This window comes from Sminthopsis crassicaudata, chromosome 1 (assembly GCF_048593235.1).
Source record: "Sminthopsis crassicaudata isolate SCR6 chromosome 1, ASM4859323v1, whole genome shotgun sequence".
NCBI classification, from domain to species: Eukaryota; Metazoa; Chordata; class Mammalia; order Dasyuromorphia; family Dasyuridae; genus Sminthopsis; species Sminthopsis crassicaudata.
In genome coordinates, this window is record NC_133617.1 from 273,859,256 (window position 1) to 274,003,434 (window position 144,179).

The 144,179-nt window shown below is 35.6% G+C and overlaps 2 protein-coding genes across 3 annotated transcripts; one reads left to right on the plus strand and one right to left on the minus strand.

Annotated features, from left to right (window-relative positions):
* Positions 1-6,523: 6,523 nt before the first annotated feature.
* TRIM55 (tripartite motif containing 55) lies at positions 6,524-73,629 on the plus strand. 2 transcript variants are annotated; one of them, XM_074278797.1, is made up of 10 exons: positions 6,526-6,853; positions 7,700-7,872; positions 16,846-17,011; positions 21,860-21,955; positions 42,225-42,458; positions 42,840-42,862; positions 42,965-43,089; positions 46,855-47,057; positions 49,687-49,980; positions 72,593-73,629. In XM_074278797.1, the coding sequence occupies exons 1-10, from the start codon at positions 6,686-6,688 to the stop codon at positions 72,716-72,718; spliced, it is 1,608 nt and encodes a 535-aa protein (XP_074134898.1). In that variant the 5' UTR covers positions 6,526-6,685; the 3' UTR covers positions 72,719-73,629. The 2 variants fall into 2 exon arrangements, with proteins under 2 accessions (XP_074134899.1, XP_074134898.1); XM_074278798.1 differs by lacking the exon at positions 49,687-49,980 and having other exon boundaries at positions 6,524-6,853.
* Positions 73,630-75,268: 1,639 nt separating this feature from the next.
* On the minus strand, positions 75,269-77,152 carry CRH (corticotropin releasing hormone). The gene is made up of 2 exons (XM_074285434.1): positions 76,849-77,152; positions 75,269-75,940 (listed from the first exon to the last, which is right to left on the minus strand). The coding sequence occupies exon 2, from the start codon at positions 75,923-75,925 to the stop codon at positions 75,323-75,325; it is 603 nt and encodes a 200-aa protein (XP_074141535.1). The 5' UTR covers positions 75,926-75,940; positions 76,849-77,152; the 3' UTR covers positions 75,269-75,322.
* Between the last annotated feature and the right edge of the window lie 67,027 nt (positions 77,153-144,179).

The following is a 144,179-nucleotide window of genomic DNA, read 5'->3' on the forward strand; positions in this document are numbered from 1 at the left end:
AGCAGAGTGAGATTAGTAATGGAGCCTTACCTGGGAGGGCATCTTGTGTGGAGTTGTAACCATGGCTTTGAATACACTTCAGACACCTTAGTTTCTTCGTGGAAAATGAAGAGGTTGGACTCAGTGATCTCCCAAGTCCCCTTCAGCTTCTAGTCTATGATCCTACAAGCCTTTCAAAGGCCCAACTCAAGTAGCTGGACAGTTACCTTCTTGCACTTGCTTATTGATAAATAAAAGACAAACCCTCTGGTAGCTAGATGGTACAGTGAATTCCTCTTGATGAGTTCAAATCTGGCTTCAGCCACTTACTATCTGTGTGGTCCTGAGCATGACATGTAACATTTTTGCCTCAGTTTCTCATTTGGACTAAAGAAGGAAATGGGAAAACATTCCATCTTTGCCTAAAAAGATGAGAATGGGGCACAAATGAAACTCAACAACATCTCAAATGGTGACTGGAGCAAATGAACTGAAAGCAGTAAGAAGTAAGGTTGGATAGAAGTTGGGGGTAAAAAGAGGACATGGCAGAGTCCTTCTGGTCCTTAAAACTAAGCAAACGAGTCAATGTGATGGGGGTTGAGGTCCATTTAAGATTCCTTTCTGATTTCCCAACCCCTATGGCTGACCTTGATTCACAAATCCTGGTCAAAAAGCACCCTTTTGAATATCCAGGCCCAGCCCCCACCAGATCTGAGCTGGCTTGGGTTTTCTCAGCCCCCACAAACAGTTTCTTCCTTATCTGAAAAGCCCGCCAGAACTTGGCATCACCTACAATCTCCTTTTAGGTATAAAAGAGCCAAGCTGGAGCTCTCTCTTTGCAGGAGCCCTTCCCCCCAAAACATGACATCCTTCAGGCCATGTAAGGGTTCCTGCCTGCCTAGCAACCACCTCTGGCCCTGGCGTCTTTCTAACTGAACTTTACTTCCAAATTTCTACAATAAACCTTTTTTTATCAATCTAGGTTTTTGAGCCTGTAAATTCATTTACAGGGGACACTGCGCCTCATGGGATTATCTCACTAACTTTGTGCCGACCAACAGGGTTCCCCTTTCCTTTCTCTCATCAAATGTAAGAATCTTTTGGGTTTAAACCCTTAAAACTATTCTTTTGTTGCTTTATTGACTGATTTTGGTGAGGTCTTGAACGATGTTTTAAACAAAGAAAAACTTAAGGATTGATCCCTGAAGCAAGCAGGGAGAAGGCACTGATTTAGAAATCAGTTTCGTTCCATGGTTCCACCCTTTGGGGAGGTGGTCCCAATCTGAAATCCAAGTTATGTCAAACTCCTGAGACCTACCCTCTATAGAGGTCTCAAACAGTCTCCCCTTGCCATGCCCTGACAGAAATCCCAGTCATGTCCATGAGGTTAAAATTTCCCCATAAAATGCAGCCATCCCATGGCAGCTGCCTTCCTTGGATCAGTTGGCCAAGACACTTTCCCTTTCCCCTTCCCCTGTGCCACTAGGTCTCTCTCCTAACTCTACGCTTCCCGACCCACTTCTCCTCCTTACAGTTAATTCTTTTAGGGTGATAAGTCCCTTTCAGGATTTAGTCTCCCAGCAAAGGGCATATCTCTCCCTCTCTACTGGGCAACTGGAATTCCGCTGAGGAACTTGTCTTTCATATGCTCTCCCACTTTATTTCATATTTACCATTCCCGGTGTCTATTTGTGTCCCTTCATGTTGTCTGTAACCTCTTCTCTAAATAAATCTGTCTTTTGCCAAAGAGAATGGCCACTGTGAATTCTTCACATGACTGAACCCCAATTCTGGGTACCTCCCATCATCTGGTGTCTCCATCACACTCATCCTTTGCTGCCAAACCCCACATCACAGATAACATCAACGTGACTGAAGGTTGGCCTGAAGCCAGTGAAGAAAATTTATGGCCTATTACTCTCCCAGGGATGAGTGGGGGAAGGGGGGAATGCCTGCTATTTCAAGAGTTGGCTGCCCAAGGCCAGGATTAGAACTGCCAGTCAACCAGAGAGAGGGCATGTTGGGGGAGGGGAGACTCCTATTTACTGAGTTAATTGGCTGGCCATTTTGGAGGGAATCACAGTTTTTGGCAGGTACTCCTGCTGCTATAGATAGCTTTTACTGGGATGATAAATGTTCAGACTCACATTAAGGACAACTTACTGTAGCCTTCAGGTGCCTTCTTTAACCCAAACCCATACCACTTTTCCTCTCCCCTTTTCCATTCCCAAATGATACTATTCTTCTCCACCAACAAAGGTTGCAACCAATTCCTCTACTCATTAGCAGAAAGTCTTGGAGAATGGTTGTAGACAAAAATGTCATCACCCTTTGGTCAACCTGATGATAATAGCTAATATTTATGCCATAGGGTAACTTTAAATTTGGCAATGTGTTTTAGGTTCAAGGTGTTCCAAAATTCTTAATTCATTTCTAAGTTACTATAGCTCATGGGAGCCCAAAATAACTCTACTGTTATTATCCCCAAATTACAAATAAGGAAACTGGGGCTGTATGAGCAACCTATAGAATTGTATTTTGTATAAGGACAGAGACTTAGAGAAAACTGACCTAGTTAGATGTACAAAACAGGATATTGAGCCACTGAAATGATAAAAAACAAAAAACAAACAAACAAAAAAAAACCTACAAGAATAAGTGGGTGAAAGATAATTGCAAGCACGGAGTGCTTATGCTTCATAAGTTAATTAATATTAACTTCTCCTCTCCAAAGGAGTTTTCCACCATTTTTAAACATGGGATATATGAAGAGGGAGAGGGAACATAACAAGAAGGAACATACAATAGGCAAACAGGAAGGTCTGCATACTTTGTCAATCTCAGCCGATGAGGCAATGAGGGAGGGATCCCTTTGGGATAGGAAATAAAAGGCTCTTTCTTGTGTCTATAAGGGCACATCTGCTCAAGGGACTATCTTTGCCTACTTTTTGCAAGACCCTTAAATAAATTGACTTGCTTCATGCACTCCTGAGTATTTTCATTCCTATAGCATGTTTCTAACAGGCCCAGTATCACATAGATTGAAAGTGTCTGAAACAGGATTTGAATTCAGGTTTATATTGACTCCTACTTCTACACTCCATCTATAGTGCCCCTAGCTGCCTAAATAAACAAACATTCAAATGTCTTCAAATGCATCAAAATCTATGATTCTATCGGAAGCATGTTGACAACCTTTTTCCTTTAGGAGATAACTTCATGGGTAGCTGTAGCTGAAAAAGCATTATGGTGGTCACCCTCAGATATGTAGTTATCAGTCCTATGTTTGGAAGTCTTTCCAGCTTCAATAAGGCTTGCAGGCTCTTGTGTTCTATTCCTATAGCCTTCAAGAACCCAAGCTCATTCATCTGCACAGCAGCACCCCAAGGCAGGGAGTTAAATTCAAGTTCTCTCCAGTGAACAACAATAAGTGGGGGGACCCCAACAACATGAAGAATTGTCTCTGAGTTTTGTGATTTCTCTTCCTTTTTTCCCCCCAGCTCTGAAATAGATTTTGATTTAGTCTAATTTCAACTCAGATTTTAGTTTAAAGTTGAGAAGGCTCCAATCATTTCATATTATGGCTCTTTCTTGGGTCAGTTCTTGTCATTTTTAGCATATGGATTGGCTCAAGTAATATGGAATGCTTATATTTTAAATTTCCCAGGACTTCTTTAGAACTCTTTCTCCTGAACTGAGCATTATTAACAATAAATTTGCAGATGGAGCAATTATCAAGTGAAAGAAAGCTTTCAGCCAGAGTTTTGGCAAACTATCTAATGAAATACCATGATGTGGCTCCTGGATTTATTAAAGATGGGAAAATTTCCCCCTTTTTTCTTTTACTTGTTTATTTTTGGAGCCTAGGACTTGGAATCAAGAAGGACCTGGACCTCCAAAGTGGTATCTAGAAATTTCTATCATTCTTTTCAACATTTATGCTGAAGCAAAATAATTGTCTTTTAATTTTTAATTATATATTTATAATTTAATTCTTCTTTTAATCACCCAACTAAAGCAATCATTCATATTCTGTTTGATACATAATGTCAAAGATAATATATTGGATATCTGTTTAAAAGATGTAGGCTTTATCTTAATTTATTAGTTATGTGATCCTGGGTAAGTCATTTTAACTGCTCTGTGCTTCAGGTTTCTTATCTATAAAATGTATGTGGGTGGGTAAAGTAGTAGAATCAAATTTTTTGGCCTCTAAGGTCTCTTGCAGCTCTAAATCTATGCTCCTACAGTTCTTTTTCATTAAAGGTAAATATCAGGATGGTGAAAATGATAGCTTTTATAAGGAAAAATTTTTTCCTATAATACCTACCATTGGACCTGCTACATAGTAGGTGCTTAATAAAAGTGAATAATTAAATGTCTTTAATCAGACTTCATGAACATTATATATGTATTTTATTTGTTAAATTATCTTCATGGTCCCTCAGAAGAATATAAGCTCCTTGAGGGTAGATTATCTTGTTCATCTTCTGTCAGCTCCAACACCAAGTATGGTATCTGGCACAAAATAGGCTTTTGATAAATGCTTATTGGATGGATAGAGGGATGGATAGCTGGATGGCTGTGCTACATGTAGTGTACTGTTAATTTGAATTATTTTGCACTGGTTGACAGCTCTTGCAAGATAAAGACTACATCTTCTCTGGAGGGTATCTAACATGCCATCTTTGGCATTGCATACCAAATATAATGAATGTGGCTCATTAACTGCCTTAGTTGGGTAATTAGAAGAATTGTCCAAAAAACTAGACCTTTACTGTGTTGCAACTTAGGTGTTCAAAACAACAATAGAAATTTCCAGAAGCCACTTCTTATAGTTAATATGTATTAGTAGATTTTAACTTCAATACTGATAGTCTTAAATCAACAAATAAGGATAAAGGGAAGGCCATTGGCCATCCTGGGTTATCAGTTATTAAGTGAATGCAGGCTTATTTTAGTAAATGCACCTCCTGATAAATTCCTATGGCTCATTTTATTTTTAGAGCCGAGGAGAAAGGCAGTGATAAACTGGTCACTGTTATCCACAGACACAAACTTTTTTTCTCCCTTTTCTTTCATGGGTAGTTCTGAGTCTGAAGTTTTAGCTGAAATGTTTACTGGTTATACAATTGTTTTGCAAAATGCTAGCAAATACCAGCACAGATGGCTTTGACCTGAGAGTAGACATAGCATGTCAGAAGTAATCTGGGAAACAGTCATTTTAAAAATAACCCTAAAAGAAGTGTCTGGTTCAAAGGATTGTATGTGTCTCAAAAACAGCTATCAACACAGGGAGGGCTGGAAGCTGAGATATTTTTGGGTTACATTCAATTTAGGAGAACTGTACTCCCATTATTACTGACCAATAACATCGAAACCTCTTGCCAGCAGTACAGCAAGGAGAAAATAACCTTCTTCTTAGCTTACATGCATGCCAGTTGGAAACTTACTGCCAACCTCAAACCCTGTGACAGTGAGTTCCAAGGGACTGTCCAATACCTTTTTTTTTTTTTTCTTTTGATTGTCGTTTTGTCATCTTGAATATTTTAAAAATAAATGGTCCATCTTGGCCCTTTTTAACAATGAGGTGATTCAGGCCAATTCTAATAGGTTTGTGATGGAGAGAGCCATCTGCATCCAGAAAGAGGATTATAGGGACTGAATGTGGATCACAACATAGTGTTTTTATCTTTTTTGTTGTTGTTTCTTTACCTTCTTTCTCATTTTTTCCCTTTTTTGATCTAATTTTTTTGGGGGCATAAGATAAATGTGGAAATATGTTTAGAAGAATTGCACATGTTTAACCTATATTGGATTACTTGTTGTCTAGAAGAAGGGTGGAAGAGAGAAAAATTTGGAACACAAGGTTTTGCAAGGGTGAAAGTTGAAAACTATCTTGCCATGTATTTTGAAAATAAAAAGCTATGATCAAAATAAAAAAGGTTCATTAACTAGAGTTTAGTGATTTTTTACTGTATAGAGATTTTTCTTGGGTTGTTATCTGATATGATAATTTTGTAATCTCTTGAAAGCTAAAGATTATGAGTATGTAAGCATCTATAATAAAGCAGGCCGTCTTAGATGACCACAATTATGAAACTAGAATGATTCTTTTTTTTTCTTTTTAAATTCTCCTCCCTCAGAAAAAAAAAAAAAAAGTATTATTATTATGTGCCATTTGGTGACTCTCTTACTTCACTTTAGAAAGAGAAACACACCAAACAGTGTTTATTGTACCCTGGCCACTCTAGGAAGGTCAACTATTCAGTCATTCAACAAGTAGTCACAGACCACTCATTTCATTACTAGGCAGTGCCTCATACTTGCTTTTGTTGGGGACAACTGTCAGCTTCTCTTTCCCTTCTCTTCCAGTCTGTCACTCTCCTTCCTGCCTCCTCCCTTCTTCAGCAGGCCAGGAATGTTGGTCTCTGTGATCCATCACCTGTCTAAATCCATCCCCTGTCACTGGCATATATGGACAAACCGGCCTGACAACATGTGATGAAGGGCTGCTAAAAACAGCCTCAGCCCCCACTCTGAACCAGCCTGGCTTGAAACAATGTCCTCTCGCCAAAGAAACCTAAAGGACACTTGAGCACATAACCCTTGGAATTCTGTCAAGGAAATCGGCTCTTAGATTTACCCCTCCATCCATTTGGATCACCCTTTCGCTGACACCGCATGCCCCAGGGCCGGCAAGGAAATGAGTACATCTCTAAATTACAAGTCTTTTTCCAAGGAACAGCAGACGATGGACACCCTGGAGAAGCAGCTTATCTGTCCCATCTGTTTGGAGATGTTCACAAAACCTGTGGTGATTCTTCCATGTCAGCACAACCTGTGTAGAAAGTGCGCCAGTGACATTTTCCAGGTAGGTTTGTTTGCTTCTTCAGGGAGGAGGGTATGTGAGGTAGAAGAAACAGCCCAGAAGTAAGCCCTTCCAGTGGAGGTGAGATCCTGCTGGGAATTTCACACAGCTGAATTTGTTCTGGGGCAGGAGAGCAAGTTTGTCCATTTTTGTTATTGTGTTTTCTGTTTTGTAACCCCCTTTGCCACTTCCTATGATGGAGTGCTGTTTCAAAGACCAAGAGCCAGCACCCCTTAGAAAGAAGGAAAATAAACCCATCTTTTAGAGGTTTAAGTGAATTATCTATCACGTAGAGCACCTCTTATTGGGGGAATTACCTAAGTGCTTTGAGCTGTTTTCGTATTTAGGCTTTTTGTTCTTTATGATAAAGTTGAGCTCCCCTTTGGGATTTTTGGATATGAATATCTTAGGTTGGGGAGCCCAAGCCCTCTGGCCAGTTTATAGTCCCACCCCCTCCCAAATCATATAACAGCTCTGCCTCTGTTCTGTGGTCCCTGGGACATAATAAGCACCAAATCAGCACTGTTTGACTTAATATTTGTAACCAAATTGACAAAGATTTAGGTAGAAATACGCATAGGTTTGTGATGTAAACTTAACTATCATTTGAACATAAGATTACTTCCTTGGAATGAAGTAGGGAAAGAAACTTTGATGCCAGGAATAATTCCATAGTTTGGATCAATATTGGCTCTTTTATATGTTAGAGGGTCCCTGAGGGACTATTATGTACTAGAACTTTAAGTTGAGGTTGTTTGAGCAATTTATAAAGTGGAAATTTAGGCTTGGGAGGACTGAAAAATTATCTGCGTCATTATTGAATTTTTTTTTTTTGTTGGGCAAGAACAGGCCTCAAACCCATACTTGCCAACGAGAGGAGGCACTACAGTGGCATCAGGTGGTCGATTCAGGTGCCCTTCCTGCAGGCATGAAGTGGTTCTGGACAGACATGGGGTATATGGACTTCAGAGGAATTTGCTGGTAGAGAACATCATTGACATATACAAGCAGGAGTCTACCAGGTAACAGTCCAATGCATCATTTCTTTTTATCCAAAGACTATTCTGTGGGTAGGCAGGAATATGATACAATGGACAGAACACTGGTCCTGGAATTAGGGAAATCTGAGTTCAAATACCGACCCCAGATATTTAGTAGATATGTAACTCTGGGTCAGATAATCTTCTATTTATCTCAGTTCCTCATTTGTAAAATGAAATCAAACTGGAGAATTAGATGGGAAACCCCTCTAGTATCTTTGTCAAGAAAACCTTGAGTCACAAAATCGTGCACAACTGAACAGCAATATCAACACTCCACATGTGAGTGCTTGCTGATAGGATACAGCCCTCTGCTTTACCAATTCAAAAATATATGTAATCGATGGCACAGACTGAAACTCTGGATTTACAAGCACCAAGATCAATTTCCAGAGTCTCAGAGAAATCTCTGTGGTCTTGTTTTGCCTTCAACAATGATAAGCCCTTGAATAATCAGGATTCGCCTCATGTTCAAGAACTAGTTTGTATGCAAATGCAAAATACATTGACTATAGGACAGGCATTGTTTAACCTGACCAAAAATCATAAAGCAGCAGACTCAAACCCAAGCCCATGACCTATCCTCTCCAATGGGCTAGTCCAGAAGGCCAGACTTCTTCCATTCTCATAGGATCGTTCTCATAGAACCTGTAGGTTGAGTCTCTTCCACAAGAATGAAGCACTTGGAATGGGATAAGTCATGCTTTTGCTCCTAGGCCCTGAGTGTCCACATGATTTTCAGTACCCATAAAGAGAAGAGTCCCAGTTTGATCCTCCACATTGTAACTGATTCTAGCTGTTCCTTAGATTTGTGTCTTGCTTGATATAAAAACCTCTCTGCTTAGTCTAGCAACGTGGTGTTGTCTAGAAACTTTTATTTCTATGAAGTCTGGCCCAAGAATGATGTCTTGTCTAGCAGATTCTCTTCTTTGTTCAGGAGACTTGGTCCCAGAATTCCTGTTAGTCCAGGAAGTCCTCAATTGCTCCATTCCTGAAACCCTTCCCCACTCTATCACTGCCTCTGTCTGCTGCCATGATTAGGACTGTGTGGTTCCCTACTTTCTTTTGGCTGGCTACACAATTCCCTAAAAGGACTTCCCTTTAAAGGAAATGGAACCTGTACATCCTTGATCAACTTTTTTCTAGCCATCCATACTTCTTTCCCTAGCCCTCTAGACTAATTTTTAAAGGCTTAAATGTGTGATTGCCTATGTCTTAATAAGTTGATCCTTAAAGTGCTCTTAATATAGCCAGGTAAATTGGAACATTTTCCAAGGGACATTATCAATGTGAGAACAAAATCCCCCTTAACCTTGATGAGGAGTTAACCTTGAAAAAGGATTATCACCTTACAAAGGAGTCACAAAAATAAATTTCTCAAAAATATTTTTCCATGTTAGTCTTATCTGGTGAGAGTGGGTACTTTTCTGAAAAGAATAAAGGAAGTTGGGGGCAGCTAGGTGGCGCAGTGGATAGAGCACCAGTCTTGAATTCAGGAGGACTCGAGTTCAAATCTGATCTCAGACACTTAACATTTCCTAGCTGTGTGACCCTAGGCAAGTCACTTAACCCCAGCCTCAAAAAAAAAAAAAAAAAAAAAAAAAGAATATGGGAAGTTAGTGAACATATAGAATCTTCATTATTTTTCTGAAAGTATTTCAGAGACTGTCTAACCTGAATAAAGATTCATACTATAACCTATTCAACAAGTGGCCATCCAGTCTTCTAATTATTTATTTTTAAATTTTCATTTAGTATTTCATTTTTCCCCAATGGCATGTAAATTTTTTTTTATCTTATTTTTAAAATTTTAAATTCCAAATCCCCTGTTTCCTGCCTTCCCCCCTCATTGAGAAGACAAGTAATTTGATTTAGGTTAATATATGTGTAGTTATGAAAAACATTTCCATATTAATCATGTTGCAAAAGAAAACAGACCAAAAAACCCCCAAGAAGAATATAAAGGTTTAAAAGTATGCTTTTACTGTATTCAGACTCCATCAATTTTATTCCTCTGAGTATAGATAGTATTTTTTCATAGATCTTAGCTAAGTCATTCACTGTTAATCAACTTACAATATTGTTACTGTTACAATGTTTCCCTGAGTCTACTCATTTCACTTTGCATCAGTTCATATAAGTCTTTCTGGGTTTTTCTGAAAACATCCTGCTCATCATTTCCTATAGCCCAGTAGTATTCTTCACAATCATATAGTATGGCTTATTCAGCCATTTCCCATTTGATGGGCATCCTCACAATTTTTAATTTTTTTGTCACCAGAAAAGAGCTGCTATAAATGTTTTTGTACATATGGTTCCATTTAGTCTTTTAGATGAAAGTAAAGAAGGAATAAAAGTCATTTTAATGGAACTTGCTTGTAAAAGACTTACCCCATGCATTAAGAAATTAAGTGACTTATCCAGGGTCACACAGCCTAAGACAGGACCTGAACAGATAATATGGCCAGGGGAGGCAAGGTTATTAATAATTAACTAGGCATTAATTACAACTTTGACATGTACTCGTGGGCCAATAAACATTTATTAAGCACTTGCTTTGTGTCAGGCCCTGTGTCAAGCATTGAGGGTACAACAAAAGACAAGATAGTCCCTCTCCCAAGGAGCTTATAATTTAATAGGACAAGACAGCACAGAAATGGGAGCTGAAAAGCAGGGGCTGACAGGAAGGTCCCTAGAGAAGGAGGCAAAGATGGTGAGGTCCAGAGCAGTATAGCTGGGTGGGAAATTAATCTGGTTCTGAAATTGTTTTGTTTTTGAAATTCTGGCCCCCTTTTGACCTGGCATTTAAGAGATCCATCCTTGGGGTTAGAAGAAGTCCTCATCTTTAATGCTTGCTAGTCCTTGGAATTTGACACTTAAAATGATAATATCAATTATCTGATTATTTACATGTTTAGGAAAAAGGTAAGAAATTCATGAGACTAAAACGCTAATGTGTAAGGGTGAGTTTCATCTTAGCTAAGCAGTTCCACTAGAAAATGCCAAGAAGAGCAATTTGGAGGAAAATTAATTGTGAAAGGGGAATGAAGGAACCTTTTACATTGAGGTGGGTGAATTATATATTTGTTTACTGAGTTCTTTTTATCATTTTGTTTTCAAAGAGTTGCCTTTGAGGTATCTTTATAGAGTAGCAAGAGCAAATACTACTCTTTATGCTGATGATTGATAATGAATGACTGTCATGAATTGCACAGAAGCAGGCTAACTCAACCAGCACACTCTGAGCCTTAGAATGGCACTGGTAGGGTCCTAGAATATACATAAATAATAAAGTTAGAGTTGGATGTCTAGTCCATCTCCTTCATTTTGAAGAAATAACAGAGCCTGGGAGACAAAGTTATGGCCCAAGGTCTTAACAGGTAAGTCACAGAAAAAGGATTATGCTAGGTTAGCACCATATAGGGCCTTCAAGGCTGGGTCAGTTCTGAATCCTCCAAATGTTCAGGTGCAAGCAGCACTTCCCAGGACATAATAATAGTTCCAAACTATGCCTAGAACTCTTCACAGGTTAGGAGCCAGTCCCAAATAAATCTATGGGTGGGCCTAGAGAATTATGGAACAGGCCAAGTGATCTTTTGGACTAGCATCATAGCACTTCAATAGCTAAGGACTTCCATCTCTCTGCCAACATGTAAGTGTAGCTAAGACTATTAGAATCTCCATCTTGGGGTCAAACTATCCTAGGCCATCACATTTGTACATTCCTACTTTATTTGTTTTATTTAAATATACCATCAAAAAATATTTACTAAGCATTTAATTCGAAGGAGGTGGTACTATTTGAATAGACAATGTCTGCTATTTTGACCTTTGGTGCCATATCACCAAGGTCAACTAAAAACATCCATAAGGGGAAAAGCTTTCATTGTACCTTCCTAAATTAAATTAAATAGGGCAAATTGCACATAAAAAAATATAGCCACTTGTATTTATTATGGTTTTTAGTAATACCTATCAAAATGCTGGAAATTTTGCAAAAAATGCATTGATGTAACATAGTAGAGACAGTGTCAGACTTTGGAGTGAGTCAGAAGAGAACTAGATTTGAATCTTCTTTTGGATAATTTGTTATTTGAGCAGAGAATAGTTAATGTTTCTGAAATTCAAGCTTCTTCATCTGTAAAATGAGGATAATGATAATAGTTGCTCCCTTCATGAGTATGTGGTGAAGTTCTACTGAAGTGATGTATGTAAAAGTACTTTATGAATGTTAGGATAGGAAAAGGAAAGAAAAGAAAATCCCAGAGGGTAGTTATTAATTACTGATTGAGCTTAACAGACAACTGTGGTTCAGAGGGAAAAGCACTGAATTTATTGCTGTGGGATCTCAATTGAATCTGATGCTGATATCTGGGTAAGTTTGATCAAATCACTTAAACTCTCTGAACCTCTATTTATTCATCTGAAACATGAGTGATCGATAGAGTACTAGCCCTGAAGTCAGGAAGACCTGAGTTTGAATCCAGACTCAAACTCACCCGTCTTAGCTGTGTGACCCTGGGCAAGTCACTTAACCCTAATTGCCTCAGCAAAAAAAAAAAAAAAAAAAAAAAAAAAAAAAAGGGTCATGATAAGGATCAAAAGACTTAGAGTAGGTAAATCTGTTTATAGACCTTCAAGCGATCTATTGTAAGCTATTGTCTAAATGTTAGCAGTTAGTATTAACACTGCATCTAGATCTTAAGACAGTAAAGCAAGGTATGAGAATTTATTAAGTACCTACTACATGTCAGGCATTGTGCTAAACACTTTACCAGCATTATTTCAACAACTTTGTGAGAGTATTTTCCCCATTTTACACATGGGGAAACTGAGGCATACAAAGGATAAATGACTTTCCCAGAGTCACACAGATAGCAAGTGTTGATTTGAATTCAGGTCTTCCTGAGTTCAGTCCCATTACTCTATCCACTGAACCTCTAGTTTCCCAAGTTCTTCCAAGTAAATGTTCTTTGGAGATCAATGGCTCACAGGAGCATTGCCTCATTTATTTGACCTTTCTCCAGTTTCAGTCATTTCCCTACCTTTAATAGTTACTTTGTTAGGAAGGGAAAAGAAAGGATCAGGAAGTAGATAAAGATAATAAGAATATGCTACTTTATGCTGTCGCCTAAAGGTGAATATGCCCTTCTCCCTTGGGTTTAATTTCAAAGTTATTTATGGGTAGTTCCATTCTTATATATACAAACTTTGGGTTGTGCTTTAATGTCCTTCTTGCTGCTTTTGCCTTTGCTTTTGCACAGCCAGTACTTCAAAAGACAAATGAAGACAATTCACAGAAAGTGTCATGCTTATCTCTAATTTGGGGAATCCCTTTTTGGGCCTTTGGTTTGTAAGTGCTTGACAAGCTTTTAATCAGGAAATTCTAAGCTTTTTTAGGTGTGTGTATTTATATTCCTGTAGTTTCATAAGGGAATCAGTAACAACAACAACAACAATAATAATAATGAGACTCAATAGGTCAGTGAATAAAGTGCCTGGCCTAGAGTCAGGAAGACCTGACACATTATGTGACCCTAGACAAGTCACTTATCCCTCATTTGCCTTAATCCTGTAGAGAAAGAAAAGGCAACCACTCCAGTAACTTTGTCTAAAAAATCCCATATAGGGTCACAAAAAGTTGGATATGATTGAATAATAACAAGCCATAGTAACAGTAATTAGTCTTCATTGGAATTCTGTGGTTACAAATATCACCTATTTGAGTTTCACAACATCTTCTGGAGAAGTAAGTAGTACTTCCATTTTATAGATGAGATAACTGAGACTCAAAGACTTAGCACTCCAAGGCTAAATCTGTATGTCAAAGAAAAGTTGCTCTTCTGTAGGAGCAGAAAGACTTCTTCACAGGAACCCCTTATACTAATGGAAATATGGATCCAGTTCAAACAAAAAGGAGAAGAGAAAATAATAGAAGAGAGAAGAGGAGAAAAAAAGAGAAGAGACAGGAGAGGAGAGAGATAAGAATAGAGAAGAGGATAAAAGAGAGAATAGAAGAAAGGCAAGAGATGAGAATAGAGGAGAGGAGAAATCCAGGAGAGTAATTATAGAAGTAATGCTCATTGATCCTTTTCCACTTGGGCTCCTAGTCTTTAGGTTATTACATTGTTTGTTGTCTTAATCAGGGAGTAGAGTCATAAAATGGAAATTCATTACCTACCATCTTACTCAGATACTTCCAAAGAGCCAAGAGGCAGCTAAGAGGCACATTGGATAGAATGCTAACACTAGAAGCAGCAAGACCTGAGTTCAAATACAGCTTAAGATTCTTAGTTATGTGATTCTGGGAAAGTCACTTCATCTCTGTTTACCTTAGTTTCCTCAATTGTACAATGGGACTAATATTAGCACCTAAATTCCAGGGTTATTGGGATGTTCAAATGAGATAATATTTGTAAAGCATTTAGCATAGTGCCTTACACATAGTAGTTGCTTAATAAATGCTTATTCCCTTCCACCCAAAGATCCACAATTTTGTTTGCAGCCATATTCCCCTCCATAACAGCATGTTGTAAGTCCTCCATTCTTTAATATATTCATCATTATCTGGTAGCCGATCTTCTGGTGATGAACCTCTCCGCACTTAGACGGACTAGTCATTTGATGACAAACACACAGTCATTAATAAGCCCTTCCTTTAAGCCTTTCCAGATTTGGAATTTGTGTTCTGTTGTTATGAGCTTGGAAGACCAAGGTCACTGCACCTTAATGAAATAACACAGTAAGACTAAAGTGTCTGTCTGCCAGCAATCTTGGGAAAACCTTTGTCTCTAAAATTGTTGGCTAAACTGAAGTCTGGGGGTGATAAGGATGATGGTGCTAATTGTCATTAATATGGCACTTAGCAATTTCCAAGACTTTTTACATAGGACCATAGATTATCTCATTGAATCCCTCACAACCTCCCGGTGAAGTACATGTTATTGTTATCCTCTCTTTACTGATAAAGAAATCAATCAAGATAGATTATTCCAGGGTGCTCAACTAAGAAAGTGCCTGAAAAGAGAAAAGGGTGAGGGTATTTCAAGTCAAGAGACTGGGGATCAGGAAAGGTTCCATTTTTATTAATGCAATAACTGTGATTCCAGAGAACTGAAGAGAAAAAGTAGGCTCCCCACCTCTTGCCACAGAGGTGATAGATTAAAAGACACACACTTTTGGACATGGGCAATAAAAGAACTGGCTTCATTTAACTATATGGGTTATGATAATTTTCTTTTGCCTTTTTTTTGGTTCATTGGGAGGAGGAAGTGAGAGGAAAAAAAGAATAAATAAAACTTTTAAAAATCCTTCTACTTAAGAAACAAGGAATCAAAACTCACAATGCTGACTTTGCAAAGCACTCTTAATTTTTAGTGCCTTCTCTCTGTAATTATTTTCCACTTATCCTGTGTATGACTTTTAAAATATATGTTTCTTTATTGTCTTTTGCCTCTTTTTGTATCCTCAGCACTTAGAACAGGGTTTACATATATTAGGAACTTAATAAATCTTTATTAATTTATTGACTTCTTTTTCTTAGCACTGACCACACTAAGGTAAGTAATTCTGGAAGGAAATCAGTGAATCTTGGGGAATGATTTGTGGGAAAGTGCTCTGTAACTATAAAAAGACTCTAGAATATTCCTAAATTTGGTAGTACAGGTAGATAGAGCACTGACTTTGGAAGTAGGAAGGCCTGAGTTCAAATTCTACTCCAGACACTTACACGTTATGATTTAGGGAAAGTTACTTATTCTCTAGTTTCCTCATGTTTATATTGGAGATAACCATAGCATCTATTATAATGCTCAAATGAGATAATATTTGTGTTTTTAAATATTTTAATAGTTTTTATTCACCAGAAATATGCATGAGTAATTTTACAACAATGACAATTGCCAAAACTTTTGTTCTAATTTTTCCTCTCCTTCCCCCCACCCCAGATGGCAGGTTGACCAATACATGTTAAATATTTTAAGTATAAGTTAAATACAATATATGTATACATGTCCAAACAGTTGTTTTGCTGTACAAAAAGAATCGGGCTTTGAAATAGTGTACATTTAGCCTGTGAAGGAAATAAAAAATGCAGGCAAACAAAATTTGAGGGACTGGAAATTCTATGTAGTGGTTCATAGTCATCTCCCAGAATTCTTTCTCTGGGTGTAGCTGGTTCAGTTCATTACTGCTCTATTGGAACTGATTTGGTTCATCTCATTGTTGAAAATGCCCATATCCATCAGAACTGATTATCATATAAGTATTGTTGTTGAAGTATATAATGATAGCCTCATCCTGTTCATTTCACTCAGCATCAGTTCATGTAAGTCTCTCCAGGTCTTTCTGAAATCGTCCTGTTGTTCATTTCTTAACAGAACAATAATATTCCATAATATTCATATACCATAATTTATTCAGCCATTCTCCAATTGATGGGTATCCATGTAGTTTCCAGTTTCTGGCCACCACAAAGAGGGCTGCCACAAACATTTTGGCACATACAGGTCTCTTTCCCTTCATTAAGATCTCTTTGGGATATAAGCCCAGTAGTAACACTGCTGGGTCAGAGGGTATACACAGTTTGATAACTTTTTGAGCATAGTTCCAAATTGCTCTCCAGAATGGCTGGATGTATTCACAATTCCACCAACAATGTATCAGTGTCCTTGTTTTCCCACATCCCCTCCAACATTCTGCATTATCTTTCCCTGTCATTCTAGTCAATCTGACAGGTGTGTAGTGGTAATATATTATATATATATATTAGTGATAATATATGAAAGAAAGAGATAATATCTGTAAAGCATTTGGCACCTAGTAGATACAATACTAATGACAGCTATTAGACAAGTCTAAGAAATATACAATGGGCTAACCTATCCTCATTGTCCCAATTAATCCCTGGCAGAGTGGAAATCGAGGGCATATTTATTTTCAATGTTTCTTTCACAGGCCAGAAAGAAAGTCGGAGCAGCCCATGTGTGAAGAGCATGAAGATGAACGAATCAACATTTACTGTCTGAACTGTGAAGTACCTACCTGCTCCATGTGCAAAGTCTTTGGGGCTCACAAAGACTGTCAGGTGGCTCCCCTTACGCATGTTTTCCAGAGGCAGAAAGTAAGTGAGAACATCCTTGGCTCCATCTCATCTCTACCCATTGTAACTTCACCTTGCACCTTCTACCGCCCAATAGTGCAGGTTAGGAGGACTGTGAAAGAAAGCAGGGTCAGGAAGCTGGGCAGGTATGGGATTTGCTACAGGCCAAGTTTCCTGGGGGGTGGTTGAAATAGCATGATGCTAGGAAGTTTCTAGGAACTAACTGCTTCACAGCTGGGAAAAGCCAGGCTTTCCTATAGGGCAGATGATGAGTAAAGGAAAAAAAAAAAAGAGGTATTTCTGCTCTCCTCCAAATGTGTCTCCTCCAAGTCATAAGTGAAAGATGCTTTCCCTTCTTCTTCAAGAAGGCTCTTTAATGTAGCAGAACAAAGACTTGGGTTCAGATTCTGTTTCTACTGCTTATTATCTGGGAATCTGGTTGACCTTTCAGGTTTTCGGTAGCCTGATCTCTAAAATGATGAGATGCTAGAAAAATGAATGAATGAAAAAGTACTAACTAAACAGTTGCTGTTTAGTCAATCACTGTGCTAAAATCTGGTGATACAAAGGGAAAAAATACAAGATACTTTCTTCTCTCCAGAACTTTAGATCATTCACATTTGGGAAAGACAATACATAGTATCAGCTATGGTGGTTATCCTTCATCCTTGAAGAAGACCAAAATGTTATCACTATGTTAGAGTCAAGTTACAGTGTGTCTGACTGTGGCTGATCAGACCCATACGAACTTAGAATGCCCTGCCACAGAGCATGGTCTCTATGAACACGTGGGCTGGCTTCTTTAGCTTTGCGTATCCCTCATGTGTCTTCTGAGCTAATTCAATTCTGCTTTGCTCATAAAGCACAGACCTTCTCTGAGGAGGGCACATCATGGAGGGCGGTCCTTTGTCTCCCATGTCATACAATCAACTCTCAAGTTCTTAAGAGATCTCAAGAGTAACCTTGTATAGCTTTTCCTGATCACTTTGTGAGTGCTTGCCTTACATGAGTTCTCCATAAAGTAGTCTTTTTGGTAAACATTCATTTGACATTTGAACAATGTGGCCAGCCCAATGGAGTTGTGCTCTCTGCAGTAGAACTGGAATGCTTGGAAGTGTAGTAAAGGCCCTCAGTGTCTAGTATCTTATCCCTCCAGGTGATCTTTAGAATCTCCCTAAGACAATTCAAATGGAAGCAATTTAGTTTCCTGACATGGCACAGGTAAACTGTCCAGGTTTCATAGGCAGACAATAGTTAGCTGTAGGGCAAATGGAAAGACCCAGAAGCCTGAAGCCTATGAAGTGAGCTCTTAGGTTGGGTGTGAAGCAGGTCAGATAACAGTCCCTAAAGGTCTAGAAGTGGCTCTGGCCCTCAGTCTTTCCTCATTGGGTATGAGGGCACAGTAGGCACCAGGTATGGGTCCAGGTGCTGGTTGCTATAGAACAATATGAGTTTCATATGAGACACTAAGTCCTAAACTTGCCTCTTTAATAAACTCAACAGGTCTTCTGTAATATAGAGCAGAGATGTCAAAGATGAAGCCTGCAGGAAACATTCCCTGAGACACCAGAAACATTAAAATGTAATTGGGAAATATATAATATGATAAAACATAATAGAAAGAACATATATAATCTCAGTATGCAGCACTCTAAACTGATATGCAGGCTTCAGAGATCCTTATGCACAATTTAGTGGCCACTGATTCTTATTTGGGTTTGATACCACTGGTTTAGAGTCTCAGTGAGTTGTCCAGAGCATTGAGAAGTTTAAGGATTTATTGGTTAGATTTGGTCATTTGCTCATGCATTTGCCCACAGATTGTCTATGGTCATTGACTCATATATGTGTCTGAGGCAAGTCTTTTTGACTCCAAGGTTGGCCAATAGGAATGTTGCCCCTTTCATGACTAATCATGGAATCATGGAATTTGGGGCTGGAGGGCTGAGACTCAAGTTTACCCAAGGCTTATCCAAGTTGGTGTGTACAAAAAAACAGTACTGGTTTTGGAGTCTGAAGACCTGGGGGACTCTTGGAAAAGCCATTTTGTCTTGGTGGGCCTCAGTTTCCTTATTTGTAAAATGAAGGTGTTGGATTAAGATGACCTCTGACATTCTCCTTAGCTTTAGATCTATGATTTTATCAATCCATTAATGGTAGAGACAAGACTAGAACCTGTGAATTCTGACCTGCTCTTGGGAATCCAGTCCTGAGAAATGGAGACACAACAAATGCTGTACAAATATAGCTAGTGCTAAAACTAGTGTTTTATTCTATCCCTGAAGCATGGCTTTCTTATATACCAGGTCAAAAAGGAAAACAATTTGAAAGGCAAAGCTATTTCAGAACCAGACTAACAGCACTACACAAACCTATTTCAGGAGTAACACCACAGTTTCAAATTGGTAATTTATGCCTAAATCATTATGAATGTTTTTGTTTTTTAAACAACTTTTTTTCCTGAGTTCTATTGCCCAACAACTGAACTAGGTAAATAATTCTAAGTCAGTATTTTTAGAATTGTAGATAAAGTTTAGTCAACAAGTATTTTTTGCCTACTATACGTCAAGAACTGCTAAGCACTGGGTAAACAAAGGCAAAACTCCTGCCCTCAAGGAATTTACAATCTAATAGAGAAAACAACATCAGGTAACTACCTACAGACAACCTACATGTAGGATAAGTAGGAAGTGATCAAAAAGAGGGAAGGCACTGGAAATAAGAAGTCTATGGAGAAGTTCCCTGCAAAAGGTGGGATTTCTAGCTGAGATTTAAAGGAAACCAAGAGGCAGAGATGAGCAGGGAGAGAATTTCAGGCCTGGGGAACAGCTAGGGAAAATACTTAGAGTTAGAAGATGGAGCATCATTTAGTCCAACCCTCTCATTTTATAGGGTAGGAGACTGAAAATCACTTGCTAAGAGTCACCCCAGCATCATGAAAAATGGAATTTAAGCTCATCCCAAATCTGGCCTTTTCTTCTGACTCCACCCCCAGGATTCTGCTATTGCATATTACCTCTCTAATGCAACTTTTCTGGGATTTATTGTCTCAGAGAGATACTTAGAACTCTGAGAAGTAACACAACTTGTATGGGTCAGAGGCAAGACTCACATTCAGGTCTTTGTGAGTCCATGTATTTGGCATTTATTCACTCTACCACACCTCACAGATATTTTCTATTCCCTTTCCTTTCTAAAAGTGTGACTTTTGTTAGCTTCACAATTGTATGTTGTACAGTGATCCCTTCCATGTCACCAGGGTTAGGAGTACAGTTGGAAAATCTGCATTAAAATTTTTGGCCCTTCCTTTGTACCACAGAAGTCTGAATTTTTTAGTTTTCTTTTATGGGGTTTTTATAATACCTTATTGTAAAATTTGGGTAAGTATTTGATCATAGGCTCTGTGTCATCTATTGGACTTTCTATATCATCTGTGGCTTCTGTAAAACTCCCCCCCCTCCCAGATTCTTATTTAATTTCTTATACTGACCTGTGAAAGTTGCAATTGCAAGATATTACTGTATAAAAATAACCCTCATTAGGATTTGATTTCCTCAGGAGCATGAATGCTCTTTACTCTCTTGTCTAGGGCTCCCTCCTTGTGATCAGGCAATCCCCACTGGTGATGTGACTGTCTAGAGTTGGACCATCAGTCAGAGAATGGTTAACTGGACCATGGGAAGATTTGGCCATATCCTTATTCATACTTTTCTCTTACCAACTGATCTCAATTGCAAAATATTTCTCAGTATGTTCTAACTAGACCACTGACTTCATGAGTAGGAATATAAAATAACCCTCTTTACTACTCACTCTACAAAAATGGTCTCATCCTGGAAGATTAAAAATGACTAGGCTATATGAGTATTATGAAAGACAGATTGCTTATAATTGAACAATAGAGAGATAGACTCCTGATTAAATTTCTTTTCTCCCTCCCTCCCTCTGTCTCTCCTGTCCTTCCTCTCTTCTTCTTTCCCTTCCTTTTCCCTCTCTCTCTCCCTCCTTCCTTCCTTCCTTCCTTCCTTCCTTCCTTCCTTCCTTCCTTCCTTCCTTCCTTCCTTCCTTCCTTCCTTCCTTCCTTCCTTCCTTCCTTCCTTCCTTCCTTCCTTCCTTCCTTCCTCTCTTCTTCCCTCCTCTCTTTGTTCCTTCCCTCCTTCTCTTCCTTCCTTCCCTCTTACTTTACCTCCCTCCTTCCTTCCTTCCTCCTTCCCTCCCTCCCTCCCTCCTTCCTTCCTTCCTTCCTTCCTTCCTTCCTTCCTTCCTTCCTTCCTTCCTTCCTTCCTTCCTTCCTTCCTTCCTTCCTTCCTTCCTTCCTTCCTTCCTTCCTTCCTTCCTTCCTTCCTTCTTCTCTCCCTCTCTTCCCTCCTTGGAGCAATTAGGTGATGAAATGGATAAAGCACTGAGGTTGGAATCAGGAAGACTCACCTTCATGAGTTAAAATCTGGTCTCAGTAACATTATGGTCCAATCACTTAACTGTGTTTGCCTCAGTTTCCTCATCTGTAAAAACGAATTGGAGAAAAAAAATGTCAAAACACTTTGGTATTTGCCAAGAAAACCCGAACTGGGGTTACCAGAGTCAAACACTACTGAACAACCCCTTCCTGATTTCCAGGCCTGTGCTCTATCCACCAGACCATCTAGCTACCTGCAGCAAATAGGAGGAGGAGCTATCCATCTTCAAGGAGCTCCTATGGAATCTTCTTCACTCTCCTTGGGGATAGAAAGCAAGCCATACTGATGCACTTGTGTGTGCATCTAACATCTCCATGCCTGGCTCCTGTTTCATGCCCCACCTGAACATCAAGCATGGGATAGGGGTCAGTGACATTATACTGGAATCAATCACTGTTGTCTCTCTCCTCAGACTGAACTCAGTGATGGTATTGCGGTCCTTGTGGGAAGCAATGACCGAGTCCAAGGAATAATCAGTCAGCTGGAAGAGACTTGCAGAACTGTAGAGGTAAGTCTTGAGACTCCCCACCTTTGTCCACAACCAGCATGGGAAACTCCCAAGGTGAGGGTGGCTGCTCAGCAATCCTGCTGGGAATCTGATGATGGACACTTTTCTCAAACCCCTTACCTCCATCTCCTTTTCCTCCTGCCACATCTCTGAAAGATGTGCTGAATGGGGAGAGAAGAAAGGATTAGTTAGCTCTCTGGGATAACTTGGAGAGGCAAAATTCCCCATGTTTCCTACAGTTATTGTTTGTGCTCAATATTCGGTGTTTCTTGGTCAGCCTAAACGGAGAAATTAGGTGGTAAGGAATAATTTTCAACAGAACACCACAGATCACTGAATTGAGGATACAAATAGTCAGGTGGAAAAAACACTGGATTTGGGATTCTAATTCTCAACTGTGATTTGTTAGGGTATGTCAAATAAGGTCTCATGTGCTTCAATTCCTTTTCTGTAAAATGGGATCATAATCTTTACACTGTCTACACCACAGAGTTATTGTAGGAAAGATTTTTGCAAACAGTAATGCACTAGACAAACATAAGCTATTATTATTATTATTATTATTATTATTATTATAGAAGATGGTACTCTTCTTATTTAGTGGAGCTGAGGTAGAAATAGTCCTGGGACAAGTTATTATGTTGCTATTATTCTTTTATATTTATTTATTCTGCATTTTATTGCCCAGGTTGATAAAATGACTTTTTGTGGTTGAAAAATGTATTAAGATGTAAATGCATCTTCATTGAGAGCATATTCAGTATAATTCTAGTAGCAAATAGGATGATGGGGATGTTATGTGCCTCTTTATGTTCCCACATGATTTTGATTTCTTCTTTGAGGTCTGTTTATGTATTTTAAAGGCTTTTCCATCCATTCTGGTTAAAGGCTACATTTTATATATGTACATATGTTAAAATAAAAAAAAATTATGCATCAATGTTATATTCATGCAATTTTGGACATTTTAAAATGCTCCAGTTCCAGTATAGTTTATTGTGTTGAATTTGCAAGATATTTGATATTTGTAATTATAACATGGGGCTTTGACATCTCAGTCTATGAAAGAGAGTGAATTTCTAATGCATAATTCTAACCATCAGATCATGAGTTCATATTTTAGTAGATACTTGGTTAGGCATGAAATTTTTCCCACCTGTAGTTATGTGCTGTGAAGTTTTGGCTTCTATAAACAAACCTCACTCCTCTTTCTCCTTTTCTTCCTCCTCCTCCTATTCCCCTTCCTTCTCTTCTCCACTACTTCCTTCTCTTCTCCCTCTTCCTTCTCCCATTCTTCTTCTCTCTTCTCCTCTTTCTAGCTCCCACCTTTCTATCTCATTTCCTCTCTTTCTCTCTTCTACTCTCTCTCCCTCTCCCCTCTCCTTTCTTTCTCTCCTTCCCTCTCTCTTCCTCTTTGTCTCCTTCATCTCTGATAATGAGAACTCCAGAAAATTAAAACTGAAAATTTTAATTGCATTTAAAGATTAATAATTAATGCTTTACAAAAATCACTTCATATATACTCTGCGTCTGAATAATTCATATGGAGATGAGAAGAGGAAACATTCTTCTCCTTTCTTTACTTCTCCCTTTCTTTTCCCCTCTCCCTTTCCCTTTCTTCTTCCTCATTATCTTTTGGTAATCAGGATTCCAGAATTTTCATTAATTAAGATTGAATGCATAGTCAATGGGCTCACTGAGAGCATAGTCAATATAATTCTAGGATATAGGAATGTTATGTGCCTCATTATATTCCTACATGATTTTGACTTCTTCTTTGAGGTCTGTTTATGCATTTTGAAGGCTCTTCCATTCCATTAAAAGATTTTAAAAGTTAGAATTAATAGTTTTCAGAATCACTGATATTTGAAAGTGTGTAATATAAGCCTAAGCAATATACTCTTATCCTGGACAATTTGACTATGGAAAAGAAGAGGGGAAATTCTGTTTGACTCTGCCTACAAAAGATATGCTCCTGGGCTGACTGTTTTGCTCACATTTCTAGAAGCTCTTAGTAAAAGAATACTTGGAAAGTTCATTGCTTTTTAGAACCAATTGTAAATTATGTTATCATTTGGATACATGAAGGGAAGATTGTAGGGGACTGGAGCACACTGAAAAGAATGTTGAATTTCAGAGGTTGAATCTGGAATCAGAAACCCTCACTTCAAATTCCAGACCTACCATTTACCTATATGGTCTTGAACAAATCACCTAACCTCTCCAAGTCTCAGTTTTTTCATCTGTACAATGAGTTTGAAGTAGATGCAGTGCTGTGTTTGGAGCCAACTCTTGCAGGCTCCCAAGAGGCAATCATTAAAATTTCAGTATGAGCATTTATACCTTGGAAATCTGTAAACACTATAAATCAGATCTTGATTTATTGTTTTGTTGATTGTCTGGATTTTAAAAGTGATGGAGAAAATGTTAACAATGCACATTAAACTTAAAAATGTGTCCTGAATCCTTTTCTCTTTCTCTTTTTTTCGAGATAGTTGTTAATCATTTCTCAGCACATGCCTGACTAGGTAGCTTTTAAGGTCCTATCCAACTTGAACCTGCATTGTATAAATGTAAAAATATAGAATTTAAAAATAAATTTTATAATAGATATTTTTGCCTTAATCCTGTTTTAGAGAACAGGATCAGGGCCAAAGTATTAAAATCAAAGGCTATTGATCAAAAGCTCTAAGTTGGGAGATCTGAGGCCATCTAGTCCAATTCCCTTACTTTTTAAAATAAGAAAACTCAAACCCAGGCAATTTTAATGAGTTGCCTGAGTTTTGATTCTTAAATTGATTGAATTACTACTTGGGTTACAAACATTTTATTTCATTGTTCATACATCATGGAGAATTAATCCTTTCAGTTGCCTCCATTCCTGTTCTTGTAGTGATCGAAAGCCAACTGGGATTCAAATAATCTCCTTACTTACTTGAATGAAGACCAAATGGAAATTTGTAAATTTTGTACAAAGCTAGAAGAAAAGTCTCAAGATCTATAGCAGACTCCAGAGCACAGGAAATATGAGTTGGCACTATAGTAATGTAATTTAAATATAAATATAATGTTGGGAGAATGTAAATTTCCTAGGGATTAGGGGCTGTCTCTTTTTTTGCATTTATATTTCTAGTGTCAGCACTGTCTGATACATAGTTCAGTCATTTTTCAGTCACATCTAACTTTGTGACCTCATTTGGCATTTTCTTGGCAAAGGTACTGGAGTAGTTTACCATTTCCTTCTCTAGTTTATTTTACAGATGCAGAACTAAGGAAACAGGGTGAAGTGCCTTGCCCAGAGTCACACAGCTTGTGAGTGGCTGAGGTCAAATTTAGTTTTAAAATGTAATTTATTTTGTTAAATATTTCTTAATACTATAAGCAAATTGGGAGAGCAGGGAATAGTTTACCTGTTAGATCTATTGAGAAGGGAAGACTTTGTAATCAGACAGAAGATAAAGAACATTATGAAATGCAAAATGGATAATTTTTATTCCATCAAATGAAAAAGGTAATGTACAAACAAAACCAATGTAACCAAGGTTAGAAAGGAAACAGAAAGCTGAGAAATAATTTTTATAGGCAGTATTTCTGATAAAAGCTTCATTTCTAAAATATATAGAGAATTGAGTCAAACTTATAAAAATACAAGTCATTTCCCAACTGATAAATGGCCAGAGTATATGAACAGGAAGTTTTCAGGTGAAGAAATTAAAGTTATCTATAGTCATATGAAAATATGCTCTAAATCACTATTGATTAGAAAGATGAAAATTGAAACAATTCTGAGGTATATCTGAGGTACATTCTTACATCTATTAGATCTACTAATATGACAGGAAAAGCAAAATGATAAGTGTTGGAGAGGATGTGAGAAAACTGGGACACGAATGCATTATTGGTAGAATTGTGAACTGATGCAACTATTCTGGAGAGTAATTTGGAACTCTGCCCAAAGGCTATAAAACTGTATATACCCTTTGATCCAGCAATACCACTACTGGCTCTGCATCCTAAAGAGATCACAAAAAAGGAAAAAGGACCGACACATACAAAAATATTTATACAGTCTCTTTGGCAAATCAAAGGGATGTCCATCATCCCCTTCTGGGAATGGCTGAATAAATTATAGTATATGAATATTATGGAATAGTATTGTTCTATAAAAAATGAACATGAACTTTTGCTGAGTGAAGTGAGCAGAACCAGAAGAACATTGCACACAGTAAAGCAACATTGTGCCCTTTCATAGACTTTGCTTTTCTCAGCAATACAATGATCTAAGACAATTCCAAAAGACTGATAATGGAAAATGCTATCCATATTCAGAGAAAAAGCTATGGAGTCTGAATGCAGATTGAAGAATACTATTTTCAGGTTTTTTTGCCTTATCTTTCTTATAGTTTTTCCCTTTTGTTCTGATTCTTTTTTCACAATATGACTAATGTGGAAATATATTTAATAGGAGTACATATATATAACTTCTATCAGATTGTTTACCATATTAGGGAGTGAAGGAGAGAAAAATGAAAATTAAAATCTTATAAAATTAATATTGAAAGCTATTTTTACATGTAATTAGAAAAAATAAAATACTAATAAGTGGAATTTTTTAAAAAAGAAAGTATAATTAAAAATTAAATGAATATTTCCCAATTATAATTTAATCTGGTTTGGGCTACACTGAGGAATGTTAGGGGTTGCATATGGCCATTTGTTTGATGCCTTTGGTTTAGCATTTTGACTGCCTTGCCTCTATAAAAGATTTATAGAAGAAAATATAAAAGAATTTTATAAGATGGGAAGGCATGGAGGGATTTTAAAAAGCTATCACTAATGGATAAATCGCAGATCCAAATATGGAAAAACATGAGAAGGTCTAGAGGAGAATAATCAAAATAGTGAAATTTGGGAAAATATAGCCTTTTTAGAAAAGGATAAGAAAATTGACTTGTTAGGTCAAAAATAAGAGGAAGACTGAGGGGAGCTGGGGAAAAAAGATAGTTTTCTAACTAATTAAAAAAACATCATAAGAGGGATAGAGAACAGTTATTTTCTGTTCCAGGGAAGAACAAGTTTGAGTTTTGTTCAGGAATTTAGATTAGCTAGCAATCAGGAACAATGGATGAAGTTGAGAAAGAGGCCAATTTTGTTTAGATATAACGAAAGACTCCTTACTAATTAGGGCTGTCCAAAAATGGGTTGTCTTGTGGGATTTCCTGTCACTTAAGGACCTCAAGTTCAGTAACTACTTGCCAAGGATTTTGTAAGGGATAATTCTTGCTCAGTATAATGTGTACTAGGTGACCTCCAGGACTCTTCCAGTTTGAGATTCTATGTCAATAATAAATTACCTCAGTAGAGCACTCTATCTATACATATAATAGTATTATCAGAATTTACTAAGAATTAAAAAAGATTACAAAGAATATTCTGCCTAGAGTGGCTTAAAATGATTTTCCTAGAGTCAGGAGAGGGATTGAGTGATGGCTAAGGATATTTCATCAGTCTCTGATCTCCCAAGAATAACGACATTGGGGAACTGTGGGAGATGAGGCTCTGTCAACTGTCATCCTTGTTAACTGGACTGAACTGGCCTCTAACCTGTGGATGGCTGGAGCTGAACAGAACAGGAGAGTCAGGATTCAAACAGAAGCTTAATTTCAAAATGAGGGAAATGGCTTGCAAGCAAGGAGGAGATCTAGACACATATACCAGTTCTGTCGGGCAGGAGAACAGGAGGCAACAGGGCTGAATCTTGATTTATATATTTGTGGTTAGACAGTAACAGAAGGGAAGAACAATAGTAACAGAGAAGGTTAGCACAAAGGACTATTGGTATGACAAGCTTAGAGCACAGCTTGCTTACTTGGCCTTAACTCTGGAAAAAAAGGGTGTCTCCTAGTATTTTGATGTTCTCAAGGTGACTTTTTTTGGGGGGTAAGATTTGGAGATTGTGGGTGAATAATATGTGAAACTACACAGGAGTCAATCTCCTTAGTTTCCAGGCCATGAATGTTGGGACTAAATCCCATCTGAGCATATGAATTTAAGAAAGAATCCTATCTTCTATCTTTTCTTTGTTCAGATTTCCATTCTCTGTCTCTATCCACCTGCTTGGGAGCACTTCTTTAAGATGTAACTGGCTCTGCTTCTTTATGGTGTGGGTGTTTATAATGAATAATAATAAACATTTATTGTTAATAATGTTAATAAACATTTATTAAGCACCTACCATATGCCAGACTTTGTGTCATCATACACATACAAAAATGAAGAGAGAAAAATACCTGCCTTCAAGGAACTCAAAATCTAATAGAGGAGACAAACAAAAAACAAATATGTACAAACAAGCTACATAAAGGATAAACAGGAAATAATTAAGAGAGGGAAAGCCTAAAATTAGAGATCTTTGGAAAGGTTTCCTGTAGAAGATGGCATTTTAATTGGTACTTGAAGGAAGCCAAAAGGCAAAGGTGAGAAGAGAAAGCATAAGAGAGGTGGGGATGTTGTTATTGCAAATTTCTCTTCTGTGATTGGCTGAGCATCCCTTAGGGATGGGAAAAAGATAACCCTCTAGTGTAGGTTGGATACATTTCTCAGCTAAAGTCTTCTGGTCTTATTTCTTTGGACCCTGAGCTAATCATTCTCTGGAGATCACTAGTTGCACTTGTCTAATTATGGCACTGATTAATGTTATTCTGGGTTGTCCTTATGAGGTGGGCTTGGCAGGGGAAACTGGCCAGAGAAAATCATACCATAGTTTCTCCTCCCCCATAAGCACAAAATTATTATGAGACTAAAAATAAGATGAAAAGTAATAAAGAAAACATTGGTAGGAAAATTTTTACCTTAAGGAATGGAGACTGAAGCTATGATTTCATCTGTCTAGGAAACCTCCTCTTCTGGTGCTAATCAGTACCTTTGTTGCAATTTCAAATTTTAGAGAGTTGTCTCAAGCAATTGACCCTTGCTAAGAGTCACTTTACCAGTATGTAACAGGTAGCACTTGATTTCCTGGCCCGAAGGCTAGTTCTCTATTGATTATACCACATTGACTTTTCTACTGTGGGAAAGTTGTATGGATTGTATGTATGTGTGAGGTATTCACTGGGGAATTTTGGGTACCAGCTAAAGAAGCCATTTCTTTCCCCTGGAATCCTCCTTTGGTCCTTCCAATCCCAAATTCAGGGCCTCAGACTATCAAACCTCTACACTCCCATAAGTCATATGGAGATGTTTCATTGAAAAAGGAAGTGATCCCAGTCATCTAGTTAGAGAAGGATGGATAAACAATAGGTACCCTGCATGCACAACTGATATCACACTATGTCAAAAGTTCTGGTTGAGACCTCTGAGAAGGTTGGGTACACTTTACCTGTGAAGGAATCATGATACTACATCAACAGTAGTCATGTAAATAGGTTGGCATGGATGGGGTATAGTGTGTTTTATTGAAGGGGGTACATATTTTAAAATATCAAAGTGTAGAATGTCATGTAGAAAACGTTGGTTTAAAAAAATCACTTTTTAAATGTTTTAGCCATGAATAAGGAAATTGATTCTCAAAACAAAAGTTACTGTGCATGAATGAATATATATTTTTACTATAACAGTTAACACAAGGACAGATTTTTTTCATTTAAATCAAAGAATATTTTTTTTCTATTATCTGTACTATGTTTAAAAATGGTTAATGTGCTTCATAAACCACAGCAAGTACATAGAACAGTGGGCCTGAAGTCATAAAGACCTAAGTTCAATTCAAGCCTTAAACACTTACTATGTGACTCTGGATAAGTCATTTAACCTTTGTTTCCCTCACTTTTCTCATCTATAAAATGGGGATAATAGAAGCACCAACCTCCCAGAGTTGTTATTAGGATCAAATGAGATAATATTTATAAAATGCTTCACAAATCTTAAGGTGCTATATAAATGCTAGCTACAATTATTACTATAAAACTAGAACTAAAGGCAGTTCCCCAGAAATGGATTCAGAAATATTTAGAGCTGTGACAGAATTATTAGAATTTCTTAAAAATCTGTCAGTTTTTTTCAGAGATCAGATAAGCTTTTCATCAAATGTTTGCAATTCAACTTGTAAACAGCTTCTTTTCAATATTCAAGAGAAACAAATATATCCGGTTTATTTATATACTTCCCTTTGGGAGGAATAATATTAATAGTCCAACTCCCTTCTGTTGCCTTTTATACCTACTGTCATAGGATGAACTGAAGTCTGTGTTGAAATATTATCCTAAGGAAAAATCAGGTTTTCTAGGGATGAGGATCTCCAAGTGTGGTGAGGCAATCCTACCTGTGATCCATCATATGCATGACTTCAGTCTAGCCCCAAGTCATCTTAACCAATGATACAAAGTCAGGGCCAGTTGCTTCTTGGAGATTTAGATCATGGTTGCCTCACTTTATAATGACCCAGTAAATTCTTGATCAAAGAAACTAGTAATAGAGAACATATAAGACATTCTGGGACTGAGTTGGGACTCCTGGACTTAAGGTTTTCTGGATCAATTCAGAGGACCACTAAATGTCCTAGTGGATAGAATACTGCAGTTGGTGTCAGGAAAACTGAATTAAAATCCTGCTTCAGATCCTTACTAAAGGTATGACCTTAAAGAAGTCATTTTACATGCTGGAGTTTCCCTAACTGCACAATGGGAGTAATTAGAACCTATTTTACAGTATTGTTGTTTGTGTTTTGCCAACTTTCAAGTACTATATAAATGTTAGGTAGTAGTACTTGGAGGCATTGCCACCTGACCTCAGGGAGAGATTTAATGTTGACCCCAAACTCAGAACACCTATAAGAATGTAGAAAATTAGATAGTGATTCTATTCATTAGTTTCAGCTCCAGATGGAACATGATACTTAAGATTCCTGTGGCTATCAGATATAACAATATGAACTACTAGATAATGGGCTTATAAATGTGGAATAAAGTCTTGCTCTCTAGTATGCTGGTATTTATCTTTTTTCCTTAAAGAGAACTTTTATAGGTCTATTTATAGGTTTATAGGTCTGCTCTGTGATCAATATCTTGTATAGATTATTTCCTTTTAGCCTCACAATAAATCTGCTAAGTTGATATTCTAGGTATCATTTTTTAGCATATTGAAAATTTTGTTTGTTACAGCTTTAGAAACTCTGACATTTTAAAATTTTCTGGAGTCTCTCCTGCATTGTACCTGGTTTTACTAGGAACAGACTATGAATAGGACATTCACATTTTTTTGTAATATGATTTATATAGGTAGGCTTTTGAAATATAGAACCAAGGAATACATAGTCTCCCAGAGACAAATGGTAGCACAGTGGATAGAATGCCAGGCTTAGAGTTAGGAAGATCTAGTTCAAACCAATTTTAAACATTTCCTAGATGAATGATCCTGGGAAAATCACTTAAGCTGTGTCTGCCTCAGTTTCCTCATCTATAAAATGGAGATAACAATAGCATCTACCCCCTAGAGTTGTTGTAAGGATCAAATAAAATAATATATTTTTTAAAAGGCTTTTTAACAATGTCTGGCATTTTATAAATGTTTATTTTTTCCCCTTCCTTCTTCTTCCAGATCTCTAGAAAGTGAAAAACTGTGTGTGGAAATCTGGAATTCTTGGTGGGATTTGGAAATCGGCTTATTTCCCTTTAGTGAGTTGGTAGTATATTAACAGCTTTGGCAGGAGCCCAAAGGTTTTTTTTTTTCCCCCAGCAATTTCAGAGTTCAGGAGAATATGCTAGAGATCCCGAATCTAATTAGTAAACTGCCTTCAATTATACATGAAGAAAAGTCACCAAACCTAATCTCAAAAGTCCCTTCTTACTCTAAAATTCTGTGGCCTATGACCTATATTACCTCCCAGCCCACACAGAACCCCAAGTGACATTTGTACTTCTTGGAAGTCAACTGTCAACAGTCTAAAATAGTTTAATTTTTTTTCACACTTACTAAGCAGTCAGTCACTTCTATATTGACAACAAAGCCAAATGAATAATTTCAGTGACCTGGAAGTGGCATTGTTCTAAAATAAATCTTATCTCAGCAGTCTTTTCTTTCTTTACTTCTTTTTTTCCCCCCAGGGATGCTATGGGGTCAGTGGGAAGAATAGAAAGTAGATGTCTATATTTACCTATTCTGTTGAGATATAGAATTAGATAATGTGGATAGACTTCCAATTAAAACCTAAGTTAAACCAATTTTGATATTCTAACAAAACAGTTTTAAGCAAAACCCTTTCTGCAAGGTTAATAAGCCATTGTAGCTGACATTTCTCTTAGGCTCCCTAAGTTTATTGCTTTTGCTGTCTAAAGAAACTAACTTAGTGTGACTCAATGAAAGGAAATGAATTTGTATTATAAATGAAGATACATATTCAAGTAATTTACCTATTGACTAAATCTGTGTTCTTTGTCACCCAGAGCATTCTAGAATCAAAATCAGATTGTTGCATGATGCTCAGAACAACTGTGTGGGGATCCAGGGCAAAGGAAGATGAGATAGATATGGGTGGGTCTTGTTTAATTGCAGCTGCTCAGTTGTGAGTGAATTATTTGAATCCTTTTCAACTCTATTTTGGTTAATGATGCATCTGTCCCTTATGTGGTCATAGCAACAGAGACAATTTTCTTAGGTCTTAACTATGGTTTCTCCCCATTTTCAAGTCTGTCTTCTCAGCTGTGAAAGTGATCTTCCATAATCTCAAATCTGTCTCATCTCTCTCTCCCTTTCTGTCTCTGATGTCTGGTTCTCTCTGGATCTCTCTCTCTCTTTTTTCTTGGACTGTGCTTTCTTTTTTTAAAATTAATTTTATAATTATTTTTGACAGTACATGTGCATGAGTAATTTTTTTTATAACATTATCCATTGTATTCATTTTTCCAACTTTTCCCCTCCCTCCCTCTACTCCCTCCCCTAGATTACAGGCAATCCCATACATATTAAATGTGTTACAGTATAACCTAGATACAATATATGTGTGTAAATCCAATTTTCTTGTTGCACGTTAAGAATTGGATTCTGAAGGTGTAAGTAACCTGGGTAGAAAGACAGTAGTGATAACAGTTTACATTCAATTCCCAGTGTTCCTTTTCTGGGTGTAGTTGTTTCTGTCCATCATTGATCAACTGAAAGTGTATCTCTCTCTTTCTCTCTGTGTCTTCTTTTCAGTTATCAAAGTGATCCTCGAAAAGTGCAAATCTGTCCCCCCCCTCTCTTACACACACACATATACACACATGCACACACAGATACGCCTTACCAACTCAATAAACTTCAGTGACTCCCCATCAGCTACAAGATTAAATAGAAAATCTTCTGTTTGACATTCAAAACCCTTCCTAAATTAATACCTCTTCCACCTTTCATCCTCCTAAATCTTACATCCTCTGTGAGCCAATGACACTGTCCTCTTTGAAGTTTCTCAAAAAAGATACTGTTTCCCAACATTAGCTCTTCTCCATGTATAGAATTCTGTCTTTATCTCTTCCTACTGACTTCCCTCACTTCCTTCAGGTCCCCAGAAGTTTACATCCTTTGGGAAGACTTTACAGATCTCTTTTAATTATTATGTCTTTCCTTTGTTGATTATTTTCAATTTATACTGAAATCTTGTTCATACACAATTGTTTGGAAATTGTCTCCCCATTAGATTGATATCCTTAAGAACATGGGATATCTTAATGGCTTTCTTTATATCGCTTATTCCTGGTACATAATAGGAGCTTAATGTTTATCGGGTGATTGAAAATATCCCTGTAATCCTTGAACTCTTTATAATTGAAAGGAGCTATATAAAAAAAAAAAAAAAAAGAAGAAGAATGGTATAGTAGAGAAAATATGTTTCCTCTAAGAGTCCCTCATCCTCCATAGCAACTATCAGGGGAGAGGTATTCATTGTCTTTCCTCTAGGAGAGAGATCAACCTACACTTAAGAATACAGATAATAGTCACTCAACCATGACAGAAATATAAGTAAACATCTCATACTTTCTGTGAGTCCTTGCACTATTCTTAGTATTGGTTGGTAAAAGATGATCCCTGTTTTCAGGCAATGATCTAACTGGACATCTCAGCTGAATTCCTTTCATTTATCTCAACAACCCCTCATTAATCAAAGCCCCACTCACTGGGTCTCCTTCAGTCTGGTACCAATTTCCTGTCTTTTTCTAAACCAATTTGCCCAATCTACCAGTGTACTTCATCAATTTGCTTAATCTACTAATTATTTCACTTACTGTGCTTTATATCACTATCTGGCTTCTTCTGATCTTTCTTGGGTTCATCTTTTTGGCTTTTGCTTCCTAAACTTATTGATCTTCTTGAAACTGATAAGTCTTTCTTAAATGCCCCCAAACCTCTTTGTTTCTCTTATAAATAGGAAGTAGAATCAGAACCAGTACTTGGGCTTAAAGCTTATTCTTCAAATTTTCCAATATTTCTCCTAATTTTGTCAACTTTTTTCATAGTCCAAACCTATCTAAGTCATCTATAAGATTTTTCTTTCCTCTTTATTTGGCTTAAATCCCTTTTTCTCCCATAGAAACTGAAGCATGAATAGGGAGGTAATATTCCCAGTTTACTCTTCCCTCAGCATATCTCATCTGGAATATTATGTTTATTTCTAGACTGCACAGTGAGAGAAGGACATTGATAAGTATCTAGAGGAGGGCAGCCAGGATAGTTATCATTAAGCATTTATTAAGCACTTCATATATACCAGGCATAATTTTAACTACTGAGTAGTAAAGGGACTTAAGTTCATGACATATTAACTTAAGTTGAAGAAAATGGAGGTGTTTTTTCAGGAGAAAAGAAGACTGGAGGACAGAAAATGGAATAGGATATGAGAGCTGTGCTCAGATATCCAAAAAAAAGAGGAATTAGACTTATTCTATTTGAACAGAACTTGAAGACAATAAGTAGAGAAAAAAATGTTGGCTTGATCTCCAGAAAAAAAAAATCTTGGTGTTTAGAGCTGTTCTGAAATGGAATGAATTGCCTTGAGAGATAGGGCTTCCCCCTCCTTTGTAGTGTTCAAGCAGAGTTAGGACAACCACTCATCAGGTATTTTGTACTTTTATTGCCTTTATTATATAGTTTGGATTAGATGGCTCTTGCTCAGCTCTTTAGCTTTTTATCATAGGATCTTAGTTTCAATCCCAGCTCTGCAATTTACTAATTGCATGATCTTGGATGAATAATTTATCCTCTACAAGGCTTAGTTTCCTCCTTTATAAAATAATATCTAAGATCCGTTAATATCAGAGAGTCTGGTTCCCTATGGTTTTGTTCAAAGAGGACTGGTCTGCTAGTTAGAAGTCTCCATTCATTCATTTATTTAGTATCCACTATATACTGAGTATGGTCCTGGTACCTGGAAATATACAAAACTGGTACACTATTCACTGTACCATCTATCTGCCCTATAAGTATTTTTGTACATATAGGTCCTTTTCCTTTTTCTTTGATCTCTTTGGGTTATAGGCCTAGTAGTATTGGTGGGTCAAAAGATATATACCATTTTACAGCACTTTGGACATACTTTCAAATTGTTCTACAGAATGGCTGGATCTGTTCACTACCAAAAGTTTACTAGTGTACCTTTCCCTCCCCCCCCCCCATTCCCTCCAATATTTGTCGTTTTTAATTGGAGTTAATATTTAGAGTCATATAATTTGCCTTTTTTAAAAAAAAAAAACAATAGTGGTTTAGAGAATTTTTTCTATATATGACTATAGATAGTTTTAATATCTTCTTCTGAAAACTGTCTATTCCCCCAATTTTTTCTTTAAAGATTAGGAAACTGTGGCCCAGAGAGTTTATTTGCAAAAGGTCAGGTTTGAAGTTTCTGGCATAAAATCCAATGTGCCTTCTAATATATCTTCCTGCATATGGTGTTTTGAAGTTTAGAAAAAGCTCTGTCTTCTGCAATAAACCTAAGAAAAGGGTAAAGCTAAAGTATAACACCTGAAAACATTGGTTTCTGAGAAAACATTCTGATCAGATTCAGTTTTTTACTTTGCATGCAGATGTCTTGGCCTTCTAGAGACACAATCAGCTCATAGCTCACTGTTACATAATACATAATTAAAGGCCTCCCTGCCCCTCAGATAATTAATTTTGGGCAATGCTTTATAACTTTTATTTCTTAACAGGCAGCAATATGTGTTCATTTCTGACAGGAACTTTGCAGACAACTTTTGTTTAGCTCTTCCAGGACATTGAAATCCAGCAGGGAAAAATGGCGTGGCTGCACAGTATAAAGGTCAGGTTGAGATCTGAGGCCTTCCAGCTGCATCAGTCTGGAGGCCAACACCAAGGGCAAGAGTGATAGAGTGTTTTCCTCTCTCACTTTTGCAGTGTAGGACAAAATTTAAAAAACATAGTTCCATAGACTGAAGAAGAATAGATAAAATATTAGAGAAAATTAATAGGTAGAAAAATAATCTTGTGGTCTCATTTAACAATTTAAAAATAATAGCTTTTTATTTTCAAAATATATGTAAAGATAGTTTTCAACATTGATCCTTGCAAAAGCTTGTGTTCCAAATTTTTCTCCCTCCTTTCTCTCCACCCTCTTCCCTAAATAAGTAATCCAATATATGTTAAACATGTGCAATTCTTCTATATGTATTTCCACATTTATCATGTACACATGAAAAGTTAGATCAAAAAGAAAAAAAAAGCACAAGAAAACTCATTTAACAACTTTAAAAGACAATGTATATCCTTTCAAAAGAATTGTGTTTGTTTGTGTGTTTGTATTTGTGTGTGTGGACTTGCATTCAAAAAAAATTTTCACTCAAATGAAAAGTCTGTTAAGAACAGAGAATTTTTTTTTGGGGGGGGCAGAAAGTTGTTGCAGAGCAGAGATAAAGCTGGTTTCTATCAAGAGTTTGCAGACAGCAAAGTGCCTTTGATGCATGCTAAATATAGATATTTCCATGATGCAAAAGCTTACATTCCTTTCTGATTATATTTTTCAGGTTACTATAAAATCAACACTGACAGCATTTTAGGTAACATTTATAAAGGTATTTTGTGGTACTAACTGGCAAAGCAATCACTACTGATAACTTTGTCCTTTCCCCTGACTAATTTCCTCTTTGACAGAACATACCTGCTGAACATTGTTCTTTAGAGAAGAAATGAACAAGTCAGGAAAGGAGTCAGTTCTAAATTCACTAACTTTCACAGTACTTGGTTGAACCTCTATCTTCAAGTGAAAAGTTAAAATGATACTTCCAGTTAAAGCTATTCCACATTGCACCCACCTCCACAGGGAATATGCAGTCCTTTTTTTCCCCTGTCATGTCTGGTGTTATCTCCTATTGGAAATTAATATTCAGTCTACCTTGCAACTTAAGCTGGCTTCTAAGAATTCATTGGAAGTGAACTGGCTTGGAAACACAAATGAAGAACCATCATTTCCTTATTTTGGAAACAAATTTTCTTTCTCTTATTCTGTCTAACATATACATCTACTGAAGTTATACAATATTTGTTTAGAAAAGAAAGAAAGAAAGAAAGAAAGAAAGAAAGAAAGAAAGAAAGAAAGAAAGAAAGAAAGAAAGAAAGAAAGAAAGAAAGAAAGAAAGAAAGAAAGAAAGAAAGAAAGAAAGAAAGGAAGGAAGGAAGGAAGGAAGGAAGGAAGGAAGGAAGGAAGGAAGGAAGGAAGGAAGGAAGAAAGAAAGAAAGAAAGAAAGAAAGAAAGAAAGAAAGAAAGAAAGAAAGAAAGAAAGAAAGAAAGAAAGAAAGAAAGAAAGAAAGAAAAAGAAAAAAAAAACAAAGACATGTAAGGAGGATAGTTATAGGTCTTTTGATATGGATAAGTCAGGACCTATAAACATTTATCCATCCCTGTCCTCTAAAAGATAAAGGCATCATTTCAAATCATCCTGAAAATAAATAAGATGACACTTCCAGCTTCATCCCACCACACTTTAAGCATGATAGAGATTTTTTTAAAAATAGAGTATGATACTTTATTAGTAGCTATCCAAAGAGCAACAATAAAATCTCCCAATAATTTCAGTTAATTAACAAATGGTTTTCTTACTAGTAAAATAACAAATATTCTGAAGAGCTTTGAATGTTAATGAGAGAGAGAGACTGTCAAGAGAGACAAATAGGGAGCCATTAGAATTGATTAAATGAAAAGGGTTACATAGTCAGATTGACACTTTAGGAAGACCAATTTGACAGCTGAGTGATAGATGGAGTGGAGTGGAGGAGAGACTTAAGGAAGGGAGCAGATTATTGCAGCAGTCCAAGAGTTAGACGATGAAGACCTACACCAAGGTGGTACCAGTGTCAGAGGAGTATAAGGACATATCTGAAAGATGTTACAAAGATAGAAACTACAGGACTTGGTAAATGATTACATATGACAGAAGAGTGAGGAAAAGTGAGGAATTGAGGATGTAAGCATTTAAAGCTCAGGGGACTTGGGAGGTGTTTTAACCTCAACAATAATTGAGAAATGAGTAAGCAGGGAGGATATGGAAAAGAATGATAATGAGTCCAGTTTGGGTCCCATTGAGTTTAAGATATCTGTAGGACATCTGGTTTGAGATATCTAGGAGGCAGTTGTATATGAAAGACAAAAGATGGACAGAGAGAGGATAGGACTGGAAAACCAGACTTGAGAATTACCTCCACAGGGATGATAGTTGAATTCAAGAGACATGATAAGATGAATGAAATCGTTTAGAGAACAGAAGAGGGTCCAGGGTAGAATTTTGGGAGACATCCACTACTGTGGGTATGACCTAGATAAAATTCCAGCCAAAAGAGATTGAGGGTATATCAAGGAAGAAGAAAAGCAGGAGTTTTAGTGTTACTAAAATCTAGAGAAAAGAGAGTATCAAGAAAAGGGTGATGGACAGTGTGTCAAAGGATGCAGAGAAGTTAAGAAGGAAAAGGATTGAGGAAATATTTAGCAATTATGAAATCATTGACCACTTTGGAAAGAGGAGTTTCAGTTGAATGATGAGGTCTGAAGCCAGACTATAAAGAATTAAGAAAACAGTCAAAGGAAGGGAAGTAGAGGCATCAATATCAGACAGATTTCTCAATAAGTCACAAAAGGAAGAGAAATACAGTATAATAGCTAGCAGAGAGGTGAATAGATCAGTGAGGATTTTTTGAATGGTGGAGACATGAATGTAGTTTTAACAGGCAGGCAATGTAATAGGGAAGCAGCCAGCATACAGGAAGAGAAGATAAATGAGGAAGAGAGGATGATAGAAAGGGAAATTTATTGGAGGAGCTGAAATGGAGTGGGATCACTTGTGCATGGAGAGGGATTTGTTTTAAGCAATAAGAAGGGCTACCTCTTTATATTATACTGGAAAAAAAGGAAAAGATAGTGACAGAAGGATACTCTTTATTTCAGATTAGTTGTTCAGCACATTATTTGATAAAAGATGAAAAACTAAATCTGTACAATACCAAACGTTATCACCAAAACCTATATGTTCCCAAGTAGAAGGGAGTCAATTATTTTTTAAGAAGAATTTCTCCAAAAGTCCTTTTAGGTAATCACAAAAATAGGTGGCACTTTGCCAGCCAAATATGAGCAAGGGGAAGTAAAGAGGCCATTATCACCATTTTTATTCAATGTTGTACCAGAAATGCTAGTCATAACAATAAGAGAAGAAAAAGAAATTGAAGGAATTAGAATAAGCAGTGAGGAAAAAAAACTATCATCATTTACAACTGTTATGATGGCGTACTTAAAGAATCCTAGAGAATCTACTAAAAAATTAGTTGAAATAATAAACAACCTTAGCAAATTTCCAGAATATAAAATAAGCCTACACAAACTATCAGCATTTCTATAAATTATCAACAAAGTCTAGCAGGAAGAGATAGAAAGGGATATACATTTAAAATAACACTAGATAATATAAAATATTTGGGAGTCTACTTGCCAAGACAAACCCAGGAACTTTATGAATACAATTACAAAACAGTTTTCATGCTAATAAAGTCAGGTCTGACCAATTGGAAAACTGTTAATTGCTCATGGGTAGGCAGAGCCAGTATAATAAAATGACAATTCTACCTAAATTAAGTTACTTATTGAATGTCTCAAACTATCAAAAATCATTTTATAAAGCTAGAAAAAATAACAAAAAGTAAAGAATATCAAGAGAATCAATGAAAAAATGAAAGGATTTAAAGGAAGATGATCTAGCAATATAAAATCTCAAACTATTTTAAAGTAGTAATCATTTTTTTAAAATCTCTTAGTGATTAAGAAACAGAGTGGTAGCTCAGTGGAATAGATTAAATATATAGTATCTATTCCACTATAGTGGTATCATAGTAAACACCTGTAGTAATCTAGTGTTTAACAAACCCAAAGATCCAAGCTTTCTGGATAAGAATCAACATTTGACAAAAATTGCTGGGAAGATTGGAAAACAGTTTGGCAAAAATGAGGTAAAGACCAACATCTCATATCATTTACCAAGACAAAGTCAAAATGGATACATAGTTTGACATAAAGGATGTTATCATAAGCAAATTAAGGGACCTGGATTTTTTTTTTTTTTTTTTTTTGCCTATCAGATCTATGGAAAAATTTATGACCAAACAAGAGATAAAGAATATTATGGGATATAAAATGGACAATTTTAATAACATTAAATTAAAGAGAATTTTCACAAATTAATGCAGCCAAAATTAGAAAGAAAGTAGGAAATGAGACACTTATACCAAGTGTCTCTGATAAAAGCCTCATTTCTTAAACATATAGAGAATTGAATCAAATTTATAAGAATATAAATCATTTCCCAATTGACAAATGGTCAGAGCATATAAATAGGCAGTTTTCAGACAGAGAAATCAAAGTTATCAAAAGTATTATTTTTTAAAATGCTCTATATCACTATTAGGCAAATGCTAAATAAAACAACTCTGAGGTACCATCTTATACCTTCAGACTAGCTGACATGATAGAGAAGGAAAATGAGAAATGTTGGAGGGAATGTGGGAAAATTGGGCTATAAATGCATTGTTGATGGATTGTGAATAGCTCTAATCATTCTAGAAAGCATTTTGGAACAAAACCCACAGGGGCAATATTACCACTGAGTCTATATTCCAAAAAGAGAAAAGAAGAAGGAAAACATTTATGTATACATAGTATTTATAAAAACTCATTTTGTGATGGCAAAAAAAATGGAAATTGAGGGAATACCTATCAATTGGAGAAAGGCTGAACAAGTTATGGTGCATGATTTTGATGAAATAATACTGTGCTTAGAAGTGATGAGTAGGATGGTTTCAGAAAAACCTGAGAAGATATATATGTATTTATGCAGATGCAGTAGGCAGAATATCATTCCCAATAACAGCAATATTATATGATGATCAACTGTGAATTACTTAGCTATTCTGAGTATTATAATGATCTAAGATCTTGAAAAATGCTTCCTATTTCCAGAGACTGAATGCAGATTGAAGAATATATTTTTTTGCTTTCTTTCTTTTTCTTTTATTTTTGGTTTTGTGTTTTGTTTCACAAAATGGTCAATATGAAAATGTTTTACATGACTTTTTGCATGTGTTTAATCAATATCAAATTATTTGCCTTTTCAATGTGGAGGGAATTTGGAACTTAATATTTTTTAAAACTAAGGTTAAAATGTTTTACATGTAATTGAAGGGGAAAACAAGACTTGGTGTTATATTCCAAGTTGGAGAGAGGATGGCTCATAGCAGTAAGCAATAAGATTCTCCATACCAGGACCCATTATTAGGAATATGCTAGCTATGGCCAAAGAAACTGAAGGTCTCTGGAAAGATAAAGACTGTCTGCCCAGACAGAGAAAAAATTCCAAGTCCACCTTTCTTGAGCTCATTCTCTTTGATGGCCCTCAGTTCCTCCAGAGCTTCAATAATGAGGCATTCTGGGAATGAATCTGTCATTAAGCTTTGAATGATGTAGTTGTATTTGTACTCAGTTTCTGATTAAAGGAAGACCAAACTGCACTTTTCCTAAATGACTTGTTTTCAATTGAGTCTTAATGTTTATGACTTCACAGATTTAGGAAAGGTTTTAGGATTTAGGTTCATAGCCATTTGGGGGATGTTTTGTCATTATGCATAATTTTTCTGTAATTTTGCTTTATCAGTTAGTTTATCATTTTTTGCTGAATAAAACAACTGTAAACCATATCTAAGAAAAAAAAATAGATGCGCTTTAAAACCTTTCTAATTTGAGTCAATCAACTCATAGGAATGTTGCAGAAGACAGAAACAGGAACTATGTGAAAAATTTGATTATCTCTATGGCATCCTGGAGGAAAGAAAGAATGAGATGACACAAATCATAACAAGGAGCCAAGAGGAAAAATTGGAGCGTGTCCGGGCACTGATTAAAAAGTATGCAGATCATCTGGAGACAGTATCTAAGTTGGTTGAGTCAGGAATTCAGTTCATGGATGAACCAGAAATGGCAGTCTTCTTACAGGTATGGTCCAATGTGGTCAAAGAATCTAAAGCCAGGTTAGATACAAAAAGTTATTTGTGTAGTCAGAGGGTGGGAAAATATCTCTCCCTCACAGCATATTTTTTTATATTTATGTCAATCTTATTATATTGAACAATTTTGAGCAGAACAAAATATTTCATTCTGTGCCTAATTCTTAATCTGATTATGTTACTCAATAAAATGTATTTAAAAGGTCATAGTGTTTAAACGAAAAAAAAAAAAAGAGAGATTGTGATTTGAATTTGATCAAATGTATTATGCTTTGATATTCTAAGAGGTGGAGAGAATTAAAGTTCTGGATACAAAGTATCTTTGACAAAAAGAAAGAATTAAACAGCCTTTTTTTTTTTGCTTTTACAGAATGCCAAAACGCTGTTACAAAAGTAAGTAACTTTTTCATTTGATGAAGAGTTCAGGTTTTCTATTTTTACCCAAGACCATATAACAAAACAGTGATTGCAACTGCCACATTGTCTTGATTTCAGAATTTCTGAAGCATCCAAGGCATTTCAGATGGAGAAAATAGAACAAGGCTATGAAAACATGGACCATTTTACAGTCAACCTCAATCGAGAAGAAAAGATAATAAGAGAAATTGACTTTTACAAAGGTATATCACCCAGGTGACCAAAAATGGCTGTCTTAAACTGCAGGTGTGTGCAAGCTGCTGGAGGTTGGGGTGTAAAGGGTCACACTCCAGTATTGCTGCCAAAATAGAACCTGACAACTTTACAGGGACCATAATTGAAAATGAAGCTTCATTTCACAGCAGAATCGTGCAGCTTGTTGACAAGAGTTATTCTGACTTTGTCTACCATAGGGCCTCTTATAGCATGATATACTTTGTTGACAGTCAAGTGCCTCTGATGACGATAGCATTTTTAAAACGTCATCCATGATCACATAAAATGTCACTCGGTACTAGTTTGAGGACCAATGAGAAAAGAGAAGGCATCTGGATGGGAAATTGTCGAGAGTTTATTTAATTAAATACTGACAATTCACAAATCAGAGTGTCAGGTGGTATTGGGAAGGAGGTGAGAAAGGTTGGGTAAGCTAAGAGTTTAGGTCCTCCCATAATAAAATGAAGCAGTCATGATACATAATTTATTGCAATAGGCTTAGGGAAGAAGAGGTCCTACAATCACAGATCTAGATTTACAAATAAAAAAGCCTAAGGTCATACAGAAAGTAACCATTAGGTCCTTTGACTTGGGGAAAATCAGTTGCCATTATACTAGGATGGGTAACATAATCTACACTACACTTATATTTTTAGAATTAAATCTCTCATTAGAGAATTTCTTTAACTACCATACTGATGGTTCACCAGCCTTGGAAAATATTAGAGGGAGAAAAAGGAAGATGTCTTTCTACTTGGAGTATGCTGGTAAATGTTTAACAATCAGACTTTTAAAAATGCATGACATAATTTTAAGTTTAATTTGCATTATTAACATTTTCTTCATCATTTTCTTAAGTCTAGAAAATCAAAAGAAATCTCTTTTTAGGACTAAATCTCTTTCTTCAGCAGTTAAAAGAAGAGAGGATGTTCTCTTTAGAATTACTTGTTCCAAGCAAATTGGATGCTGAGATGCCTTGGGAAGTTAAGAAATGAATAAGGATTAGTTTAGGGACAGTGGACTAATTTAGAGATTGTGTTGGTAGAGATTACAAATGTTTATATAGGATAGGAATGAAAAGAAAAAGGAAGAGAAAGGTACTCATTGTCAAGTTCAATGGTTATGTTTGTCTTGTCCACACATAATACAAAGTTATAGGCTACACTATCGAGTGTACATAGGAATTTTCCTAGGTACCACATTAGAGGGAGATGGAGGGAGAAGTAAGTCTTTCTTACTCGGAGGTGTGCTGGTAAAGTTTTAACAATCAGCCTTTTAAAAATACTTAACAAAATTTAAAGTTTAATCTTCATTATTAACATTTTCTCCATCATTTTCTTAAATCTAGAAAATTAAGAAAATAATAAATCAAGACCTGATTTATAGTATTTACTGATTGCCAAGATATAAATGCTCACACTCAAAATTTAATAATTGGTTTTCCCAAGGCATTGAACTGGTTCCAGTATCCCTGACTCTACTTTATGGCTAGGAGAATTATGTTGTTTGTATTTTTTTCAATAGTATTATTTGGATAAGTCCTGGAATTGTATTTTTGTACAGAACTTTGAAATAAGAAAAATCCTTTTTTCAGTGCAATCACATCTGCTTTGTCTTAGAGAGGGACCTGGGAGCATTGAGATGTTGAGATTTTAGATGTTAGAGGTGGACCTTAAACTCAGCCTTTTCTGATTTGAAAGGTGACTGTGTACATTAGCATATACCACCTCTTTAGTCTGTTATACTGCCTTTAATTCAGAGGTGGCCTGTTATACTTTTATAAGTGGGTACAGTTTTTTTTGCAGGGCTGCTAAGTGGCACAGTGGATAAAGTACTAGGGTGTAGTCAGGAAGACCTGAGTTCAAATTGTGAAAGCTTGGACATTTACTTGCTGTGTTATCCTAGGCAAGTTAATTCACCCCATTGGTCTCTGTTTCCTCAAATGAGTTAGAGAAGGAAATGGCAAATTACTCCAAATATCTGCTAAGAAAAACCCAAAAGAGGTCACAAAGAATTCATTGCATCCAATTAGACGCAACTGAAATGAATGAACAGCAACAAAACAGTTTGTTTACTCCACAGAAATAAAGTGAAATCAGAGCTAACTTTTCCTGGGTATAAGTTGAAAGGACAAACTCAAGGCCCGGATAGCCTGGGTGACAAATGTCTGCATCTTATAGAGTCTCTATAAGGAGAGCATAGAGCACAAGGGTCAGACGTTGACCTGGATACCAGGTCTCCTGTATCTCTTGTAAATAGAAGGAAATTTGAAATGGCAGAGAGCCTAAAAGCCTGCCTACTCACTGAGAAAAGTAGCCAGATTCTATTCAGGTATTTTCCAGATCAGATTTGTTCCAATTTAGCTCAGTGTTAAAAATCTGAATTTATAAAACAGATAAACTAAGGAGCAATTATCCATGTTACTAAAATATTCTTACTTTATGAAAGAATTCATTTAAACAGTTGCTCCTCTGGTATTTTTCCTGCTTAGACATCATTAGATTCTTTACTGAGGAATTAGAAAGGTGAGTCAGAGAGGAAGTGAGCAGCTGTAGGGGGCTCTAGACCTACACAAATACATGTGAACAAAGAGATACTGGACTGGCTCAAATATAGAGAGAAAAACAACAACCAGAAAATCTTAATTTAGAGCCTTAAAAAACAATAATTATATTTTTAAAAACTTATCAAATTATAAAACTGCCTTCAAAAACAAGTTAACTTCTAGTTAGCTTTGAGAGTTAACCATAAGATAAAGATTTTTTTAAAAACCCAACATATTTTAATAGAATAGAAAAACCTATGGGAAAGGCAACATTGCACATTGGAAATGAGGGGATAGATCTGAAGTCATGGGGTCTGGTTTTGAATTCCATACCTTTCTGTGTGACTCTGGATAAATAACTTTTTGGGTTTTTTTCAGTTTTCTCATTGTTAATAGCTAATATTAACATAGTGCTTTAAAGTCTACAGAGAGCTTTGTATGTGTTATCTATTTCACCCTCACAACAACCCTGGGAGGTTGTTATAGATACTAAATTACCCCCAATTTACAAATGGAGAAACTGAGGCATAGAGAAATTAAGTGACTTTCTTAGGATCATATAACTAGTATCTGAGGTGGGATTTGAACTCAAGTTTTCCTGATTCCAAGTCCTATATTCTATCCACTGTACTACCCAATGAGAAGTTTAGATTATATGACTATAAGATTCTCTCTGCCTATGAAGTAAATATTTAAAACTTGCTGTTTGTAAGCTCAGCATAAGTTATAATTATTATTATTTAGTAATAACAAAAACAAATAACATTCATTGTTTTAAAATTACTGAATCTATTTTTTCTTGGTACTTGGATGGAATAGATCCCAATTGCTAATTTGTTTTACATATTTACTTTTAAAAGAATGATAAAAGAAATACAGTACAAATAATAGGCAGCATATCTATACTGCTCTAAAATTTGCAAAGCACTTTATATATGTTATCTCATTTGATTTTTGCAAGAACCCTGTGAATAGATGCTATTATTATCCCCAATTTACAGATGAGGCAACTGAGGCTCAGAGATGGTTGATTGACTTACCCAGGGTCACATAGTAAGCGTTTAAGACAGAATCCCAATCCTAATGCTCTGTCCACTTTGCCACTCTGCCCACTGTACCACCTATTTTTGCCTGTACTTTACTTAGTAGTTATATTCATGAAGAAGACACTTTTAATGATTAAAAAGTAGCTTTCTTTATGTATCAGAGGAGGAGGAGGAGGAGGAAGTGGCTGAAGAAGTATTGGAAGATGTCTGTACAGAATCATCAGGGGAAGAAGAAACTCCTGAGATAATATCCCCACTCCCTCATCCCAATGCTGAGCACCAGTCCATACCTGAAGCACTTCCTGTTGCATCTGTGGAACTACCACCTACCCCACCATCTGCTGCAGAGGAGCTTGTAACTCAGGTAAGCTTCTGCCAGAGTTCTCCTCACCCGTGGGACAGATAAGGATGGATCATTATTGAGCAATATGAGCAGTTTATTCTGACTCAAAGAAAAATGAGTAGCAGGTATTCCTACACAGTACATGGAAGAAAAGCTTTCAGGATGAGTCATGAAAGAATTTTTAGCTGTCATTTGATTAAAAGAATTTCTTCCTCTTTATAAGCTCAGTATTTCCGCAAGGAATTTCCTCAAATCCATTTAATCCATTTTCTGAGTCAATCGTCATTTTGCCTATAAGCTATAATTTGTAACCGCCTGAAAATGTAAAAATCACTGAAAACTGGTACCAAGAGATTCATGTCTATATTATGTTCATTAGTGAAAATATAGAAATTCACTTTATAGTCAAGACAGGAATTAAGAGAATCATTATTATTTGAAAACTTCAATTTGTAATTCAACCAGCAAAAAAGAAATTACCTAAGTCATACTAATTCACTTCTTTTTGATTGAAGTATAATCTCATCTCTTGTCCTTTTTCAAACATGCAATAAATGAAATCTGGTTTCCTCTGTAACTATTTGTTTTGTTAGCTGGATTATTTAAGTATTTTCTTAGGAAGAGCAGGCTACTGGTGTGGCCTATTGCTGTTTTCTACATGTTTTATGGATATCAATTGTCTAGGTTTCACACTTAGTATGTTCCTAGTAGTACTGACTTCATGACACACTCAGTGGATGAGATCTTTACTTGTTAAATTGATAGACATTATGCAAACATCAATGGAGGAGGCTCCTGTGGGCCCTCTCTTTGCCTATCATAGATAACTGAAATTATTCATGTCTACCAAAATTATCAAAGGAACATGAGCTGTTAAAAATTCTCCTATCTGGGCATGGCGGCATACCTCTGTAATTCCTGCTTCTGGAGACTCTGGGGATAGAGGATTGCTTGAAATCAGGGGTTCTGAGCTGCAGGAGGATCAAAGTTGATTGGATATCTGCACCAAGTCCAAAATCATGAACCCCCAGGGGGGGGGGGACACCAGGCTGTTCTAGAAGGATTAACCCAGTCCAGATCAGAAAAGGAGCAGGTCAAAATCCCTAAAATGCTTAATAGTGGGCCTGAGTGGTTGCAACTCTTCAGCCTAGGTGCCATAGAGAGAAACAGAAAAAGAAATTAAAAAAAAAAGAATTAACCCAATACTAATTTGACAGCTTAAACAAGACATCATTTTAAAAAATTACTTATAGTTTTAAGGAAAGAAGCATTTCGGTCATGGGCAGAGTCTTAGTGCTATGAATAAGCTTTTTGAGTTAGAACAAGTCTGAACTTTTTAATGATTTTTTTGAGAATACAGAAAAACATCCTAGGAAGGGAGATAGGAGCTTGTTGAAGGCTTAAAACATTGGGAGATAAGTGAAGACATACAAAATGGAAGCAGTGTTTTGTTTGAACATTCATAGCAAAAATTTGATATATTAATGTATATAATGTATACTTGATTACAATTAATTTGAGTAGGTGCCTGCCATTGTTCTGCCTAGAAGCATTGAACTTTCCAATGGAAAAGACAAAAGCACTGGGCTAAATGCCAGACATATGAAGAAAAGCAAAAATAGTCCCTGCCCTCAAGAAGCTCCCAGTCTAGTAAAACAAGACAATATGCAAACTATGATCATACAAGACATATATACAAAATAACTTGCTCATCTTCATCTGAGACAACAGGGCCAGGGGAGAACTGAGGTGTGTGTGATAGCAGCAGGTCTCTCAATTTCAGCTCCCCTAGCTCAGCAGGTATCACCCAGGCCTGGACCCCATCTCCAGATGAAAGAAAGCACACTGTCCTGTACATACCCTGTAGACTGGGCTAAGTTTCAGTTTTGAATGCTGTCCTTGTCTCCACCTCCAGGAGGAGAGGCCCCTTAGCTCTAGCAGAAGCATAACTAGGTAAAACAGGTTAGACTTCCACAAGGTGATTGACTAAATCTTTTGTCCATAGGAAAACAGAAAGCTCTGTTCATAATTCTTTGGAAGTTCTTTATTTCCATAGAAAAATAGTGTGTGAAACTGCATTTCTTCTTTTTATTAATACAATCAATTCTCAGTTTTAGAGAGGAAGGATTGAAAGCATTTTTGAAAACCATAGAAAATGTAAAAACAGACAAAAACACACCTTCATTTTGGCTGACAGCTTTAACTTTCTCTCTCTGTGCACGTCACATACTTAATAAATTCCTTTTCTCAATTCATTCATTCATTTGTACTGAATAAAACAAGGAGTGTCACTGATTCAGGGTTTCTTGTCTTCTCCCTGCTCCTCCCTGCCCTCCAGTAGATTTTGTTCAGAGGCAATTGAATAAAACATATACAAGTAGCAAGAGAGAAGAAGAGAAAGGAGGGGTTCAGTCAATTAACTCTGGAATAATGGAAATTTCAGAATCCAAGGTATAGGGGCATAAGGCAAAGAATCACAGATTTTCTGGGTGACTCTTTTGGGAGAAGGGGAAAGAATAAAGAAGATCTGAAACAAATTCATCAAATCAGCTCATAATGAGAAGCTGCCAGCCAGAATAATTAAAGCCCATTGCCTTTTTTTTTTTTTTTTTTTTTTTTTTTTACTTTCACTTTGTTTGTCCCAATTAAGGGGGAGGTGGTGCCAAGTGGTGCTCAGCAGACTCCACAGTCTGAAACTCAAGTACCGTCAACAGCATCGGAAACCCAGGATCCCTTGTTTTATCCTAGTTGGTATAAGGCCCCCAAACGGCAAGACACCAACCCAACTCCCACCCAAGTGAGTGAAGTTTCGGGTCAAGTAGGGCCTTCAGTTTCTGTGGATGCCAGTGGGCAGAAGGCAGAAGAAGCAGAAACCACCCCGGCATCCACTGAGAGGGCAGCAGTGAGTGGTAAGGAAAGTAGTACAGCTGCAGCTACTTCTCAGGTCAGTGTCCATCCCCATTGTGTCTGAATGCCTTTATGCATCCATCCCTCCAGCTCCCAGCAGAGTATTATAGGACAAGCAAAAGGCTTTCAAAATGGAGCAACAGCTACAAATAAAATTAATTGCAAGGTTACATTTTAAAAGTACCTTTCATTCTGATCTGGCCCCCTTACAACTGGCTTCCCAATGGGGGATGTATGAAGACTCAGGCCCACTGGCCGGCAGTTAAACCTGCAGTGAAGAGCTGCCGTGTCTGTAGCAATCAGTTGGTTGTCCAAGTTGCCCATGTGGAATGGCCACTTGTCCTTGCATGGCCTTTTCCGTGTCCTCCCAGAGCTTTCTTAACCACTGGCTTTTGTGTCATTCACAGCAAGGCCTAAGAAAGCATGATTAATTGAAATTTAATTCTGCACTGGAAATAACTCCTCTGATTCATGACTTTTGGTAGTGTTTCAGCTATGCTAGACAAAGATAGTTTCAACTTAATTATACCTGTGCTTTCCTGGGCATAGATTCCTGATAGGGGATGAGAATGATGTTCCAGTATGTATTTTGCCCCCTTTTCTTAAAGAGATACTCTATGTTCCTAAAGAGTTATATGTGAAAATTTTGTTTTTGTGTAATGAGTGTTTGAAACCCATGTCATGGATTGGATGCTTGCATGGCCATGGCGTTTCACAGAAGATACCCACATATCTTCTTCTGAGGTAGGAATGCTGATGGAGAGTCGACACTCATCGGCATTCTTGCCCTGGTGTGTGGGTTTTGGTGTTGCACTGATATAGGAAGGGTTTCACAGCCCATGCTTCTGGGCTATGAAAAACAGATAGAATCTTTTCCAAATAGCAAGAATTGGTATAAGGAAGAGACGTGTTGCAGGCTGGGTGAGGTAAGCTATTAAAAATTTCAAGAGGAAAATAACTAAGTGTTGTGTTAGGAGTCAAAAACAAAAACAAAAAAATTAAGAGATAAATAATTAGTGAATATTTGCTATATGGATTTTTTTGTTGTTTTTTTGAAAAACTTTCTGTAGTGGTTGTATGTAAGTACTGAGAGCAAGCTCTTACTCATTTTGGTGAATGTAAAGAGAGTGATAACTCTATTTACATGGAGGAGAAGGACCTGTTTTCTGAAAGGAATAGAGGAATTCACAATATTAAATACATAGTAATTACTGAATAAATCCTTATTAATTAAAGGCAAAAAATTGGTTCTGAATAAAAATTACAATACAACTTCTAGACTAGTTGTACTTAACCTTGGATCTGTGAACTTGCCTTAAATTAAAAAAAATATTTTGATAATTGTATTTAAATGTCATTCATTTCTTTTGTAATCTCATATAATTAACTTTGTGCATTTAAAAACATTATTCTGGGGGCAGCTAGATGGCGCAGTGGATAGAGCACCAGCCTTGAATTCAGGAGGACCTGAGTTCAAATTTGGTCTCAGACACTTAACACTTCCTAGCTGTGTGACCCTGGGCAAGTCACTTAATTCCAGCCTCAGGGAAAAAAAAAAAAAAAAACCCAAAAACATTATTCTAAGAAGAAATCCCTAAGCTTCACCAAACTGCCAAAGGCGACCATGGTATTAAAAAGGCTAAAATCTCTTGCTGCAGACAATGTTGAAAACTAAAGTTATTTCTGATCATAACAGTGAAGCATTCTTCTTATTTCCTCACAGGAGTTAGCACTCTGCCTATCACTTTTGGCTTTTGTTATCATACTTCACTACATCTGGAGTCAGATTCATACTTGATTTTTATCTTGATGGGTAGGACATATTTTATTTATCATTGACTAACATTATCAGTATTTCTATCCATAATGTTCCCCTTCCAGATACTCATAGGTGTGTTTCATCCCATGCCTGGAACCTGAATTGTCTTAAGAGAATCATGCTGTCAGATCATATTTGCTGCCTAAATCTCCCTACTGCTCAAGCTCCTCCATCCCCTCTCTGAGGAAAAATGCTCCATTTTCTAATCTTGCATGGTGGAAACCTCCCTTCTCCCTGGAAAAGGGCGAGGTCTGACTCAGAACAATGACTCGATGGGTAATTATTCAGCAATCCAGTATAGTTAACCTAACCAAATATATAAAAGTTTTAGGAAGCCCGATTCCACACAAAACAATCTCTTGAGGTATGACAAGGTACTCACTGACCTCAAGTGCTAGTAATGATTATAGTTTTTTCCTACATTACAATCTAGATTTTCCTGGATTAAATTTTGAGGGTTTCTCTCCCCATCCCTCCATCTCTCTAATGAAAAGATGCTGCACAACAATGATACTATAAATTTGAACTTGAGTGGAGGCACCTATCTCCCATCCACATATTGTCTGGATGTATCTGAGCTGGTTGGCAGCAGGTATCTATGGAGAAGTACCTCAACAATTATGAGCAAAAAAGCATTTTTTTTTTAAAGTAGGGGATTATTGAATAAGTGGCTATCTTCCAGCCAAAGAAAACCAGGAGAAAAATCAGGGAATCAAAAATAGCTCTTAAGTAATGTTTGTAAATTACTTTCCAGCTTTAATCCTTTTAACAAGCTTTTAAAAATTTAATTCATTTATGAAGGTTTCTTTTGGTGCCGGTATATTTCTATTTTAACTTCTCTTTAAGGTGATTGTTATCATATTAATAAATACTATTTTAAAAATCTAAGTCTGACAGCCTTGTAAGTAACTGACCCTACTGAGCCTGCTTCTCAGCTCCATGGGCCTGTGCCTCCAAAGGCCTTCAGGGTGACTGGCAACATGCGGTCCCAGCTATTTCTGGTTCGTTGACTTTTCCTTTGGTTGACATTTGGCTGGTCTGGGAGCTCCCCATCACAGAATTCAATTTCTTTCATCTCATTAGTTTTTCTGTTGTCTGTCTTCCAATGGCAGTGCCTGCTTGTCAGCCCCCTTTCAGCCTTGGATCCATCAAACTGTGTAAGGGATGGTGGGATGGTAGAGATGGCAGCTTTCTCTCCTCCAAGTGGTACCCTAGTAAATGAAGTAACTGTAGTGATACCCTAAGTCTTTTTGACTCTGTCTTGTTAGCAACTCTTCAAGTCTGGGATATAGTTACTTGTTTGATAATCTCTTCTTAATGATAAGTATAATTTGCATTTATATAGCTTTACAAAGTGCTTTACAAATATTCTCATTTGATTTTTACAACTGGAGGAGGTAGGTGCTGTTTTTGTCCCATTTTACAGAAAAAGAAACTCAGGCAGACAAAGGTTAAGTGACTTGCCCACAGTTAAATAGTTAATAAGTACCTGTGGTCAGATTTGAATGCAGGTCTTCCTGATTCCAAATCTTGTGCTCTGATTATCACCACTTTGCTGCCTCCTTTTCTAGCCATTCATCAAATAGAAAAGAATGGGAACCTGCATTGACCGTGAGCTTAGTGGGGGTTAATGAGGAGGAAGAAAGGATTCTATTTTACAGCTTATTTATGGATCTGAATGATTGGCTAAGAGTTCAGCCTGTGTTCTGAGTGTCAAGGGAGTGGGCGGGCGCCACCATAATTTTTGCCAAATGTGTCTGAGGCTGCAGAGGGAATGTTGAGCTTTGTGGCTTCCCATTCATTTATCCCATTTCATATATGCTAAAATTCATATGTCTGTTCGTTGGAATTGCGGTAGGAGAATTGAAAGGTAAAGAAGGCAGAGGAAAATGCATGTTCATTATAGTTGAAAACCAGGATTTACATTGTGCAGGAGAGAGCTTTTTTGGGAGGGGAATAGAATAGGGTGGGAAGAAAAAGCTCAAGTAGGAATGATAAAGTAACTTTGACAATTTTCCATTGGCCCAGATCCATAAAACCCAATGAATCAGTGTTAAGTAGTCAGTCAACCAATATGGAAAATGCAGGTAGGCATCAATTTTTAGAGAGGATTGACTATTTGTCAATTAATTTGATGACTGAGGCATCCCACAATTTAATGGGAGTTTTTTCCCCATCCAGTTCTTCAGATGCTGAAATCTCAATATAACAATAATAATCATAATCACAATGTTTTTTTAGACCAGGATCCAATCAGCCTCTAGATACCTCAAAATTTAACACTAAACTATTCCTATAATTTGAAAGCTTAAAGGTGCCCCCAATTCAGTATATTGAGGATTAAAAACAAAATTTCTATTTACCTCTTTATAAACCTGCCTTTTTCTCCTTTTTTTGACTCTTTACTCCTTTCTTTTTGTCCAGTTAAACATATTTCCTAAATGTCTTCTAATATGTCATATTTCTTTTGTCATCTTCTTTGTTTGGGTCCTCTCATATAACTAAGTGATGTCTCTCCCTTAGCTAAGAGCCTCAGTTTCTGCTGGAAACTTTATTCTGTGACTTATTTCATGCTCAATCCCTTATATGCCAACCTATCAGACAATCAGCACTTTTTCCCGCTTGGGAATTTCCTCATATTTATTCACTTGGTGAAATCCCATTATGGTTTTTCTACATCCAAATGGTATCCTTTCTAATGCAATCCCTATATCCAAGCTATAAAAACCACCTGCTTTTTCTAATTCCTTTGTGTAGAAAACTAGATAAAAAGATTTATTTGATTCTACTGAGCTTGCAACTGATGAGGGAAAAAAGCCCCCAAATGTCTGGTTTCTCTATCATTAGTGAAATGTATTTGCATTTTACCAAAGGCACATTAATATTTAACTTCCTCTGTTCTACAGAAAAAGAATATATCACAGGAAAGTTTAAATTCAGTTCGGGGTTAACCTTTAAAACTTGGGGCACATTGAAATGAATAAATGTTATTGGTTACTTGTCCTTAGGACATATTCCGAAATTCATTGCTTTGAATTTCTGAAACTGCCTGTTCTCAGTTTCCTCATATGTAAAGTGAAATGCTTAGACTAGTTGGTCTTCCTACTAGTTTCAATTGACTGTGATTCTGTGAATTGCACGATGGGTCCACTTATACTGGCTAGGTGGTGCAGACCCTGCAATTCCTTCATTTCTCCTGAAATAGTGTGGAGGGAGCACAAAAAGTCTATTACTTAATGTCTTTGTTTGATAAAGGAGTATTAAATTTATGAATCCTTGGAGAGTTGACCTTGAAATTTCCACTCACCTAGATAATAGCAGTTGTTTGCTGTGTCAGTTGAAAAAGATTTGGATGGAAATAACAATTTTATATACTTACTGATTAAAAAAACAAACAAACAAACAAACCTGAAATGTTACATCTTTTCCTAGAACAGGCAGAAGAGCTGTGGAGAAAAGAGCTCATTAGAATTGGGAGTAGGAGGAAGAGATGAGATGTCAAAGGACTTGCTAAGATAGCTATAAGAAACTCAACCAAAAACATACAAAAGATTCATGTTTGCTGCCCTTGGAAAGCAAAGTCTTTGAAGCTACATTTTCAACTGGCTATGGGTCTCTGGGCAAATCAATCACTTAATTCTTCAGCCCTCCTGGCAACTGTCTAAGACTATTTTTGCAGAGAAGATACTGAGTTGTACCAGTGGAGGGAGATCCTCACTGGAAGCTCCTAATTCCAATGTAATTATAGATTCAGATTTTAGCCCTAATATAATAATACCTCTAGTTTATTGATTTCTTCAGGAGGTCTTCTTAGAGGGTAGCCTTATACTATTTCATTCTATCCACTTTTAGAAATACTACCAACTCATTTTTTAAAAAATGGTCCTTCCACCTGTATCTAAATCTCAAATCACACTGATTTCTGATTTTGTTTCTTTAAATCCTGCAAATGCCAATGAACAGTGAATGATGTTTAGAGGGTATAGGGGCTTTTCAATGTGATCTTTAGGGGGATTTATATTTTTTTCTGAGATGGAAAGAAGTAATAGTGGGCTTCTGCTTCCTGGAACTGCTTGTTGATCTGACATTGGGGATTTTTGTTAGCCCTCTTTAATGGATCCTTATATATTGGATCAATGGATCATTGACTTCTTGTTTTTTAAAAGAATATAGAGAGCATGATATCAAGACCACTAGATGGGGCCTCTAGTCCTTATTTGCCATTAATTGCCATATGACCTTGGGAAGATTACTTAGCCTCTCTTTGCTTCATTTTCCTCAGCTGAAAAATAAAGCAGCTGTATTAGACCACAGAATTTTAGGACTGAAAGGAACTTGGTGGATTCAGCCCCCTCGTTTTACAGATAAGAGAAGTTCAACCCAAAGAGGTAAGATGACTTTTCAAAGGTCTCACAATGGAATGGCAGCTGAGCTCTCAAGGAAGCAAAACAAATATTTCTATGGAGATTCTTTCCTATTCATGGCAGCTGCTGGATTAATCCAGCAGCTGTTCTGACCAAATCCCATGTGGACATGGTTTTCTCACAGTGCAGCTATTAACAAGAAGGAGAGAGGTGCCATTCAAACTTTAATTTTGGAAAGATAGCTGTACCTAAAGCTCTGCAATCAACCGTTTTTGTCAGTTGACAACTTGATCATCAGTAGAACAACAGGTGGTCAAGATAACATAATTCACTGGAAGTTGGATTTGCAGGAACAAGAACAAAAATCCCTCAATTTTAAAGAAGGTCTTAGTTTAAGTAATTCTGTGTCCATATTGTGTATCACATTTATTTAGGCTGAAAGTGGTTAAAAATAGAATTGTATCCAAATTATACCCATAATAATAGATGGGTAACCTTTGATGGGGATAAAACAAAATTATGACTTTGATTTTTGCCTGGTAATATTTTATTGTGGAAGATTGATGGATTAGATCCTGGATAAAGGTACTAAGAGTAACATTGCTAATGATGCTTTCCCTGTGAAGCAAAATGGCTTTTCTCCCTCCCACCCAACTTTTCCATCCATGTCTTGGCCCATACTCTTGCCTATGTACAAAATGCCTTCCCTTCCTTTTTTGTCTTTTGATTTCCTGTCCTTCCTCTGAAGTCAGTCTTAATCAATTCTAATGGGAGTTCTTTCATCTTCTTTTGCACTCCTGAGAGAGGAAGAATACATCTTGCCACCTTCAAGTATGCTTCTCATCTTAAGTATCTTAAATAGATTTTTGTTTCCTAAACATTCACTAATTCCTTCATAGATGTCTATCTAATCTTGGTATTTACAAAGCATTTCACACTGTAGTAATCTTACAAACAGGTGTTTAGACCAGGGGGCCTTATTTTAGGCTGATGTAAGGGCAATTAGAAAAAAAATAAAATTCTCCCACCTTGCCCCAGTTATGATCTCCAGAATGGCCTTAATCTAAATTCCATTAAATGTATTTATTATCAGAGCTTTCTTATCACCAGCTATAAAATAAATTCAATTAATATCTATTGAATATTTATTCAGTGAATGGATGACTTTGCATTAGTGACTTAATGGAATATCAGTGTTCATCTCTTTTTCTTTTCACTGTCTATCATTTGTAGTATTGGGGAAAAAAATCTCAAATGATTGACTTGGTTTGTGTGTTGATTAGTTTTGCTGAATTGCTTCCTTTTCTTTCACTTTTTTCTTTTTTTTTTTTAAGCATAGGATTACTTAGGGAATAGAGAAGGAGTATTCAGAAATAAAAATGATATAAAAACAAAAGATATCAATTAAAATCATAAAAGATATGATGGATGACTTTAAAGGGAGGACTTTAGCAGTTAAAAATAAAAAGACATCAAAGTCTTAATAAGAACCAAAGATTCCTTCCTAGGCCTCTTTCCTTATACCTAACAAACAGATAAGTTTCTTAAACTTAAGATATTATGGAATTTCCCTTACTGCTTTCCTTCAGTCACCTACTTTTATGGTGAAGATTGAATAAGTTTTCCATTTATAGAGCTGATAAACAGAGCAATCCATAAAAGTTTCAGCTGGTCATAGAAGGCAGTTGAATTATCTTTCCCTCAGGTGTTACATATAGAGAATAAAACTATTTTCATTCAAATGGCCCTTGGGATGGAAATAACCTTTCCTGTTTCTTGATCAAAGGTAAACTCCAGATTCCTCTAGAGAGAACTAGAGGTAAAAGATGTCAAAGGCTAGAGGTGCAACCACTCATATTTCCTGAGCTGGTTTAATTTCAAAGTTATTATGGAGCATTAAAAAAAAAAATAAGAGGGAACAAAGAGCATGGTGTTATTCTAGTGCCTGATTTCCCATGAGTATGAATGCTTCCTATGTTCTTTGAAACGGTATATTTAATTTTCCAAAACAAATAGAAATGAATGAGAATTAAACTGTGTTCTCTCAATTTAATTGAGGGATTCAGGATGTCAAATTATTTTCAAACATAAATCTCGACCACAGAGAGAGCACATTGTGTTTCACAAATTAAGTCTTACCAAGCTTATAAATCATTACCTCCCTTATGCTGGGAGATGTGCTAGAATTCTATTATGACAAAAATAAAGGGACAACAGATCCATGCTCTACTGGCCTGCCGCATTCTCAATTTCACATTTAAAAGAACAGGAAGTTGTGGATGGTAAGAGTGCAAAAAGGCAAATATCTTTGTATTTTAGTTCACAGTTTCACTAAACAATGTGAATGACCAGGTTAGCTCTAAATAGGAAAATAATGAGACCACTGCAGCTAATGTGATTCATTTGTGTTTTAAGGCTACATATTTTTGATTCCTTTTACCCTCTGGGGAGTCATATTCTAATACTTGTTGATTCTTGAATTTTACTAAGAAGCCAAAAAGCCAATGATAAGTGTCACAGCAGACCACAGTTCACAAAGTCAGCCAGAAGCCTAAATAAATACAGTAATAATAGGAAAGCAAGTGTAGCTAGCCCCTTAAATAGGAAGGAAAAAAAAAAAAATCAGTTCTACAAAAATGTTATACAGGTTCTGGATTAATTTCCCCTAACAAATTACATTTTTAGCTCTCCCATACCAAGAGAACCATAAACCAGAGATATTTGTGGTATTGTAATTAAATAGCTAATGTTAGTCTTGCTTCCCATGTTTCCAAAGTTTTTATTAGTTTGCTTTTAACCTGTGCTAGTTATTAAAGGTGGGTATGCTGTAGATATTACTGTTGGAACTCATGAATCTCAGTAATTGAGGAGTTATTTAGTTGAGGCAGCTAGGTAGTTCAGTAGACAGAAAATGAAGCCTGGAATCGGGGAGAACTAAGTTCAAATTTTGTCTGAGATTCTGTGTGACTCTAAGTAAGTCACTGAACCTCTGCCTCAGTATCCCTAACCATAAAATGGGAATAATAATAGTACATGCCTCTCAGGTTGTTGTGAAGAGCCAATGATCTATTTGTAAACCACATTGTATTATCCATTGTGTTCATATAACTTAAAAAATGATTAATATGGAATTGAAGAAAAGGAATGAATGTGCTGACTTCACCTGTCCTGATAAGTCTGTAATAAAATCATAATGACTCTTATGATCTAGTTGATCTATGATCCAAACTGGTCCAACATCAGAAACCTTGAAAAACAAATCTCAGCCTCTAGCAATTGTACAGATTCTTTTAAAGGGTGGCAAAATAAGTTCTTTAAGAGTAGAGAGACTGTGTAGATTAAAAACATATATATTTGGATCCTCAAGACCCAGTCAGTCAGTTAGTCAACAAATCTTTATTCAGTACTTACTATGTGTCAGGCAGTGTGCCCTGGGCACTGGATTATATTAGATTATAGGAATTTGTCTACCTGTGATGAATTGGTCTGTAAGTGATTTTGCTTCTGAGAACTAGTCCTGTTTACTTTTGACATCTTTTGGGTTCTCTGCTACTTGGTGGGGGAGAAGGAATATCATTCTTAAAGAGAAAGAGGTGCCTTGGTTTTCCTAGGGTTATAGTTTATATTTTCCCTTCAAATTCACAGTGGCCACATGTGTTATTTTTTAGAATAGTAGGGGCCAGTCACAAATCTGGACAGGTGAAAGGCCTGTGCTCAGGCCCCATTAGGGTTTGGGCTGTTAGCCTATACTCATATATATTTCATAGAAATATTTCATTACAGTAGAAAATCAGTGAGTGGGGCAGTAGACCCTGGAGTCAGGAAGAGTCATCTTCATGAGTTCCAATCTGTCCTCAGATATTTGTTAGCTGTGTGACCCTGGACAATCATTTAACCCCTATTCACCTCTATTTCTCATCTGTAAAATAAACTGAGGTTGGAAATGGCAAACCATTCCAGCATCTTTGCCAAGAAAACCCAAATTTGGTCATGAAGAGTCAAACATGACTGAAAAGGACTGAACAATAAAAATAGAGCTTCCATTTATGGGATTATATAAAGCATGCCATGGGCAATGACCACATTTTATCTTATCTGGGGCAAAACAATTTTGAATTCATGGCTGTAAGCTATGTGTAGTAAGGTGGTGCTTCTATTTCTCCATTCACCCATTCCCATTGCCCTGGTGATTTCCAATACCAGCTACTCTAACTTCATCTCAGAGGGGTGGTCATTATATCCCATTTTGGAGCACTTTTCTCCTGACCAGTGCAAAAATATCACCTACTTAAGTCTTATCATGGCTCTTGAAAGAAATGATGGAGAATAGTAGTGTTAAACTCATATAGGAAGGAATTCCCAAGGGCCATAATTAAGTTAGAAAACCATAAATTAACTTCTATATCAAATTATTAAAATTTTATTGAATTAGCATTTCACAATTATATTTTAAAATCTGATTTATAATATACTATACATCATATAATATATATACTATATAATAGTATATTATACATAATATACTGGCATAGAAAAACAAATTTGGCATTAAAAAGAAAAAGCTTTAGATTTGGGGTGATTAAACCTGGACTAAAATCCAGATCCTGCTATTGGTAATAATACCCCAAGTAACCATTAGGAAATTAATTCATCTCTCTGGGCTTTACTTTCTTCATCTACATGTGGCATAGAGCTACATGGCTAGGGAAGCACAGCTAGTGTCAAAGGAGGGATTTGAACCCTAGCTTTTAAAAATTTAAATTTAGAGCTCCATCCACTACTTCCTGCAACTTCAAGCCCTGAATCTGGCATGAGAAAACTTGACTTCAAGTTACTTGCTATGTGACTTTAGAAAAGTTACTTTTTGTTTCTGAGCCTTAGATTTCTTATCTGAAAAAAAGATTAGATTTGATAACTTCTTTGCATTAAGAAAAATATTTCATTTATTTTTCTTCACCTTTTCCAAGCATATCCTACCTCTTCCCCTGTGGAGAGAGTCATACCCTGTAACAAAGAATAAAGAGGAAAGGAAGGAAGGAAGGAAAAGAAAGGAAAAAAAAGAAAGAAACAAATAAAGGGAAAGAAGAAAGAAGGAAGGAAGAAAAAAGGAAAGAAGGAAAGAAGAAAGGGAGAAAGAAAAAAGGGATTGAATGAGGAAAAGAGAAAGATAAAAAAAGAAGGAAGAAAGGAAGGAAGGAAAGAAGAAAGGGAGAGAAGAAAGGACAAAAAAAGGAAGGAAAAAATAAAGAAAATGTGGGGACAAGGATTTAGGAATGGGCATTTCAGCAAAATTAATCAACAGAGCCCTTGATGACATCCAAGGTCACTTCCTTCCTGGACATTTTATGATCTCAGAAGAAATAGTATCCTCTTGATATAATTGGCTTATCAGTAAACTGTTTCCCTTTGGGGGCCTGTTAGGTAAATGGCTGTGTTGATTTGTTTTTCTCCATTCATAGGGCCGGTATTTTCACAGTGGGATGTCCCATTCCTAACATACTTCAGTTACTTAAGCCATCGTGCCTGAGCTTGCTCCTGGGTGACAAACATGGCCATCAGAGCTCTCTTACATCGTTTGGCAGGACCCAGCTCCTCCACTTGGAGATGAGTCACAGACTGCCTTTCATCCACTGAGTTTCCCACTGTGCCCTCTAGTTGCATTTTTTTCCTCTGATCTAGAATTCGTGATCCAATGCTCAGGAATGTTAAGTGGGGGACCAGGCCACTGACCAGGCTTTCTTACAAGAGATCTAAAAATGTCCAGACATTCCTATTTGCACCTGTTTTCAGCATTTGATTTTATGAGTAACAGTGTGATATACAATAGAAGGAGCCCTGGGTTAAAACCAGAAAATCTAGGTCCTTGTCTTGACTCTGCCAAGCCACTAATTTTGTTTAGTTTTCTGGGAATGATTTTATTTCTCTAGGCCTCCATTTCTTATTTGTAAACTAAGGATGTTAAACTAGATCATCCAATAAGGTCTCTGCTGGCTATAAAATTCAGCTTAAAAAAACCCAAAAAAACACAGTAGGTAATACTTTGACTAACAGTGGATTTTTCCATTTTAGTTCAATTAGGTTTCATTGTTCATTCATTTCAGTCACAATCCCTTCTCCAGCTCATTTTACAGATGAAGAAACTGAGATAGAGTTATATGACTTTCCCAGTGTCACATAGCTAATAAGTGTCTGAAATTGCATTCGAACTCATGAAGAATCATCTTGTTTCCATGTTCAGTGCTCTATCCATTGTACCACCTCGCTGCCCCCCCCCATCTGTGAAGAAAATATTTTATTTAACTGAGTTATATAGACTCATTATCCATTCTGGATTCCCAAATGTTATTTGAAACAGAGTGCCAGATCTACAAGTTATAGCAATTGATCAGTCAATCAAACAAACGTATTTAAGTACCTACTATATGGTTCTCACAAGGTTTTGGGCTCATGTGCTAGGTTATTGCTGCCAAATAAATCTACCACAACACTGGAATTCTAGACATAGAAATCTAGGTTTTATAATTCTCAAGCACATATTCAGGAGGTAGAAAAATAAACCTCAACCAGAGATTAGTTTTCATTTACAGAAGAAATTAAATCAATAATATAAGCCATAACAATAGGTTACATAAACCTAGTCAAACAGATTGATTATCTATGCTTCCTTCGACTAAAATTGAAGAAACTAAGGTAATCAGAATCATGATTTCATGTATCCCTGAAGGAAATAGTATTAAACATACTTCATACATAAACTGTCACATTATAGATTAAACTATATTTAGAGGGTTCACAATGGGGATGATTGAGAAGAAAAGATATACATGGCACAAAGGTAACCAGAAATCTTGGACCCAGAAAAATCTGAATCATAAAGAGTGAGCTAAATCACCTTGGGAAGCTCAAAACTCTTCTTTACCTTCTTATCTGAGGAACATAAAAAAGGTCTTCTTTTAATATTATCATCCCATAAATCAAGTTTTGGTCAGGTGAAGCCAAATGTTAATATTAATAGGAAACAAACTTCAGTTAGCCAAAATGAAGGAATAGTATAATAAAATCAAATAAAAGAAAAATTTTAAAAATTCCATCATAACATATCAGGGTCAGATTATTGCAGCAGCATCCTTCCTAATCAGCACCAATGGAAGTGATTAGCACATAGAAGTTGCTTAATGGATATTTGCTGGTTGGCCAGATTGGTTGATTGATTGATAGATTGCCAGTCCCTGAGGATTAATTGTTGGGCACAAAGACAAAACTGAACAGTTGCTGCTCTCTAGAAACTCACGTTTTAGCCAAGGAGATGACATGTACACATATACACACATATGGAAGGTAGGTGTTGTAGTGACAGAATGCCAAATCTGAAGTCAGGAGGACCTGAGTTCAAATTTGACTGTAGATTCTTACTACTTGTGTGATTTCAGACAAAAAACTTCATCTCTGTTTGCCTCAGTTTTCTCAAGTGTAAAATGGGACTAATTATAGCACCTACCTCCCAGGGTCATTGTGGGGATTAAATGAAATAATAATCGCAAAGTGTTTATCATAGTACCTGGAATATACTAAGCGCTCTCTATATGTTACTTATTATTATTATGTTTATTACTTATTATTATTACATGATATAAATAGATAAAAGTAGAGAGTAAAATATAAGTCAAATATTGTTTCTATAACATTTCAGTCTCTTTCTTGCACTCCTATTTTTGCTACCATACATAGTTCAGGCCCTCATCACCTATAGCCTACATTATTGCAATAGTCTCCTAGTTGGTACCTCTGCCTCAAATCTTTTCTCTCTAAAATCCATCCTTTAAGAGATAGCAAATTGCTTCCCCTCAAGTGAAAATCTAACAGCTCACTCTTCTGCTAGTGGTTGGTGACCTTGAACCTGAAAGATAAATCAAATTCTAACATCTCTGTTAACAGAGGGGAGGAGGCACTATACTCCAGCCTTGGTAGAAGGGAAAATCTGGTCAAGCACTTGGCAAACATAAAAATATTATATAAACATTAGCTATTAGCCGAGGTCATTATCTTCTCTGGTCTAGATTATTGTAATGGCCTCCTACTTCTCTTGCCTGCTTCAAGGTTCTCCTCTCTTTGGTCCTCCACTCAACTGTCAAAGCAATATTACTAAAATATAGTTCTCATCATGTCACACCTCTGCTCAATAAGCTTCTGTAAATTCCTGTTTTCTCTGAGATACAGACTGCTTGATTTGGAACTGTCTTAAACTTGGACCACCAAATAACACATTACTATAATTCAGTCAAATTAGTCTACTTGTTGTCCCTCACATGACAGACTATCTTCTGTCCCAATTCTTTGACCAGATTATTGAAATAAGAAAATTAGAAAAAGGAGATGATATGGGAAAAAAGGAGGGAAATGAGAGTTCAATTTTTAGGAGTGGTGGATAAGACTTGAGTCAGGGACAGGGGCATCTGTTATCTGAGGACCAACCTAGCTATTGAAGATGGTTATTATCAAAAAGTTTGTCAACTAATCAGTGCCTACTACAGATCAGGTATCTGCCATATGAAAGCAGAAATGAAGAATTCCCTGTTCTTAAAATACTCAAGGTGTAAGTGGAGGCAATATGCACACATATTAGAATATACAAAATAATTTAAAATATTTATAAAGTAATGGAAGGTTCCAAACCTAGCATCAGGAAGATTTGAATTCAAGTGCAGTCTCAAATACTTACTACCTATGTGATGGTAGACAACTCATTTAATTGCTGCCTCATTTGCAAAATGGGGTTATTAGCAATTGCCCCCCAGAATTAGTGTAAGGATAAAATTAAATAATATTTTAAAAATTTTTGCAAAATTCTAAGGAGATTTATGGGCAGCTGGTGATACAGTGGACAAAACACTGAGTCATCTTCCTGAGTTCCAATCTGGCCACAAATGCTGTTAGCTATGTAACCCTGGGCAAGTCACATGATTCTGTTTACCTCAATTTCCTCATGTATAACATGAGCTGGAGAAGGAAATAGCAAACCACTCCAGGATCTGTCCAAAAACCTCCAAATGGGTAAAAAAAGAATCAGATATGATTGAAAAATAACAACAGCAATAACAATAAAGTAATATATTGATACTATTATAACTAATAGCAATAATAAAATAAATGCAAGGTAATTTTGAATGGCTATTCAAATTGAATAGCAAAAAAAAGGAGGTATTGGGAAAGGCCTTGTGTAGGAGGGGATTTGAGAAGAATGAGGAATTCTTATAGTTGGAGGAGATGAGAAGAAGAATACATTTTGGTCATAGATGACAGCTTCTTCAGTGGTATCAAAGTAGGGAAATGGATTGCCATATCTGTGCCAACAAGAAAGCCAGTCTTATACTGAAGAGTATAAGAACTGAGAGTAAAATATAATGAAATAAAGGTAGATTGAAGCTAGCTTGTGAGTGGCTTTGAATGTCAAGCAGAGAAGTTTGTATTGATCCTGGAGGTGACAGAATGAGTAGATAGAGTTCATTGAGTTCATGAAAAGAATGTTTCTTGGCCAAAGCACCCCATTGGTTCATTAAGGCCACCTATTAAAGCATGTATTAAAGCATTTGTGAATGATCCATACAGATGGAATATTTTGGAAAATTAAAATAATAGCTTAATCTCCCAACCTTCCCAGCTGACACAGTTGTATTTTATTAGAGCCCTTCAGTGCCTTTATCAAAAAGATAAATCTGGACCTGGGATTTCATTGGTAAAAGAAACTCTTAGGTGAGGAGACTTTCTCTACTGAAGCAGGTGGATATCTTCTTAGTTGCTTAGAACCCTGGGGTTCAACAACACTTGTTAAGGGTCAAATAGCTATTATGTGCCTGAGGTGGGATTTCAACCTAGGCTTTTCTGGCTTTAGTATCAGTTTTCTGTACACTATCCTATGCTATCTCTAACCTTAATCCAAAGAAATGACTAATAGCAGAATTCCAGCTATGATGTCAACATAAATCCAACCTGACTTCTTGCACTTTGTGATTTACTTGTGTGAGTGTAGCATGGCTCATGTCCAGGCTCATCTTGGAGTCAGACTGTCAGTGTTGATGCTAATTGAGCCATCAGGTCAGTCAGTTAAGCTCATGGTTTTCCTAGTTCCACTCTAAGCAAATCATAAGAAAAATAAAGGAAATGCACAGAGATCCTCCATGGGAACACCAAACAACTAACCAGGCTTTCATTGGAATATGAATCAACATTCTCTAGCACAATCTTCTATGACAGGAATATTTTAATTGACACAAGATGCTAAAACCAGATACTGGAAATGGAATTCCAAGAGTGATTTCATAATCACAAGTGAGTCAGGCTGTTGTCATTTCAATGATAAGGGTAATAAGAATTGTTGAGTGAGGGTGTGATTTGATATATAATTGATGTGGGAAAAACTTTTTTTTCAGGTTAAAAGAACAATTCTGGATAGGAATGGAATACTTTGTGTAACTTCGGGAACAGTGCCTTACACACAGTTGATGCTATAGAAATATCTATTCCCTTACTTAACGACCTGGTGTTTTCTTTCTCCTCAAATTTCTCATGGAATTTTAATTAAATCTCTAATTTTTTATATTTTACAACATTTCTGCCAAGTAACATAAAAAGCAGGGGGTGGGGCTGCCCAAGAGCCCAATAAAGGGTGATGAATATACCAGACTTGCTATTCTAGCTTTCAGTGGATTAAAAAGCTGTTTCATTTATCACCTTTCCTCCTTATACCCAATCTCAATTAAGTCCATTGTTATATGTGTTTTACTGAAGTAGTAAGGTTCTTTTACAATATAAAAATTACCTCTGCGAACAAGGAGACTTTCAGAGAGCAGCAGAGACAAGAGGGAGTGGAAGGCAGTAGGAGAAAGGAGCAGTGTTGAAAAGTGGTTGGGAAAGGGGACTGGATAATTGATTCCTGAAAAGGAAAAAGAGTTGCTTGAAAGGAATCTTTTTTTCAAATGACCTGAATTGTATTATCTCACTTTTAGATTTATATCCTTGTGCCTAGTGTAATTTCTAGCACACAGTAGCTGCTTAACAAACATAGCTTCTTAACAAATACTTATCAATAAAACTTCACTATTGTTTTTAGATACAACAAATGCTTTATTTTCAAAATTCTGAGTTTATAAATATTTTCAGATTAGAAAATTCATGTCATGGATATATGTGTTCATATTTGTTTCTTATTCTTGACTGAACTATTTCTATTTAACTTGTTGAAGGGACTTCAGATGTGTTGGTGTTGGGTTTTGGATTGCTGGAGAGGAATAGAGTATAAGCTCCTTGAGAGCAGAGACTTTCATTTTAGCATTTGTATCCATGACACATAGAATAGTATTTGGCATATACTAGGAACTTATTAAATGTTTATTTATTGATTGAAACACTTGGAAGTGGCACATGACATTGTAATGAGTTTTGTGATGCACCTGAGTGTCCTAGCATATTTGTTGGGAAGTAATGTCAGAGCTGTGACTCTAAGTGAGTCACTTAACCCCAGTTATCTTGCAAAAAAAAGGAAAGGAAAGGAATGTCAATGTCTAAACTTATATGACAAGTGATTATCTGTAATAGAAGACAAATTACCCATCTCTCTGTTGGTATACTTTGGACCTTGAAGAAATCATATAGATAAAGAAAATACATCCTCTCTCCCTTCACTATTTTGTACTGTATTAAAATACATCACATTTATCAGTTCACTTAAGGCTTAAGAGTAACACATCACAGAACTATGTGGTTACTGTACTACTTGTTATATAGAATTTTCAGTGAGAATGAGGACTATGGCATCTCTTCCTTAGTTCCTTCTACCCTCCCTCCTCTTTTTCTTCTACTCTCCCTCCTCTTTTCCTTCCACTACTTCCTTTATTCCCATCCTATCTCTCTTTCTTTCACCTCTCCCCTTTCCCTTCTACTCCTCCCTAACCCAAACAGAACAAAGTATAAAATTCAGAAATAACCAACGTCTGATACCTACTGTTCATTTTCCCAAGCTAAACTCTACAATAATATACCCTCAGTAGTAGAAATAATAAACAATAAGCGATCCACATTTATCTTCCTGAAGTTTGCAACAGGCCCAGCTGCTCAGCTTAAGAAGAAAAGAAAAGAAAATCTAAAAGCACTTTGCTAATAGCCAGCAATATGGATAAGGGAGGAGGCCAAGGCAATTGTGTGTGTGTGTGTGTGTGTGTGTGTGTGTGTGTGTGTGTGTGTGTGTGTGTGTTTGTATGAGATGCACCCTATAAAGACTGAATTTAATTAAAAAAAATAAAGAAGAGTAAATTTTGGTAATATTTCAGAAAGATACTTATGTCTGATTTGATTTGCAAGGAAAAAATAAGTTTCTAATAAGTCTTTATTTTAAGTAATATTTTATGACTCTCCTTAGATCAATACAGAAGCTCATCGTGGAGAAAACCTTGATTATATTCAGAAGCAGAGTAGAACTGGGCAGATAATAATAGGAATAGGCCTAGGGGATTGAATCCCTGAATTATGGAATTTTTTTCTATAAAGATAAGCAAAACAAATATTATTTTCTCAAGTTTACTTTGTTACAATGAAATATACCTAAGTAGTATCCTGAATGGTAAAAAGGAGGGCTTGAGGATCAGTTTATTTTGCAATTTTAAAATATTAAGAAAAGGGAGACTCACTCACATTTTATTGGAATCAGCATTTGTACTTTTATTTCTGATTGGGTCAAGGAGGCTTTAAACTAGCCTTATGGACACAGGGCAAGTTTTCAGCTATAGGCCCTAGAATGATCTGTCTGTCATTTACTTCAATGTGCTTCTCCATGAGATTTCTTTCTCCCCATATTTCTGAGAGAACTAAATAAAAATAATTATCAAGAAATTTAGATGTATGAAATGATAAATATGAACATTTTAAGGCCAAATATTAGTATTTTTAAAAGGGTTTTGGCATCTTGTACAGAGACAAGTTTTTTTTTAAACAGTGCTTTTTTCACAAAAACTCTGTGAAAAGCAATCAAGTATCATTGTCCTCATTTTACAGCAAATAATGAGCCAGAGTCCCACAGTAAGGTCAGAGCAAAGACTAAAAGCCAGGTCTCCTGGGTGCATGTTTGATTTTCTTCCAACCTCAAATGTTTTCTGGTTCAAAGAGAAGCTCAATGGTAATAGTTTCCTCCTCTCCCACACTCAAGATTATTCTTCTATCTTGGGTTCTCCACGAAGTTCTTTCCTCCAATATTCTCACATTAGTATATTCCAGAATAACTTCCATAGAAACTCTGTTTAGTCAGGAGCTTCCTGGGGAAAAAAGGTTATAAATTTGACCTTGTTAAAGTGTAGACAGTATATATTCAGAATTCAGTATATATTCAGAAAAGATTAATTGAATTGCTATTTCACATCATTTGGTCTTGCCTGTAAGAGGAATGGAGCAGTTAGGTAGCAGAGTAAATAGAGTGCCAGGCCTGGAGTCAGGAAAACTCATCTTTCTGAGTTTAAATCTCACCTTAGACACTTATGAGCCATATGGCCCTGGGCAAATCACTAAACCCTATTTGCCTCAGTTTCCTCAATCTATAAAAAAAGCTGAAGAAGAAAATGGCATATCACTCCATTCTCTCTGCCAAGAAAATACCAAATGGGGTTATAAAGAGCAAACATAACTGAAAACCACAAATCAGATGAATGACAGTGAGAAAATTTTAGTAAAGATATTAGAGTGGAGTGGAATAATTATGTGAATAATACTAATCGAAGATGACACATATTGTATTAGCTAGTATTTATATAGTACTTTAAGGCTTTAAAAGTGCTTTATATATGTTATATCACTGGATCCTCACAACAACCCAATGAAATAAGTATTATTATTAAATTCATTTTACAGATGAGGAATTTGAGGGTTAGTGACTTGTTCAGGACTACATAATTAGCAATCTGAGACTGGACTTGAATGCAAGACTTCTGCAGTTTAAGTTCAGCATGCTATCCATTTGTGTTTGACTTTCCTTACTCAGAGCACTTTAGGTATAATATCTGATCCTGTGATTTTATTAGCAATGAGTGAGGAAATTCCCCCCACCTGATGTAGGTTGGCAACTTTCCTTTATACTCAGAGTTGCCTAGAGATGCTAAAAAGATTAAATAAATTATTGAGCATCCTACAGCCAGTTTGGATCGTGGGTGGGACTTCAGACCAGGTCTTATTCATTGACTTGGAGATGAATTATCTTTCTACTCTATTGTGTTGCCATATATATATATATATATATATATATATATATATATATATATATATATATATACACATACACACATCTACATATGTGTATATGTGCATGTGTACATAATATAATTATTTATAGATACATGTGAATATATGTAATATATTTTATATATGCACACATATACATACATATATTATTGAGCACACCAGATATTCTGCTAAACAAACATACATGTGTGTTTATGTATTTTGTTGTTATTAAGTCATTTTTGTCATATTCAACTCTCTATGACCCCTTTTGAGGTTTTCTTCGTAAAAATACATGAGTAGTTTGCCATTTCCTTCTCCAGCTCATTTTATACCTGAGGAAACTGAGGTAAACAGGATTAAGTGATTTGCTCAAGGTCATACAGAGAATAAATATCTGAAGCCAGATTTGAACTCAGGAAGATGAGTTTTTACTCCAAATCTGACACTCTATATATCTATATAAGTGTACATATATATGTATATATAGATGTATGTGTATACACACATATATACATATAGATATATTGCTTTAAAGTTGCAAATTGTTTGCAAAGAGCATTGGGTTTAGGGTGTGAGAACTTGGGGTTGAATTTCAATCCTGTTATTTAATAATTATAATTTGGGGAAAATTACTTAAGTTTCCTGTTACTCTGTTTCTTCATTTGTCAGAAGAGGGCAATTGGGCCAGGTGAACTTTATGGTCCCTTACAACTTAAAGTCTTGTGTATTATCTTATATCCTAAAAAAGTTGAGTGGAAAGAAGTGGCTTATACTTTATATTTAGGCACTGAATTCATGGCACTGTCAGAAAAAAAGATTAATTGAACAGTGAGTTCTAAAAAGTAGATTGAGAAAAATATATATATCCACAATAAATTGGTAACATGCTTTTTAAGCCCAATGCTCCTTAGTGGTATGTTAATTAGTAGGACCTTCCTAGGGACTTCTCATTTATGATCAAGGAGCAACTTTATTATTAGGAAGACTCTTGCTTAAAAAATTCTTGAACATGTGGAACTTCTCTGGGCACCATCCAAAAGTACTTGTTTAGACTAGAGTATCTAATAAAGAGCATGCCAAACTTTCCCATTTCATTCCAGTCCATCTTAAAAGAAAATAATGACAAATTCAACAAAGAGGTTTTGCATGTATGAGTGTTGCAGCTTCTTGGCTGGGGCATTACAATTGTTGAATGCATGTATTTATTTCATTCATTTTTTGGCTACTGTGTCATTCTGTGTTAATAGAACAGCTTTCAGTAATCTAGAATGTAAGATTTTAAAATGCTGCTATCCCTCACTCTCTGTTCCCTCTTTTTTCTGGTTTCTATAAGAAGAATTGTGTTTATTAATACAGCTTTGAATTCAAAGAGATAATCAACTTTAATATAATGTAAATTTCTTATAAAAATCTCCCATTACATTCAATAATACTTTTTAAAAATCTTGTAAAAATAGCAAAAGTCCTATGTGATCCCTAAAAATTTCAATGAAAACCTTATTCCCTAGAAAACACCACCAAGTTTAATTATACTTGATTACTACAAATTAGCTTGTAGTGATCATAAACTTGAAAATAAAACCTTGTGAATGTCAGATTATCTTTAAACTTTTCTGCTTTCCATGACCTGTTAAAAATCAACCATGAGTTTTTGAAAGAATTTAGTTTTGATTCTAGTCCCTAATGGAAACTTTTTGATTTTAACACATGGAGGAAAATATGTATCTATCCACATGAGATTTTGGAGTATTCATCATTGCTAAGGCTGCTTAATTCTGTTGTTTTCTCAGCTAAAACTCCTATCAATTTCAGACTGACCTGTAAAAACCCAATGTGATCAATAAGATCTGTGAAACTGATTTTTCTCTAAAACAAACAAATGAGAGAATAAAGCATTCTGACTTCTTCCATAAATCTCAAGACACCCTCCACTGCTTGCAGTAACTGGTGCTGGGTTACTGCTGGCCCTTCTTTGGCTTATAAACATATCAACTTTTACAGACCAAATTAGTTGGGCCCCTTTTCTGAGCATTTCATAGATTTTTGTCATTTTAATAATAAAAATTATAGTCATCATCATTATTATTATATTCTATACAATTATTGATGTCTCCTAGATAACCTTTATTTAAAAGAAAAAAACTGGACCAACTTAAATAGGTCCTGTCTCTCCTTCTTCCTTCTACACATATTTTCTTCTTTTACAGGTCAGGACTGACTCCTCTGCCCCCCAGGGACAAGTAGAAGGTGCTTCAGGAAGCAGTGATGGAGCTGAAAATGAACCAGCTCGCCATGTCTTCTCTTTTTCCTGGTTAAACTCCTTGAGTGAATGATGTTCATTCCAGCTGCTACCTCTATGTCTGCTTGACTAAAGTGCAAACACAGAGGCAGCAAGTGACCTAGATGAAATTAATATGAAGTAGTGAATGAATGGGACCTCTCAATGAGTTTTTTGCAAAAAGTTTTGATTCCATGTTAATTAGAGGGGGGAATAAGGGGAATGGGAAGAATACTTTGGAGAACTTGCTGCCACAAGGAGAAAAATGAAATGATCTTGTTATAATGAGGTATAAGGATACCTTATAAAGATGTGTGTGTGTGTCTGTGTCTGTGTGCCTGTGTGTACATGCATGTACATGTAACCAGAACCCTAAGTGGGAAAAAGAAGCAAAACTTGTTATTTTGTTATAATCATAATATGTGGTATGTAACTTTTTCTTTCTAATGATGTCATTGGTCAATGAACATGTATTTTGTGTTTAAATTAACAAGTGATTGATTTAGCAATTTATTTCCAAAATGCAAATATCATTGACCAAAGCTATGAAATGCTTACTTTAAAAAGTCTCCTTTTTTAGTGCTAGATACATACGTTTGCTTCCTTATCCTTACAGAATGTCCATTGAATTAAGGACATTTTTTTTAATAATCCAAAAGAAAATAGGGTTGAGATATATATATCAGGGGCTAGCATACCTCTTTCAGCATTATTCCAGTCTCAGGTTTAGCTATTCATATAATCTATTCCTTAGATAAAGGAAAGAAGAAGAAACTTTCAGAAAGAAACTGTCTACTTTCTTACATAACTACTTAGGAGCCAAGGTAGTATATAGTATAAAATGCTGCATGGATTTAAACATACTTTTCAAGTCACATTTTGTTTGACACACCATAATGACTCCTTTGGAGCATGGCTGTAATTGTACTATGTATGAAATATTAAATAAATGTGAATTTTTTTAAACTTATAGTCTTATAATGGCTTATTCAGTGCTGCATCCCTCAGTTTGTTTTATGAAGTCATTAAGCAAATTTATTTACAAGAAAAAGGAGAATATGCTGCTTCACATAAACAAAAATTAGCTTTTAACCATTAAGAAGTCAATCTTTTTCCATTTTTGTTAGTTATTCAATTTTGAAGTGTACCTAGGCAGATTAATTAATTGTGAAACTACATTCTTTAGAAATATTCCATCTTAGGGATGAAGAGAAGTGATTTATGTTCCTGTGAACTAGGATGATAAGACTTGGGATATTTATGAAAATGGAAACATTTTGGAGTTTTAGAAGCTAAAGTCCTTACATAAACTATTTCACCCAAAAATAATTTCAGCAAGTATCAATTTACATATTACTTTCTTTAATAGCTTTGGGTAGCATCATGTTGCCAGTTTTCTAATACTAGGAATAAATACGATTTTACTTAACACCTTAGAAAAAGAGATCACTTTAGGCTAAGAAATCTTGATGAAGCAGAGATGAATATAATTTTTTGTTTTGCTAAATTAAACCATGTTATTTTACAGTGATTTTTGGAGATGTACATCTTTTTATTTTCCTCTTTCTTCATCTCACTCCCCCCACACACTCTTCTTTTTCTCTCTCACCCCCACACAAAACTATCTTAAATATAATAGGCGGTAGGTTTTAAAAGCATTGTCATTATGAACCAGTTTTTCATCTCAGCTTCATTTCATAGAACATAGACTGCAAGAACTAGAAAATACTTCAAAATCTAAAAGAAACCGAGGACCCTACACTTACCCTAAGGCCATTGTAGACACTATCTTAAACTCCTCCATTTTCTATAGAAATGAAAAATCAGGAACAATTTTCTCTCTGTTTTCTTTGTGATAAAGAGTTGGGTGAGGAAGAAAGGTAAAAGCTCTTTTCTTCATGTGTAAAAACACAAGAGAAAATATAGGTGAATACAGCTAGCCAATGGCCTTTGCATTATTGTAGAAGCCTCTTCTAGTGAATGTATTTTGTATAGAAATGAAAACAGGAACATTTTTTCCCTTGGTTTTCTTTATGATAAATAAAATGGGATGAGGAAGTAAGGGAGAAACTCTTTACTTCATGTGTAAAAACACAAGAGAAAATATAGATGAACCCATCATGACCTTTGCAGCTTTTATTAAAAATATAAATATTCAACATTCTTTTACACAACCAAATTGACTGAGGGCTGGAAAGATGTTTTATTAGATAATGTTTACAAGGAAAAAAATTGATTCAGAAGAACTTACAGGATTTCCCCGACCAACCACCCTTCACCCAAGGAGAAAATCTTTCTCCTTGACTTTAGAATACAGCAAGCTTAAGTAGATGACTTTTCTCTACTCCTTCAAAACGTTCCTTCAAAGGTCTACACCTGTGCTAACCATATCACTACAACAACTTGGAGACGGGAAATAAAATTACAAATTACAATTGTCTTGTTACTGCACTTAAATACACTTCGTGCATGCTAATTAAGGGATATAGGCTCTCTCAGTGTACATCCTCTATGTTTCAAGCTATATAAAAATAAACAAATGATATCAGAGCAGCACTATGGTACAGAATACTGTATTTTTTTTCTTTTTTCTTTTCTTTTTTTTTTTTTTTTCTTTTTTTGTGCTAAATGCAAAATCTCTTTGGCAAAACGGGATGTCTCACTTTCCAATAATCTCCATCAATTTCCTGTTGCTGTGAGCTTGCTGAGCTAACTGTTCGGCCCGGGCCATTTCTAAGACTTCTCGGAGGAGATGGAAAGTCAGATCTAGAGAGATGGGAGGTTCTTCCGATCGCTTCTCCCTCTCCATCGCCTCCCGCTGCTCTCCGTAGGTACTCTCAGCTCCTCCCTCCCCTAGACCTGCCTGACTGTCTAGGGAACGCTGCGGGAGTTGCAGGTGTTGGAGCCTTTGGACTGCCCCCCGGAAAAAGTTGGAGACGGAGACCTCGGGGGAGAAGGGGCTACTAGGGTTGCTTCCAGGGGAGGAGGAGGAGGAAGAGGACGAGGACAAGGAGGAGAGGGAAGCAACGGGGCTCTTGTTGAGGTTGCCCAGGCGCAGGAAGTATTCTTCTCCCATGCGGAGCAGAAGAGGCAGGGGCTGCTGCTGATTCGGCGGCGGTGGCGGCGGCTGGAAGAAGTCCAGGGGCTGAGCTGCGGACCCCATGGACGAAGCGGAACCCTTGCTGATAAGAGCTCTGCATTCTTGGCAAGGCAAGAGCGTAACCAGCAGGATCCCAGTAGACACTAGAAGCTGGAGCTTCATGGTCTAGGAACTGATCTGCAGCACAAAGGGTGGGAGATAAGAGGGAAGAAAGGAATCAAAAAGGGGAAAGGAGAGAGGAGATCAAGGGGGAAAAAAAGAGAAAAAGAAGAGGAAAGGAAAAGAAAGAAAGAGACAAGGTATGGAGTTTAACTGAGCTGGGAGAAGGCACTCCATCTCCGCTTCAGTGACTTTCTACACACTTACACAACATAACACAATACAGCACAACTCTACGCTGCGCAATGCAAAACATCCAATTCCTTCATTAGCCATAGCCAGAAGCTGGGGATGGGCATCTCTAGGCTATAGATGGGCGCTGTCCTCGGTACTGAAGCTTTTATCCAACCAAATGCACCTGGACTCTAGCGGGCTCCAAATCTACTAAATTGATTTTTTTTTTCTATGTCAGATACCCGGAGGTGCGACCTCAGAATGTTTTGCCCACTGCATATAACTCCCAAGACTGTAAACACTGAACACAACTGCTGGGCTGAGCGCGACCAAAGAGGCGCTAACTGTTCTGTTTTTCTGGATGTAATATAAAGAGGGAACTTTTTGCTAAAACTATGTAGTTTAATAGCGGCAGGCTCTCACTCTTCCTTCTCTTTTCCAAACTGGTTTCCGTTTCATCCTTCCGGCCCTCAAAATGGGGCTCCTTTGCTAAAAAGTGAGTGAAAAGAATCTGGGACATTTTGGTGATGAAAAACACCTTTTTGTTTGTGGGTTATTGTTTTGGGGATGGTGCTCTTTGTCAGCTAGCAGGAACTATCAAAAATATAAAGATATACTTAGAGACATAACCTGCATAAACACAAGCACACACAAAGACACGTTTCGATCAAAGGAAGGCTCACAGAGCAGAGTAACATACCTAAAGCAGGGGAAAGTTTTTAGTGAAACCGTATTATCAGGTTTCTCCCTACCTTCAGAGTCGCTTCTGCAAATGAGCGGGGTAGCTCCGAGAGGGAGGAGACTGAAGCTTTTCAGGTGCTTCTTCTGTGTCTCTGAGACGTCTCTTCCCCGAACTTGGTGTCAGATTTTCTTCTAATCAGGGCTTGGTTGCGGGATTTTTATAGCTTAGACCCTCTTATGGAATCACGCAGTACTTGCCTAATAAGCTGACGCTTTCTTGACAGCTAGATTGCGTGCTCGATCTGCTCCTGAATAAATCATAGGGTCCTTCCGAACAGCAATGGGCAAAGTTTTGCTATCATAACACAGAATCTCACATCCAATTATATCAACAGATATTTATCGCCTCCTTGGTGACGTCAACCATCCCTAAATTGGAAGAGCTGCTCATGACTTGCCCATTGACAAAAAAACTTGAATGAGATTTCCCAAGTGTGAAAAGATATTGACCTTTTACTATGAATGGCTAACCTGGGGATAGGAGAGCATTTGGAATATTGGAAGACAAAAAAGGGTTGGGGAGGGTTAACAACCAAACTACAATGTTCAGGCTTTATTCCCTCCCCCTTTCGGGATCTGAAAGTATTTCTTTGCTAATTTATAAACTTTCCACCTTTTTCAAGCCTAAAGAGAAGAGCAGGAAGATAGATTTGCTGGAATATACAGCATCTGCTTCTGACATTCCTGATAGGCAGTTGAAAAATATTATATTTTGGAGTCAAAACTTATAATTCACTCTAACCATAGCCTGAGAGACAAATCAAAATTGGTGAAAAATTCCCAGAGGTAATCATATATTAAATGAATTGCTAATGGACAGATATACTGAGATATATATAGATATATATGTATGTATATATATATATGTATATATATATACATACATATATATCTATATATTTTACAATTCTCTTAGAATTTTACTGTTCCTGTAGACCTGAATTTGTAATGCCCATTTATTACTAGATTCTTTGATCCTATCCAGTTATATAGGGACTAACTTAGTAAAAAATATGTATGTTTCTACTGAGAGTGTGCATGTGGGGAGAGACAGAGAGAGAGAGAGAGAGAGAGAGAGAGAGAGAGACAGAGACAGAGAGAGACAGAGAGAGACAGAGAGACAGAGAGACAGAGAGAGAGAGAGAGAGAGAGAGAGAGAGAAAATTGTTTTGTCATTTTCAGTCATATGGGTGAATATAAATATATGCCAAACAGGTGGACAAACATATCCATATAATTATCAACTTCCAATCTGTCATAATCCTTCAGTAAGGAGCTGTCTTTGTAAGCAGAAGGTCACTTTCTATAAAAGCAATTTGGTCTTAAACATAGGGGCAATAGCCCACTTCTCATCAATCCCCAAATGATGGCAATTCAAAATTCCCAAAGAAAAACATGTTAGAGGAAGATAAAGTTTTTCATTGACTCCTATTATTAGTTGTACTATGATTGTCTGATGAAATTAGATTATGTGCCTCAGCAATATCAAAGAAAAATATGTTCATGGAATTATAATTAATTTTGAAGTAAATTCATGCTATTACATCTGTGGGTACTAGATGTTGCTACTCAATCCACTGATTTCTTCTCATTAAAAAATACAACCATGGAAATTATCTTTAAGTATATTATTAGATGTTAAGCTTAAAATTCCAGACTGTGATGTCTGAAACAATTCACTTTATATTTAATCCCTGGAGATATTTATCTAAGATTTCTATAATTCTCATTTGTTTTCTCTTTGAATTTTTCTTTCTAGTTGAAATAATAAACAATTTATGTTTAACTCATCCTTCATATTTTATATATTCTAAGCTATAATTTTCAGAGAGAAAGAGAATGGGGAAAGGAGAGAGAGGGAAGGAAGGAAAGGGGAGAGAAGAGATAAATAGTGGACTAGAAGGAATGGGGAGGAAGGAAAAAAGGATGTCAATATGTGCCAGTTATTGTGCCAACTACTGGAGATACAAAAAACCAAAAATTTAGACCATGCCCTCAAAGAAATTATATTTTAATGGGAGAGGCAACAAGCAAAAAAAAGTACATAAAGATATGTGTGTGTGTGTGTATACATATATAGTGCAAATGGAACATAATCTCAGAAGGAAGGAACTAGCAATGGAGGGAAAGTGGGTAACAGGAAAGGCCTTCTGCAGAAAGTGGGGTTTGATCTCAGGATTGAAAGAAGTCAGAGAAGCCAGGAGGCAGAAGTGAAGAGGAAACTCACTTCAGGTATGTGGAACAACTGATGAAAAAAGGCACAGAGACACTAGAGGAGGGAAGAAAGGAATAAAGGAAAGAAAGAATAATAAAGGAAGGAAGGAAGAAACAGGATGTGAGAAATAAAAGAAAAAAGGAGGGGAAGAAAGGAAAAAAGGAAAGAGAGAAGGGAGAATGAAAAAAAAAAAACCTGAGATTCCAAGGTCATTTGCCTGAATTTTTCTTCATTGATTGATAATAATTATTCAAAACTCCATGCCAGTGTGAATCGGTGAGAACTTGGAAGAAGAGAGAGAGCCTTCTTTTCTGGCTTCCACTTTCAAGATAGAAGACTTACAGTTCTGGATTCTCTTTAAGGAGAGGGGTCCTGAAGAGTAATAAGTCCTTACCAAAGAGGAGAATGTTATGCAAATGAGCTTTGAGCCATAGGCTACAGAAAAAAAAGAAGTGGAGGGGAGAAAGGGAAGGGAGAAGGAGAAAAAATATGGACTTTTTTTACTTGAGAAGTTGGCCTGTAGTTGGTGTCCCCAGTTGGAAGCTGGTTTCACCCAGAGCAATATGTTGAGAGGATTATTTACAATAGAATATTTGAGTTGTTAATAGATTTTAATGGAAGGTTGCTTTGTAAAGGCAAAATTGTTATGTGTTTCCTATGTTGATAGGAAAGGTTTTGGACTCTTTCTCAGTGTATGTTTTTGTTTTTAATGGAAGAAAAAGGCTTTATTGCTGTTTGTTTACATTGAAGAGTATTCCAACTTGTTTACTTCACAGAGTCACAGACTCTCTAAGTTAGAAGATGTTTTAGAGGTCATCTAGTCAAACCCATACTTGGTCAAGAATCCCTTATATATCACTAACAAGTGGTCATGAAATCTTTGCTTGAGGACTTGAGATGAGAAGGAAATCATTACCTCTGCAGATAACTTATTCCACTTTGGGAAAGTCTTGATTCTTAGGGAAATTATTCCTTACATAAAGTTAAAATCTGTCTCTCAGAAACTTTATTTCAGTACTCTGGATTCTAATTTTTCCCTAACCCCACTGGCAACTCTCAGCCCAGTGTCTAATCTGAAAGTAAAAAGTAGACTCAAAAAGTTAATTGAAAGCAGAGATTCAATGGACACAGAAAAAGTAAAGAGGCAAGCTCAAGAGTTTGGTTGATAATTTGTGGAGAAGGCTCTAACAGTATTTAGATAGAAATGCTACTTATCTAGTGAAGAATACATGCGCATATTGTTTCTGTACATTTCTTCAATTCTCTATTGGATAGGTGGGGATGGAGGGAGGAATAGAGGAACAACAATAACAGAAAATAAAGACAAAACTCCCCAAAATATACCATGATAATGGGCCCATCTATGGAGAGCTGCCCCAAACACACAGATATTTCTTCAGTCTTACATCTCAGCTTCCTTTTTTTGTCAGTCCTAAAAAGACTTTCTTTGCAAGCTGAGTGTGTTTCCTCTAGTATCAGATAATTCTCCTTTCCCTTGGTTCTATAGAGAAGAGTTTTTAAAAAGAGGGCACCAACAGAACTAGCTTTATTTGCTGGAGAATGCTGAAAATGGAGGTGTATGAGGAAGGGAGGGCAAGACACATCCCTTTTTCCCACAGTACTTTTTGACACTGAAGCCTGTTGGGCCTTGCCTCAGCCAGGGTAAAGGTTCTGTTCCCACAAGCAACAAAATGCAGAAAGTTGAATTTCTTATAACATAACCCATGCCCACTCCACAGAGATCTTCTTTTAACTGTGAGGAGCTCCTAAAGAAAAATATTCACTGTGAAGGCTGTCACATCTGGCTCTTGATTTGACTGAGAATCCCTAAGCCAGACATCTTACTGGAATCTAATCAGTCCATTAGCCTATTTTGTGCTAGGCTCTAAGCTAGGTCCTGGGAATGCAACTACAGAAATGAGATAGTTCCCGTCCTCAAGAAACTCACACTCTACTGAATCTGCTAATTGCCTTTAGAATTTTTGTTTGTTGCTTTAGCTTGATAAAGAGATCCTGTGATGAGGGAGGTGAAAGAGAGAAGTCTTCAAACTATTGTTGCACCTGTACACATATACACACAACTAGAGAGATCCCATAAATGTAGAGGTCTTGGTATATGAAATTGAGGAAACCCTCAAGTCAACCAAGTCCTTCAAGATAGAAATGATCAGAAATGACCAGAAAATCAAGAAAATGATTCTTGAAAATAACTACCAGGGAAGCAATTTGAATACTTAAGATTCAACAGCACATTCCAGAGAAACATAGATATAATCATAATAACTAACTTAATTTTTCTCACATTAATTCACGTTTACCTAATGTGGAACAATGTAGAAAATACATCAAAACATCAGAATAATCAAACCAAGAAAGAAATATTGGAAAAATTGAAGATAGGCAGAATCCATCTGATGTCTAAGGTCTCCATCAGCTTGCAATCTTATGCAATCTTTTTTGTTTTTACTATTTTTTGGATATTCTAATTTTTTTTCTATTTTCAAAGAGATTTTCATAGTTTGTCTGTTTATATGCACCATATAAGTTTGGCACAAATGACACTCATGGCACAAATGAGCTTTTTAAAATTAGTTAGTCATAGTATTTCTCAACCAGTTCACTTTCTATGTATAGTGGCATAGAAATTAAATCAACCTAATTGATTACTAATATTATGACTAGTGGTTATGATCATTCTTTCATCATTATTTCATTTGCTTCCCAAACTAATGATAAATAAGTAATTAATACAAGTAAAATCATATTCATTTTGCAGATTAGGAAACTGATACTCAGAGTTTAAGTGATACATAGTCATTTGGTTTCTAACTGACAGATGATTATGCAGTTTACTTCTACTTTAGTTCATAATTATGCTTCCTTTTAAATGCTATTGCTTACAGATTTTAATGAAAGGCAATTTGAAGGTACAACAGGCTAGCTATGAGAATTCATTAGATGAATGAAATAATGAAATAACCAATCTTCTAAGTGAGATCCAAATACCCTCTCTGCCAAGAAAAAAGCCTAGAGTTCTTTTAAATGTTTTTCTTTTAATAATATTTTATTTTTTCCAATTACATGTAAAGATAGTTTTCAACATTCATTTTTGTAAGATTTTGAGATCCAAAATTTTCAAGCAATCTGATACAGGTTACATGTGTACAATAATTTTGAATATCTTTCCATATGAGTCATGTTGTGAAAGAAAAATCAGAAAAGTGTAAAACTACAAGAAAAAAGTGTAAATAGTATGCTTTGATCTGCATTCAGTCTTTACAATTCTTTCTCTGAATGTAGATGGCACTTTCCCACACAAGTCTATTGGAATTGTCTTGAATCACTGTATTGCTAAGAGCTAAATCTACCATAGCTGATCATTGCACAAGGTTGCTGTTAGTGGGTGCAATGCTTCCCTTGTCCTGCTCACTTCATTCAGCATTAGTTCATACACGTCTTTGTAGATTTTCTGAAATCTGCATGCTCATCATTTCTTATAGAACAATAGTATTCCATCACATTCATATATCACAACTTAGGTAGCCATTCCCCAACTGGTAGGCATTCCAACTGATTGCCACCACAAAAATAACTGCTATAAACATTTTTGCACATATGGTTCCTTTCCCCCCTGTTTTAATGATCTCTTTGGAATGCAGACCTAGTAGTATCATTGCTGGATCAAAGGATATAGACTGTTTTGTAGCCTTTTAGGCATAGTTCCAAATTGTTCTCCAAAATGGTTGGAACAACAATACATCAGTGTTCTAGTTTTCTCACACCCCCTCCAATATTTATTATTGTCTTTTCCTGTCATATTAACCAGTCTGTTAAGTGTGAGGTGGTACCTGAGATTTGTTTTAATTTGTATTTCTCAAATCAATAGTAATTTAAGCTTAGACTTCTAAACTGGTCTCCTAGATATCTGTGATTCATATCTAATGGTAACTCCCTTATAACTTTATTAGATGATTTAAAGCTTCTCAAGAGTAATAGATAAACAAGCATTCATGTCTAATCCATTAGGGATGCCATCATTTTAAAAAATGGAATATCTTGACATGAATCATTTTCCCCAGGAGTAATAATTATTATTATAAACTTATTAATGATATTTTGTTGTTCAATTCCATCGACTCTTCTCGACAACATTTCAAGTTTTCTCAACAAAGATAATAAAGCATTTTGCCATTTTTTTTTCTCCTGCTCATTTTACAAATGAGGAAATTTAAACAAAGTTAAGTGACTTGTCCAGGGTCACACATCTAGTCCATGTCTGAGGCCAGATTTGAAGTCAGGGAGATGAGTCTTCCTGATTCCAGGCCTGATACTGTTTTACTGGGCCCCATATATGTTCTATTAATAATCCCTTAGAGGCTCAGTTTTCTCATTCCCTTCCCTGAAATTACCTTTTATTTACTTTCTCCTCTATTTTTTATCTGCTTAGAGATCTATATATTTTCCCCTTCATATAAGCGACTTAAGGAGAGTCCTATTTCACTTTTGCATTTTTAATAGAGCACAAAATCTGAAACATAGTGTTTCATGAATACTTGGTAATTGGGTGATTATAAAAACATCTAGAGAATCTATTCTCACAAGGTTGTTGTGAGGATCAAGTAGGATAATGTATGTGCTTTGTAAACTTTAAATAGCTATAGAAAAGCTCCTTATTATTTTTTTGGTTGGTCCAGATCTGTGATTTCACTATGATAAAGATGCACCTTCTACTTTAAAGAAAGCTAGGTACAATGGATACTGTGCTGGTTCTGAAGTCAAGAATACTTAAATTTAGATTCGGCTTCAGATACTTACCAGCTATGAAATCCTAAGCAAGTCCCTTAATTCCTGCCTCAGTTTCCTCAATTGTAAAATAGAGATAAAAGGGTTGTTATGAGAATCAAATGAGATATTTGTAAAGCACTTAACACAAGTGATTGGTCCATAGTAGGTACTTAATAAATGCTTATTTCTAGGTGAGAGAGCCAGATGGCAGTGGATAGAGTACTTGCCCTACAGTCATAGGATGATATGGGTTAAAATCTGGTCTCAGACACGTAACACTTACTAGCGGTTTGACCCTGGGCAAGACACTTAACTTTGATTGCCTCACTAAAAACTAATTAATTAATAAGTGCTTGTTTCCTTCCTTCTGTCAAAGCAGATCTGTAACTTATAGTTTCAGAAAGTTGTTGGTAGGTGCTGAAGGGTTAAGTGACTTCTCTAAAGACAGCTAATATGAATCAAAGGTGGGACCTGAACCAGGTCATCTTGGTTCATTCTTTACTGCACCATGCTACTTCTCAATTTTAATTGTATTGAAAACTCCCACCCACTTTAATATCTTTTTCATCATTATTTATGGTCTAAGACAAATGATACAAATAGACCAGAGGAAAAGAGCATTTTTCATTGGAAAGAGTTTTCTGAAGGACCAGATTTTCAAGGGTGTGGGATGAGCACATCTGGAGATTTTTCTTTTCTGTGATCTGGGACCTTTTATTTAGTTTATGATCTCATCCACTTTAATCATGTTATTTCCTATTTATAAGATAGTCTGTATCATCTGAACTGATCATTGCTCACTATCTCTGAGAGAAAGAAGACAAGTTATGGGAGAACAACTGCATTCAGAAACGTAAGAGAATAAGCTCTACCTTCCCTAAAAACCAAAACAGGCTCTCAGGGTGCCTGACTACAATACAGATTTTTAAAAATGGCCAAAGGAATATTTCCTGGACTAATGTTTCAGGAAGAAGAAGAGGAAATATTTAGGAAGATCTGAAGACAAACAGCTCTGTGAATTCCAAATGAAAGACAGCATCATATAATCAGCTATTGGGGAAGAAGCAAAACTCAGACCAAACATCCCCAGACTCAGGAAAACCTCTGGGCAATTTATTTGTTACTTGAACTAGAAGCACATAAGCCATTTCTATAATTTGATACTTATTTCTGAAGTGATTATCTTCCCCAAATGACTAGCATTTCTCATAGGAAGACTATTCTCATTGGCAGACCATAGTCTGAATGGTAAGATATACAACTAGAATGTGGGATGGGTTAGAAAGGGGAAGGGATGTCCTTTTATTCTTTTTTGCAGGGCTAAATTTAATTCCATCCCACCACTTCGAGTAGGTGAAAAAATGCTGCAGAATGCCTTCTGTTTTGCTTCTGCTGTTATCCCCCTTTAAAAGAGAAGGAAGAAAAAGAATGACTGGGGATGGGAAAATAGGAAGAAAGAAGACTAGCCTTCTGACTCATTTCTTCTATCTCTAAAATTCTGTATGAAACTCTAAGAAAAGACCTTTTATACACACATACTCAAAGTCTTTGACTATATATACCCTATGCTATTATCATGACCACTCTTGCAGGAATATTAATAGAATCATCCCCTCCATCTCTTGTGGCAGTGGTAGCCACACAGGTTAGGGAAATATAGTTTGGGGTGTATAGTGGGTTTTAATTTAATTCAACAAATATTTATTAAGCACCTATTATGTGCCAGGCAGCTAGGTGATTCAGTGAATAGAGTGCCAGTTCTGGAGTCCAGGAAGACTCATCTTCTTGAGTTCACTTACTAGCTGTGAAGTCTGGGAAAGTCTCTTCACCCTGCTTGACTCAATTGCCTCATCTGTTAAATGATCTGGAAAAGGAAATGGCAAATGATTTCAGAATCTTTGGCAAGAAAACCCCAAGAAAACCCGACTGAACAACAATAAAAACAACAAACATAACACAAAGAGGAAAAATAGTTAACATCTGCAAGGTATAGAAAAAGGTTCAAAGAGAATATGGTACCTGATCTATGTCTTAAAGGAAACCAGAGACACCAAGAATGAAGGTGAAGACATGGGGAACCATATGTACAAAGGTGACAGATGAAATGTCAGGTATGGGAAACAGAAAGCAAGCAGGTCAGATGTCAATAAGGAAAAGTAGACCAATCTATTCTAAATGTGAGCTAGGTTATTGTTGGTAGTGATATTTCAATATGTATTTCTGGAGACCTTTCTTTTTATGATTGTCATTTATAAAGTGAAAGGAAGAGAACAGAGACAGAGCATTGTACATAGTAAGCACCAAATAAATGCTAATTGAATGGATAAATAGGGCCTTGGTATGAAGTACCCCATGTCTAAGAATCCTTCTCTCTCTTAGAATCCCTTGGTTACTTTATTTTATTATTATTTTTTTTTTTTTTTGCTGAATAAATTGGGGTTACACAGGGTCACACAGCTCGGAAGTGTTAAATGTCTGAGATTAGATTTGAACTCAAATCCTCCTGACTTCAAGTGCCTGACCAGTTACCCACCCTTGGCTCTTGTCTTCTATTAAATAAAATCTTTTCTGATATACTCCACTCAATTTATAGAACTCCCTGCCCCCAATTATTTTGTATTTAAACATGTTTATTATTTATTTTATATTCTCTTCCCTCAAGCAGTGTATGCTCTTTTGTCTTAAACCCAAACAACTAAATAATTTTTGCTGTTCTTCAGTTGTTTCTGTTAACTCTGTGACCCCATTTTGGGTTTTCTTGGTAGAGATACTGCAGTGATTTGTCATTTATTTCTCCAGCTCATTTTACAGATGAGGAAATTGAGGCAAATAAGGTTAAGTGACTTGCCCAAGATCACACAGCTAAATGTCTCAGGCTAGATCTGAATTCAAGTTTTTCTGACTCTAAGTCCACTGATGTATCCTTTGAACCACATCCTAGTACATAGTAGTTACCTGATAAATATTCGCTTATTTAAATTTAAAAATAACTCACAATTGTGCATTGCTTTAGGATTTACAAAGCGCTATTTTCATAGCAATCTTGAGAAATAGGCATTTCGAGTACTGTTCCCATTTTACAGATGAGGAAATGGAGACCTATTAGGTCATTTTAGAAAGTTAGCTGTCTGGGGCTCAGAGTGATTAAATGATTTGCTTAAGGTCACCCAACTGGTAAATAAGAGCTGGGCTACAGATTTTTCTAGATTTCAGAAAAGGAGAATGAAAGAAAAGATTCCTAAAAAATGTTGTGACACAGTTCCCCAATTGTCCTGCCTTAATTTCCCTGAATTATCCTGTCCCAGTTTCCCTGAATTGTCCTGCCTCAGTTTCCCTAAATTGTTCTGCCTCAATCCCCCTGGTTGCAACCCCCCCTCTTCTGCTCATTAAAACTAAGATAATTAGGGCTGTGGAGATCTGACATTATAGAAGATAAGACTCCAGATGTCCTATCTCATATACCTAATTGACTGTCTATAACTCTAAGTTTCAGACTTCCTGGCTCTAGTTGGACACCTCCTAAATCCTCCCAATTTGTAACAATTTATGGTTCTACCCCCAACCTGTCAGAATCGGATTGATGGTCCCTTTCTTGCAGATTCCTGCTCTTCAGAGTTTTGACTCCACTCCCCTTTGTCTACTGGAACTTATATATATATATATATATATATATGTCATTGAGAACTCACATTCCCTGCTGGATGCTTTGGACATCAGCCCTGGGGGCAACATGCTCCCAGCACAATCTCTCCCACTCAAATAAAATATTAAAAACTCTCTAATCTCTATCTTGCCTCAGTTTCTCTGGCATTACAAAAAGAAGAAATAGAAGAGATATAATAGCTGCCATCAAGTATTTTAAATTCCATCATGTAAAAAACCAACCAAACAAACAACAATAACTAGATTTGTTTTGCTTATCCCTAGAAGTCAGAACGAAATGCCATGGCTAAAATTTTAATTTAATAATAATAATTATAGCTTATATTTGTATAGTGCTTACTATGTGCCAGGCACTGTGCTAAATGTTTTATAGTTATCATCTTATTTGATCCTCACAATAACCCTGGGAAGTAGATGCTATTATTATCCCCCATTTTGCAGATAAAAAAATTGAGGCAAATAGAAGTTAAGTAACTTGTCTAGTTAGTAAATATTTGAGGCTGGCCACATTTGAACTTATTTCTGAGTCCAGTTCACACAGCTTTACATGTTGAATTTATTATATATTTAAAAAGGAAAAAAAAAAACCCAACAAGCTCTGTTTAGCAGAGATTTAGTTTCATGTACAATCCCTTCTTATTCTATTCATATGGAAATGCTCATTTTGGGGTGGGGATGGGATTTGTTAAGTTTAGAATTTTATTTTATTTTTATTTTTAAATAGTATTTTATTTTTCAAAATATAAAGAAATAAGTTTAAAACATTTACCTTTGCAAAATTTTGTGTTCCAAATTTTTCTCCCTTTCTCTCCTGCTCCCCACTCCTCAAGATATCAAAAAATCTAATAATGCAAATATGTTCAATTCTTCTAAACATAGTCCATATTTGTCAAGCTGCACAAAAAATTTAAATCAAAAGGGGAAAATATGAAAAAGAAAAAAAAAGCAAACAAATAACATAAGTTCAGAATTTTAAAAAAGATTAAAGAAAATGTTTTTTAACTATCATAGGTTGTTTCTGGTAGTAATGCTTTTCCTTCCTTCTTCCTCTCCAGCAATCCAAACTGAGGTCAGATGTTCAATAGCATGTGGTAAAGAGAATTCCTCTTTAGGTCTATTAGAGGTCAGTTGACCTCCAATGATCTTTCTTTTTCCTTTCCTAATTCATTCTCCATATGGCTGCCAAGAGAATCTTCCTAAGGCACCAATGATCTCACCCCTTAATTTTTATTATAAGTATAATCTGGATATATTAATTTCTTTCTTTCCTCTAGCCCAACTTATACTAGCACAATGGAATACAAGCTCCCCCAGATTCCCCCAGCTGTTAGTGTTTGGTGACTTTTCAAATAAAATACAAACTTTGATCAGTTCTCTTCTTTTAGATAAGCATTCCCTACCTTCAATTATACTTGTCTGGATGTGTATTTCTTCCTCTTTCTCCTTCACATAGTTCAATAGAATATAAGCTCTTTGAGGGAAAGCACTGTTTGGCTTTTATCAAACAACAACCATTTGTGCCTATTGTGAGCCAGGCACTGTGCTAAATTATGGGGGATTCAAAGACAAGAATCTCTATATTCTAACATATACATATATGAAAATATATGTTGTTCAATTGTGTTCAATTCTTTGTGATTCCCTTGGTTTTTTGTTGTTGTTTTGGCAAAGATACTAGAGTGGTTTGATTTCTTTCTCCTAGCATTCTATCCACTGTGCCACCAAGATGCCATCAAAAGTACATATAAAATATGTACCCAAATGAATCCAAGATAATTTTGGGAAGGATGACACTTATGGCTGGTAGGGTGGAGAAGAGAATCAGGAAAGTCTTCATGAAGAAAGTCAGATTTGAATTGATTCTTGAAGAATATAAAGATTCCATGAGACTAATAGGAGAGAGTTCATTCCAGACATAGAGTACAATCCACGCAAAAGTATGGAGACTGGAGAGGGAATGCAATGTGTAATGTGTAATGGACCAATGTGACTGGGTCGTAAATTATACAGAGGGAAATAATGAATAAGAAGAGTGGGAAAAACTTGGAAAGAGAACTAAATGGAAAACAGAAAGGCTTATATTTGATCCTTGAGAAGACACTAGAGTTTATTGGGTCAGGTAATACTCAATTTCCAAGCACAGTGCTTTGCAGAGTAGGCAGTTAATTGCTTATTGAATTGAATTGAATTCTCACCTAAAATTATGTATTTTTGTAATTATGTATTGTTTGTGACTGCCTCCCACTCCCCAAAGGAATAACATGGACTTTGCAGCCAGTGTCTTCCAGAGAACAGGCAACCAGTCTGGAGCAAATGATTCAGGGCATTAGAAAGGGGCTTGTCTATTTTTTTTTTGATAAATCTAGTCGAACAGACACAGCTGACCTTTAACTCATAAGGCATTGCATTTTCTATTCTGGGCTCTGGATAATGGATGGGGAGCAATAGGAGGATATGTGTAAGCTTTCACAGTCCTGAATGGCAATTCTGCAGGAACTAATAATCTTACAATTATTGGCAATAACAAAAGAATCCATCAGCTGAGCATCCTGGCAAGTCATTTGTATTCATGGTCATCTCTCATGTCTGGAGACATTTCGCAAGGAGCCTGGCCTTGCTGTACATTTTCTTGGGTCCCTGGTTAGTGTGACAATGTGATTTTCTGCTGCTTCTGGGAAAAAGTTATAGTTAATGCTTGAGTTTCTAGAGATAAAGGTTTTAGAGTGTATTAATGCAAAAGTGTTTAAATCTGAAAGAGACCTTTGAAATTATCTAGCATCATAAATCTAGATCTGAGACTTAGAGGACATCTAGGCTAGTCTAACTTCATTTTATAGATGAGCAAATGGAGGGTCACAGTAAAAGCAGTGTGACTTATCTAAGTTCCCATAATTAGTGGCTGATTTAAGACTAGAACCCAGTTCTTATGAATCCTTTTGGTTTTATGATATATTCCACAAATGCCATGAATCCAGTGTCTCATTTCCTACTAGATTTGAAGTTTTTTTTAAGGTTTACTATTCTTTATCTCCCACTGGATATAGGCAGGTATTTTGATCAATGTAGATGGTCAATTAATACCATTGGTTGGTGGATTGAAGTTAAGTGCATTTCTTTTCCCTTTCTGTCCTTACAACATAAATTCTTTGAGGCCAGGACTGTTTCACTTTTGTTTCTGTGCCTCTAGGATCTACCTCAACCCTTGAACAAAGAAAGAATTTGATAAATATTTATTGAATTAAGATGAATGGTATATATGTGAGGTGGTTTGTATAAAATATTCCAAAGTGTTCTCTGAAGTTAGATGAGCTTTGGCAGGGTTTATTATGTGAAATCTCAAGGTTGGAATAAAGAGTGTCTTTTTGATTTGCTATAATGGAACTCACAAAAGACTATTCTCCCTCTTCTGTATTTCAGTCTGTGATCTCAGCAGCATTGTTCAGGATAATGGAACTGGTTTAACTATTTCAAACAGTAGAGACATGTGAACTTTTATTCATATTAAGCTAAATATAGATCTAAATTTGAGCTCAGGCTTATTGGCCAACCTGTTTTATTTGTGATTTAATTCCTAATAGTTGTTAATTTTTTCATGTACCAAATATATTCCTAGCAATAAAGGAACTGAATTCTTTTTTAAAAATTAATTTTATAATTATAACATTTTTTGACAGTACATATGCATAGGTAATTTTTTACAACATTATCCCTTGTACTCCCTTCTGTTCTGAATTTTTCCCCTCCTTTCCTCCACCCCATCCCCTAGATGGCAGGCATTCCCATACATATTAAATATGTTACAGTATATCCTAGGTACAATATATATGTGCAGAACCGAATTTTGTTGTTGTTGTTGTTGTTGTTGTTGTTGTTGCAAATGAAGAATTGGATTCGGAAGGTAAAAATGACCTGGGGAGAAAAACAAAAAACAGTTTACATTCATTCCCCAGTGTTCCTTCTCTGGGTATAGATGATTCTGTCCATCATTGATCAATTGGAATTGGTTTAGCTCATGTCTATGTTGAAGATATCCACTTCCATCAGAATACATCCTCATATAGTATTGTTGTTGAAGTGTATAATGATCTCCTAGTTCTGCTCATTTCACTCAGCATCAGTTGATGTAAGTCTGTCCAAGCTTCTCTGTATTCATCCTGTTGGTCATTTCTTACAGAACAATAATATTCCATAACCTTCATATACCATAATTCACCCAACCATTCTCCAATTGATGGGTATCCATTCATTTTCCAGTTTCTAGACACTACAAAAAGGGCTGCCACAAACATTTTGGCACATAAAGGTCCCTTTCCTCGGGATATAAGCCTAGTAGTAGCACTGCTGAATCAAAGGGTATGCACAGTTTGATAATTTTTTTAGGCATAATTCCAGATTGCTCTCCAGAATGGTTGGATTCTTTCACAACTCCACCAACAATGCATCAATGTCCCAGTTTTCCCACATCCCCTCCAAAATTCATCATTATTTGTTCCTGTCATCTTAGCCAATCTGACAGGTGTGTAGTAATATCTCAGAGTTGTCTTAATTTGCATTTCTCTGATCAATAGTGATTTGGAACACTCTTTCATATGAGTGGAAATAGTTTCAATTTCATCATCTGAAAATTGTCTGTTCATATCCTTTGACCATTTATCAATTGGAGAATGGTTTGATTTCTTATAAGTTAGAGTCAATTCTTTGTATATTTTGGAGATGAGGCCTTTATCAGAACCTTTAGTTGTAAAAATGTTTTCGCAATTTGTTACTTCCCTTCTAATCTTGTTTGCATTAGTTTTGTTTGTACAAAAGCTTCTTAATTTGATGTAATCAAAATTTTCTATTTTGTGATCAATAATGATCTCTAGTTTTCCTTTGATCGCAAATTCCTTCCTCCTCCACAAGTCTGAGAGGTAAACTATCCTATGTTTCTCTAATTTATTTATGATCTCGTTCTTTATGCCTAAATCATGGACCCATTTTGATCTTATCTTAGTATGTGGTGTTAAGTGTGGGTCCATGCCTAGTTTCTGCCATACTAATTTCCAGTTTTCCCAGCAGTTTTTGTCAAATAATGAATTCTTATCCCAAAATTTGGGATCTTTGGGTTTGTCAAACACTAGATTGCTATTTTTCTTCACTATCTTGTCCTGTGAATCTAACCTATTCCACTGATCAACTAGTTTATTTCTTAGCCAATACCAAATGGTTTTGGTGACTGGTGCTTTATAATATAGTTCTAGATCAGGTACAGCTACACCACCTTCATTTGATTTTTTTTTTTCCATTACTTCCCTTGAAATTCTCGATCTTTTGTTCTTCCATATGAATTTTGTTGTTATTTTTTGTAGGTCATTAAAATAGTTTCTTGGAAGTCTGATTGGTATAGTACTAAATAAATAGATTAATTTAGGGAGTATTGTCATCTTGATTATATTCGCTCACCCTGTCCAAGAGCACTTAATATCTTTCCAATTATTTAAATCTGACTTTATTTTTGTGGCAAGTGTTTTGTAATTTTACTCATATATTCCTGACTTTCCTTTGATAGATATATTACCAAATATTTTATACTATCGACAGTTATTTTGATTGGAATTTCTCTTTGTATCTCTTGCTGTTGGATTGTGTTGGTAATGTATAAAAATGCTAAGGATTTATGTGGATTTATTTTGTATCCTGCAACTTTGCTAAAGTTCTGAATTATTTCTAATAACTTTTTAGCAGAGACTTTGGGGTTCTCTAAGTATACCATCATATCATCTGCAAAGAGTGATAGTTTGATTTTCTCATTTCCTACTCTAATTCCTTGAATCTCTTTCTCAGCTTTTATTGCCGAAGCTAGCGTTTCCAGTACTATATTGAATAGTAATGGTGGTAGTGGGCAACCTTGTTTCACTCCTGATCTTACAGGGAAAGGTTCCAGTTTATTGCCATTACATATGATGTTTACTGAAGGTTTTAAATATATGCTCCTTATTATTTTAAGGAATAGTCCATTTATTCTTATATTCTCAAGTGTTTTTAGTAGGAATGGATGTTGGATTTTATCAAATGCTTTTTCCGCATCTATTGAGATGACCATATGATTTTTGCTAATTTGGTTATTGATATGGTCGATTATGCTAATAGTTTTCCTAATATTGAACCAGTCCTGCATTCCTGGTATATAAACCACTTGGTCAATAGTATATTATCCTGGGGATGATTTTTCTGTAGTCTTTTTGTTAATATTTTATTTAAGATTTTAGCATCAATATTCATTAGGGAGATTGGTCTATAATTTTCTTTCTCAGTTTTCAGCCTACCTGGTTTAGGTATCAGTACCATGTCTGTGTCATAAAAGGAATTTGGTAGGACTCCTTCAATCCCTATTTTTTCAAAATAGTTTATATAGCATTGGAGTTAGTTGTTCTTTAAATGTTTGGTAGAATTCACATGTAAATCCATCTGGTCCTGGGGATTTTTTCTTAGGGAGTTGGTTAAAAGCTTGTTCTATTTCTTTTTCTGAAATGGGACTATTTAGACTATTTACTTCCTCTGTTAAACTGGGCAAGCTATATTTTTGAAGGTATTCTTCCATTTCATTTAAGTTATAGAATTTATTGGCATAAAGTTGGGCAAAGTAGCTCTTTACTATTGTTCTAATTTCCTCTTCATTAGTGGTGAGTTCTCCCTTTTCATTTTTAAGCATATCAATTTGTTTTTCCTCTTTCCTTTTTTAAATCAGATTTACTAAGGGTTTGTCTATTTTGTTGGTTTTTTCATAGAAACAACTCTTAGTTTTATTAATTAATTCAATAGTGTTTTTTACTTTCAATTTTATTAATCTCACCTTTTATTTTTAGAATTTCAAGTTTCGTGTTTGTCTGGGGGTTTTTAATTTGAGGAACTGAATTCTAATTCTTGGCAAATATACTGGCTGCCTTTGGGATCTATTCTACTCGGGAAGTAGAGATGGCATATTTGATTTTTCCTTCCTTGAGAAAGAATTTTGGATAGCATGATTTGTTTTCATTGCATCACTGAAAGCTATTCACTCAGATGGTTTAGATCTTGTATTAAGCATCAAGAATTCCTAGCCCATCCTCCCCCATGTAGATGGATGGAGAGAAAAATAAATGTTGTCAATAAGCTGATCTTCTCATTGATATTGGGGTAAATAGTTAACCTTTCTACTTGAACATTTCTGTTTAAATTTCTTTTTTCAATTAACAAGTATTTATTTTTCCCCATCTCCCTTTACTCCATATTCAAAAAAGACAGAACAAAACCCTTGTATTAAATATGCGTTGTCAAGCAAATAAAATTCCTACATTGGCCATGTTAAAATGTATTTTTCATTCTGCATTTTGAGTCTACCACCTGTCAGGAGATGGCATTCTTCATCATCTGTCTTCTGAAAGGTCATATCATTGATCAGAGTTCTTAAGTCTTTCAAAATTATTTATGTTTATAATGTTGTTATTGTATGAATTATTCTCCTTGTCAGGAACATTTAAAGGTTGGTCCATTTTTACTTAGGAAAAACCTGTTATGACTGGTCTATCTTTCTAGTAAATGACAATCTAAAAGCAATCTGGAAACTGGTAGATTACTAACTGTGTTGACTTTCCCATTTTCTGGATTTATTTAATTAGCTACTAAAAGGTATCCATGATCAAGAAACAGCAACAGAAAGACTAATAAACAACTTCTAGGGTCTTTTATTTATTTGTTTGTTTGCTTGCTTATTTATTTATTTATTTGGCATTGCTCTCTGATACCCAAAGTCTCCAAAGTTATGTTTTCCATAATGGGCATGGTGTAACAATTCAAGAAAATATGATATTTGGAAAGATCTCAGATGTGATTCAGTTCTCTTTCACACCTTTACTACTGCTGGATAAACTTATTATGAGTTATTCTTTGTCTCTACTCTAACAGAATCAAGGGAGAAGTAAATATCATTTGTCATGAATGCTAAAAGGAAAATAATATTTCTTGATCATTTGATGTTTTCCTTAGCCCATGCTAGTTACTCCAGCTATACAAAATTATCCCTCAGATTTATATAGTGATTTCCTCATAAAATCTCTATGAAGTAAATAGTGCATAATTCCCATTTACTGTTAAGGAAACTGATGCATTGAGAATTTTAAGGGGCCAGTTAGTGGTCATATAGTTAATGTGTTTGAGGTTAGAATTGAATTTAAGTCTCCCGACTCTTAAGCTCATGAATGGGAATGTCTCAGTTAAAGCCTTCTAACAGTACAGTATGTGTGTGTGTGTGTGTGTGTGTGTGTGTGTGTGTGTGTGTGTGTGTGAGAGAGAGAGAGAGAGAGAGAGAGAGAGAGAGAGAGAGAGAGAGAGAGAGAGAGAGAGAGAGAGAAAGAGAGAGAGAGAGAGAGGAAGGAAGGAAAAAAGAAAGATAGAGGAAGATAGGATGAAGGAAAAAAGAAAAAGAAAGAAGGAAGGGAAGGAAGAATGGAGGACTAGATGGAAAAGCAGGGAAGAAACCAAGGAAGAAAGGAAAGAATGAAGGGAGAAAGGAAGGAAAGAATGAAGGAAGGAAGGGAGAAAGAAAAGAAGGAAGGAATATAAGAAAAAGTAAAAAAAAGAAGAAAAGGAAGGGAAAGAAGGGGAAAGAAGGGAGGGAGGGGGAGATGAAGAGAAAGAATGAAGAAGGGAGGAAGGAAGGGAGGAAGAAAGGAAGAGAAAGAAAGAAAAAGAGGAAAACAGAGGAAAGAGTGAGTCAGAAAAACTGAGTTTGACCTCTGAGTATAAAGTTTTCTGTTTGTTTATAATGTTTTCTGGTTGTCTATAATGTTTTCTGAGCAAGTCACTGAATATCCCTGATCCTCCATATCCTCATCTATAAAATATAGTTCATGATGCTTACTCTACCTTTTCCATTCCTCTCTTGCAGTATTTCCCCCCCTGCTACTCTACAATCTCCTCTTCCCTACTTGATGTTTACACCTTTCAGATGCTAGCAGACAGTTACGTCTCCCCATTGGTCTTAATTTAGAAAACTCATACATATATTTATTAAGTGCTTTTAATACTTTCTCAGATGCCACTTTCCCTAGACTCTTAATTATTTGGGATTTCTTTCAATCCAGAAATGGATTCATCTGTAGTTCTCTTAGAAGAGACCTCTTTTTTTCCTTGAACCCAGATCTCTGTATTTATACCATTGTTCCTCCCTCCCTTCCTCCTTCTCTCCCTCTTTCTTTCCCTTCCTCCTTCTCTCCCTCTTTCTTTCCCTTCCTCCTTCTCTCCTTCTTTCTCTTCCTTCCTTCCTTCCTTCCTTCCTTCCTTCCTTCCTTCCTTCCTTCCTTCCTTCCTTCCTTCCTTCCTTCCTTCCTTCCTTCCTTCCTTCCTTCCTTCCTTCTTTCTTTCATTCCTCCATTCCTTTATTCCTTTCTTTCTTCTTTCCTTCCTTCCTTTCAGAGGACAAAAATGGATCTTTCTACACCTCTTCCAACACATTCTGAGCTTGCTTGAAGTAAGGATGAGGGAGGAAGAAGAGAGGTATTGTAACCAACCTGATTAATGGAGTACTTAGGAGCAGGCCAGACCTGGTCTGGGTTTTCTGATGTTTCAGTCTACAAAAGTTCACATTGTTAGAGCAGCTTTGGGATAGGCCCTGAAACCAGGCCAGTATTTGAAAGTAAGAGCCCTCATCTATACTCAGCAGCCAAAAATTTGAGTTCTGGCTTTTGCTGCAATACAAAATGCCTACTCATTCTTGCATTCTAGTGAGAGAATTACAAATAAAAAAAGGACATTTAAATAGTGCTTTAATGTTTGTAAAATACTATATGTATATTATTCAATATGATCCCCATAACAACCCTATAAAGTTAGATATCATTGTCCCTGTTTTAAGATAAGCAAACTGAGGCAAAGAGAAGTTAAGTGACATATAAGGTCACACAACTAATAAGCATCAAAGATAAGATTCAAATTCAGGTCTTTCCCGATGCCATTTTTCACCCTCTGTGCCGCACTGTATCTCCAGAGTAATATGGGAAAATTTCCTATGATGTCAATTCACTAAGCAAGGTTTCTAAGATTTGTAGCACTTCTTGATCTTTGAAAAAATACAAAAAGTACAGGCTACCCCCTCAGGTCACCAGACAAGGCTCAGTTGTCTCCTAGGCTAATCTAATACAATTTTCCATAGCATTAAAATGTCACAGCATCCACATTTTCCCCTCCTGGGTCTTGTTACTAAAAAGTTTGTTCCTCTAGGCTTAACAAAAGTATCTTTAGAGAGGCCATAAGACATAATGGAAAGAACATGGAAATAGGAACCAGCAGACCTAGGTATGAGTTGTGACTCTGCCACTTATAAACCATGTATCCTTGGAAAACTTAATTTCTTCAATCCTCAATTTCTTTATCTGCAGAATGGGGATAATTATGTGGCTACTATCAATCTGATGAGGCAGCAGAATAGATAAAATGCCTGAGTCAGAGAAACCTGAGCTCAAATTTAGCTTCAGACATTACAAACTGTGTTTGTCTCAATTTCCTCAGATAGTTATACAACTAATACATGCTAGAAACAGGATTAAATCCAGATTTTCCTGATTCCAAATCCATCACTTTTTTTTACTATATTCAGTTACTGCTATTGCAACATAGGGTTTGGGATGGAGACTAGCTATAGAAATTATATGTATCTTCTGCTACCAATGCAGGTCATCACTTTCTCTGCAACCAAGTCTTCAAGAGTTGCCTGATGCATCGAGAATTTAAGGGTCCAATGTTACAAAATTAAAAATGAATCAAACTTGGGGTTTGAATCAAAGTCTTCCTATACTAAAATCAGGTCTCTATGTACTGTATCTCTCATCCCAGGATAACTCATTGAAATGTATTTGTTCTGTTGAGAAGATTATGATTGATCATGTATCATTTTCTTATTGATATTATTTATAATTAATGGCTTTTATCCTATAACTCCTTAAATTGTCTCTGAACTTCCTTCTGAATTCAGTTAATCTGTAAGGGGTCTTAACCTTTAGCATTCACCTTTCCTGCTAATCACTGATCTATTCTTATCTTCAGGTGATGCATATAAGGGAATGGGGTCTGGTATCTTTATACCACCAAGCCATCCATGGAAGATATCTGGTTTGTTATCTAAAAAGGGCTTGTCAATTATCTTTTGACCTTGCAGCTAGTCTGTAATAATGACCATTTCTTAGTCTTATGGGAGAAGCCCTCATTACCAAACTTCCAACTAATTATGTTATTCTTTGTGCCCCAGCTTTGTAACCAATCATGTTGCCCTCAAACCCATGATGTTCTTTGTTATTCCCCCAAACCTGTTAAAAGTGAAACTGCCTTTTTGCGCACGGTTTTGGCCCAAATGGAGGAAATTAATGGACCCATTTATTGAGAGGTGGCAGGCCCCTGCTAATAAATGTCATTTTTCTTGGAGAATTGCTTCAGTTTAGCCTTTTAGTTAAATTTCAATGGTGACGATATATTGGTTTGGGGGAGGGCTGTTTGGGCAAGTTTTTATTTATATCATCCTATTTGGTCAACCAGGATAATTCAGCTTCATCAATACTCCACTCCTCGGTGTCATTTCTTGAAGCAATGTGAACTAACTAAGACCTAACTTCATTTGATGCTTCCCTGAATTTTTCCCTTTTGAGGATGACCTTTCCAGTTTGTTAAAACATCTTAAGGTCTTGAAAAGTGTTACATAACTTCTCTTATTGTGATAACTGATATGTCTGTGAATGTTTATGCTTCACACTTGCCTGTAAATTAATATTGACAATGCAGAACTATATTAATTAATAAGTCCTATGGCTTACAATGCGAAGAAATTGAAAAGTGATTTGCTAATTCAGAACATAATGAAGTAAAGAACAAATCCACTGAATGAAGGCAGAAAAAATTGTGTGATTTTTTTTTGTGGGACTTTTTTTTCCTATCAGTATGAGAAAAGGCACATTGAGCTCATTAACATGATGGCAGAGAGCTTGTCTCTATTTTATGATCTTTTGATGTGGTTAGGCTAGTTGTAAGACAAGAGCAAATAATAAAAGAGCAGGTTCATGATATCTAAGAATTGATTGAAAGAATTGGGGAAGTTAGCTTGGAGAATAGAAGACTTGGGAGTACACAATAACAGTTTGCATCTTTCCTATGCCAAGGAGATAATATGCTTTAGATAAAGAGTTACTGATCAAAATGGAAATTCCCATAGCACCTCTCTCCTTTACCCTCCAAAGGTTAATCTTCACAGCATACTGTTACAGACAGATGACACTTTCTAGAATTAAAAAAAGGAGGAAAATTTCCCAGTCCTGGAGCAAGTTCTTTGAAGAATGATCTTGAGGAGATCTTGGAATGGGGTGCTATCATAACATATGAGAGATATCAGTAGTTCTTGGGACTTAATGCTTTTGCTACTGCCATTATAATGATCAAAGGTGAGTGATGAGATCACCTGGAGCCACCACAAAATTCAGTATAGCTGTCTTCATTTGCCAGGAACTACCAAAAGTAAAATTTCCTTTTCTTTGCCCTGTTTCCTTCTTCCCCCGGATTAAATTGTGCATCCCTTCCAAGGCTCCTCTCTTTTATTTGAAAGTTTATATTTTACATTAATATTCACCTAGTCCCTAAAGGTCAGTGTTAAAATGAGGTTTTCAGCTAATCTAATAAGTTATTACTCTGCCTTAATTTCACTGGATCGGGGAGAGTTAGGAGGGAATTTTAGTTGATAGCACTTAGGAAAAGAGGAGAATCTTCTACTTTAGCATCTGGGAGTTTGAAAGGAACCAGAGATTTATTTCATTTTTAAATAAATAAATGTGTGTGTGTGTGTGTGTGTGTGTGTGTGTGTGTGTGTGTGTACTTCATTAATTAAATACTTCCCAGTTATAATTTTTAAAGTTTTAATATCCATTTTTAAAAATTTTGAGTTTCAAATTCTCTCCTTTCCACCTACTTCTTTCCTTCTTCCCTTTAAAAGGAAAACAATATTTTGATTATACATGTGCAGTCATGTTGCAAGAGACACACACAAAAAGAAAAATAAAGAAAATAAAAAAAAAACTAAGTTCATCAGTTTTCTCTCTGAAGGTTGCTAGCATTCTTCATCTTGGATCCTTTGGAATTGTCTTGGATCATTGTCTTGATAAGAATAGTTAAGTCTTTCATAGTTTATCATTATTACAATATTGCTGTTACTATGAACAATGCTTTCTTGTTCTACTTATTTTACTTTTCAAATTCATATGAGAATTTTTTTTTCAAAAAGGGAAAAGCACCTATTTCTACAAAAGTATTTATAGCAGGTTTTTTTTTATGATGACAAAGAATTGGACATTTAGGGTAAACCTAACAATTGGGGGAAGATTGAACAAGTTTCAGTATATGATTGGGGTGGAATATTATTGTGTTATAAGAAATGAACAGGGTGTGTTTCAGGCATGATATATAGACATAGTATTCTTTCTGAGGTATTTATTGAGTTAGACAACAGTTGAATTCTTCTTCAACTCTTATAGAAAACAATACTTACTGTCTTAATACTAATAAGAACAGTCATCCTAAAAGTATCTATTAAGCCCCATCTGTATATGTATTGATGTGATAAATGTTATAGAAAGTCATTTAGTCATATAGTTACTGCCTTCCCATCTTGGATTTTACTAGGTAAGACTAACAATATTGACATATAGATAAATCACTTGACATTTCTAGTCTTCAGTTTCCCTATCCATATAATAAGGACATTAGACTTAAATGAGTTGTAAGGTCCCATAGAGTATAATAAATCTATGATCTCACCAGGAAGTGAGATTTTCCTCCCCTAACATAGTGTTCACTGGGCATTTAACATAGAAAATTATATGAGGATCAGTCATCAATTAGTTAAGTAGCTACTAAATAATAACTAAATTGCTAGGTGAGAAAGGTCTGGCTCAAAGAGTTCTAGACCTAGAATCATGGGACTTCATTCTGAAATTACCCACAGCATTTGTTACCTCAGTCAATACATTTCCCTTCTCTGTCCTTCACTTTTTTCATCTGTAAAGTAAAAGGAGTTTGACTATATTTCCTTTTAGTCCTTTCTGGTTTTACATTTAATCTAATGATTCTAGCAATACAGAAGTACCAATCATTGTCTTAGTAGAGCTGCATAGAGGTACAATGTCATGGAAGAAAAGGGGAAAAAAGACACAAAACAATTTAGTGAATGTTTAAAATAATTAAGAGGATCATTAAGAGAATAAATATTAAACCACGGCAACAAAAATGAATCAAAGTAATTACATGTCATTAGTCTTCCTTGAAATGTCATGTCAACAAATTTAAATCAGTTCAACAAACATTTATCATTTATTAGATGTGGGCTAGAAACTAGCAAATGAAATGATTTATAACGTCATCTCTTAAGAAACTTACAGTTTAGTAGTAGTAGACACATAGTGCTCTATTCTCCCCCCTCCCACCAGAAAGTATTGGACACTCACACAGATTTGAATCCATGTCTTAGAAGACTATTATCTATGATTTCTCTATGTCTCATGCTTCACTTAGATTCTCTGTTTGTGAAAATAATAAACAGATTCATCTTTGTCTCTTTAGCACTATTATATTTCTCCATATTGAGGCTTCCAAATGATATTTAAACATAATATCTATTTGAAAAATTAAAAATGCTTTATCTCTGTATCTTTGCTAAGGCTGTCCCTTATACCTGAAATGCTCGCTCTCTCTCTCTCTCTCTCTCTCTCTCTCTCTCTCTCTCTCTCTCTCTCTCTCTCCCCTTTCCTGTATCTCGTGATATTTCTGGCTTCTTTCAAGGGTCAGCTCAAATGTCACCTTCTGTAGGAGGCCTTTCTGGTCCTTTCTGCCTTTTGAATCTCTCTTAGGTAGCTAGGTGGTAAAAATGGAGAGCAGGACCTGGAGTTTGGAAGACCTGACTTCAAATGTGACTTTGCACATTTCTGACCAGAATAGAAAACGATTTCTATTTACACTCTAAGCCATCAAAACCCAAACAATGAGTAAGAAAAACACTTATGATTGGCCATTCATTGAAAACCAGAGTGATTTGGGTTTAAAGGCTTAATCAATTATCTCCATTTGAATCATAATGGATTTTTAAACCCTATTTTTTCAGAGTTATATTTCAAGAAATCATAAAGGAAAACTATACAAGACAAAAAGTAAATTGTCCCAAGTTTTTGAAAAAAAGACAAAATAAATAGGATATACTTTAAAAAAAATTCTAGCCCCAAACATCAAAATCTCTTACAAAGTGTAAGCAACCAAAAATTATATTTCTTGGATAGACCACCCACATGTAAAGGTATGATTCTCCATGTGGCCACATGTGATGAAGAAGGAAGAGGAAGAGGAATAAAAAGATGATGCTAGAACATGAGGAAGAAGGAGAAGAAGAAGAACAAAGAGTATTCCAATTTGGCTAGAGCACAAAATAATAAGGAGATTAAAGTTAGATGTGGCTAAAAGGGTAGTTTGGAACTAGAGTTGGACCTTATTTGCAGGATTAGGACTTCCTCTTTTATTTGAGAGCCACTGAAGGTGTCACAATAAAAATGGAGTAAGTTAAGATTAGTTGGTAAACAGTATGAAGAATGGATTAAAAACTGACAGAGCAAGATCAAGTCTTGAGGAATCTATTATAAGCCTAGGCAAAAGGTTTCAAGATAGAATTAATACATCATCAGGTGTTTCAAAAAATAGCTCACCAAACTCCTCAGGTGGATTGGCAGCAGAGAGAACATGTCACTCATGACCTGAAAATGATCTCACTGGCTAGTAACCATTGCACATGGATCCTACTGTTAGGTTCTTACTAAGTGCGAATGAGATAATGAGATATTAGGTTCTTACTAAGTGCTAAGTCAGTACTTGGCAATTCTCTTGTTCCGGCCTTTACTGGGGAAGAGCTTGCATGCTTAGGAGGAGCAAGTTCATTGGTTGAAGTAATTTTTCCCAGAAGCCCTTGCATTATCCCATGCCCATTCTCTGGGAGGATAAAGAGGGCAGCTCTGAAGGAAAAAGGGAGTTGTTTCTGGACCAGACTTGAGGCTGCTCTCTGCAGGAAGGGAAGTCGGCTCTCTACAGGAAGAAGAATCTGTCCGAGAGATTTGAGTTGACACAGCAGATCTCCTCCCAGAGAGCGATCGGCAGCTTCTGGAGACAACAGCACATTACATCCTACATATATGAAAAATAATTCGGCATAGTGAATAGAAAGCTAGCTTGGAGCCAGGAAGACTTGGGTTCAACTCCTTCCTCTGACTATGACTTGAGATCAGTCAACTTACTTTCTTTATATCTTAGGCAACTCTCAAAGACCATAAGTTGCAGAACTGCATTGATCAGGACGATTTCCTTAGTAGAGAGTTACCTAGTCCAGTGATATTACATGCCTAATCTCTGTCCTGTAACTACTCATTCATCTTAAAATATATTGTGTTTTCACAAGAATGTAAAATCTTTGTAAGAAGGCATAGATTCACTGTTGTATTTGCATATCCAGGTCCTAGCATCATGCCTGGGACAGTATAAACACTTAATACATGTTTATTCATTTCTTGATTTATATGAAAAGCAAAGGAAAAGAGTAAAAAATACCTTCCTGATTTAGAATATGGGAGTCTGCATAAATGTTGATTTCATAGGAAGAATAGCATAATCAGAATGGGGAGCAGGTTTATGTGAGAAAACAATTTTGGTTTGAGATAAGTTGGGTTTGAAGGGAAGCAATATATTGAAGTATAGATTCTTTGTGGACAGTTGGAGATGTGAGTCTGTCTGGAACTCCCATGAGAAGTCTGGAGCTCTCTCTATAATATATAATAATATGTTATATTAATATATTATAATATATACTAGGGACTTTCCAGTGCAAATATGGCTGTGTCTACCACTAACTAACTAGTTATCTAAAACTTGGTCTAATGCAACATCTTTCATGGGCTTTGTTTCCTCATGTATAAATAATCCAAATCTAAGTTCTCTTCCAACTATGATTCTGTCTTTGGTACCTGGTTAAGATAGAAGAAAAAAAGTCCAAGGTGAACAGAGGAAGGATCCTCAATTTCAATTCATTCAATGTCAGACCTTAAAAATTTATTTTCTTAAGGTGTCCTTTAAATAAATACTATAACAATGATAATATAATAACCATCAACTCTTGTTACCTGGCACCTTCCAGATAATCATATGGTTATTTTTTTAGTCTCTTCCCTGCTTAAATATAAGATTTAGAGTTTAAAAAAAATTTATAGCTGCAGAAAGTGATATCCAGAAAAGGGAATGACCTACCCAAAAGTCACCAAGACAGTAAATATGAAAACCAGGAATCAAGAACATGATTGCTGGAATTAATGCTGGAAAACCTAGGATCCATGAAAGAATATTGGGTTTGGGGTCAGGAGACCAGGGTTCACATCTGGTCTCTTCTATTTATTATCTGTGTGGTGTTGGGCAAATTGTTAAAGCTTTCTCAGGCTCAGTTCCCTAACTATAAAATGAAAATATTTTACTAGATTGCCTCTAAGGTCCCTTTCACCTTTAAATAGAAGATTTTCTGACTCCAAAAGGGTGGTTTTAACCTATGGTGTTATCTTCTCATTGTGGATTCTGCTAGATTCTATTTCCTTGCTTATTTCCTGGGACTTCTTCCCATTAACATCAAAGAAGGACTTTATCTGAGATCTGGCCAAGTTTCAACCTTCTTAGCCCTTGGGATAAAAACCCACTGACACTGCAATTTTTTTCCTGACAATTGTTTTCTGAGAGAGTAAGGCCTCAACTGAATTCATCATTCCCCTGCAAAATCCCCCTGCAAAATCCAAAAATGTCTGAGGTTATTGAGTTCACTCTTTGAAACTTTGGGTACTGGCAAGGATAAATTATGGGGAAAGGTAGAAAAATACTGTCATGGATTAAGAGAACTGAAAAGGAAGGAAAGGGTTGTTTTGCTCTGATTTTCATATGACTTATTTGAAAGGTTATTGAAGAATTGTCCTTGGCTCCCATTTCCCACCTTGTAAGGTCCTTCCCTTGTGAAATTCCATAAGCCCCAAGTGGAATGCTTGATTTTACTCTCCTGCTGTGAAATATGTGAATTCCTGTTCTTCATTGAGAAAATTTTCATCTCCATGTGATGCTAGCTCTATCTCAAACATGGCAGTTTGTGTAGAAACTAAAGGAGAGCATCATTCATCTTATATTGGTTGGGCTGGTTTCTCTTTAAAAAAAAAGAATTATATTATTATTCTCTCTAATTCAGTAAAAAATTTTTTTTGTTAATTTAATTGGGAAGTAAAATTGTTATTTTTATTATATTGATTCTGCTCTCCTATGAACAATGAATAATTTCTTCAATTATTTAGATTTGATTTTAAATGAAAAGGTTATTTTTATAATTTTGTTTATATAATTCTTGAGTTTGTTTTGGCAGGTTTACTCTCAGGTATTTTATATAATCGAGAGTTATTTTAAATGCTTTTTTAAAAAAAACTTTCTACTTGCAGAATTTTGTTTGTGACATAGGAATGTTGGTGATTTATGTGGATTTATTTTATATCCCGTCAGTTTGCTAAAATATGGTTTCAACTAATTCTTTATCTGGGTCTTCAGGGTTTTCCAATTTTACTTAATTAGAAAAAAAGTAACAACATTCCTTTGGAAAAACAAAAAGCCAAGAATATGAAAAGAAATAATAAACAAATGTAAAGGTAGGAGGTTTAGTAGTGTCATATTGTAAACTATAAAGCAGTTATTATCAAAACTATTTGGTCTTGGTTAAGAAATAGAAAGATCAGTGGAATAGAGAAGACAAAGAATTTACAGTACAAATAAGCATAATAACCTTGTATTGGACAAGTGTAAAGACTTAAGATTTGGGGATAAGAATTTATTATTTATTTTTAAAAATTCAGGAAACTGTAAAGAACTGTGGCATAAACTGGGCACAGAACAATATGTATGAAATGGATAGTTTTATTCAAACATTAAATTAAAAAGGTTTTATATAAATAAAACAAATGTAGCCAAAATAAGAAAGAAAGTAGAAAATTGGGGAGGGGGAATTTTAATAAACAGTTTATTAGATAGAGGTCTCATATCTAAAATATATAAAGAACTTTGTCAAATTTATAAGGATACAAATCATTTCTCAATTGATAAAGGTAAAAGGATTATGAACAAGCAGTTTTCCAAAGAAGAAATAAAAACAATTTATAGTTACATAAAAATGCTTTTAAGTATTATCAATTAGAAAAATGCACATTAAAAAAATCTGAGATATCATTTTAGACCTGCTAGTTTGGCTAAAATGATAGAAGAGGAGTGTTAAGGGACAGGCCAATTCTTCAAGAGCCCCCTGCAGCTGTGAATCATAATATCTGAAGGAGTTGCAAGGCAGTCTTTGCAGACACAGGTGTTGTGGACTGGGAATGAGATAAATTGGAGGCAGAGGGAACAGAAGAGAGATCAGACAACACAATGGCCTCTCAGTCAGAGAGATCAGAGAACAGCAACTGCCTCTCAGTCTCCTTGTAACATCCTCTCACATGAAGTCTGAGTTGAATCTCCAGCAGCCACTGTCAGGTGGCCCTGGTATTATAACAGGGGAGAATGACAAATATTAGAGGGGATATAAAAAAATTGGCACACTAATTCATTGTTGGTGGAATTGTGAACTGATCCAACCATTTTGGAGAGAAATCTGGAATTATATCCAAAAAGTTACTTACCTACCTATACTTTTTGATCCAGCAATATCACTACTTGTTTCCAAAGATAATTAGGAAAAAAAGAAAATAGCCTTTATGTTCAAATATATTTATACTAGCTTTTTTTGTATTGTGAAAAACTAGAAATTGCAGAAATGTCCATTCAATTGGGGAATAGCTGAACAAGTTGTAGGATATGATTGTGATAAAATATTGTTGTGTTATGAAAAATGATGAGCTCAATGATTTTAGAAAAAAATGGAAAGACTTGCACTAAATAATGAAGAGTGAAATGAACAGAATGAAGATATTGTACACAGTGATAGCAATATTGTTTTAAGAATGGCTTTGAGTACGTGATTTTGACTATTACAAATATCCCAAATTAACTATAAAGAGCATGTGAATAAAAAAGCTATCTGCATCTAAAGAAAGAATTGATAAATAGAAGTATATATAAAATAATTTTACATATGTGTATCTATTTGTGTCTAATGGTAACCTTCTCTGGGGGGAGAAGATCTGCAGTTTTATGTATAATCATTTTTTTTGCACAGTGTTATGAAAATGCTTGTGTTCAATCCATGAATTAAAAATAATGAAAAAATACAAAATAAACTAGAGAAGAAAAAACAAAAATAAGCAAAGACAAAGAGGTCATCTTTAGGGTTTTGTTGGTCAAAGGAATTAGTAATTGAATCATTCATATGTTTTCCTGGTTGACTGAAGTATTAAGAAACCCAGACTGTTAGGTGTTTGGGCTCTTCAGGCTTAAAAATTCCAATTGCTATGGGAGATTATCAAATATGACTTCAATAAATTGAGAATATTTGCAGTTTTAAAAAATGAATAACCCTAAAGAACAGTCATAAACATATTCTAGCAAGGAGGATAGTATTAGATTAATACTCTCCTAGAATCCTATGGATCTTCCTTGATGTGAAGTTGTTATGTCCTAGCAGTTCTAATATCAAGAAAAAATGAAAGGGGAGGATGAAAAGAGAAGGAAAAGAGTCTATGTGATGTGGCTTAATTACTAGTTTAGGACAGAAGGAAGGACAGAAACAGATGTACATACACCAATAGATGCCTCTCTTATTGAATGTGTTGCTATAATAGATTCAGGTGAAGAGGCAAATAGAAAAAATGGTGTATCGTTATTGATCCTCACTTTGGTTGAATACATGTTTCTTTGTTAATTTTTTTAAATGATTCACATTGTCATTGCATTTTAATGCATTCTAATCTAGAATGAGATTGGCCCGGAATAGAAGGAAATTAGTTCTGGCTTTAATCAGGAAAGAGAATATTAATCCTATAAATGGGAAAACTTCAAGCCAAAGCCATGCCTTTCTCCTGTTAGTGAATAAGTTCTTGTGTTAACAAGTACAACCATACACAACCATATTCCCCCAGCCTTTGTAGTTTTATCCCTGAGCTTTGGCAGGGAAAAAAAGTTCAAAGAACACCCAAAGCACCAGAGGGGTGTTTAAAATTCATTGCTCAAAGAGAGAATGATGGCATACATCTCTCCAGGAGCTCTTGGAGCAGCTGCACAGGATTGACATTTCCTCATTCCTCAAACCCTAAGCAATCCCTGAGACATAGTGAAAGACACTCTATATTCCTTTCATGCCCTTAATAACTTAGAACTTCTTAGAATGTCTCATTTGGGATACTACTCATGCATTCAAGAGTCCTTTCCAAAGTACTCTTTGGGACCCTGGAGAGATGAATCATTCATGTTACATGGATAAGACCACATCTCTCCTGCCATGAATTTACTTTATTAACTTTTAATTGCTACTGACTCTCCTGAAAGGGCAAAGATATTTCTGATTACTACAGGTACAGATGTCCTAGGTATTCAGAAGGGCAAGGAGAAAATTGCAAATGTGCATGCAAATGGCTATAGTTGAAGCTGGAGAACTTTTTGATGTAGGCCAACCCTAGGCAAAATTGTGAAGCTGACTTCCATTCTCCTTTCAATACTTTCTCCTTCCTTTAAAAACGTACCCATTTTAATTGGTCTTGTTTTTATATCACCTATATTTCCCAACAAATCCCTCTGTCTTATTTGTACCCTCCCCCCTCCCAGTCTCCATCCCTTGTAGAAAAGAAGAAAGAAGAGATGGGGAAAATTCAGCAAAACTTACCAATATGTCAAAAAGCAAACAACTTTAAGTTGTATTAAGTATTCTACCTTCCTGCTCTCCTACATCTCCAAAGAATCAGGGGGAAATACTTTCTTCTATCTTTTTGGGGGGCCAAGCTTGGTCATTATAATTTCACAGCATTCAGTTTCAATTGTTTTGATTGATTGTGGTTTTTATGATGAATCAAATTAACAAGTATTTATTGAGTACTTCCTAGATGTCCAATCCTATACTATATTATTATTTATATTATTATAGTCACTGTTTAACATTATCTTGGTTCAGCTTACTTTAGTTTGCATCAGATCGTATAATATTCCTAAACTTTTATGTATCATACATAACTTGATTGGTGATTCCTCAATTAGAGGAACTAATGAGTGAGCTTTGTTTCCACTTTTTTGCTTCTACAAAAAAGTACTGCTATACATATTTTATTACCTATGAAATCTTTCTTGTAGTCATTGATCTCTTTGAAACATGGCCTTGGCAGTGGGCATCTGTCTGATTCAAGAGTACAGATAGTTTAGACACTTTCTTTATTTCTCCTTCATTTTTAATTTGTTCCTTTTTCTAGTTCTTGTGCTACTTTCAATAAGCTTATATAATATATACATAGATAATAATATTCAAAGTAAGTATATATAAATGTGATGTAACTCAAGCCTCAAATCCATTTGAGTGGAACTCTTGTATTGATTGCTTGATACTCCATGCTTTAATTGAGGAGCAGAGTTGATGACAGTTGGAGAAATGAAGGATCCTGCTCTTCTGGCTTTAAGAGAAAGAAAATAAGGACAGAAATAAAGGGAGAAAGACTAGGAAGGAGTTAATTTGATCAAAGTGCTGTTTCTTCTACATGTCATCTTCTTTCCAGAACTTTTCTCTCCCTTAAGAGATATGAGGAGAATCTGAAATGATATGTCTTCCCTTCTGTTAAACCTGAGATCTAAAAGACCAGTTTCTTTCTTCTCCATCTTTTACCAATTCTGTACCTAACATGCCAAGAGCACCAAGCAATCCTTATCCATTCAGAGTTCTATATGAATGGGCTTTGGGGCTATAATTACATTGTTACAATAAGGGTAAAAATGGAAGGAAATAAATATGGAAGGAAATATCAGCAGTTTGGAGAATCAGGGTTATTTTGACCTATACTAGTGAACAATTTAGGCTGAACTGAAAATCATCCCTTAGTTTCTTCTAGGAAATAACTTATTTGCTTTGTTCCTTCTTTGTTCTTTGTTCTTCTTAGATGTGTAGCTTTCTTCATCAACTACATGATCCCACCCAGAAGTTTCTTCTTTATTCTATTCTTTGTTGGAAAGCCAGTGAAAAAAGGGACTAAGAGAAGTGGATCTCCATCTCAAAAGAGCACACTAGGGAATCTTCAAGTCAATTTCATCAAGAGACCGAATTTTTTGTTCATGCATTTCAGATAGTTACACTTAGGACTGGTTTTCCCCTTTCATCGTAGTGCTTTTGATTCTTGGAGCTCCTCTTTGCTCCTTAGTCTTTCTAGTGGAAGGCCTTTTGACAAATAATCCAACTCATGATGGAAAAGTCATCCTGGCTGATGTTCTCTAGTATCTTATTAGATATCTCAATCTAAAAGTTTTGTAGACATCTTAAACTCAACATGTCCAAAACAATTCCCAAGCCCTCTCCTCTTCCTAGGTGTCTTCCTCAACTCCTCACTCTTTCTCTCCACCCCCACCCAATCTGTTGCAAAGACCTGTTGATTTTACTTCATGACATCTCTTGTACATAGTCTTCTCTCTCTAGCACTGCTAACAATGAAATAAGACCTCATCACTTCATGTCTGGACTGTTGATCTCTGATTGGTCTCTGTCACAAGTCTCTCCAACTCCAAGACATCCCAGAAAATGTCTTTGGTTTCTTTGTCAGTTTATCCTCTGGGAATATTGGAATATATCACATGTCTGGATCTCTATAGCTTTGTATTAAAGTGTGTTCAGCTCAGGTGCAAGTAGCTAGCTGATGTTATATATTTTTGATACACCATTAACCTTTATTTCACCCCATTAAAAGAGTGAAAATAACAAAGGATATTAATTTTAGAACTATATGTTACCTGAAAGGTCTTCTCCAAATGCCATATTTCACAGATATTGAAATTGAAGCTCAGAGAAATCCAATGATTTGATCAAGGATTAACTGAGGATAAGCACCAGAAGAAAGATTTTCACCCAACTGTTTTCATCCTTGAACAATATTCTTCTCAATATACTATGCTACCTCACTTTAAAGGACTCACTGTAGCCATTTAATAATAAAATGAGTCTTCATTCCTCTTTAGTAAGTCCCACTTTCCCCCCAGAAAACTTTATATTTCTCTAGATGAAGGCCCCACTGTGATTTGGATTTTCCTGGGAGGGAAAAGCATTTGAAATCAATTGGAAGTCAAACCATAACCCCACTGCACCTGTTGTTGTTCATCCTTCAATTTTGAAGAGGACCACTGATATCACAGGCTATATCTTGACTTGTGTGTGAATTGGATTTAAATGAGACAAAGTTGTGCAAAGCCATCAGCTTCATGCTCTCTTCCTGAGTCAAAAGTCAGGATGACTGGTGATGCCTGATATGACCATGGATGACCTTGTCATCTTTGATGCTTATCTAAGCTCTAAGTCTGCCACAGCACCACTTTAGACAAACTACCCAACCCACTTACCTACATAGACTGAAAAATTTACTGTCCTGGGGTTTTAGCCTCTTTCTCTCTATAGCTTCTCATTTGAAGATCTCATCAACTACCATGGGTTTAATTATTATCTAAATGCAACTGACTTCCAGATTTATGTATCTAGTTCTATTTTTTCCCCTAAACTCCAGTTCTGTTTTACTAACTGCTAATGGAAATTTTAATTGAATATACCACAAATATCTCAAAATCAACATGTCTAAAATGAAACTTATTCTCTTTCCCCTGAAACCTGCTTCTTGTCCAAACTTCCTTTACATTGTGGAGGGCACCAACATCCTTTAAGTTACCTAAATTCACAACTCTGATGTCATCCTAGACTCCTCATTATCACTTACCCTATGCAACTATTCCAAAATCTTGATTTTATCTTCAGAGCATCTCTACTCCTTTTCTCCAATCATGTAATCACTATCCTAGTTCAGGCCCTCATCATCTCTTTCCTGGATTATTACAGTACTACTACTTGGTCTCACTACCTCACACCTTTAGTTCTCCATGCAGCCACCATCCTAAAGCATAAGTGCAATCACATCACCCTCATATTCATTAAATTCCAGTGGCCAATTTCCTTGAGGATCATATATAACTCTTCTATTAGGCATTTAAAAAGGAGCCTTAATGTGACTCCTTCCTAGCTTTCCAGTCTCCTTAGGCATTATTTCACTTTACATACTCTAGGGTCCATCATACAGCTTGCTTGTCCTTCACATACAGCATTCCATCTCCCTTCTCTGTTCTCTCATACTGACTGTCTTCAGGGTTAGTATAGATCCTATCCCCTCATCTCGTTGGGTAACTTATTTCCTTCAAGACGAGTCAAGTACTGCCTTTTTACATGATACTTTTCCTATTCCCTCAGATGCCTATATTAATTTGTAAATACTATGTATTTACTAATATATGTATATTCTCTCCCTCCCCTCTATTAGAATGTATCTCTGAGGATAAGGACTATTTCACTTTTGTCTTTGTATTCCCAGCTGAATATACACGAGACATTGAATAAATGTTTTGTTGATTGACTGATAGTTTGTAGAGGTAATTTTTGTGTAGGTGTGAATGGGTTAGTCCCCTCCACTTCTGAGAGTCTATGGTTCTGTAATTCAATCATTAACATGACCACCACAATAATTCAGATTAGTTTGGCAACATTTTTTCCCAAGGCAACATTCACATGTGGCTTGAATTAACCAGACTGAAAAAGAGTTTAAGATTGTAGATTTAGAAGAAGAGATCTTTGGAACAATCTGCCTCAGCTCCTTCAATTTACAGATGAGTTTATTAAAACATAAAGTTTAAGTGACTTTCACACTTGTGAAAGAATGAGGATTTAAATCCAGGTCCTCCACTTTTCTAGTGCTCTTTCTAAAGCTTTTGTGTATGCATTTAAGTAAGAATGACTCGTCTCTGGGTTCTGAAGATAATTTTCCAAAGTTCAGAACTCATCATCAGATGGTTGTATTTCAGGTAATAAAGTTTTTTTGGCCACAACAATTTAAGAAGAAGCCTCTACCGAGGTGAAGGGAGATTATATGCATGGAAGGAATAACCACATTTAAAAAATCATGGTTCCTTGAGGGTTAAAGGAAAAATAATTTCTTATTAGCAGTTCAGTTCTCAAATGGGACATACCAGAAAAGAAAGTAATGATTGTTTGAATAAATAAATATGCAGGTTTTCTTCTTTTTAATGAGGAAAACCAGGATATGGTACATAAACAGCCTTAATTTCTTGAATGGCTATGCAGTAAACTATTTATAACATCGCCTCTGTCCTACTTAAGTTATGACTAATCCTAAACAATTAGAAAGTCAGATGACCGAATATTTAAGGAAACAAATGCCTCAGATACACAGAGGGTTATTCCTAACATCAGAAATTCTGGAGACCTAAAGCTGTCCTCATACATAATTACAGTGACAATAAGCAACAGGTGGAGATGATGATTTTAAGTATCATGCCAGCAACCAGGTTTACCAAAGGCAATGGAAGATTGAGATCTTGGACTGGGAACAATTGCCTTCCTCACCCCTAAGAGGATGAAGTTGAGGCATGAAAAAGAGAAGCAAGGAAACTGGTTGCTTTCTCCCAGTATCTCTGATAGAAAAAGGTAATGGTCCAATTTTTAACCAGCACATAACATTCATGTCATTTCTCCCAGTACCAAGAAATATCAGAAAACTGGGACCTAGATTAATTACTAATCTCTCTTTGGTTTTCATGGCCCTGAGGTCTACAGAAGCCCCCAGATAAATACTTCATAAAACTGTTCTGGGCTAACATATAAAACCTATTATCCCATAATACTTCCTCCTTCTTTCCATCAAGTTTTTAAATGTTTTCTCCACAGTCATAGCAAGTGTTCAGAATTGGCCTGATATATTTAGTGCCCCCTTTGTGGAATAACAGGATTATTTTTATCACTTTCCAATTCTCAAAAATCTGACCTGTCACCAGAGAAGTTCTAAAAATATCAGTCTGCTAATATCCTTCGTCATTCCCCTCCTTGCCTACAGCTACAATACTAGAGACTGGAACTTATTTGTTTTCTGAAGGTATTTTCTCATCATAGCCCTGATTATTTCATTCCTGAAAAATGATGGGAAACCGAACAGCTCAGCTAGCTATCTTAGGGAAGTTAGGGCATGAGAGGAAGCTTGTTTTAAGGTGTCGGTGGTTTTATTTTATTTTATTTTTTTTTGGACTTTTAACTTTCCCTATAAACACACTTTTTATTCTTTGCTTTCACTCCAGAGAACCCAATTTTCCTGGGCATAGGATTTACAATTAAAAAACCTGGACTTATATCCTGACTCTGATGCTTATTAGCTACATGATTGGGGACAAGGACATTTAATTCTCTGAGCATCTATTTCCTTATCTGTAAAATGGAGCAGTAACACCTACATTATCTAACTCACAGGAATGCTGTGAACAAAACACTTTGTAAACTTAAGGTGTTATAAAAATATGAGCTATTATTATTATAGCAAAAGATCACAGAAAACAATTTCAGTCCTAGAAGGAGCTTTTAGTGAGCTCTACAACCCCACTGTTTCAGTCAGGTTAATTTACCTACTGCCTCATTCCTCACTGTCAATTCCTCATTGTCAATAATTCTCTTTAAGTCTCAGCCTCCTGGAATATCTTTCCAACTATTGCTAATTCATGTACATTATCATTTTCAAAATTTGGGTCTAAATTTGACTGTTCCAAGAAGCCTGTCCAGATTTTACTCTTTCCTTTACTCATTCTTTTATCATGAGTCCCACTAATACTATGGTGCTACATTTATTGTATATTCTTTCTTTGTTGGTATGTTGTTTGGAAACTGTTTATCAAATGTGTCAAGAATAACTGTTTCGAATGCAAAAATTAGACTCTGAGTTGCAGAAGGTCTTCTCTTTTATATACTTCCACAACATTGAATGAATATAATTTTGGGGGCACAACAAACATTTAGAATTGGATAAAATGTAAGCTCTGTGAGAGGCAGGATCTATTTTATTTTTGTTTTTATATCTTTAAGGCCTAATAACAGAGGTCCAGCAGAGTAGGCACTTAAGAAATGTTTATTATAGTTTACTACTCAACATGTACTCTATGCAGCAAGTAATGCTCTTCTTGTTGTTCCTTGCAGACATTACTCTGTCTCCTGATTCCTTGGCTTTCCTATACACACACACACACACACACACACACACACACATATCACAAATGTACATATATGTATGTATATGTGTGTGTGTATATATATATATATATATATATATATATATATGTATATACTTGTCTTTTCATTTTAAATGCCTCCCTTCCACTCTTCTCCTACCTCCTAAGAAGGCAAACAAAATGATATCAGTTCTACATGTGCAATCATGAAAAAACATATTTCCATGTTAACTATATTGTTAAAAAAATTAATAAAGGAAGAAAACTGTACTTCAATTTGTACTCAGATTTAATTGGTTCTCTCTTTGGAGGTGGATAATATTTTTTCATCATGAATCCTTTGGAATTGTCCTGAATCATTGCATTGATCAGAGTAGCCAAGTCTTTCACAGTTGATCATCATTATAACATTGCTATAACTATGTACATTGATCTTCCAGTTCTTCTTACTTCACTTTGCATCAGTTTATTTAAGTTTTACCATGTTTTTTGTGAAACTCCCCACCATTGTCATCTCTTATAGCACAGTAGTATTCTATGACAATAAAGTGCCACAGATTGTTCAGGCATTTCCTGTAGTGACCACGTTAGTACCCTGGATATCTTAGAATCAGCCGAAGTCAGGATAGACAAAAACCTTTATTCTTGGTCTTTCGGGGTCGCTGTCAAGGGATTAGATATAGGAATCTCTACACCTCCTTTCTCTCTCTCCACCACCAAAGAATGATTCTGCCTGTCCTACTTCATCCTCTGATCTCTCTCTCCCCCTTTTTTGTCCACACCCACAGATGGAGCCAGCACAGAGTTGAATAGCATGTTAATAGAGAATTGTCCAATTGGTAATTAGCCTTAAGTGCTAGGTTATCTTGGTTAAGTGCATCTGCTCAGTTCTAGCCCTTTACAATTCCCCAACTGATAGGCATCCCTTCAATTTCCAATTCAATTGCCATTGCAAGAACAGCTATTATAAATATTTTTGTGCATATAAGTTTTTTTTTTTTCATATTTCTTTGTTCTCTTTGGGATACAGGCCTAGTAGTGATATTGCTGGATTAAAGGATATATACACAGTTTTATGACCTGTTAAGTTTAGTTGCAAATTGTTCTCTAGAATAAAAGGTCTTATCTACTTCCTGCTAATGCTTTTCCTCTGAGATTACTTTCCATTTCTATCCATCGATCTATCTGTCTATCTATCTGTATTTTGTGTCTACATTTCTTTGGATTGTTTTCTCCACTAGAATGTGAATTTGAAGGTAGGAATGATGGTCTTGGTTTTCTTTGTACACTCGGTGATTAGCATAGTACCCAGCACATAGTAAGCACTTAATAAATGATTTGTGACTGACTAATTGAAAATGAAAAATGAAAACTGGAAGATTCAATCAAATAGGATGTTTGTTATCGTGTAGTCAAACCTTGACTGAATTCAACCTTTCCCTTCATTTGACTTGGTCAAGTTTGATATATATGAGTAGATGCAGTCAGTAGTAATAAGCACTTATGAATGAACCATTAATTTTTTCCCTCACTATTCATAATGTGGTCTTTTGGATACAATTCTTATGTTTCAAAAGAAGATGATTCCTTCATTCATTTATTATCAATCAGATCTGCCGTAGAGTGGCAGGATTATATTTTCACCAAACCATATCCCAGGCATGATGTAGCTCAGACCCCAAACTGGAGCTTGTAACTGACCAAACAACAAAAAGGGGAAAAGTATCCACATATACCAAAAATATTTATAGAAGCTCTTTTTGTGTTGGCAAAGAATTGGAAATTATGGGAACATTTACTTGAGTACTAGCTGAATAAGTTATAACATATGAATGTAATGCAATGCTACTCTGCTATAAGAAATGACGAGGAGGTGGATTTCAGGAAAACCTGAAAAGACTTACATAAACTAGTGTTAAGTGAAGTGTGCACAACCAGGAGAACACTATACATAGTAAAAGCAATATTGTACAATGATCACCTATGAACAACTTACCTCTTGTCAGCAATACAATAATCCAATACAATTCCCAAGAACTCATGATAGAAAATGCTATTCACATCAGAGAAAGAATTGATATAGTCTGAATGCAAATCAAAGTATACTATTTTTCTTTTTATTTTGGGGTGTGTGTGTGTGTGTGTGTGTGTGTGTGTGTGTGTGTGTTTTGGTCTATTTCTTTCATCACAACTTGACTAATATGAATATAGGTTTTACATGATTACATATGTATAATCTATATCAAATTGCTTACTGTTATGGGATAGAGAAAGGAAGAAGAAAATTTGGAACCCCCAAAAGACACTCCTAAAAAGCAGTGTCTTAATCAGTGCAAAATATATACTTATCTACAACTTTTAATATTACTTGCCTAGCACATTGTAAAGACTGGTAACTTATCTAATGGTCACATGGTTAATATTTCAGAGATAGAATTTGAACTCAGATGTTTCTCTTTCCATTAATTTTGTGATAATTCTGAACCAACCATTTGCACATATACAATAGAAAAGAGAGGACTGCAGGTCCTTATTATGGACTATTTGCTTGTCTTAGAATTCAAGAGCCAGTCATATATTCACTTCACCTGTAGTATCAAACTCAAATAGTCACACAATGACTTAGAAAATCACAAATTAGCATTATTTATGTTATGTTATTATTATTATATCATTTACTTTGTCAAACATTTCCTAATTACATTTTAATCTAGTTGGGGGTCCATCCTCAGCACTACCCTGCATTGTCTTTCCACTTCCATTTTTCAGATGAAGAAACTGAAGCTAAGCAGGATAACTGATTATCCCTGGGTCACAAAACTAGTAAGTGGCATTTCTGGCTAGAACCAGTCCCTTGATTTCCAGTACTAACATATAGTATCTCCAACTTTGTTCTTCATCTTCATCCTTCCCTTCAGAGCACTTCCAGATTAAATAAATTGTCCTAAAAATCTATCTGGGATCTACAATTCCATCTCTACAATGAACTAGAAATGGAATAAAGTTAGAGTTCTGTATGAGATGAGGGAGTAGAGTTGATAATGATTTGCTTTATTCAACTTCTTTTTCCCACAGACTTGCTTCTGGGAGATGTCTTTTGAAACTAAAGAGTACTCCTGTCTGAATAGCCAAGTTAATCATGTCTTCAGCAGATAATAGAATCAAAATCATAGACTTGAAAGTAGGAAAGTCAGAAAGACATTGAAGTCCTTTCTCTAGCTAAGTCATCCTCTCTATCCTCTCTAAAATATCTCTTACAAGTGATCAGCCAGAATTTGCTTGGAAAGGAACTCCATATTTTTCCAAACCAATCTTTTTTATTTGTGAACAATCCTAATTATTGGGAAATTTTCTTTATCATAGCCCTAACTCTCCTTCCTTACAATCTTTGTCCATTGGTCTTAGTCTTAGAAGTCATCCAGTTTAATCTCTATTCAAATTACCAATATAAAAGGATCCTAGAATAATGGGAAAGAATACTATACTAGTAATTAGGAGATTTTAAATCTTCTGGTTTTGTTACTAACTAGCTTTATGATTCCAGATAAATTACTCACCTATTTTTCATCTGTAAAAGGAAGGGAGTTGGCTTTATTAATCCTCAGGTTATTTCTAGTTCTATGATTCTTAGCTGTCCCAGAACTTGAAATATGAACAAACTGTATTAATAAAATCAAAAGATCTTCTGATGAGATATTTAAGTTCTCTATTGAAATTAGTCATTCTCTCTTTTTGGTGGCATTCAGCAGTAAAGATTTTATTCATCCTATAGCATGGACACCACAGACTAAGATGGCAGCTGGAAAGACAATTTTCTTTTCTCCCTTGGGCTCAGTGGTCCCATGGGGTTTTGATCTTATTTTATTTATCCTAGGCACACAGGTGGTAAAGTTCCTGGACATAAGAGTTCAAGTCATAGTTGATGAGGTCAGTGGTAGTTGTCATGAGGTACAAGAATTGGGGTGGGAGATCCACTCTGGTCAAGAACCAATCTCCCTTATCTTCTCAGAGATTGAGTTGGTTTAGGGTGAGGGGTATTATGCTCCCTCAGGTGTTGGAGAGGAGTTATTTGTTTTTGTTAAACCTTTAACATATATAACATTCTCTGCAAAAGATTAACTATGATATAAATATAGATGTGAATTTATCAAGTATTTACCATCCTCCCAATCGAATGCTTGTGGGGATTGTGAGGTAAAGTCTGAAGTTTCTGGATCATGTCCAAATTGCTTATTCCAGAAGATGTAATAGGGTTGACCTTTGGGCTATTGAGAAGATTGCATTTTTCAATAGCTATTAGCCTTGATGCTCTGCTACCTGAATTCTAACAATTAAATCTCTTCTCATTTTTTCTATTTCTTCATTTCTCTCTTTTTTTCTCTTTATCTATATTTTTTCTTTCTTTCATGCAACCTAAAAATTTAAACATGTCAGATGAAACTAAATGTATCTTCCCTTAGCACTTAGGATTGTAAGGGATGTAAACACCAGAGACAAGAAAACATTTTAGAAGGCTTTGATTGTAAATTAAATGAGAAGGAAAATGGAAAAGAGGAGAATGGGCATTTGAATAGTGCCTACTATATGCAACCTTTATTTTAAAATGTTACAAGCTCTTCACATTTCTTTCTGTCCATCTTCTGGCATCATGGAAACCTGGTTCCTTCAGAAAATACTTTTTGCCTAGACACCTTCAGGAATAATGGCTGTTCCTTTTCTTATGCTCCCCCAATTCGGAAAGCCAGGAAGATGCATCATCATCTATCCTCCTTTTTCTCAGTTTATCACCTCTTTTCTGATCTCCCTTTCCTCACTTCCTAAACTGTCTCTAGTTGGCAGTTCAAATGAACACTCTAATCTCTCCTTGATCTTTGTCCTTTTGTACTATTCATGTCTCTCCAAACTCCAGTGTTGGGTCACTCCTGTCATCTACTTTTCCACTTTTATTTTCATGATACTGAATATCATTGGAAAAAAGTTATCATACTTTGTCAAAAGTGTCGACTTCATATTATTTAAGTTCACCTGGACCCTCCCTATTGCAATGCAATCTTTTTATTCTTCGCGTAGTTGACCCTCATGAAGTTAGTATTCCAATTTTTTTCTTTTCTCCTCAGTTCTATGATGGAGTAATCATTTGTCCAAGATGTTTCCATCATTTCTATTCTGGCAACTAATCCTTCATTAGTGGTCAGAATCAAGTTTAGCATACCAGTTCCTGTAATCCTTTTCTCCATCTTTTGTCTTTTCATGTTATTATTTTTTTTCTTTTTGGGAGGCCAGTGATGGTCATCTCTAAGCTTTTTTTTTTTTTTCCAGATAATTTTTTTAAAATTCTAGATAACTCATATACTTTTTCAATTTTGATTTTTATCTTTTGTTTTTAACAGTTCTTGTTGTAACCCATTTTATAGATAAGGAAACTAACACAAACAGATTAAATGACTATCCCAGGATCACATAACTAGTAAGTGTCTAAAGCCATACTTGAACTAACTCTAACCCCAGCATGCAATCCACTGAGCCATTTAACTGCTATTCATTTTGTTCCTTGGTCCTAGAAACAATGGTATGGAAGCATAGAATTTTAGAACCAATTATTATCTCAATAGCCTAAGAAAGAGATGATGAGGACCTGAATGAGTGAAAGATTGCATGAGAAAGGAGTGCATAGGAGAGATGCTATGAAGATAGGAACTACAATAATTGAAAACTCAGAATCATCCAGAGGAAGAACTATGGAGTCTTGTTTTTCATGTTATTTCCCTTTTATTCTGTTTCTTTTTTCACAAGATGGCTAATATGGAAATATTTCTAACATGATTGCATAATTCTGTTTCCTCTCTAGCCCAGGTATGAATGGGATACCTTCCATTTCAATAATTTTATCATTCTGGCAAGCCCATATATTGCTTGGATAAAGGTCACTTCTATAACAGTAGTTTATAAGTTTATAAGCAGACTGCTGCCAGATTGAGTTCCCAAAGAGTTGGGTCTTTCTCCTTCTTGCCCTAATTATCTCCCCTCAAAAACTCTACCTGTGATGTTAGTCCACAATTCTCATAGAGGAAAGCAGCACTTGTATAAAAAAGTGTAGCTGATGATCTCAGTAGCTCATGCTAAGAAGGCAAGTACAGGGGATTAGCTCTTTTCATAGTCACCATGCCAAAACCAATGCTATACGGCTATTAACCAGGTGACAGGATATACAAGTGATAAAGGAATGATTTGGTTTGGGTTTCATCCCTTCCTATCCCAGCAGGTTTTAATTAAGAAAGGATATATTTATATATACATATGTGGATACACACACACACACATATGCCCCTGCCCATACACAAATACACACACACATTACTTCAGTGTCCTCCCCTGAAGATGAACCCCCATATTTTCTGTTCCCATAGTAAGTTGCTATGGTGGGGTTCTTCTTTACCAGTTCATTTTTTTAAAAAATTAAAAGGTATTAATGCTGGGGGAGAAGGGTGCCTCTAGCTTCACTTTAGTTCTCCCTTCTGACCTGAAACCCCAAACCAAGAGTTCCCCCCTCCTGCAAGTACCTACAGCCAGCAGCATCCTTGACCCAGTGCCTCTGCACTCATGGATATACTGGTTCCTATTCACTCAAGCACTCCATCTTTGCAGCACAGCTAGATCTGGTGTTCTTAATCAGTCAAGGTTTCCTCTGTCTTCCTGGACTGAGACCCTGACTCCACAAAAAGTCCAAGAAGTGAACATTTTTGTGGTTAACCCAGCTAACCCTAGAGCTCCCTTTCTGCTCAGGTAGCTTGGAGGTTTTTGTACTTCACATGGGTTAAATCCCAGCCCAAGGTCTTTCTTCAGATGTTCTTGAGTTCTTGAGTGCCAAGAGGACTTCTGTTCTGCCCCAATTTTTTACCAGTCTATGTTCACCTGAGGTGCAAATTTGTTATATTTGTGGAGGAAATCCAGAGAACTTGAAATTTGCCAACCTACTCTGCCATCTTCCCAGAATCCTCTCATTGGGCATGTAGAGTATTATAACACTTTGGGCAGACTTCCAAATTATTCTCCAAAATGGCCCGGTATTTGTCATTTTCCTTTTCTGTCATATTCTTTCATGCCAATCTGTGTGGGATGGTACCTTGGAATTGTTTTATTTTGCATTTCTCTAATCAATAAGTCATTTAGAGCATTTTTTCTTATGACTATAGCTAACTTTGATTTCTTCCTTTGAAAAGTGTCTTTTCATATCTTTTGACTGTTTATCAATTGAGGAATGCTTTGTATTCTTATAAATTTTTCTCAATTCTCTATATATTTGAAATATGAGACTTTATAAAAGAAATTTGGTGTTTTTTGTTTTCCTTCTAATCCTGGTTGAATTGGTTTTGTTTATGAAAACTTTTAAATTTAATGTAATCAAAATTATCTATTCTACTTCCCAATGTTCTCTACTATGTGTTGGCTCATAATTTCTTCCCTTATCCATAGATCTGACAGGTAAACTATTCTAGGCTTCCCTAATTTGCTTATGATATCACCTTTTTTTTAAAAAAAATATTTTATTAAAAATAAGAAGAATAGAAAAAAGGAAAACAGAACAAAACAGAAAATTATGCCCATCAGAATATCAGGGAGGATTCAAATTATATAACAATAAATTACCAGTGAAAGAAAGATATATAATAGTGGAAGAAATTATATTCATGAGTGTCCGTGTTTTCTTTGCTTTCTTGTAGATTAATCTTTTGTTCTCTGATGCACACATTTTCCCTTTATTCTTTCTTTTCCCCTTTCATCTATCCCCTTCAACTCCCAGAGTAGGCTATAGTTAAGAACATGTACATACCGACACATACCCCCCCATATATACATATATATATACATACACACATATACATTCACACCCACCCACAGACCAACTCTTATACACACACACACACATATACATACAGAGCAATGTGTATACATAGCTTCATTTACTTAGACACATATATATACACTCACATTTTGCCCATATGTAAACATGCATCCAAAATAATATTAGTATGTTTGACATATAATGCAGATGTTTCTCTTGATTAAAATTTTAAGTTTCACTTATCTTTTCTTTCCTATCCCTGCTTAACTCTTCTGTTTTAATTTTACTTCTTAACTTGCCTTGCCATCACTTAACCTTCTCCCCACCCATGAATCTCTCCCTTATCTTCTTTCCCCACTCTTCACTTCCCCTCCACCCATCCCTCCTCCACCCTATTTCTTTATAGATTTTGCAGGGTGCTACTTCTTTCAAGATCTATCTATCTATCTATCTATCTATCTATCTATCTATCTATCTATCTGTCTGTCTGTCTCTGTGTATAGTGTTGCTTGTTTAATCCATTCGCAATGTGAGTAGGTTTTCAGAACTATGAGCCCTCCTCCCCCTTCTAATATTCTGTGAATATTCTTCCTTTGCATCTCATTTGTATAACATAATTACTATTTTTACCTTCTTTCTAGGTGCTTTTGCTTTTTAGAGTCTTTTCAACTCTGTCCCAATCTTTCTTTTGAGCTACCCAATTGCTGGAGTTAATTTTAGATATATGGTATATATTTCCATGTAAAAAACATAAAACAATTTGTCCATATTAAATTCTTTGAAAATGATCTTTGATTTTAACTCTTATATGTTATATTTTCTATTGAATATGAGTTTGGTTAAAACAAAATTCTGAAAATCTATGTTTGTTGAATGTCCATTTTTTTTCATTAAATATTATGGATAATTTTGCTGGATATGATGTTCTTGGCCACAGCCCTAATTCTACACTTTGCCAGTAAAAATGATTCTAAAACCTGCAGTCTTTTGTTGTGCCTGCTGATAAGTCCTGTACAATTCTAATTGTAGCTCCAATATATTTGAATTTTTCTTTCTTGTTTCCTGCAGAATTTTCTTTTTGATCTATGGAATTCAAACTTTGGCAATAATATTCTTATATGTTCTTGACAAAAATTTTTTTGAGGTTGTGACTGATGGATTTTTTCTATTTTTACTTTCCTGTTCTATACTCCAGCACAATTCTCTTGAATTATTTCTTGCATTATTGTGTCAAGATTTTTTCTTTTTTTTTTTGGTCACAGGTTTTAGGTAATCCAATTATTCTTATATTGTCTCTTCTTGATCTATTCTCCAGATCTATTGGTTTTTCTTATGAGATGTTTTACATTCTGTTCAATTTTTTCATTCTTTATATTCTGTTTTGTTATTGCTTGGTCTTTTATAACATTATTGGCTTCCCTTGCCTAATTCCAATTTTCAAAGAGTTATTTTAATTTTTAAGATTCTATATCTCTTTTTCTAGTTGGTTACTTTTTATTCCATAATCTTCTTGTTTTTCTTGGATGGATTTTTTTTTTTTTTAGTTTTTCCTCAATATCTCTCATTTGACTTTTAAATTGTTTTTTGAGTTTTTCTATAAAAATTTTTTTCTGGGCAGGAAGCTATTTCATGTTACTCTTTAGGGTAGACAATTTTTTTACTCCAGTGTCCTCCTCTGAAGAAGAACCCCAGTGTTCCCTGTTGCTATAGTAAGTTTCTATGGTGGGGTTCTTTCTTCTTTGTCAATTCATTTTTTTTAAACCAATAAGTTATTAGTGTAAGCACCTCTAATTGTGGAATTGGGGGCAGAGGGAAGATGGTTCCTCTAGCTTCACTTCAGCTTGCCCTCCTGAACTCAGATTCCCCAACTCTGCACAAAGTCTGGGAGGTAAAAGTTTCTGAGATTCTTGCTGAGTTTCCAGGAAACTCAATTAGCCCCAGGGCCCCCATTTGGTGTTTTTGCACTAGCCAGGAGGTATTTGTACTTCATAATGGTTAATCCCTGGCCTACAATATTTATTCAGGTTTTCTTGGGTTGTACTAAGAGTGTAAAGGGCTGAAACTCTTAAAAGGTGTGCTTAAATCAGACAATGGAACACTTGAAGCTAATTACCTATTCGACAATGACTATTAGCGCATGTTTGGGAAAATGGCCCTTTTCACCATTGGTTTGGTGAATTCACTCAATGTTTGGTGTATACAGATAATAGTAGGCAAGGATTAGAAGGTGGGGTGAAACAAACCAGACTCACTTGGCTGCAGGACAAAGAGAAGAGAGGTTGGTGACTTCGGACTGGAGAATCCAGGAGCCTCTTGGCAGTTTTGTGTATCTCTTTCATTTCTCCCCCTAAAGACCAAGGACTTTAATTTATCCTGACTACAGCTATTCCTGAGGCCCTCAGGGAGCTAGCCCAGACTTTACATAGGAGGATACCAGTTCTGCTCCAAGACTTTTTGATATTTCATCAGTCTATATTTGCCCTGAGGCACAAATTTGTTCTGTTTCTGGGGGAAATCTGAAGAGCTTGAAATTTACTGATCTACTTTGTCATCTTCCCAAAATCTTCTTGGTATCACCTTTTATGTCTAAATCACGTACTCATTTTGATTTATCTAGGTAAATAGTGCACAGTGTTGGTCTATACCTTGTTTCTGCCAAAAAGTTTTCTAGTTTTTCCAGAAAATTTTGTCAAATAAGGAGTTTTTCTCCCCAGAATCTTTGCATCTTGAATCTTTAAATCTGCATCTTTGTATTTATCAAACACTAGATTCTTGTGGTCATTTGCTACTATGATTTGTATACTAATGTATTCCATTGATCTACCACTCTATTTCTCAGCCAAGACCAAATTGTTTTGATGATCTTCCTTCTACTTTTTTGCTTATACTTGATATCCTTGATATTAATGATCTTTTGTTCTTCCAAAGGAAGTATTTTTTAGCACTATCAAATAATTTTTTGTAGTTTAATATAGCACTGAATGAAAAAATTAATTTATTTAGAATTGTCATTTTTATTATATTGAGTAGGCCCACCCATGTGATATTTTTCCAATTGTTTTGATCAGACTTTATTTGTATGCATATAGTTTTTGTGATTGTTTTGATAGAAAGACCCCAAATATTTTATATTGTCTTTAGTTGTTTAACTTGAATTTCTTTTCCTAGCTCTTGCTGCTGAACTTTGTTGGTAATATTTAGAAATATTGTTGATTTATGTAAGTTTATTTTATATCCTGCAATTTTGCTAATGTTGTTAATTATTTCAACTATTTTTTTAGCTGATTCTCTATGAAATCCCTAGAATACAAATATAAGTTTTGCAAGGAATGATAGTTTGTTTTCTCATTCCCTGTTCTAATTCCTTTTATTTCTTTTTTCTTCTCTTATTTCTAGTATAATATTGAATAACATTAGTGATAACAGGCACCCTTTGCTTCACCTCTGATCTTCCTGGAATACTTTTAGCTTGTTTCCATTACAGGTAATGCTTGCTGATGGAATGAAGATTGTGTTTTGTTTTTTCTCTTCCTGATTTAGGTATCAGCATCACATTTCTATCATAAAAGGAGTTTGTAGGACTCCTTTGACTATTTTTCCAAATTGTTCATATAATATTGGAATTAATTGTTCTTTAAGTGTCTGGTAGAATTCACTTATGAATCCATGTAGTCCTGGAGATTTTTTCTTAGGGAACTCATTATGTGTTGTTTGATTTCTTTTGCTGAGATAGTGTTATATCAGTATTTTATTTCTTCTCCTATTATTTTGGGCAATTTGTGTTTTTGGTAAATATCTGCTCCTTTTATTTTCATTGTTTAGATTCTTTGGCATAGAATTTACAAAATAGCTCCTGATAATTGAATTAATTTTATCTGCATTGGTAGTGAATCCATTCTTTTTATTAAAAATCAAATTTAATTAACCAATAGTTTATTTTATTTTATTTTTCTCATAAAACCAGGTCCTAGTTTTATTTATCGATTCAATGGTTTCTTATTTTCAGTTTTATTCATCTTTCCTTTGATTTTCAGGATGTCATTCTCTTTAATGAGTTTATTGATGGTTTCTACTATTTATTTTTATCTCATTAAAATTTTAGGATTAGATTATTTCATTTCCAATTAATTTTAGTCTGTGTTTTGAGAGTCTTTTATTGAATGTAATTTTTATTGTACTATGAGCTGAAAAAATGCATTTAATATTTCTAATTTCCTGCATTTAGTTGTAATGTTTTTATGTTATAATATATGGTTAGTTTTCTGTAAATGCCATGTACTGCTGAGAAAAAGATATATTCATTTTTATCCCCATTCAGTTTTCTCCAGAGGTCTATTATATCTAACTTTTCTAAAATTTTATTCATTGCCTGAATTTCTTTCTTGTTTATTTTTTGGTTAGGTTAATCTAGTTCTAAGAAGAGAAAGTTGAAATTCCCCACTAGTATAGTTTTACTGTCTATTTCCTACTCTAAATCATTTAACTTTTCCTTTAAGAATTTTGGATGCTCTATCATTGGGTGAATTTATGTTTAGGATTTTCATTATTTCATCATCTATTGTATCCTTTAATAGAATGTAGTTTCCCTACTTATCTCTTTTAATTAGATCTGTTTTTAAATGATTTTGCTTTGTCTTAAATCATGATTTTTTCCTTTCCTTTTTTAAAATTATTATTATTTTGGCTGAAGCATGATAGATTCTGCTCCAGCCCCTTATTATTATGCTCTGTCTCTGTTTCAAGTATGTTTCTTGCAAAACATATATATATATATAATAGATTCTGGTTTTTAATCCATACTGCTAAGTGCTTCCATTTTATAAGTGAGTCCATCCCATTGCCATTCACAGTTATGGTCATTGTAAAAATTCTTCCATCCTGCTTTCCTCTCTGTCCCCACATTCCCTTTCTTTCTCTGGAAGCCCATGCTGTCAATTCAATCAACTTCCAGTCCTACTGCTGGCTTGTAGGTCATGGCTTGCATTGTTCCTTGCACTATGCTCCACTATTACCCAGTGAGACAGACCTTTCCCTTCAAATTTCCAAGTTATTTTCAACTGGAAAATTGTTTTACTCTTTCCTTTTGTTGGTTCTGCAGCCTCAGAATTTATTTTGCAATACAATTTGTATATTGTTTGAAGATGAATTTGGGAGAGCCCATGTGAATTCCTGTTTTAACTCTACCAGCTTGACTTCACATCCCTTTCTTATTCCTTGCCTCCAATCTCATTTTAAACAAAATTTCAACTTTCTGAATTGAAACTCCATAACTTCCACTTATTTTCTCCTTGTTTTACCCTTTGAAGCTAACCAGAAGAATGCTATACTCTTTTTTCTATATTACTGCCCTGGAAATATTATAGTAAGCTGTCCTGCCTCACTTAGTGTTCCCTAAGCCTTACATTCCTACTTTACTGAACAGATCTCAATTCTTTTAAAATCCTTTTTGTGCTTATTTGGGTGTGCTCCACTTTCTCAATGTCCTTTCTAAAATAGAATGCTCAGAACTGAATACAATATTCTAGGTATGTTCTACTCAGTATAAAATCTATAACCCTCTGGTGTTCTGGATATAGTGGATGCAGTCTGCACTAGTTTTCATGTAAAAATATATAGACTTTTTTCCCTATTCTACTTAAATTATTCTTAAAGAAGTACAAACTATCAGGTCTGCTAATTTGTTATCTTTATTAAAAAAATGTTGAATAGGAGGAATTTGGAAATAACCAATGGTCAACTTCTAAAAATATATACTTTCAATATATATGATGGCCTTTTGTTCCCATGTCATGATTTCTTGATTTCTTTCTTTCTTTCTTTCTTTCTTATTTTTTTTTTGGAGGCTGGGGTTAAGTGACTTGCCCAGGGTCACACAGCTGGGAAGTGTTACGTGTCTTGAACTTGGGTCCTCCTGAATTCAAGGGTGGTGCTCTATCCACTGCGCCACCTAGCTGCCCCCTACATCGTGATTTCAAAAGCCAAGCTCTTAGACTCATGGGCTTCATCTTGGATTAATAGAGTGATGGTTGATCTTCTAGGATAATTCCTTTGTTTGAGTCAAACCTTGGTGATACATGTTTGATTTAAAGTTATCTAGGTTATATTGGTCACTATTAAAGAAACCTCCATTCCATCAACCTAAAATTAAAATCCAATATTGAAATTACAAATATTTGCATTAGGAAATATCCAGGAGGGTCCTCATACAGCAGAAAATATTTCCGAACTTGAAGGTTTTTTTGTGCTGCTAAGCCTTTTTTTTTTTTTTTTTTTTTTTACTCAGGCTTATTACCACCCCTGCCTCTCTTTTGTACAGTGGAGGAAATATAAACCTATTGTCATCTAAATGATATTCTTTCTCATTTTTGCTCTTGGCTTTTTGATAAAATTCTAACAAGTTATCACATTCTGAGTTCTCTTGTCTATGAAACTCTTATAATTATTTGCCTAAACCTCTTGACTGTAATAGGTCTATCTTGTGATCTCTTTTTCAGAGGGCTAGATATAACTAGAATTCTAATGAGAATATCAGAGAATATATCTAATGAGAATATAAGAGGCAGCTTTGAAATAATTTAATACTAGGGACTTCTTTAACTAAGCAAATTTATCTCTAGCCCTTTAAAGGCACATCATCAAATTGAGCCTGCTAATGACTCTGACCTAAACTTAGCTACTAACCTAGATGACAGCACAGATTATCCAATCATTTTGATCACCTTCACAATCAATATTAATCACTTGAGGCAATTGATCCTATTGCAAGTAAACATCCATTTTAGAGAACTGGATGAGTGATGATGTGTCTACCATTTTGCACAAATAAACAAAGCCACATAATAGTTTAGGATTAAATCATTTAGCTACAAACTATTTAGTCTAAATGCCAAACCTTTCCTTCTTATATGCAGGTTGGGTCCAAGAATCCAGATAATTATCTCAATTTAATTCAAGTTCTTCTTTTCTAGGGTTTGTGTAAGATATTGTAAGGAATGTAAAATATATCTTGTGGGAAAGCACAAAATATATTCTGCTCACAAATAACAACAATCTCATTAAAGAAACAAGACATATACAAATACAAACCAAGGGTCGATGATTTTGTCAGCATAGGGAATTCTAAATGCAGGAATGACCTATACCAATACAGAACAGAATCTATTTATGACTTTCTAAGTCCTAGGGAGTTTGCTGAGGCATAGAAAGGTGAGTAATTCTCCAAATATAATAGAGAAATAATATGAACATATATTAAATAATCTGATGATATAAGACACTATAGAATCTCTGCCAAAGAAGAGATAGCTAGAGCCAGTAACACTAAAGGGCTTCAGAGAGGGAAAGGACCACATTGGAGTGTATAGGAAAAGTTTTATGGCGTAGGTGGGACTGCCTTATGTGATGAGTAAGATTTGGGTAGCTGTGATGGGGAAGACAGAGAATTCCAGAAGGAACTATATGTATAAAAATTTAAAAGAATGAAAACAGTATTTGTAGTAATAAAAACCAATAACAACATGAAGCCCAGACCCATAAACAAAATTTCTATTTGAGTGCTTCATGAACAGGAGCCTGGTCAGAGATTATATATCTGCCAACCACTTTGGGTGCAGTTGGAAAGCTTTATCATCAGAAGGTTGGCTGCCAGGTAATTGATTTATTTGTGTAGATAGCAAGCAATCCTTCTATTCATTCAATTATTCACTTATATACATATCTGTCTTGATAAACAGCAATAACAATTCATGAAACTATTACTTCATAGAGAAATGTTTTGTTAAATAAGATCCCTATTCAATTGAAATTAAAAATCATTGAAATACTGAAGCAAAATAAAATATCTTTGAAATATGCCTTATGTCTATTTCTTAAGGGGAAATATGATAGTCATAGTAATAATATTTATACAGCTCTTGCTATGTGACAGGTGCTGTATAAAGTGCTTTGTAATTTTTATCTCATTTGATGCTCACAATAAGACTGAGAAAGATACTATTATTTTATCCATTTGACAAATAAGGAAACTAAGGTAAACAGGTTAAATGACTTGTTTAGAGTCACACAGCTACTAAGTGTCTGAGATGAGATTTGAACTCAGATATTCCTGACTCCAAGTCCAGGGCTTTATGCACTATGGTATCACCTAGCAAACATTCCTTCTTGTTACTTGGTCCTAGAAACAAGGACAAAGAATGATAAGAGTTTTAAAATTAGAAAGGCCCTTGCAAATCATCTTTTTAACTTTTCCACCTTTCACCAATTTTAAAGAAGAAATTGTGAATCATATAGGTGAAATGTCTTCACAGAACTAACTCATGGCTCAGACTAGAATTCTGATCCCCAGAATCCTGGTTAAATGTTCTTTTCATTAAAACTTGCCTTTTTTACATCAGATTATAGAAGCAGAGGATCTTGAAAATAATATGATTACTACCAGGACTCTAGAATACTAATGACAAACAGATAAGGAAGTCAACTTTGAAAGTAACATGTTGAATATATGTTTCACTTATTAAAAATTAGGTTTTATATACATAATCTGTTATACAATTGTATTCTATATAATCTATTCATGGCTTAATATAACATACTATATAACAATAATACACCATTAATAATTATAATATCAATAATATATACTATAATAAACATGTTATATTATCATACATAATATAATTATATGTTAATTATATCATTTAGATATTTTACTTCTACATTTCTATATATTTATTACTTATTAAGTGAAGTATCATTTTATCCTCACCATAATCCTGGGAAATAATTATTATTTAAGTGATTTGCCCAGAGTCACCCAGCTAGTATCTGAGGCCAGATTTGAACTCAACAAATTTGTATACATATAATATATGTTACATATTAATATATCTTATGTAACTAATATGCTATATTAACATATATCAATTATGTTAATTAATATACATTACAAATATCTAAATAAATATAAATAATAATTTATATAGCACTTTTACATTGTCAAGGCATTTTATTTTATTATCTCATTTTAACTTCATAACAATCCTGAGAAGTATAATTCTCTATTTCTGTTCTACTTTGTGCATGGAAGTTTTCTATGTATTTATTAAATCCAGAAATGTGTATATATGTATGCATGTACATATGTATGTATGTCTTGTTCCCAAACAAAGAACTATAAGAAGACAGACACTCTTCTCACCCTTAGTTCTTTGAGAAAGTGAGACTATGGATGTGGAACATAGGTTGGCTGATGATTTGATTAATGTTGCTAAACTTTCTATTTAAAATTATTTGTTATAAAAGATAGCCCTTAAGGAAAAGGAGGAGGAAAAGAGATAAGTTGGGAAATGAAGGTTAAGTAAAGAAGTAAGACTTTTTTTTTTAATAAAAGAGAATTATATAGTCAAAGAGGATTTCTTACTTCAGAGGAAGTTATTAAGCTGCTCAGAGGAGTTGGTCTATAGACTACAATTAGACTAATAATTTCCCAAGCTCACCTATTTAAAATCATTTTCTTTCTCTCTTCTAATTCCTCTTCCCTTTCCTCTCATTCCCCAATGAATAAATTTGAGAGAATACATCTCTATAAACTAACACAATTGACAAAGGGGAAGAAGTATGATGTAGTAGAAAGGAGAGGACCTGAGTTTAAAATCTGGCTCTATCATTTACTGCTTATGTAACACTGGATAGATCACAGAGCCTTTCTGGGTCTTTCCTGTTTCTCCATCTGTAAGATCAAAGTGTTCATTCTGATGATCTTGAAAGCCTTTAACTTTTTGTGCTTCTGTGGATGTCCCATAAAATGGTGCTTATTGAATGATCCTGTTTAAATAGAACCCAGGCAGCTAATCTGTACATGGTAATAAAAATAATCATTTCACACTTCTGAATAAGTTCTTATATATGAGAGTTTATGAAATTTTCATTTGAAGTGTATTAAATTATTCATGATAATTAAATGTTCGGGAGCTCTTCAGAATAATTTTATGTCCATTAATCATACTGTTTTGATCCATAGTCTTGCTCTCAACAGACTGCAAATTAAAATGTGTAGTGTTCCCTTTTCAGAGGTGGACTAAATGACATCAGACAAAGAGTTCTATTATGGAGATTTGTGAATCATATTTAACAAACTATGAACTATTACTCTTATATTCTTATATATATTTCCATTTATAATTCTCACAATAATACCTAACATTTGTATAGCATTTTAAGATTTATGAAGTATTTACAAGTATCATCTCCTTTTATCCTCACAAAACCCTGAGAAGTAAGTGCTATTATTATTTTCATTTTACTGATAAGGAAATCGAGGTAAATAGAGGTTAAGTGATTTCCCCAGCATTGCCCAGCTAGTAAATATTTAAGACCAGATTTGAATGCAGATTTTCCTAACTGAAAGTCCAGAACTTTATTCCATGAACTACATAACTATTTATATGGAGAGTCATAAATGTATGTATAAGACATTGATAAATGAATATATATGTATATATACATATATATATATATATATGTAGGTATATAGGATCACATGTATATGCTGGTCAGTATACACATTTGTATACATATATGTGTAAACATGTGTATTCTACCTATCTATAGGGATCTTTGGAAAATGAAAGCAAAGGATCTATATTCAACCCCAGGTCTGCCACTTATTAGTAGTGTGACTTTGGGCCCTCCTAGATCTTAGGTTCTTTAATTAGAAAATAAAGAGATTGTACCTGATTAAATCTAAGGTCTGAAAAAAAAACTATCTGGAATCAGAAAACTTGGGTTCAAATACATTTTACTACTTCTGGGAACTCACTGGGTCTCATTTTTCTTATCTTTAAAGGAGAAGGTTGAACTATTTTGTTTATGGAGTTTTTTTCCCCTAGCTTGCCATCCACAGTGGTTCTATGATCTTTCCAGTTCTAATATTAATAATAATCACTTGTATTTATGTAGTGATTTAAGATTTGCAACCTAACATTCTATGATTCTATTAAATTTATATAGGACTAGGACATAAAATAATGAAGTAAACCTTATTTGTCTTTAGTGCTACTCCATTTCTTTTTCATGTTTTGCCTTTCAATAAGTGATTCTTTGGGGGAATACTAATGTCTAGTGCCTTCATGTTGTCCCCTAGATGCTCCCCAGTGTAAGACCCAAGGTGGCTGCTTAAGTATCAACATCCTAAGTTTTCTTTTTCTCAAACTCCTCCCCTCCCCCAATATAACATTAAAGCATTACTTCTGTGAATTCTGTGTGACATTCATTCAATATCCAGTTGGGTTTCAGGATGGAATTTGACAAACTAAATCAGTTTGTCAAAATAGTTTGATGTGTTACATTTTGTTAGATAATATTTACATTCTAATAGTTCCAAGAGACCAATTTTAGTGTAAGAAATATTAGACCTCTTGATAGGATCATTTGGAGAGGAATTGAGGATAAGAGAATCTTCCTTAAACCACTTACATTTTAACATAGAAATAGCCTGATTTTTCCACTTATGTATTAGTTTCTGAGGATGGATCACAACATAGCATTTTCACTCTTTTTGTTGTTGTTTGCTTGCATTTTATTTTCTTTCTCATTTTTTCCTTTTTGATCTGATTTTTCTTGTGCAGCAAGATAATTGTATAAATATGTATGCCTGTATTGGATTTAACATATATTTTAATATGTTTAACATATATTGGATACTTGCCATTTAGGGGTAGAAGTGGAACAAAGGATGGGAATTTGAGAGGTTTTTCAAGGGTCAATGTTGAAAAAATTATCCATGTATATGTTTTGAAAATAAAAAGCTTTAATAAAAAAATTAAAAAATAAATTAAAATAAAATAAAATTAGTCCCCAAGAAAACATTTTTCTTTTCAAAACTCAAAACATCTTCCCATATTACATTCATTTTATTATTATTCATCCTTTGCTTTTGAAGAGGATGAATATCATCACAGAGTTATGTGCTTACTTGCTCATGAAATGGATTTAAGTGAAGCAGAGTTGCCCAAAATTGTCGGCCTCACTTTTTCTTCCAAAATCGTCAAAGTACAGTGGCAGGACAAAAGTTAGAATAGTTATTGGCTTGGGATATTCCTGTATCCTTAGTCTCCCTGTACAAGGGTGAGGAAGACATCACCCTTTTAAGATTCCAAAAGGCAGGAAAGATTACTCATGAGACAACTTTTATCTTTTCCCCCAATCTTGCTCCTCCTCCTGATTTTCCTATTGCTATCAAGGTTGTCAGTATTTTACTCAGCAACCAAGCTGAATACTAAAAGCTATCTTTGATGCCTTTCTCTAGCACTTCCTTCATTTCCTTCATCTAAGTTTTATTCACGTCTCCAAATTTTCTTTCTTCCTTCCCATTCTCATTGTGTCTTCCTTATTACATACACATGATTTTCTGCCTGGAGTAATGCAATACTCCCATCCCAATCCTTACCATAATTCTTTTTTATTATTATTAATGTTTTTTTTTTATTTTGAAAACATATGCATGGATAATTTTTCAGCATTGACCCTTACAAAATCTTGTACAACCCCTCCCCTTCACTCCACTCCCTTCCCTAGATAGCTTACCATATTTCAAAACAGAACTCAAATGCCACCTCCAAGGCCATTCCTCTGGTTAGAGAGTTTCAGATCATAGGTTAAAATTCCACTTTGACAATCTACAACCTGTGTGATGTTGAGCTAGATACTTAACTTCCCTGGACTGCAATTTCCTCAACTGTTAAATGGGAGTATTGAACTCGTAGGCTTCTGCAGTTTATTTCAGTTCTAGATATATGACTTTGTGCACCGTGAAGCTTTCTATATCCCACTAGTCAAAAATTATTTTTCCTCCCTCGGACTCAGAATAGCATTTTATTTTTTTCTTATGTACTTTTTTGGGGATCTAAACTAGTGATTTCATTAGTACACTGAAGTCCTACTAAAGAAAACTCCTTATACTGATGTGGATTATGAGCTATTTGACAATTTATAATTTTAAAGAGTTATATACGGGGAATGAAAGGTTAATCAATTTGCCCAGGGTTATATAACTATTACATGTGAACAATAAACCCAGGCTCCTTACCCATTATGCATCATTCTCATTAAGTAACTCTAAACTTAAAAAAAAAAAAAATAGCAGGCCACAAAGCATCAGAATTAACCTAATCACTGACTAATCTGATAACTAGAAGTCAATTGGCTGTAATAAGTTATTTTACTTTTTTCCCTTTTTTGTGTGTGGTAGCTCTTATTCCTCCAAAGGAGGAATCAGACCTCCAATTCATTCTCTTCAGACTTTTTTGACCTCTGAAGATAAATTTTGAATGAAACTTAACTTATCCGGTTTAAAGTCAGAATGAAAAATTAATCTTCCACAGGCATTTATTAGGTGCCTACTATGTGAGAAATAGGCAGAATAATCAGGAAGGCTTATCATCATGAGTTCAAATTTTATCTCAGAGACTTACTTCCTATATGGTCCTAGGCAAATCACTTAACTCTGTTTGCCTAAACTTTCAAAAAAGAATTGGAGAAGAAAATAGCAAAACAATCTAATATCTATGACAAGAAAACCCCAAAAGAGGTCATGAATAGCTGAATGTGACTGAAAAAAATGAGTGTAACAAAATGTGTCAAGTAAGTACAATGCTAGGTACTCAAGATATAAAGAGAAAAAGAAAAACAAAACTAACAGTTCCTGCCCTCAAGGAGCTTATAGTCTAATAGGGCAAACAACATGTATATATGTAGGTGGATAAATTGTGTATAAATAAATGCCAAGTGATTTCAGAAAGGTAAGGGACACTGGTAATTGGGAGAATCAGGAAAGGTTCTATGTAATAGATGTCATTTGTTGAAGGAGGCTAGAGAGTCTAGGAGGCAGCAATGAAGAGGAAGTGAATTAATTCCAAGCATGAAGGACAGACTGTGCAAATGCACAAAATGGAGAAGGAATATTAGGAAGAACAGCGCATAGGGAGAGTAGAGTTGTACTCTGGAGTGCATGAAGGGTAAATCAGAAAGATAGGCTGGAGCCAGGCTATCCTGGGCTTTAAATGTCATGCAGAGGAGTTTATTTTTGATCTTAGAAGCCATACAAAGTGAATAGGGCTTCTTAGGAGATACTGGACTAGCTCAGGGGGTTGGATCTTATCTTAGGGCCCACAAGAGGGGCCCATGACTATATTTTAGGGAGTCTTTGAATTTGGATTAGAAAAAAAATCACATCTTTATTTTAATTAACCTCTAGCTAAAATTAAGCATTTCCTTGTTGGCAACAAATCTTATTCTGAGACAGAATACATAGTTTTCACCATGGTGCCATGATACAGAAAAGAAAAAAGTTTAAGGATTGTAGACTGTGATTTAAAGTTCCTCTAATGACTTCAGAAATCACTTAATCCAATATATCTATTTTAAAAACAAAGAAACAGACCCAGAAAGAAATATGATCTTGGTCACATTAAGTGATAAAGCCAAAATTCAAACAGTGGTAAGTCAAGATTCAAATTCAGAAACTCAGAGTCATAATTCAATACTCTTTCTACTTCAAGACATTTTGTTAAATTATAATAACTAATAATACTTAATATTTGTAGAGTCCCTATTCTATGCTAGATATAGTGCTAAGCCCTATACAAGTATTAGCTCATTTGATCCTCACAACAACCTTAGAAAATAGGCACCACTATAATTCCCCACTTTACAATCAAGAAAACCATACATTATTATTGTACATATTATTTTTAAAAATGGTTTAGTCAGGAATTAGGAGGAGGACAGTTTTATTATAGTTCATTTTTATCTTATTCTTTTGGGAGCTTGAAGATGAATGCTGTGGAATGAAACAGTCCATGAAATGGTGCCATTATTTATTTCCTTCACTTTTGACAGAGGTGGTCCAAAACCATCTTAGCTCTCTAGGGTGATGTCACGCTATACCAAATTAGCACTCTTGTAAAAGCAGTGAGGTACTAATAAACACTCTGGAGACCAGAGTCCAGCCTGCCATATGGCTTCCAAGTATAGGAACCTATTTAAAGAGTCTCCTTCCTTTCTCACACAGAATTATGCAGTGCTATCTGGCCAATGTCCCTCCTACCCCTTCTCACTATCTTGAACTCTCCATGAGGCTTTTCACCCAGATTTTACCATGAACAGAAAAGAAAATTGATGAAGCACATAACGATATATTTCATCCCTTTCAATATTAATAGCTGTAAATGAGGCTCTTTTACTCAGGGATGACAAAGGTTCTGCCTCTATGGTACAGTCTTTCCATCACTGTCTAATAGGATGCAAGATTATCAGCTGAATAGCAGAAATGGGCTTGGGTAGCTCTAGGCTAAGCTTCTGAGCCGAAGAAAGAACTCAGGGATTTTTCACATCTGTTCAGAGATAAGAGGTTCCCTACCACATACATGAACACACTGATCATTATTGTGTGAATCAATTCCCTAATATATAATATGATATGGAAACTTCCAGGGTCTTTCTTCCCCTTTTGCTTCTAATTCATTTCCAAACTTTTATCCCTAATATCTTAGGAATTTTTTGTATAAAAACTTCCTGATTGACCATCAGGCAAAGTGGTATTCCATAAAGGATGCTAATCTGCACCTATCACCCAGCTTTACAAAACCACTTAAAACATTAAATTTTTAGCAAAAAGCCTTATGAGAAAATTACATCAAGCTTAATTTGCTTCTTTAGGCTTCCTTTGACAAGGTATTAGATGCTCTACAATTATTGCTAATATTCACATAAAAGGCATGATTTCTATGTATTATCATAGTACCTTTGTTGAGTCTATGCTCAGAGTTAAACTGAAAAAAAAGTAGTACTTTAGGCTCAAAATCAGTACTTGTTTGACAGAGTTCTTGCCCATTTCCATGGGATTTTAGAAATTAATTACAAAGTTATAGTAAGTCATGCAAAAGAAAAGCTCTTAAAAGTCCCTAATGACAAAAATTGGCTAGTTGCTAGTAATAAATAAATAAATATATATGCATATATATATATATATATATATATATATATATATATATATATATATGAGTTTCCAACTTCATGAGATCAAAGGTCTTGTTCCACTCTCTAGGATGGGGTTGGAGAGAGAGATACATAGTTAAAAAATTACATGAGTAAAGCTCCATGGTCCTGTTACTGATGCTCTCCATGCTCTTGCTATTATCTAATATAAGGTATCCCCCTCTCCTACAAAAAGTTTTAAAACTGCATTAATACTTTTGGGGCATCATCTATTTGCTTGTCACTCATCCAGTGGAAGGCAAGTGCTACACAGAGATATATGAGATACCTGTCTTCAAGAAACTAAAACAAAATGAGGTAAAATTGGAAGAATTATGGGAAGGGAAGGGGCTCTGAATAATACTTGCTGACATCTATATATAGCACTTTAAATTTTTCAGAGTTTTTTTTTTATATAGCTTATCTCATTTCTCTCTTTGTAGGAACTCTAGAAGTAAATGGTAAGACTATTAATATCTCCATTTTTTTTCTTTCTCTTTTTTCTTCTGAGGCAATTGGGGTTAAGTGACTTGTCCAGAGTAACACAGCTAGGAAGTGTTAAGTACCTGAGATCAGATTTGAACTCAGATTCTCCTGACTTCAAGGCTGATGCTCTATCCACTGCACCACCTAGCTGCCCCACATCTCCATTTTAATTTTAGGACCATATATGAAATTTGGGACCAAGTATGGTATAGGGAAGTCCTCGGGAGGGAGGAAACTCCCTCCATCAAATCAAGTCAGTCCACATTTCTGAAATTTAAAGTCTTGTTAAATTTACAGTCTCGGCACTTAAAGCACCAAGAAATGGAGTTACCTTGCCCACAGTCAAGAGCTAGTACATATTAAAGAAAGACCGGACCCAGATTTTTTTGATTCCAGTGCTAGCTCTCTACCAACTCTAGCACTGCTTCCTCTCTATTCACTTTACAGATGAAGAAATTAAAAGTCAGAGAGGTTCTCATGTCTCTCAACCAGTTACTGTCAGAGGCAGGAGTCAAACCCAAGTCTCTTCTGATCAGCCTATTCCTACTACATCTCCATGTCCCCCCCCCAAAAAAACTAAGTAGAAAGTAATCATGAACTTTCGTGCTCCTCTCAACATGATCATGGTCTCTATTAATTGATTTCTTAGGCTAACATTTGAAAAACCATCCTAGTGACCCACAATTATGTGTGTTGACGTCTCTGAGCCTAAGACAACCCTTTTAGATTTATCTAATGCATTCCACACAGGTTGCTTTCTATAATAGTGGAGCAAGATGTCACTATTAGTTAATAGTTGATAATTTGGTCTACTGACATCTCTTAAGGTAATAACTTAGAGTAGTAACCAAGATCTCTGTTTGAAATTTACATATATATTATTTATATATTTTTTACAAATTTAAATTTTTTCAATGAACATTTGACATCTTAGAAAAAAAGAACACAAAGAAAAAACCATTCTAGCTAAATTCATATCAAATCTAATTTTTATTGTACTTTCCCCCCTCTTTCTACACCAAAAATGTACTGACTTCCTGGATTCATAAAATCATAGACAGAACTGGAAAGAACCTTAGAGATTAGCTACCCTAACCCATATAGTGTTCATATGGGGGAATCTGAGTCCAGACAGGTAAAGGGACTTGGTGACATCACCTAGGCATGGATTCAAATTCAGAATCTCTGACCCTAAACCTAGAAGGTCCCCCAATGGATACAAATTAGCCTCTACCCCTCTGCCTTATTTATTTAATTAATTACTATTCCTTCCTTTTTTCTTTCATTTGTTTATTTAATTCTTCATTCATCCATTTATCATCTGTCTCAATAAAGGTCTAACCAGCTTACAACAAGCTGCATTACCTGGACTTTCTCTTTTCCCAGCCTTGAAATTCACTCCTATTCATTTCAAATGTCCTTTCAGGGAATCAAGGAGAGAGCAGACACCTGCTTTCCTGGTATGTTAGGATTTATTTTCTAATAATATTTCCCCCCCCTATTTTTAAACTCATTTATCTTTACCACTTAAACTCAGTAGGTTTTCCAAGATATCTGGATTGAGCTACAGAGTAAATGAAATGTGAACAAATGCAAAAGAATCTTTTTTTTTTCCACTGTGGTCGCTCAGTGAAACTAACCCTGAAAGTGTCTCAGTACACTGTGGATTGTCTGTATCAAAAGAAACCCATTCCAGGGAACTGGCACTTAGCTCTCCAGGGTGGATCCAATTAAGTACATTGGAGGCCAATGACTATCCAGAAGACCCATTGAGGTCATGCATGAAGGACAGCAGTCTCTCCCAATATAAAAGGACTTGGGGAACAGCTTTTAAAAGGTCTTCTGTTGCATGCTTTTTAAAGTTATAGAACAGTTTTAGAGGTCTTTCTGTGATACCTCATTGGACTATGGAGCTTTTCTCAACTTGCAGCACTCTGGACTTCCTCTACTATAGCCCCAGAAACATCTTTACCCTGGAATTCATACAACCAAAGTATACTTGATCTCTGTAGCCTTTTTTTCCTCTGATTGGATGGCCCCTCCCAGAACCTCCATTTAAAAAGCACAGATGAACCAGCCATGTCTCATTCTTTTCTAGACTTTCTCTACTATTTCCATCCCTCCTCTCTTTGTACCTCTCCACTTTCATTCTCTCTATGCCTTTTTGGTTTACTTTTATGTATTGATCTTCCTCATCAGAATGTAAGCTCTTTGAGAATAGGCACTGATTTCCTTTCTGCTTGTGTTTGTATTCCCATTGCTTAGCATACAGTAAATCTTTAATAAATACTAATAATACAATAATTTAATAAATAAAAATAGATAAGAAATACTGGCTGGAGGTGAACCTAGGTTCCAAAAATTATACCAAAAGAGCACAAATTTTGGCTCATCTCATCAATCTGGAAAGGTCTTGAATCCATTTGTAATGAACTGAATTTGAAGAGCAGTCCAGCTAAATTTGAGGCAGTTCATAAAAAGACTGGTTATAGGATGATAATTTTTTCCCAGACATCACAATTATGGAATTTGCTTCACAAACTAGAGAGATTAGTATCTCTTGTTGATGTTGGTGGTGGTACTTCATTTCTGAAAAAGAGCAATGACATTAGGAGTAATGTCTTGATTTGCTTGTGAATTAGATTTAAGTGAGGCAGAGTTGTGCTTCCATCAGTCTTACTCCTTCCTGAGTCATTGAAGTGCAGTGACAAAACAAAGTCAGGATATCTATTAAATTTCCATTGCCTCCTTCAGAATCCCAGAGTCCCTTTCATTGCCTCTTCAAAGAGCAAGTGAAAATAATGCATTCAGTTGAAGTATGGGAATATAGTAATTATAACTGATGCTACAATTTCTCCAAGGTAGCTCTTTTAGAAATATCTATATGTAAGAGATATATTGAGATAATTTGTAATCCAAAAACAAATAATCAGTTCACTGTTTCTTGCTTTTTCTGCTATTGTCCTCACATAAATATCATGAGGATATTCAAATAATGCCAAAAATTATTTTAATGTTTGCCTTAATGATAACATCATCTTTCTAAAGGTGAAGAAAACAAGAACTGCTATTCTTGGGCTATTTCTGCTCAATAAGTAGGAATTGGTTGTCAAAAAAGTAGTCATTCCAAAGTAAAATCCATGATGGTAAGGGAGAAGAAACTGGACATCGTGTGACATGTACCCTAGACCATTTAATGAGATAATATTGTAAAGTAACACTGTTGCAAATGGTAAACACTACATAAATGTTACCTAACATAATAATTATTATTGTTATCATTGTTATTAGACTTGGAGAAAGATTTCAAAAGGTTGAGTAAAATGGGTAAGGTTCCATAAACTGGAGTTCTACAAGGAAATTCATCCAGTTAGGAAGGGATGTTCTAATGAATAAAATTCTACTAACATTAAAAGAAACAATGCCATGAATACATATATTAAACAATTAGGGTTAAGTGACTTAAGTCAGATCCTCCTGACTTCAGGGCTGGTGCTCTATCCACTATACCACCTCACTGCCCCTTAACTTATATTCTTTAAGGATATATATAAAAGATGAAAGCAAGACAGATAATAGAATGAATACAAAAGCACTGTTGTTGGGTCATTTCAATTGTGTTGAACTCTTTGTGACCATTTATAGGGTTTTCTTGGCAAAAGATACTGGGGTTTGTCATTTCCTTCTCCAGCCCATTTTACAGATGAGGAACTGAGGCAAATGGAGTTAAGTGACTTCTTCAAGGTCACATAGCTAGTAAGCATTTGAGGCTGGAGTTGAACTCATGAAGATGAGCTACTTCCTGATTCCAACTTCCCTATATCACCTACCTGCCCCAAAAGTAGTGTGAGCCTATTAAAAAAAAGTGTTAGTAGTAAAAAGTTTTGCTCAGAATGAGCAGAAGCTGATGAAGAACTTTAAAGGGCTTTTTTCCTGCTATATAAGGAAGGGAAAAATAGAGCATCTAGGAGGAGCAGCATAAGATTGCTACTCAGAGTGGGTTGATTGGAAAATGAAAA

Excerpts from the sequence above, each read along its gene's own strand:
- CRH (XM_074285434.1), bottom strand. The coding sequence starts at position 75,925 with ATGAAGCTCCAGCTTCTAGTGTCTACTGGGATCCTGCTGGTTACGCTC.
- TRIM55 (XM_074278797.1), top strand. The coding sequence starts at position 6,686 with ATGAGTACATCTCTAAATTACAAGTCTTTTTCCAAGGAACAGCAGACG. Across the intron at positions 47,058-49,686 it reads CAGAGGAGCTTGTAACTCAG|GGGGAGGTGGTGCCAAGTGG; the intron begins GTAAGCTTCTGC and ends GTCCCAATTAAG. Across the intron at positions 49,981-72,592 it reads CAGCTGCAGCTACTTCTCAG|GTCAGGACTGACTCCTCTGC; the intron begins GTCAGTGTCCAT and ends CTTCTTTTACAG.